At 42.4% G+C, this 141336-nt stretch overlaps 12 protein-coding genes across 16 annotated transcripts; 9 read left to right on the top strand and 3 right to left on the bottom strand.

The window, feature by feature from the left end:
* The first annotated feature begins 7792 nt into the window (after positions 1-7792).
* scrt2 (scratch family zinc finger 2) lies at positions 7793-16747 on the top strand. The gene is made up of 2 exons (XM_070968734.1): positions 7793-8575; positions 12098-16747. Exons 1-2 carry the CDS (start codon positions 8416-8418, stop codon positions 12895-12897), a joined length of 960 nt encoding a protein of 319 aa, XP_070824835.1. The 5' UTR covers positions 7793-8415; the 3' UTR covers positions 12898-16747.
* A 6186-nt stretch (positions 16748-22933) lies between these two features.
* On the top strand, positions 22934-28714 carry srxn1 (sulfiredoxin 1 homolog (S. cerevisiae)). Of its 2 annotated transcripts, XM_070969524.1 has the most exons (3): positions 22940-23206; positions 23902-24152; positions 28697-28714. In XM_070969524.1, exons 1-2 carry the CDS (start codon positions 22970-22972, stop codon positions 24109-24111), a joined length of 447 nt encoding a protein of 148 aa, XP_070825625.1. In that variant the 5' UTR covers positions 22940-22969; the 3' UTR covers positions 24112-24152; positions 28697-28714. The 2 variants fall into 2 exon arrangements, with proteins under 2 accessions (XP_070825626.1, XP_070825625.1); XM_070969525.1 differs by lacking the exon at positions 28697-28714 and having other exon boundaries at positions 22934-23206; positions 23902-25631.
* Positions 28715-32851: 4137 nt separating this feature from the next.
* Positions 32852-34316, top strand: tcf15 (transcription factor 15). Its single transcript, XM_070969523.1, has 2 exons — positions 32852-33553; positions 34023-34316. The coding sequence occupies exons 1-2, from the start codon at positions 33077-33079 to the stop codon at positions 34083-34085; spliced, it is 540 nt and encodes a 179-aa protein (XP_070825624.1). The 5' UTR covers positions 32852-33076; the 3' UTR covers positions 34086-34316.
* An 8506-nt stretch (positions 34317-42822) lies between these two features.
* On the top strand, positions 42823-46919 carry LOC139335632 (uncharacterized). The gene is made up of 5 exons (XM_070969338.1): positions 42823-42914; positions 43032-43160; positions 43297-43510; positions 44226-44395; positions 46433-46919. Exons 1-5 carry the CDS (start codon positions 42888-42890, stop codon positions 46484-46486), a joined length of 594 nt encoding a protein of 197 aa, XP_070825439.1. The 5' UTR covers positions 42823-42887; the 3' UTR covers positions 46487-46919.
* Positions 46920-56270: 9351 nt separating this feature from the next.
* Positions 56271-68495, top strand: slc13a3 (solute carrier family 13 member 3). Its single transcript, XM_070968016.1, has 13 exons — positions 56271-56432; positions 57276-57541; positions 58478-58656; positions 59523-59592; positions 60185-60364; positions 60451-60576; positions 60854-60946; positions 61051-61155; positions 61304-61401; positions 62708-62820; positions 65207-65368; positions 66808-66945; positions 67028-68495. The coding sequence occupies exons 1-13, from the start codon at positions 56325-56327 to the stop codon at positions 67208-67210; spliced, it is 1821 nt and encodes a 606-aa protein (XP_070824117.1). The 5' UTR covers positions 56271-56324; the 3' UTR covers positions 67211-68495.
* A 1639-nt stretch (positions 68496-70134) lies between these two features.
* On the top strand, positions 70135-72555 carry ocstamp (osteoclast stimulatory transmembrane protein). Its single transcript, XM_070968739.1, has 3 exons — positions 70135-70172; positions 71088-72093; positions 72202-72555. Exons 1-3 carry the CDS (start codon positions 70135-70137, stop codon positions 72553-72555), a joined length of 1398 nt encoding a protein of 465 aa, XP_070824840.1.
* Positions 72556-75417: 2862 nt separating this feature from the next.
* LOC139335234 (thyrotropin-releasing hormone receptor-like) lies at positions 75418-80701 on the top strand. The gene is made up of 3 exons (XM_070968741.1): positions 75418-75536; positions 76391-77225; positions 78435-80701. The coding sequence occupies exons 2-3, from the start codon at positions 76449-76451 to the stop codon at positions 78831-78833; spliced, it is 1176 nt and encodes a 391-aa protein (XP_070824842.1). The 5' UTR covers positions 75418-75536; positions 76391-76448; the 3' UTR covers positions 78834-80701.
* An 8650-nt stretch (positions 80702-89351) lies between these two features.
* LOC139335179 (transmembrane protein 198-like) lies at positions 89352-94083 on the top strand. The gene is made up of 5 exons (XM_070968660.1): positions 89352-89608; positions 90802-91093; positions 92535-93110; positions 93229-93353; positions 93479-94083. Exons 2-5 carry the CDS (start codon positions 90949-90951, stop codon positions 93626-93628), a joined length of 996 nt encoding a protein of 331 aa, XP_070824761.1. The 5' UTR covers positions 89352-89608; positions 90802-90948; the 3' UTR covers positions 93629-94083.
* Positions 94084-94313: 230 nt separating this feature from the next.
* Positions 94314-97416, bottom strand: LOC139335353 (matrix metalloproteinase-19-like). The gene is made up of 9 exons (XM_070968911.1): positions 97324-97416; positions 96420-96508; positions 96190-96320; positions 95870-96082; positions 95507-95752; positions 95319-95420; positions 95022-95186; positions 94803-94930; positions 94314-94717 (listed from the first exon to the last, which is right to left on the bottom strand). Exons 1-9 carry the CDS (start codon positions 97414-97416, stop codon positions 94478-94480), a joined length of 1407 nt encoding a protein of 468 aa, XP_070825012.1. The 3' UTR covers positions 94314-94477.
* Positions 97417-99195: 1779 nt separating this feature from the next.
* On the bottom strand, positions 99196-103789 carry pym1 (PYM homolog 1, exon junction complex associated factor). The gene is made up of 3 exons (XM_070969502.1): positions 103480-103789; positions 101342-101435; positions 99196-101152 (listed from the first exon to the last, which is right to left on the bottom strand). Exons 1-3 carry the CDS (start codon positions 103508-103510, stop codon positions 100648-100650), a joined length of 630 nt encoding a protein of 209 aa, XP_070825603.1. The 5' UTR covers positions 103511-103789; the 3' UTR covers positions 99196-100647.
* A 966-nt stretch (positions 103790-104755) lies between these two features.
* Positions 104756-123137, top strand: spats2 (spermatogenesis associated serine rich 2). The gene is made up of 13 exons (XM_070969229.1): positions 104756-104843; positions 107371-107638; positions 109341-109420; positions 110135-110243; positions 110764-110813; positions 111142-111364; positions 112545-112724; positions 112864-112999; positions 116258-116316; positions 118020-118129; positions 118352-118454; positions 119335-119486; positions 119568-123137. The coding sequence occupies exons 2-13, from the start codon at positions 107614-107616 to the stop codon at positions 119826-119828; spliced, it is 1488 nt and encodes a 495-aa protein (XP_070825330.1). The 5' UTR covers positions 104756-104843; positions 107371-107613; the 3' UTR covers positions 119829-123137.
* A 2095-nt stretch (positions 123138-125232) lies between these two features.
* pan2 (poly(A) specific ribonuclease subunit PAN2) lies at positions 125233-136175 on the bottom strand. Of its 4 annotated transcripts, none has more exons than XM_070968932.1 (26): positions 136116-136157; positions 135326-135631; positions 135027-135196; positions 134762-134882; positions 134551-134628; positions 134197-134467; positions 133590-133935; positions 132271-132367; positions 132012-132131; positions 131784-131903; positions 131573-131701; positions 131289-131488; positions 131037-131185; positions 130841-130947; positions 130631-130729; positions 130460-130548; positions 130035-130179; positions 129803-129940; positions 129653-129712; positions 129478-129568; positions 129238-129395; positions 128012-128155; positions 127070-127249; positions 126813-126906; positions 125708-125899; positions 125233-125574 (listed from the first exon to the last, which is right to left on the bottom strand). In XM_070968932.1, the coding sequence occupies exons 2-26, from the start codon at positions 135611-135613 to the stop codon at positions 125540-125542; spliced, it is 3621 nt and encodes a 1206-aa protein (XP_070825033.1). In that variant the 5' UTR covers positions 135614-135631; positions 136116-136157; the 3' UTR covers positions 125233-125539. The 4 variants fall into 4 exon arrangements, with proteins under 4 accessions (XP_070825033.1, XP_070825030.1, XP_070825032.1 ...); XM_070968929.1 differs by having other exon boundaries at positions 125235-125574; positions 125696-125899; positions 136116-136175; XM_070968931.1 differs by having other exon boundaries at positions 125235-125574; positions 128012-128151; positions 129234-129395.
* Between the last annotated feature and the right edge of the window lie 5161 nt (positions 136176-141336).

Raw genomic sequence — 141336 nt, 5'->3', positions numbered from 1 at the left:
GCTCATCTGTCCTCTGGCAAAAGACTCACTGTGAGTCATACCAAGTGCACACATCACTGTAGAGACACTCAATTATGATTCAAATCTCCATAACGGGGCAATAAAGCCATTTGTCATGTGACCATCTGCAGTGCATCTCCTCTGAATCTGCCTGAATGTAGTTAGCCCCTGCACACTGTGAAAGTGCAAAGAGTGGAACGTGTGGATTTATTAGTGTCAGGCTCAAACTGTAATCACCACAGGATCAGTGCTGCACCGATAGATTAATTTCATTTTCTGTGAATTTTGTAGCCGACCTGAAAATCTTGCTTGCTAACAAAGATGTGCCCTGCAGCCGTCTTTGTTTTACTTTTTCTCGTCAGATTTAAAACAATGTGCGAAGGGAGAGAGCAACACCAGTTTAGTCCCAGCACCGTAATTATCGCCTGCTTTCGTCTCCCAGGGATGTTCATGGACAAGGGCCTCATAACAGGTGACAGAATGGCTGCCAGCCGCCCCCAGTTCCCCGCCCCCACCCCAGAATGGTGACTATTATAAACCAAAAACGTATGCTCTCAATATATATGCAAATGATGCTTGGTCCCAAGGTGAAGTTCGCAGAGCAGCAACGCCGCTTGCCTCTGTTTTGCTCATTTGCAAAAATGTTGAGAGTAACAAAGACCACAGGAAATTGAAAAATTGTTACTAAGTATTAGAAAAAGCAATCATTTCCCCAGGCAGCCTAATCCTGTGGAAATTGATCTCACCTCTCCCTCTGACATGCACTGGCAGGAAAAACACATAAGAGGAAAGTGCCTGTTTCGATGTTGCCTGGCGGAAAATTTGTTTGGTTGCACATTTCTTTTCTTTTTTTTTCATAAAACCCCTGCGTCCTGTGCTGTCAGGAACTGGTCTCTTTGTTTGTCCCCTTGGCTGCAAACAGGTGTAGTGAATCCACAAAAAGAAAAATAGCATGCAGTGTGAAGTGTCTTCCAGACTTGCTGCTGCTGCACACAACAGTGAGTAACCTCTCTGCTGGGCTGCTCCGTGCATGCTGCATGCATGCAAATCTGTCCATTTGTTGTCTAATTTTAAACACGCTGATACCATCTCACTAATGCATTTGCTCTTCCTTTGCGTGGAAGTACAAATTGGAAACGACAGTCTATTACCCACTGCTCTGACCTTCGTGATGGAACATAATGTGAAAAGACCCACGATGCCTTTATTTGAGGGAGGGAGGGCGAGGACACTGGTGATTAATTAACCCAATTAATTTAGACTAAGATTATCTGAACAATTATTTCTCGATAAATCAGAGCAAGGTGTGGTGATGACTATTATACTTGAGGTTTAATTACAGCATTAGAAAATGAAAGTACATCACTAGGAACACACTGAAACGCTTATGAATGTCTTTGGCTGTGAATGAAATTATTATAGCTTCCTTTTGAAACAGAAAATAGCATTTGGGAGACAATGGAACCATGAAGAAGAAGCCCTTCTCCACAGGAAACTTCTTCCAAGTTAAAGGAAAAGTTCAACACTCATACCCTTCATGAGAGTTAGATGAGAAGATTGATACCACTCACATCTCTGCAAATTGTATAAATCTACTGCCAGCAGTGGGCTAATGTAGCTTAGACAGGAAAAAGGGAAAAACAGCTTGCCTGGCTCGGTTCAAAGATTAAAAAAGAAAAGCGTACCAAGGGGTTAAAAGGGGTTATATACTGGACCATTTCTTGGCAGGCACCTGTAAGTCCAAATCAAAAGTCAAAACAACAAAAAGCACTGTTGGTCCAAGCTCTTCAGAATGACACATATACGTGTTTTCTGATCTGGCACCACCATGATGAAGGATAGGCTCAAAAACACTTTGGTTAAATGGGTATAATCAATATTTGTAAAATCACACTGTGTATAATAACCCACTGTGCACTTTGTGCTCAGCACCAGATGACAGACAAAGTTAGGTGCTGACAGCAGCATTTAGCAGCTAAAGAGCCAGCTCTTTCCCTCAGGAGCTGTTTGAGACCAAAAACAGAGCAAAAGAGGGGGAGTATTGGACTTACAGTCATCTGCTGGGTGTGTAAATAAGCAACTGTTTGTTTGCCATATCAACTTAAAAAGTCACGATAAATCAATGTTTTGTTCACAACTTGTTGCTGGGGCACGCGCGTGACCAAAAATCAGCTATTGCAAGTTGGCAAATTCTAATTTTTACACTTAGTTTTTTGTATGAATTAAATACACAAGCTATAATGTCTTAATCAATTTGGAGGTGAGATGGATTTTGTTTTCTTTTGAAAGAGTGAGGCTAGCTGTTTCCACCTGTTTCCTGTCTTTGTGCTAAGCTAAGCTAACCAGCTGCTGGTGGTAGCTTCAAATTTACTGTAAAGCATTTTTCCAATCACTGGAATCATTTTTGTTTTAATCTAACTGCTGATAAAATACATTAAAAATGTGCTTCTTTGGCTTATTAACAGGTAGCCGACGGTCATAATAACATCAGATCATAAGTGAACGTCTATAAGTTAATTTGTTGATCCATAATGCAGCCAGCTGACTGGCAAAAAAGACTGATTTTCTTTCTTGCACATCACTTTCCAGGGTCGGTCATACTCTCACATTACTGAAGTGTGTCCTGTTGTCTAATTTTTTCTGCAAAATCAATATTGGTTATCCGTCTCCTTGATTAATAATAACCGATTTTGATGTTGGCCCTGATAAAAAACATATTCATCGACCACTAGTAAAGACAAGAGAGTGGTATCAAAGTTCTCATTCAACGCATGGAAAGAAAAGCAAATAAGCCCTTTTCCCAAACTATTCCTTTAAGACCAACTGTTTGAAACAGTAACCCACAATCTGATCAGGCTTTCTTGTTGCCAGTGCACAAAAGAAATTATCCGAGCCTTGGAAGCTGACACATTTGTTCTTAGTGGCTGACATGAGAGCTCCTTGCTGAGCATGATAGTGGGTAGCTGGTAGAGATTTCATATGGTTTATTGCTCCCACTTTCACTGAGGTTATTTATTGAACTGCCATCATGGCCCCTGCTCTCCACAGCCACCCAATGCCTCTGTGCCCCTCAGTATGATAGAGGAATTTATGCCACATGAACAGCATACTGAGCTCGAGTTTAAGTGTTATTAAGAAGCATCACTCATGCATAGGATACTATTTACTGTAATACATTCACACATGCAGCGACTTCCTATGACGGCTCTTGAAGGAAAAATGATGATAGATTGTGTGCAGTGTGTGAGGCTATAAGAGAGAGAAAGGGGGGGAGACGGAGGGGAAACTAGGTTTCAAGTATTCCACAGGCTAAATGAAGAACAAACATGCACCATACAAGACAGTGAAGGAGAAAAGATTATCATCTGGAGATGAAAGGCAGAGAGAGAGGGAGAGAGATTCATTCACTGCCTCACAGCTGTCTTATTTGCAAGGTGTTCAGAAACCACTTTTTTTTTTCTCCAAGAGGATGAAAAGATTCTTCTGAAGCCAAAAGGGTCTGCTATCATTTTTGGGCAGCTTGAGCGGTAGAGATGTTATTAGCATAAATTATCTCCCCCACCAAAGAGATACGAACATGCTAGCTCTTTTCTGCTTTTCACACTTAATTGCCCTATTTACTGAACAGTTGCCCATGGACAACAAATGCACACACGCTCCGAGATTCATACAGGACAACAGTCAGACACAAGCCAAATAGGGCATGAGTGATACACTGAACTATCTGCCAAACAGCATTAGATACAGTACGGCTGGGGAGGCAGTTAAGGTCCATTCAGCCTTCATGCTGGACTGGGAATCCACAGGAAAATGTTAAATATTGGTTTCATGACCTTCTTCACTGAGCCATGTTTGATTTTAAAAAAAAAAAGCTTTTTAAAGGGATTTTTGTGCCAAATGCATGCATGATGGCTGCCATTAAATGCCTTTAAATGACACCACAAGAGCTTTTAAAATAAATACTTGTTGCATCCGGCGTGTGTTCGCAGTCTATTTTAAACTTTTTCATCATCAGCAGTCTTTCTAAAGAGCACAACAGTCTCCTGCTGCAGCAGCTCAAAAAAAGCCTCATTGAAGTGACCCAGTGAGCAAGAGTGAGGTGAATTATAGATGGCTGTGTTTAATGGACTCTTAGCTTCTCTTTCACCTCGCACAACAAGCTTAGAGTGACGTTATATAAGCAGTGCCAAGTACGAGGCGCTCGAGATTCAGGTTTAATGCATCAGAATCATATTTTCCATTTAGTAATTCTGCGTTTTCTTATGCCAGATGTCTGAATTAGCTGGAAGTAAAATGCTTAAACAGACTTCAGGTGTCTGTAAATAGAGATAATAAAACGTTCCTGTAGATGGGTAATTGTCGGCGGTGTCTCTTGTGGAAAAGTGCAAAGGAACAAATCAACTAGGCTGACTTCATTCATTCGGCCGTCCAGGTCATCTCCTCAGCCCTGGAGGGCCATACAGGATGTTAATGAGGATGATTGTATCACAGCCTCCACCCCCTCCCATCTGACCAGAGCTGAGCCCCCCCTCCCCTCCAGCACTGCAGAGTAAAAACCATTCCTCCAGCCCGAGGGGGTCTGTCGCTATGGTAACGTCCCGAGGCAGTGACCACATGTCAGAAGCAGTCTGGGGGCCATAAGTGGACCGGAGCTCAGGCATGAGGAGGAGGAGGAGGAGGAGGAGGAGGAGGAAACAATTGGCAATGAGTTGCCTGCTGCTGGATACAAGTAACCTGAGAGATGTTTCAATCACAGTGTTTCCTTTCGTTTGTCACAGTTCACCTCTGACCTGTAGCTTACTTGTTGCTCTTGTTCTCCAATTCATGGTTACACTCATACACGATGGGGCGGCGTGCGAATTAATAATAATCAATTTGCAGATCATGCTCATGTTCAGCAGAAAACTGAACCTGAGGACAGAAAATTTAATCCAACAGTACTGTGAGCATGCTGGATGCTTGATGTCTTTACTAGTTACAGGTGGTGTTGGTGACATTAACATCAATGGTTTCCAATATCAATACATATTACAATATGCCAGATATTAACATAAAATCATTAACTTGATGTTCAACACAATGAGCTGTGTTCTACTATTATGCTTTACAGCAGAAGAATAAACCCAGAGTGATTAATTTTGTTTGTAATTATAATTAGGTTGAAATCTATAATCTGAACGGCAGAGTTTTGGAAAACACAATATGAACATGCCTTCCTGAAACAGGAAGTCTACGAGTTGGTCAAAGAAAAAATAATCAGAAAAAAAAAATTCTGATCAAAAATAGGTAAAAGGGCTAAAAAGTGTCTGGCTCTAGGATCTCACATGAGAGGATTTGCTGCTTCTTCTTGTCATGTATCATTTAAAGCTGATTTTCTTTGAGTTTTGGACTTTTGGTTGAATAAAATAAGAGATCTCTTCTATCAGTTAGCAAAGGTTTAACCCGGTGGAACAATGGTCATCCTGAGTTATCGTGGTCGAATAAAACCAGGAATCTGAAGACGTTACCTTGTTGTGATGGGTATGTTCGGGGTTTGTTTGACATTCGGTAGACTAAACAATTAATCCATTAATAGAAAAAAACATGAAATAACTTTAAGTTGCACTATGTAATTGAATTATTTCCCAGTTCTTCCACCGTTACCTGAATATTTCCTCAAAACATTAAAGAAGTAAACTGTGCTCTGCTGCTCGGTACAAAGCAGAATAATGAGAGCTTCTGCCAGGGACGAGCTGTAGTTCAGGAAGTGTCAGGTTGGAGAAGCTGCTGGAAAGGCTCAACATGAGTCAAGGAAGGTTCATTGTTCATTTAACCTCCCTGCTCCGTGGAATAAAGTCTGAAGAATAATTCAACGGCAGCAAAGATTTTTTTTCTCATGAACGAATCATGATCTTTCCAGCAGTCCGAACACATCAGCAGAGGAGGCTGGTGTTGATGGCCAGACGAGTAGAGCATCTTAAAGAAAACTGGTGCAATTAGAAAATTAAAGAGCTGAAGTTTGTGTAAAATATCGCTTCACAAGATGACTCATACAAAGTAGTTTTTATTAAAAAATATATTTCAACACAGAAACAACCCCCCCCCCCAGCACAGCTCATTATTTTAGACAATGATCCATCCCCTGACCTTTCTTGTCCTTCCCTCAGCACTATAAGCTTGGCTTGGTGACAGCAAAGTGAACCCGTGCTGTAATGTACAATCACACACGTGTGATAAATCCTAACCTCGCTGATTTAACGCCTTCCCTCTTGAAACCTGCCACGTCCGAGCTGCAGGGTCACTGTTCTTGGCGGGGATGATTTAGAGCATCCCAGGGCGAGGGGGCACCCCTAGACGTCTGGATAAATCTACAGCGCCTTTAACCACATTCAAGCCCAATTTTAGGATCAACGTGGAAATGTTATGAGTTGAGCCTTTCATCTGTGGTGAACGAGCATAACGGTCAGTGAAACCTTCTGAATCTTTCCAGGGAAATATACGCGTGGTCTTTGAAACATTGGAAATATCTTGATGATGATGCAACTAAAAAAAACTTCTGAATATTCAACATTCATAATTATCCAGAACAGAAAGGTATTTCGACTGTTATTATAAAAAATGGATGTAAAATTCATGCAGTTAGTCATACATTAGTCAGTAAATTGATTTGTTATTCGGCAAAAAAACTGAATCGCCAATAATGTTGGTGATCAATTTATTGTTTAAAAGAACTGTTAAACAAATATGCTCTCAAAAGGATTGTTTTTTTTTTTTATTTGACTGTAACTTGAACAAGCATCACCTCAGGTTTCTGGAAAATTGTAACAGGCATTTTCACTATTTTCTGACATCTCAAAGACTAAACAATTAATACAAGAAACACCTGAAAAAGAATTTCCTCTATGACAGGAAAATATCATGGTGACTTTACCACCATCATTACTGCTCAAACATACAGCCACAGAAACAAAATAATTAGGCAGAGAGGAATAAATACATAAATCTGTGCTATTTTCTTGTGTCTGCACATCCTCCACTGATATTATGTAGGACGTGGTTCTGTTGATTTAATACTGTAAGACACTAATTAATCAAACAAGTGATGTGACACAAGTGTTTCCTGTTGACTGTGAATCAAACAGGTGCATCACTTGGTTTCACTTGGAAACGCTCCACCGTTGCTTTTAGAAAATACAACCGGATTTAATCTTTCTGCATAAATATTTCATTTACTCTGACACAACAGCAGCAAATGTTGAGCTGGAAAGAGAAAACAATGCATAATGTCGCATAAAATCCATAGAGTGGGCTAATGAGTCCACACAAATGCAAACCAACCCAGAGAATATCTGGCCAATTTAGCAAGCACGGATCTAATTCTAGATTTCACCCTAATCAAAAAAAATGTAATTAATTAATCAGATAATTCACTGTCATGCATGGCAGGACACACATCTGTGCAGCGGTAATGGGGAGGGAGCGAGACGAGCTGAGCAGTGCAGCATAGTGCTTCCCCGTAGCCCGCTCGTCAACTGTGCTGGAATCCAGTGCAGCTTTAAAACAGGGTCCAGCACTCCCAGGCGCTCGGATAACCTCTCCTGTACTGTACGTGCGCTCTCGGCGTGCGAGTACAGTGCAGTGTGTCGAGGGGATGCAGAGATCTGAGGCTGTTTGAGGTAACAGGGATGACGTGAGGGAGGCAGCGCCTGCACAAGGCAAACATAAACTGTGCCACTTCATCTGAAAACAATGGGGGACAGGACACTGAGTGTGCTCTCATCCACATCTCCATTGTCTGCCCTCCTCCTTTACTCCTCCTCCGAGCATGGAGCATAAGCGGGGTGAAAGAGGGAGGGGAGGGGAGGAGAAGGGGGAGCAGCAGTGGGGGCAGTGGGGGTCTGGCTGAGTTCTTTCTCCTCTGTCTGTGTGCGAATGCACAGACGGTTCAGTAGTAATTTGATGTGTGTCCCCGGGGACATTTGATGGATTAAAGCTAAGCAGCTCCATTTCGCAGCACCACCTGATCTTCCACTGCCTGTGCCCCATATAAAGGCTGGCGTGATTGCTGATCTCAGCTAGTCTGACAGTCTCTCTCTCCCTCCTCTCTCTGTCTGTCTCCATCTCTTCTCTTCCTCACTGGTCCCTTAAGCCTGCTGCATCACAGGAGCTATCCAGTGCTGAACAGGATCGCTTTTATTTTTTATTTTTTTATTTTTCTGGGGGAAGCTGGGGGAGCCAGAGAGTATCACACAGCATTGCCGTCAGCCTTGTTCTCCACTGGTTTCCATTTTCTTTCTTATCTTATGTTTTTGGCCGTTGTCTTCACATTAACCGAAAGGATTACCGTCAAGCCAGCGCTGCTCGTGTGCTTCCTCAGAGGGTCTTTTATTTTTTCTCATGCGTTTTTCTCAGCTCTGTGTTTTTATCCATTGAAACATGCCCCGCTCATTTTTGGTGAAGAAGATCAAGCTTGATGATTTCTCTTCGTCCAATGTGGCCAACTCCAATCATCATCACCACCTGGACGACTCGTTCACTTTTGCACGCTCCATCACAGACTCGGTGACCAGCCTTGGGGTTCGTCTCAGTGAGAATGGTGAGTTAACATGCCTCCAGTCTGCCCCGCTCTAGTTAAAGATGTGCTAGCACTCTTGCCTGTAGACAGCTCCGGTGCCCATTTCAGCATGCCTGACATTTCCACACTTAGCACAGATGGCATCCTCTTTTGTTTTTGTCGGCTGAGACTGTTTCAGCCGATAACACGCACGCAGTGTGCAAATTAGTGGGAGATGTTACATGCAGCCAGTTGATTTTTGCATCAATATCTGAAATAATCCCCTCCAGAGGCACCCCACCCCCATCACCCTGCTCCCAGACTTTTGTTTTTTGACTCCAGTGAAGGACAGACACAATTCAGGTCACAGCCACGGATTAGCTTATGTAAATAGGGAACAAAACGTGTGTATAAGCAGCAGAAGCTCCAGTTACGTATTTGTGTGACTGTACCAAACCAGTGCGGGCTGGAAACACATGGGCTGACTGTAACTGGTCATCATGTGGACTAAAAAATTCATGAATATGAGAGATGAGTATCGGATGATACATTTGTCCTTAGCTGTTATTGTCCTTGAGTTCCCATCACGGTCCGATCCTCCCTTGCCCCCCTCTCCCCATCCAAATGGAGCATGCATAGTCTCCCCACCCCCATCGCTCCACTACATCTTTCTCTTCCTTCCGGGCATTTGAAAACTAGCAGGGGTTAGAGTTTCAGCCGTGCAGGCCTATCGTCGCCACAAGAGACATCAACACACTGTACAGTACAGCCGGGAGGGCGGTGGGGAGCCGGGCTGAAGGGATAGCAAAGGGAAGGAGAAAAAGGAGACAAAAATGCTTGGGGCAGCAATGAGGCTCGATCACGTGACGGAGGTTGTACAGTAAACATGAAGAAAGGCACATAGCTGCACTGTGGTCAACACACGGACCGGCCACAGTCGGCTCCACTCAGAGCTGAGAGGCGACCTTCACTTTCACGGTCTGCTTAAAGCTCGCCGCTTCCATTTTGTGGCCACGTTTGGAGGGCCATATGTGTGTCTTTGTTATGATTTGTCAGGATATCTTCACAGTGAGGGAGGCTTCACAGTCCACAGCTAAATGTTGTGACGATGGCCACCTGTTATTCAACCGTGTCAATAGCAAGGCTCAGCGAATTTTGGATGGATGAGGATTAGTGGAATTAACAAAAATGCCTGGACTGGTTTGTAAACGATAATGGGTTCGCTAAATCAAAAATAACTAACTCAAAAATGATGGCAAGAAATAAAAACATGCACTTTGTAGATATTTACCAGGCATATTCTGAAGCCTGTAATGGATGTTATTTTGATTTCCTGCTGCACGATTTAACGTTATTATTAATGAATCCATTTGTACAATTGTCACTCTCTATTGTTCCTGAATCTATTGTTCAACACCATGAAAAATAAGCATTATATTAATAGGAAGAAAAGGACGATAAGGCACTACATTGGTGTTGACAAAAGGCGTTTAATTTGAACAAAAGAACGGTCCTTTTCAAGCTGAGTCCAAAAAAGAAAGACGCAAAATAAAAGAAATTTCAGCGTGGAGCCTGAAATACCACACATCAGCACTTCTGCCGCGCCAGCAGATTTTCTTTCCCCCCATTGTGGAGACATTTGACTTGAGAGTCTGTCGAACAACAAAGAGGGGTGGCTGAGAGGGTCCATTAATTACATGCTTACTTTGCATTAGAGAAATGAGTCTATGAGCTGTAAAGGCTGATACAGCGCGAGTCCTAAATGATGAGCTGTGTGCCTGACCTTGGATAATTGAAACATAGTAAACAACTCCGCTTACACTGATACAGTATGCTTTGTAGAAAAAAAAAAAAAACCTCGGCATTATAAAAGCCATGTCGTCGCATGTAGTGCCGAGGCCCCTCAGCTACAGTCACAACAGTAAAACAGGTGGATGTTTCGGAGCTACAAATAGTTGTTGAAGCTGCAGCATTTGTACATTTAATCATAATTGTAAGAATTTAGCCTTAAAGAAGATGAATAAATACATTTTGATGAATTTTTGTTTTTAAACGAAGGTGTCGCTCTCTCTCTGACGAACGCCCCCTGTGTAGTTTAAAACGGTGAACCCATGCAGTGCAGCATAATAATGTGTGCGCGGGCCTGGTGTTTCCCTGTCCCCGGGTGTCATGGTCATGTCTTTGACAAAGTGGGTGTGTGAACAGAAACCCTTGGGACTGGAGACGCTGTAGCAAGAGAGCACTTCAGCTGATTTCTTAATGGCCTGTTTCTTGAAGGCACTTCAGTGTGCTCAGTGCGTCTGCAGACAGGTGACCCCCTCTTCACAAACAATGTGTGTGATGCCATGTCTAACATCATCAAGCCTCCAGCACCCTGTGCTCAATAAAGCATCACAGTGTGTCGCAGATACTTGATCTGTTCCTCGCACTATTTCTATCTTCTCCAGCACCCGACTGCTCTAACAGCTGCACTATTTTACATATGATAGCCTATTGATCAGTTCTAAACTTTGAATTTCATTAAAAAGCAGTCAATAACTAATTTCCACTGCTTGCTGCACACGGTGCTTAGGAATGGCTTTTTCTGCAGTTATGCACTATTTCTCTCAGGACAGGAATTTCACCACATTTTATATTTGCACTCATGTATTCAACGTATAGAATATCAACCCTGAAGGTAAAATACATTTAGTATTTATTAAGCTCCTGAGATTCACAGCATAAGAATATATTGAGTTCTGTTTGGATGCATTTAGCTGCCAGCAAGCCTTTTAGCTCCTCTGGCGCTGGGCTGCTTTGGAGAGAACGGAAAGACATGAATGATGCCAACAAAAATATATCTCCCTGAAATCATGCTCTGCACAGTTGGGGACATTTAAATCACTTGTGGTGCTTTGTGCTTCGCTGCATCTTGCTTAAACATGCTTAAACAAGTAGCATGAAATCCTACAGGATGTGAGCAGCAATGTTAATCTGGTCCAACACCAAAATATGTATTTGTTTGCAGCACTCGCAAATCAAAGGCGCAACTTGCTTTGCGTTTTTTAGAACACATTAAAAAATACAAAACCTTTTCCGAAATAATAATTCTGGGGACATAAGGGATTTGTTAAGTTTTAGGGTTGAATCATGGCCTTGTCTGTCTGACTTGTAACGCCAGCACTCACAGAGCATTCATTAAACAAACATGGAGACAGGCCCCAGCCAGGGCTGACGTAGCATAGAGGAAGAAAAGAAGGTATAATCAACTTTATGTAAGAGGGGCTTTAATATGCATCTTTTTACACAGGAGACCTCTTTGATGAGCTATTATGTAGTGATTTAAAACTGCAACCTTTCTAAACACAGCTGAGTGCGTCATGTCTCCCTGCATCACTGCACTATTGTGCATACAACCTGTGAGTTCTGGAAAAAATGCAATTAGCTCCGTGCTGCCACTCACGCTTTCACCATTTCACAAAGGGCAATCGTCCAAAATGATAATCATGTAATCACCAGCATGTCACTGTGTCCTTATCCATCACAACCTCTGGCCAACTGTGTTTGCGTGTGTCTCTTACTCAGGCTACATCCAGGATTACATCACGCCATCTGTATACCAGGAGGAGAAGAAGATGGAGCACAAGCTGGCTTCGCCGGTGTCAGATCCCCTCTACACCCAGGTGAGCAGCGGAGGGGAGTACTGTGACCCCGACCTGAAGCAACCCGACAGCCCCCAGTCTGGCATGACAGCCAGCGGCTTCTACAGTGGTGAATCGGAGGCCCTGGCCGAGGGTTACACCATGGATGCCTTCTTCATCTCTGACGGGCGCTCGAGGCGGAAGGGAGATGGCGAGAGTCATGGTGGGGGCTTAAGAAGCAGCAGTGCCAACTCTGGGGCTCCAGAGAGGGGGGCCGGCACGCCTCGCCACACCTGCAACGAGTGCGGAAAGACATACGCCACCTCCTCCAACCTCAGCAGACACAAGCAGACGCACCGCAGCCTGGACAGCAAGATGGCCCGCAAGTGTCCCACCTGTAATAAAGTGTACGTGTCCATGCCGGCGTTGGCCATGCACATCCTCACCCACGACCTCAAGCACAAGTGCGACGTGTGCAGCAAGGCCTTCAGCCGGCCGTGGCTCCTTCAAGGTCACATGCGCTCGCACACAGGGGAGAAGCCCTTCGCCTGCGCACACTGTGGAAAAGCCTTTGCTGACCGTTCAAACCTCCGCGCCCACATGCAAACACACTCTGCCTTCAAGCACTACAGATGCAAGCGCTGCAATAAGACCTTCGCTCTCAAGTCCTACCTGAACAAGCACTATGAGTCAGCTTGCTTCAAGGGTTCTGCAGACGAAGACGACTCTGGATCAGAAAACTAACCGTGAGGAAGAAGCAAAATTTTGAACCCCTGTTGTCGGTTCACAACCAATAACCCTGTTCACTCTGCCCTCCATGCCTTTTTTCTTCCCTTTTTTTAGAAAGCAATATTTTCACTGAGATTACGTGAAGAAACTCTAATGATTATGGCAAAGACAATTTCAAAAGATGCTGGATTTTTTCCCTGCACAGTAGCTAATCGTCCACAGAAACATACAATCAAACAACCTTCCCCCAAATAGAGACTGTAGATGATAGTTGTACACAATTACGCAACATGTGTTCGCACGGATGTGGGCACATGTAAATACACACACACACACACACACACACACACACACACACACACACACTCACACAGACATGTATGCACATGCACATACACACACACAAACACATTAATGTACGCACGTGTGCACACACACACACATTTACACAATTATATATGAGGCCTGGCATGTGAATTTTTATCAATGACTATAATGATATTGATATCAATAGTAATAATATTTAGATTCCTGATATTTTATAGCAAATAGTAATGAGAAAATGAAAAAAAAAACAACATAAAAAAGGACTAACAGTGTTCTTTTGTTTTTTAGAGACAAAATGACCTCTTGTATTTTTATGCTGCTTTTTATTTGCTAAGAATTGAATTCTTTTGCAACTGCCAACATGAACTTTTTATGAAAATGTGAACTATGACAGTATTTGCAAAAAAGGGAGATCATTTTAAAAGGTAAAAAGACAAACCCCTTTTTCCACACCAATGTTTCAATTCAACGGATGTTATTTTTCTATTTGATTTTTCTAAATTTATTTTTTTGTGCTTATTATCCCTTGTTGATCAAAAGCATCTTTGTAACTGTGGGTATTTAAAAAAAAAAAAAAAAAAAGTTAATCTAAATAAGCTATAGGCCATAGGTCATTCAATCCAATTCTGCAAGAGCAGTGATTTTAAAATGTTGAACAGGCCTGTTGAACAGGTTTTCACACACTCCGTCTGATCAAATTCATAGTCTCACCCTGATGTACAGACTTGGACAAAAACACTGGGAGCCAGACCAAATGATCTATTGTTGTAAGTGCCATGTGCGGTCGACTTGTCTATAGCAATGAAAACTCGTTGTTCTTCCTCCACCATGGTGGCTTCCATAAACTCTGCTGCCTTTATGGTGCATCGTCCCGTCTTAAAGAGCAATCTTCGCCCGTTGTTTGAGGTGCTCCCCCTCCATCAGTGTTACCTCAGAGTGAAGGTATGGACTCACACACCCTCAGTTACAAAGTGACAGTCAAATTATTCTGTTTGTCTGTTTTATATGTCGCTCAAAGCTCCGCCCACAGTTTAGATGCATACCATCTATTTATCATGTAAATACTTTATTTATCTACCTATTTATCTATTTATTTATTGACCTTATTTTTGTGTATTTATTGAATACTTGCTTATTTGTTAATTATCATGTATTTATTTATTGTTTATAATTTAAAAAAATGAACATCCATTGACCTTGTAAGATGCTGCTGATCTTCAAAGAAAATGTTTATATGCATGAAAACTGTAGAGAGTCCGTGGGACTTAGTTTTTTAAAGAGGAACAATGTACAGTACCGGTGCTAGGAGACTTCAGAACGAATGAATGCAGAATTACTTTTGTTTTCGTGGCAATAACTTTACTGACACAGCAATTGACATGTATACAATCACAGCTGTCCTGTTTTCAGTCGATCTAGGGCAATAAAAAGAAACAATGAAAACAAAACACTAAAATATGCTCCATCTTGCTGTTTTCCAAAAGTCCACCGCCTCCTTATGACTGGAGGTTTTTGGGCCTTTCCGTCATTATGTCTCAGGCAACAAACAATTCTCAGAAATGGCTGACGTTGATGTGCACGCACACATCGCAAATGTAACACTATCTGTGTGTTAAAATTAGAGAGCCAAATAATGTAGGAGTAATCGAGCTACACCAAGGTTTCAACGGCGCAAAAGCAATAATGACAGTGATGCTGTAACTGTAAGCAACACTCAATCCCTTATACAGCAAGTCAAAAAGTGCAAAAGAGTTAATTCGACTGGAAAAGGCTGCTATTCTATAATAGTAATATCTTAAACATTGCCTTTGTTTTAAAAAGCAACCAGGTAAAAAAAAAAACCCCATCTCATCTGGCAGCTGAAGGGCAGGCGATCTGACTGAACTGCTGGAAGGTTACGTATTACACAACAGGATTACAATAATTCTCATTTAGGTCACTGACATAATACAGCATTTAAATATAGTTAATTCACTACTGCTTCCAAATTATTCTGCGTAGTTTCAAACTGCTAAGCAAGTCTCAGAGGTGTTAAAGGAGAGGATCCTCCTGAGGCGACAGGAGGATGGAGACGTCTTAACCAGCACTGATGGAAATGATCTTGACATGAAGTGTCTTGGTAGAGAAAGTTTTCAAGATTGTCGTAATAAAACGACGCGCTGTAACGCACTTCCAACTCCCCCATCGTTTGTCCCTGCCTCACGTCCCTCCCCTCCCTTACCAGCCATCCTCATCCCATCCCAACTGCCTCTCAACAGACGCACCGAGGATGAGATGTGCTGAAGTGGGATTGGCGGAGGGTGGCGGAGTGTGGGAGGATAACAGGTGTTTGCAGACAGACTGCAGATAGGGAGCGTAATTGAGTCGGTGAGCGACCTCCAAGGGGAAGGTCAAGCACCAGCAGGCAAATGCACTGTCAGCTATTTGCATATTCCAAATGGATGACACGATGGCTGTAATGCTGAACTCGCCCTTAAAAAAACTGTGGGGAAAAGAGAGAAAAGAGGAGTTTCTGCTCTGTTTATCCGTCCTCTCCTCCCTGTTTCCCCATCATCCTGTCAATGGTCGTCTAAGTGCTACAGCTGAATCACTGCATGAGAGCGTACAAACCACCTGTCTCCTGATTAACTTGCAGAACACACAGTTTGGCACATCGCCGTGTTATTGAACTAAAGCAGAAATCAGTACTTCCTATAGTTTCAGTTTTATGTGTTTACTGTTTTACTGAAGGACAGAGGGATAATGTATCTCCAAACCTGGGGACTGCGGTTTAATAAGGCAGATAAAAGCAGTGAGATCATTAAAAACATCAATTGGAAATGTACTGGAGGCTTGTATCTGAAACTGGCAGTATTACAGATCGCCCTCAGAGAAAAATATTAATTACCAACAAGGAGGCACAGTTTCATGCTAAACCTCTGAATTTCGATGTAGGGAAACATTGTTCCTCTTTGATGATTTTGTAAATATATTTGTAAATATATCACAGCAATAATATGACAATGCATGTAGACATTTAATTGCTCTTTTTCTATTCATGTTGTCTTTTTTTTTTTATTAAAAAAAAAGACAAATACAGGTACCAATTGCAGTCTGGGTGGCCATGTGAATCAGGGAGTGTCTTGATTAAAAAGCTATCTGTTGTTAGTTACAAACAAAAACTTCAAACTCTGTGTATTCTCAAAGATCATGTTCTGTATGATTTTTTTTTCTGTTCTTTTATTTATGTGCCCGGCTTGGCTGCGCAATGAAAAAGTGCCAAAAAGTATGATTTCCATGACAAAAGCCTTCAACATATGGTTGGCTGCTTGAAACCTTCCATATGGTCCTCAAAGAAAAAAAAAACTGATTAAGATTTTCCACTTTCTTCTTCACTCGCTCTCTCTCTTTATCTATCTCTGTTCCAGCTGAGTATGAAGAAACTTAAGCCATGATTGCTGAGGGGTGTTTTGATTTATCTTGTTCTGCTACAATTAATAATGATGACAACAATAGCAATGATAACGTTAATAAAAACAATAGCACAAGGAACCTACAAGTGCACTCTTATTTCTTTAAAACAGCAAAATTTGATTTTATGCAGAGGAGAAAGGGTTTTTTTTTTTATCACAGAAAAAACATGCACACACATATACATTACACACACCCTGCATGTGTTTGCTGACAGGCCAACCTGTTCATTCAATTTACTGTATACAAGCTCTTGTATTTTCTGTACACCTTTTTCCTCATAATATATCACACAGAAAAATGGTGAATCTGGAATGTGTTTGAAATAGCCCTCAGTCAACATTAACACAGTGAGTAATTATACTTTTGACTATAATGTGCCATCAGCTGTAGCCTCTGTCAATGTTTGATGAATCTTATGAGCTTTACTGTCAATTTACTAACTTTTAATTTCACCGCTACAAGGCACGAAAACGCCAATATCCTTTGTTTTTCCAAGGCGGCAGAGAGCAGGAATGGTCAGTGGACCTGACAACACCGATATAGCTTTGAATAAGAGCTCCTGAGATGTCGGCGTTATCAAAAGCAGAGGCATCTGTTCCACCACTATTAAGCCCTTCCTGGTCATTAAATTTTAATGGAACATTGATTTTATGCTGTAAGTACTCTTTCTGAGTGACTCAAAAGCCAGAGAAAAATATGGAACAAAATAAAAATGAATCACGACAGCGGACAGGGATTATTATTCTGGGGCTTTTCTTGATTGGTTTCCAGGGAATATACAACACTTGAATTCAATCGCTTCTGTCCTTCAGTGTCCTCCAGCAGCACAGCGACAGTATAATGAGACAGCAGGCAGAGCAGAGCAGAGCAGAGCAGAGCAGAGCAGAGCAGGGACTCAGAAACAAGACACTTTGCTGAACTCTCCTCTCTTCAGTGTGGGAAAGCAGTGATTGCCATAGCTGCTGTTACATGCTACCATGCTAGTTATGTTACTGAAGGTACATAAATAACTAAATAAATTGTCAATTGACAGGTTTTCAAGCAAATGTTGATTCTCAAAAGCTCCCAGTGCTGCAGATCAGGATGTTGCAGACCGCACATCAACATTCATGTACGGTGCTCACTCGAACTTTACCCTGGCAGATGTGCTCCCTTATCAGATTTTATGATGAAAGTAAATAACTTTTTTCATTACAAGCCAATGGACTATAAAATGGGACGCATGCAATCCAATTACATCACCCGAGGTTGTGCTGTGTGTGTAACAACAACAGCAACCAGCACAGGGAGGCAGGTAGGGGGACGCTGACCCTCCATACACGTCCCTGTCTCACTCTACAGTCAGTCATGCAGACTCAGGTAAATTATTGAAAGCAACCTGCAAAATTAAGCGAGCCACACACACTTCAGAGATATTGACCTGAGAACGGCATCATCTTCTGACTGACTGAGAGAAAATATAAGTGCCTTCTGATGCAGTGAGGTTACTACACAGATCTACCTACAGCAGCAGACACAGCTGTCAAACAACACAAACCAGAACAAGAACACGATGCATTGGATTATCATGCTATTTAGGTGGCACGTATTCAAATTCTGAACTGCCCCCTGACAAATTATCTCTTTTGCTAAGATGATGGGGACAAAAAGGAATATGGAGGAAAAGAAAAACTATATCTGTAATCACTTTTGTTGTCAGTATTTCAGGTGCAACTAGTGTCTTTCAGGTGCTCACACACGACATAGCAAACATGTCACGTTGGAGCTCAACCATTTAGGCCATTGCTTAATTAGTCCATCAACATAAAACCAACCAGCAAATTTTTTGATACCTGAATAATCATTTGCTGGACAAAAATGCCAACATTTGTCTGCTTCCTATTAGTAAGAAATGCATTTTTCATTTGTCATATGTGGACTTAAGGATTGTATTTAGCATTTACCACAATTCACTGACTGTCAATCAAGTAATCGAGACAACCTACCCTACACAGAGAAATTATCTGTATTAGTAACAATTTGCCGATGAATCAATTAGTCAATCAACAGATAATTAATCTGCAACAATTTTGATAATCTATTAATCATTTCAGTTGTTCTATCAAGCAATAATCCCTGGTTCTAGTTTCTCAAATTTGGGTATTTACTGCATTTAGTAAGTTTTGTATAATTTGAACTTGGATGTAATCAGGTTTTGGACCATTGGTCAGACAAAACTAGACATATGAACACTTTTTCTGACATTTCACAGAGTAAACAAATAATGGCTAATTCAATAAATTAATCAATAGAAAGAACATTAGCTGTAGTCCTAAAAGAATGTGGAGTAAAACTATTGTTAAAGGGTTTCCCTGTCCATTTCAAAACCAGCATTGTGTCTCACAGGTTGACTAAGAAAACAACATGTCATCTTTATTATCAGAAAAACAACCATTACTTGATTGCACACTCCTCCAGCTGGTGCCGGCCTCACCGTGACCCTTCACATACATGTGGCGCCATCTGTTGGCTGACCACCAACTGTCAGCATTAACAATTCAACAACAACAACAAACACAAGCCATTTTCTGTTGATGATGGTGGAGTTCAACTGGATAATTCAGCTGGAGGGGATGTTCTGCCCTCGACTCTGTTATTTCCGAAATGAAAACATGAGTCACCTTTCAAACGATGTTCACGCTATAACCGATCTACATGCACGCTGACCAAAGTCACTCAACAAGAGGTTAGAAAACCATTTGGTTCAACCAGTTAGGGCCAACCAACTGTAACTGCCCCTTTAAGAGCTAACAGTTTGTCTTTTCACATTCTGCATCACAGGAGAGATGCTCATTAAAAGCGCCTCCATTCCTCACTGTTTCATCAAGTGAGACTGCCAAGCTCTTTAACTCAGTGTTCTTGATGTTTGTGCTGTTTGTGTAAAACCCATCTGTTTCCTCGTCTCTCTGTTGGCAGAGGGTCCACCTCATCCGTATGCTTCTCTTTTTGAAGTCATGTCAAAATCGCATTTTTATGCATCTAAGATATCCAACTTGTCATCAGCACTCAAGCAAAAGTCAAGGAGGGCACTCCTTAAATAGCTCCTTTTTTCCCTTCATATAAGGTACATGCAGAAAAAGGGATAGAAAATGAATTGCAGATGTGAGGTATTTATCATTTGTTTTAGATATAAATAAGATAATTTTAACAATGCTTCTATGGCTTTCTATATTGATATTTAAGCTTGAACAGTTAAAAAAAATGTTATTCTGCTGCTTCAGTTTTAGTGGTTAAGTTAATGAACTGAAGTGTAAATGGACAGTAAATCTACAATTCAGTTCACATCTAAATAATCTCACTCCAAAACACCACTTATTCTCTCTCTGGGTGAGGCTGGGAGAGCAAATACGTTTCAAGGCAAAGAAGATCATTAAACAGAAATCGTGTTCTGGGCAGCTGTACTCAAAGGAGATAGTGCAGAAAATAATTTCATAGGTTTAAGCAGCCAGAGCCACCAGTGAATAATCAACATCACTGAACAAATCAGTCACACATTCATCCGCAAACACAGAAATATCCACTGCTGCTAAACCGTGTCATAATTTCAGACACATTCATCTATCACAAAGCTATAGTTTGAAGAGTGAGAATCGCCGTCAGAGAAATGATCAGTTTAAAAGCATGTCAACGTGTTAAAAAAAAAAAAAAGAGAGAGAAGGTATAAATAAATATAGCTCACTTCCCTGTCGGAAAGCTGGCAGGTAATTTTCTCCAGCTGCTCTAAGTGTGACAATCCCACGGGGACTGAAATCTAATATTAACAGCAAATCATTATGTGGGAACTGTTCTTCCGTGACCTGCCGCTGTACCTGTGTGACTAACTCAATCTAAGTAATTGAGATATGTTAGCGACTAGAACACAGTCCTGCTGTGACAGCAGAGGGTCACGCAGAGTGTAGTGGGACTGCAAACACATCTCAGCACCGGAGATGATTTACATGTCTATATGCTTGACTGACAGGGTCTCTTCACTTCGTATGATAGGGTTTCGTTTGGTGCGTGATGAAATGGCTTTTGATTGACAGCAAAAGAAGCGACTTGAATCTGACATTGTATAAAGCGGTGAATGCCCGGGGGGGATATGTCACCATACATATTTACTATACTGTAGTTATTCATACAGAAACACCAAGTCATGCAGCAAGCTGCACGATCCATGTCAGCATATTACAGTCTAATTGGAGTTTTTCTGTTGGTTTTACGCTATACTGGTGTCAGCTAAATTGCTCTTGAAGAAAAAAAAAGTCGAAAATGTAAAGTGGCTTTCAAAAGTAAGCTGTTTTGGGGGGAAATTATAAACAGGGTGTTGCTGCTACTGCAAAACTATCACTTGACAATAAGGCGAAAAACTTGATGACATTCACTGCAGCACCTAAAGTACAGGATGTGTTTGGTTCAGTTTTATTCTACAAGGATATATAACATACTGCTACCACTGTTAATGATTACATACTATATATAGGCCTCCTTCATGTTGCAACTGATCCCCGTGTGACCAATTAATCAACATAAAAGGCGCTTCCATTGGAGTCCAAAGTATTTGTAATAATTCAATATAATGGCCTGCCTCTCCTGTCCAAGAAATCATTTTTAATTGTCTCATTAGAAGATGCTGTAGCTGTGGGTTGGAGAAAACAACAATAGTTCTGTTTCCACTCCACTGCCACAGATCTTTGAAGCTTTCCACTTACCTGTGCAAAGCTGCGGGCCCAGACGTCCCTTCAGTAACCACAGCAACCTGGCTGGCTCTTTGAAATCCCTGCAAAAATAGAAAATCACCAAGTAGTGCACTTTGAAGGAGGAAGCCTATATCATGCGACAATACGAAACACTGACCTCATTAAAAACTATTGTCACCAAAGGATTCTGGGCTTGTAGCAGCTCTTTTCAACTGCATGACTAATTGCTGGAGAGAATTTTAATGAGACACAGTTTGGCCATGAAATGAATAAGTTATCTTACAAAAGGGGTAAAGTTTGTGTTTGGTATTACACGTATGAGCCATGAAACACTCGACAGCTACCACCAACAGAGTTTAAATGGTAAGAAACAGACCTGTTGACCTTCATGTTCTGTTTGACAGTTCAAAAAACACACTTAACATCGGTTCAATAGCTTGATGCTTCACAACTTTTTCTCATTTTATACAAATTTCTTGTTAATGTGATTTTGAGGACATGTTCAAGAAAATGGCACATTACGTCTGTTGGGGTCTCAGAGACTCCAGCTGCACATGGTTTAAACACAGAGGAGTTTCACATGCCCCATATCTGCAGGTGGTGTTGACAGAACTTTCATGCAGCACTACCCTTCACAAATCTCAAATAAATCACCATTTCTGTCATTGGAGTATTATGAGGGTTGGGTCTAACTGACCTAAAACCTGTACTGTCACCATGTACATGTCTTAGTCAAACAAAAGGAATGCAGGTGACATGAAATGTTTCCTTATTTGGTGCAATAACAATACTTAATGCTAATCCACATCCTGTCATCTTTGTCAAAAAACCCAGTTTGTGGCAAAAGGAAGGGTTGACCTGTTAATACCTTTCTACATATTGCGTTTTATCAAGGTCAGAAGTGTTATATTATAACACCAAAATTGTTTGGGGGGGGGGGGGGGGGGGGGGGGTGATAGCTTTTACTACCTGCTTAGCACCAAATAACAGGCATATACAGTTAGCCACTAGCTGGTGAACAGTATGAAGCATCTAGCTAGCAGCTGAAGAACCAGATATTTCCCTGAGGAGTTGGTCGTGACCAAAACCAGAGCTAAAAGAGAGCGATTACCTTACTTACATTCATCAGGTGTCCCGAAACACGACTCCAAATGAATGATAATGTTGTTTTGTCACTGAGTGCAGCGTTATAAATAAGCAACTGTTCGCTAACAAGTTCGCCATGACAACTTAAAAGGTGATGCTATGTCAGTTAGCGTTCACCACTTTTTCCTGCTGTCCCCAAGTGGCCAAAAAAAATTGCTAATTCTGTCATTATCCTCCTGTCTGTGAATGTTACAGCGAGGGCCAGTAGAACTGCATTTATGCTACATGCTAACGAAACAAATACAACTTTTTACATTAGATAAATAAAAAGTAGTTCGAACATATTATGCCAAAAGTGGTTCCGACGGACAAGAGGGGGCGTTTTATGGTTATGATTGACAGCGCGGAGGACCAATGAAAACGTCCGTTAAACGACGCACTACGTAAATAAGCTAGTATCAAGGAAGTAAAGAAACACGCAAAACTCTACAGTAGACAGGTAAATGTTTCGGCTGTGGCTCAACACTGTGACCAAGGTGAAGCCGTTAGTTTCGTCCCGTGGAAACACGTCGGTAATGTCCACTCAGTCGGGCGCAGCGGACGGCGACAACAGCGACAACAGGTCGATTCACTCGGACAGTGTCGAGGAGGTCCATAACGTCCCGATGCACGTCATTATCAGACCGATTCCTCCGGTGCTGGATGAGCTGAAAGTTCAGAGTCTGATGGACACAATAAGGGTAACTTGTGTTTTATATGTAAATATGTGTCTGAAGACAGTCCTGTGTGTGTGTGAAAGAATGAGACATGGCGTTAAGATACAGTTAAACGTCTCACAACACTGCTTTGGACTAACTTAGCTAACCAACGTGAAATCACTAACGTCACTAGCTAACGTGTATATTTGTGCTGCTTGCATATTATCCCCAAGTCCTCTGATATGACTGCAGCAACACATACAATGTTTAATCAAGTACTTTTGCTCCAGTGTTAGTTGTACTTGAGTATTTCCTTCTTATGTTACTGTATACTTCTGCTGAGCATTTCAGAAAGTTATAGTTACAAGTTGCCGGGTGTAGACTTGAGACTGATGACTTGGACTTGAACATTGTACTTCAGACTTGGCTCCCTAAAAACTTTGCTGGACTTGATGCTTATAATGTATCACAAAATTACACTGTGAAAGGGCCCATTATCATCAGAAGTGCAGTTTTGATGATAATTATTCTGTATTTTTACTTGAGTAAACTGAATGCAGCACTACCTCCATCACTGCCTAAAATGCTGTTACAAGATTCCTACTGGAGCATGTTTGCAGTAATGTGCAGCTTCTCACTTTACTTTGCACTATAGTGTATCTTTTTTTGCAATACTCGGGTAGTATCTGCTCCATACTCGCTGTATGGAGTAATCTTCCGTTTGTCCCTCTTTCCAGGAGACAGCAGACATTAGCGTTGTTCCTCCCATTGATGTGCTCTGGATCAAAGGCAGAGAGGGGGGAAATTACTACTACTCCTTTGGAGGCTGCCACAGGTTTGCCGCCTATCAGAGGCTGAACATGCCGACCATCCCGGCCAAGCTCATCAAATCAAACGTCTCAGACCTCAGCACTTACCTGGGGGCTTCGACACCTGATCTGCGGTGATGCTGGAGCAGCTTGGGAGTTCTTGGAGAGACTCGGCTCAGGTTAGGTGACTCTCACACGGAGTTTTGACTCTTCTGTTGCAGCTGGTGACTGCAGAGTAAAGGATTTACCAGCAGGGGGAAACGTAACTCTTTAGTTCGACACATGACATTTTTCATTTGAAACCACTGAAATGTAATTTAAAATGTGTTTGTCAATTTGTGTTTTTGTAAGTTATACATTTGTACCAAGTGAGTGCCTGTCATTGAATAACTTGAGGCTGAAAACACCAGTTGTACTTGCACATAAAAAGTAATTTAAATGAACAGTTTCATTGAAAGAAGGCTGTGAAGGGCGTATAGTTGAATGGAAAGGAAAGCACAGGTGTTCCCAATAACATTAACAATGTCTCTGTTGTATTCAAGTGTCACAGCATGTGATGACAGCAAGCCAGCGTGCACAATATGTTGCTGCATTCACACCATGTTGGCAGAATGGCAAGAACAGAAAAAGTCCCATATGGCGCATTTCCATTACACAGTTCCAGCTCTGTTCGACTCGGTTCTACTCTACTCTACTTGGTTTGGTTGAGTTTCCATTACAATTGAGTACTTCATAGTACCTCCTCAACGTAGGCGGGGTCGTCATACCACGGCTGCGTGAAACTGCCATGACGTCAATTTGTACGCGACGCAGAGCCGTCAAACAATGGAGGACATCGAGGCGATGTTGTATTTGCTGCTCGGTTTGTGGCTTTTTAGTCTGGACCTCGTCGACGGACCACGGTGATATTTTACGAGCAGCCATTTCTCTCGAGTGAGAATAAAGAATAAAGTAAGCGGTTGCTGTTGCCCGGCGTTACAATGGAGGGGGTGGGATTGTTTTTCCGGTGTGGACGTCGCAGACCAGTGACGACACTCTCCGGCCAATCAGTGGCCGACAGGCTGTTGACGTCACACATATAGTATCGCTTCTACTCGCTTGGAACCTCGCCAGAGCAGGTACTAAAAATAGTATCGGGTACCAGGTCCTATCCCTAATGGAAACACAAAACAACCGGGTAGAGTAGAGTCAAGTCGAGTCGAGCCGCGCTAGTGGAAATGTGGCAATAATTTCGACTTCAGAGCGTTCCTTCCAATGGTTCGCCCCACTGGTAGCCTTTCCATCACACCATATAGTAAATTTTCTAAATGGGTCATTTTGTCTGTGTTCCCTATTTCGTTAACAAGTGAAACTGGATACAAACAAAGTGTTTTCCCTTTTAAATTGGCTGAGCTTGCTGTCAGCGTCGAGTCTGAGTCTTGAGTGTTTGGATGTGACTGATATCGCTGCTGTCAGAATTTCCTCATAATTACAAGTCAGACTCTGTAATTATCGGCGGGGGCTTCTCCCACTCGGCTGCTCACGATTACAATCCCAGTTGATATGATGTGAACATGATGCATTATATTTACTGTCCGCCATTTTATTAGACTATCCAAATCCTTTGTGTGCAAATGTATACGCCGTGTACAGCAGCACCCCCAAAAATTCCACAATGGGAGTAGCATCCATGACACGTGCAGTGCTTTCTACTAACAATGGTAATACTCAATATTCACTGCACCCAATTCAGATACCATGACCCATCTGTACTTCCAACCCCACTATCGCATCAGGAGTGACTACAAACACATCCCAGCACCCTGAACTTGAAGCAAGTGAAAGGAATTCAGCCATATTTTACTTTACTCTTTACACCTGTGGTTTTCTTACATGTCAAAATGTCTTCATTTGAAATGCACGATGTGCGCCTTCTGAGTTCCTCCTCCTGAGCGCTGAGGAAGATTTAAATACAAGTTCTCTCACATTCAGGTTATTTTAGTCTGAAATGATATCAAATGTCCCCCTAGTCAGTCTTTTTATTTTTTGTGGTCCGACTGTTAATTTTAGAAATCAAATGGTGCGGAGCTGCTTTGTGTGCGGCAGCAGATCATGAGGAGGAAATATGCGTTATTTAAATAACTAGAAGAACAACAAAGCCCCAAAAAGTGCTAATAATTAAGTAGGAGTGGATGAAACAAAGTGGAGCATTTTGTATTCCATCCAAACCTTCTGAAATCCCACGCACAGTCAACTCTGATTGTGACGTTTCAGACAGCACAAGAAGGTGAGGTAACAGAGAGGAGCCTGTGGAGCAGATGGCTTGTAGGAGTCAGCTGTTATGAGAACATCAGGCTGACGACGCCTTGTGTCAGAATGCAAGATGTTGCCGAATCTGCCCCTTCCTCCAGTCATCAGCCTTTCAGATTCCCCCCAGCCTTTCCCTCCTCTAACCTCTCAGTTTGTGTTTGGTCAAAGAAAGAGGAGGAATGAGAAGTGCAGTCCAGGTCAGTTCATATCAAATCTCCCTAAACCAAAGCCTTTTCTCTCTTCCTTGAAGTGACATCACATAAAGTCCTTCATGTTAGCATAACCTGACTGATGGCTTACTCTTCACGCTGTAGTCTGTACCACAGTGTGAAGAGTAAGCCATCAATAAGTCATCTGTTTACTGTAAATAACACAAATAGCTGCCATTTGCTTCCCTTAAACATGCAAAACACTGATGATAATGGTTTGTACTGCTGTGATGAATATTCTCCAGTAAATGTACACAATGCCCTGTTTGTTGTTGGTGCTGACCTTCAAGCTGCCCTGCTTCATAAATCAAGTCATTTCCCTCGCCCCTCTGTCTTGGAGGAAGGAACTATAGGTTTGCGGGATAATTTAGGCAAACTATACATCGCAGGTCATCGCGTGGAGACTTTCCGACATCAGCGCCTTCACAATGCGAGCTCAGAGCTGCTTGATGATCTCCCTTTGTGGCCATCGAGGAAATGAAGGGAGACCTGGGGCTGCTTTTACCGACCGGCCCTAAAGGACTCTAAATTTCTTCTCTGAATCGTCGCGTGTGAGTGGACTTCCTGTGGCTCGCTCACTGTCTGGAAGTAACCATATCCTCAAAGGGTTTGTGACACTCAACACCGGTATGAAAAAAAGCATTGCACCTGTTGCTTCGGGGAGTGGTTTCCATGGGTGGTTCTGTACGCTTTATCTTTGAGGATTTAAACAGATCAAGGGGATTTAAGGGGCTAAGAAGAGGAAGTGTTTGTGGTCATTTTCACAAATGTACTGATGCCATGTCAATTCTCATATCCTTTTTTTGCCATTTGTTGTTATATTGCTCGGTTGTTACTTAACAAATGAACTTTATGTTTAGGTTTTCTGTGTTCAGCATAGTTTCTGTCCTGTAACATCAGTACAAGAAAAAAGGCATTATCAAAATAAACCACAGAAAAACACATGAATCTAAGGAGACTGCTTTTTTAATAGAAAACAAAGCTGATTTTTTTGTAATCGATTATTTTTTTTTATATGTGAGGACCCTCTGGTGGCTGCAGGCTTCTAAGCAGCAATGTAGTTTGTGCATGAGGTTGACAAGCCATTACCTGTAGATTTTCACAATTATAAGTACTGAAACTGAGATACATACCCAGCCTTCAAATTAAAAGCATTGTTAAAGCACTGATTTAGGATAAGACCAGAACTTTGAGTTGTGACACAGTGAAACTAGTTGCATTAGTTCTGTCTTGTTTAGGGTTAGGGTGACCTCACACAATGAATTCAGCATAATCTCCTTCAGGTAGAGCTTGAGAAACCTGACGAGTCTGGTCTGTTTCTGAGAACAACGTCCAAGTCTGCAGCACTCATCCATCAGTCAACCTGATTTCACTTGAAAACAGTGCACATATCACATTCATTGTCTCCTGGTGACGCAGAGAGGATCACTCATTCCTCTACGAGCTCTCGCTTGCTGTCTGCAGTGTTTATCCAATCCACAAATTTACACCACATTTTATCATCTGCAGAGTGATGCTTGATGTTATTCTCGATTGTACCATATTGTGCCGTACAAAACAAAATAAAAACTTAATTTTTACCGTAACCAGGTTGAACTAAAGGGGAGCATTAAAACAGCCCAGTCTGCTGGTTGTTTTTATTATGACAGATTTCTCTCAGGATGTGTAATTATTTTAAAGGTGATAAACACTGATGAAAGGAGCATTTTCCAGTGGCAGAATAAAACTACCAAGACCCCACAAATGTGATTCTTGCGCTCCTTTAGAGTCTGCCTACATTTCAAATCCAGCTAAAAACTCATCTCTGGTTAGCCAGCTCACCCATTTGTTCCACTTGAGGAGGCTTTACAACCAAATCCTCTTGAAAGAGTTAAGTTTTAGTTGTTTGAGTTGCTGGTGACTTCTCACAGCTTCCTATCCGGAATTCCCTGAGACTGCTGCTGGCTGCAGGCGTGTAATTTGTGCCAGATTTGAAAGGCCGTATCCACCCTCTGACCTCACCGCTGTGTGCTCTGTGACACATTGCACATGAGCCTTCGTCTCTGCGCAGCTTTGTGGAAGTATACATGTGGTATAATAGCGATAGCTTGTGTTTCACGCAGGCTTGGACCTTGTGGCGTGGCTCTGTTTGCTTAGCCCTGCCAATCAGCCAATGCATTGTCTGTGGTCAAATATCATGTCTGCAGTGTCGTCCTCTAACAGCACTCTGTTGACTTCAGCTGTAGGTGGAAGCAAAGCCCAAAGTCCCTGCTGTGACATCAGGCATTTTGATCTGCCAGCTCCCAAACATCTGAGTCCACCTGCAACAGAACAGCTGTTGCTCTGCAAGGGAGGTGGGTGATGCACCTACATGTTAATGTGTGTTTATTAGCAAAGACCCCAGCACCTTAAAAGGAAGAGGCACTGTAAGTCCCATCCGACACAGATCTGCAGGAAAACAGGCATTTAGTGGATAAAGCCTGATTATCAAGCAGTGCCTACAGCGTGATGCCACACCACAGATCCCCTCTTCACATGCTTTGCTGAAGAAGAGTGAGGAAAAATATGAGATAGGCCGTAAATGTGCTGCATGTTTTGGATTGATTTATGTTCAACCTTAGCCCTAACCCTGACCACCTGCAGGAAACACTGTGGGACGGACCTCCCAAATCCCACAAAAAGACCAAAACCAGCAGTGAGTTAGTCCCGTCTGTCAGTACTTTGTGACTTCCCCTGCCTATCTGCTCTCAGCCCCATGTGTTTCTACTGAAGATATCAGTCTGTACAACAGGCTCCTGAGTTTATTATTTCAATTTTTAACAAGGCTACATAATTTCCTGAGATTTCCTGGATTTGTTGGGGGCCATTTTCAGCAGCAGGTTTAATGCTCTGTTGGATATTTCACAGCTTGAGGACAGTGTCTGAGGGATCAGCTGCGAATAAACTACATTTGTCATGTTCTTTGTGATGAAGAAATATCTCAGCCAGTGCAAAGGTGTGGCGCATTGATGTGTTTTTAATAGTTTTAGGACAACAATGGGGCTCTATAGCACAGAGGACTAAACTGTATCCGGCTTTGGCTACTCAGGCGGGATTTGTTCGTAGGATCAATTCTTTGTTGTTTTTCAGCTTTTTATGGGATTCTTTGATAATGAGAAAAATCTAGATATCGCCAGACTTTAAATGAATGTAAGGAAAAGGCGTCAGTCCGCTCTCTTTGTTCTGACATGTATGCAAATGTGTTATCAGCAGAGCAAACCTGGAGAGTGGGGCAGAGCTGGAGAGAGTTGCCGCTGCTGTCTGTTGTATTGCTTCATGCATTCCAGTGTCAGTGACTTAACGAAGACAAAACCATCAACCCATCCACCAATCCTCAGGCCTCTGGAAGAAAAGTGGGCGAGGAGCAGAGTGAATGCTGCTCACTGTGATTGGCTGTGCGCTCAAATGCAGATTTTAAATCATCAAGGAAACTAGATGATGATCACAGATCTTATAAAACACAGACGTAGTCTCAGTGACGTCACCCATAGGTTTCTGAAGAGGCTGTCGCCATCTCGGCAGTGCCTGACTCCCAGATAATCCAAATATGGGTAAATAGGCGGAGCTGATGCACTTGAATGAAGCCTGGTTACTGAAACCTAACAGCTAGCTTTCACTCAAAGCAGCCATGCTCGTAATAATGCCTGTAAGCCTTGATAGAATTGAAATGTACAGTTGTTATGAATGGGGAAATTAGTTATAGTGAGCAAAACTGTTTTTTGTACCAGGCTGTAAGCATGTTTATGCTGAAAATTGGGCGTTTTAATATGTTCTCTATGTTAGTACTTCATGTTAAGACTAACATGTTGATGTGCAGCAGGTATGTTTACTGTACTGCCCATATTACTTTAGCATGCTATCATGCTAGCATTTGCTAATTAGTACACAAGGTAGAGTTGATGCTGATGGGATTTTCATTAGTTTATAAATGGTGTTTATATATCAAAATTTATTTTAGATCAATTAAAGTGTTGACCAGAGGATGGTGCTAGAGAAAAAGCCAGAGTAGATGTTGAGATATTTTTAAGGTATAAGTCATTTTGACCTGCTGGGGGCGCTAGATGAAAAAAATCCAAGGATCACCAGAGTTGGAGGGATTCATCCTCTTGGGCCCACGCCTATCTGTACCAAATTTCATACCAATCAATCCAATAGTTGTTTCACTAAAAGCCAAAAACATCAGCCTCATAGTGGCGCTAGAGAAAAAGTCAGGGGCTCACCAAAGTTAAGGGATTCATCCTCTGGAAACCACGAATGCAACATTTCATGGCTGTTTCCATGGAGGAAACATGGCGCAGTGCAGACGTAGAAAAGCTTCCTGTGTGTGCTCGATGGCTCAGACTGAGCTGCTCTTCTCAAAGATCTCTGAAGCACAACAACATGGGACTCAGTGGGCGGCAAACCCAACATGCCGTCGCCTCGTCAGTGCAGATAAATGGATCCACGTCTTCCGGACGAGCAGAGGAGCGTTTCACACTTCCATGAAATAAGAGACTTGTTCTGAGAACGCTTCAACTTCAGCCTTCAGTCCTGAGCCAACATGCTCACACACACACACACACACACACACACACACACACACACACACACACTCCTGTACTGCACAGTAAATTCACAGTGAGAGAGAGAGCGTCTGTGACTGGCAGTATAATGTTTGCTGATAGTTGACGGGGTTTGTTGACCTTTAAGGTTCCTTCACTGGATCATCAGATATGACAACAAATTAAACCATTTGTACATCTTTCACAGCTCTTCTTGGTTTTTTAATGAACGTGGTTAAGGTTAAATCTCTGGAGAGACCGTCTGATTTTTGCTGATTGAAATATTCACGCAGCCTTGGTCCTGTGTCTGGCTGGCGTCCTCTGTAAGACCTCAGTGCTCCCTCAGCAGACGGTTTGGGTGTCTGATGTCTGACTGTTGATGCAGCTGAGGCACATTGAAGTGGTTGAATGTGCTGGAGGGGACTCGTGTGCTGATGTGGCTGGAGGGACTAAATCACCCGTTTGTCACTGCTTTGTTTTTTTGAACTCAGGTCAGCGAGCGAGCAAATCCTTGCCATTCCAGGATCATCTGCTCAGTGTTTGTTTACTCACACTTAACTTTCCCCTGCCTTCCTCGCTGTGAGCCAACGGCAGCTTAATCTGGTGACATAACAGTGGGATTATTTACTCTGAGCCTGTTTGTTGCTGTGTAGCAGTGATACACGGTTGAACATTAAGTCAGGCTTCCTGAAAAAGATATTCAAATTACAGAACTTCTTGCATTTGACTTCACAATTTCCATTGGAAATTTGAGAAATGGCAAGACAAACAGAATTTACATACACGTCCACTGAAGTTCACCAAGCACCTGCACGATTACATTTAGATGCTGAGCAAGCTGAAGTACATTTCGACTGCGTCGGTGCGCTTTAGCAGCCAACAAAAACAAGCCTCAGTGGGTGGCAGCACCGTAAACATGTCAGACTCACACAAGATAGTAAACCATGAAATAATAAAAAGCAAACTTTAGTCCCTAAAAGCCATTAAAAGACTTGATAGCTTATACATCTGCATATTCCAGGTTTATGATCAGGCTCCTGGCCCAGAAACTCTCGTTTTATGCACAGCGAGAGCTCAGTACACAAGAAATATACATGCAGTGATGGAACGGAGCAAAGTACATTTACTCAGTAACTGCAGTTTTACACTTATGCTACTTTTCTTTATTATATATCTTGTTATTGTATATATAAATTAAATATTGTGCTTTTTACTCAACTACCTTTATCTGACAGCTATAGTTTCAAGTTACTTTGCATAAAAACACAATCAGTTCATGGAAAAATGCATTTTTATTGATGAAACCAGCCAACATTAACATTATTATTATCTCCACTTTGAACAGCGACACCAAGATTCTTCTTACTCATCAATGCACAAGCAGTAATAGTATAATATTCAGTTACTTTCCCCTCAGTGTGGATCTTCTGCATTCAGACTTCTTGTATATTTTGTAGTCATGTCACATTTTGAATGCAGGATTCTTCCTTTGAATGAAGTATTTGTATTATAGCTATGCTTAATACATTTGTAACTCACCTGTTGTTCAGTTTATTGCAATTCGACATGACATTCATGACAGTATTTAAAAAAATTAAACATAATCACTTTTTAAAAATTGTCCAACACATGCAGTGCCACAGTGTCTTTATTATTGCTGTGGGATGTGACAGTGTGTGGGGTTCTAGTGATGGGAGTATTACTTTATATTTTAATGTATCTCTGTAATATTCATGTAAAAGTATTTTGCACTTGTGATTTTCCACAGTTTGTCATATTTCTGAGTTATTCTTTGTGCACGCTGAGGCTGGAGAGGTCAGTGTAACACTGTGTGCTGCAGGCAGCTCCTCCCCTCCAGCTATAAGAGCCCAGCTGACCGGGGAGTCAGGGCCCATCCGTGAAACAGGCCGGTGCAAACTCACTTTCTTAAAAACGTCTTTTTTCCGTCTGTATGTGCAGCACTGTGTGCCGGACTGAGATGTAGGGTTCGTGCCTGAGCTGCTTCTCGGTCTGATCTCACAGAGGATTTGGAGCTGGGACTTGTGGATGATGACTTTCGCCATGCTGCGGCCTGTGGCGACACATTTGATCTATTCAGACTTCACTATCACGTCGGAGGACGAAGAAAACCGCAGCGGGAGCGACGGCAGCTCGGAGCAAAGCTACTGCGGCTCCACCGAAAAACGGAGACGGATTTCCCGCAAAGTGGACAGAGAGTCCGGGGTGATGATGAAACAGAGGAGCGCAGCGAACGCCAGGGAGAGAGGCAGGACCCAGAGCGTCAACACCGCCTTCACTGCCCTCCGGACCCTCATCCCCACCGAGCCCGTGGACAGAAAGCTCTCCAAAATCGAAACTCTTCGACTGGCATCCAGCTACATTTCCCACCTGGCCAACGTGCTCCTCCTCGGGGACGGCGGCGCGGATCAGCCGTGCCACGGCGCGGTTCATGCGCAAGGGGAGAGCGGGGCGCAGCAGCCGCGCACCATCTGCACCTTCTGTTTGAGCAGCCAGAGGAAAGGGGTAAATGCTGTTTCACTGTGTGTTCATGGTCGAACCGGCTTAGGACTGAATGCAGCTTAAATACAGCTGGTGTTTAAAATATCTATTTTATCTTGATCAGACTTTTTGAGAAGGTTGCAGCATCTCTGATTCATGACCACTTTTGACTTAACTCCATTATTTTGTCTTCCTGTGTGCATTGAAATCATTTTTATGTTCTGCAAAATGTTTATTCTTCACGTGGTTTTTATTCCTTTTTTGTGTTACTCTAAGAACTTCAGTGCAGTGCAAAACATAATGTGATAAACAACATAATTATTGGCTTCCTCTCCTGCATTTGGACATTAATTTCACATCAAACTGTGAAGCAGAGAAATAGATAATTTGCAGAAAATAAACTTAAATTGTATTATTATCACAATGCATCTGGTGCAGTTAAGTGAAATCTCACTGGATCTTTGCATGACTGAGACATTTCTCATTTTTCCAGATAAAAGATGGCAAAGAGTGTTTAAAGCTGCGAGGGCTGGGTCCACTGCGAGTGAGACGCTGACAGACGACCAGTGAATGATGAGCAACCTGAAAATCCTCAAAGACTTTCTCAGGGAAGAGTCAGAGCTGGTGTTACACACAAACACAAACACACACACACACGAGCACACACACTTACACATGCTGGATCAAATGATGGAACCAAAGGAGAGACTATTTATACTTGACTGAGAAATTTACGCATAAGCCTTTCAAGGATGCAGTGCATTTGTTTGAAACTTATGAGTTTTTGCCCCCCCCCCAAAGGTTTTAAATAAAATATATTTTATCAAAATAAAAGCGATCATTTTCCTGATTCCCCATTTTTCTAAGGGAACACACCTGTGCCATGAAAGAAGTGATCATATAAGATGTGTATTTCTGGGACTAACGATCTTTTGAGACCTCCTTTCAAGCTGGGTGGCATTTTAGAAAAAGGATGCTTTTATTATACAACAAAAAGCTGAGTTGCAGTTTTATAAATGGCCTCAACTCGTCTAGCTTCTCTAATAAGAAAGTCAAATTCTGTTAGTTTGACACCTCATTAATATACTGTATTTATCTTCAGCTCCATTTGCAAATACCAACATTCTTCACCACCAACTTATTGGTATCAGATGTCTCTTCTGTCTTTATGGAAAGATGTCTCACACACACACACACACACACACACACACACACACACACACACACACACACACACACACACACACACACACACACACACACACACACATTTCCATTGTTTCCAGTAATATTGCCAGGACGTTGTTTATGAAGCCTGCAGAGCCAAAGCAAAGGTTCAGGGTTTCTGGTGTCAACGCCTGCTGTATTTTTTTCCAACTCTCACGATTGGTGTTTTTTGAAGTCTGTTATCGATTAGTCACGGCAAATAGTAGCCCGCACTCGGCCTGGAGCCCCCAACACAGCTGTTGGCATGTCAGAGGGATAAATCACTGCTGTGGGCCCAATGGACAGGGAGAGATGGGGTGAGAGGTCGGAGGTCATGGTGGAGCCCAGAAGTGAAAGCCTGCTGATGTGTAATTATGGCAAGTGATGCACATATAATGCTGGCATTGATCTGAAGGTAACTTGAAGTGGATTCTTGTCAGGAGAGGTTGAAGATTCACCCTGAATCTGATCCTCACTCATTTTCTTCCTTACAGTCAACAACAGAAGTTCAGTTCCTACGTTTGCATCCACCTCCCACGTGGTCTGCGGATCACCCGAGCAGATTCAGACGGCTTCCACGGCAAAAAAGTTTCATAACTTCCGAGAAATAAGCCTGCGAAGCAAAAGCAGGCCAGTCTCTGCGGGCCTCTCTCTGTCTTCTCCGGTCTGAAAAAGGCTCGGCATTATTCAGTCCAGCAGGCAGATTGCAGCTCAGACACACAGACAGCTGAGCCCGAGTTCCTGTCTGGCATCACTTTGAAACAGACCGCAAACTCAGTCCTCAGGATGACAGAGGGAGGCTCCCCGGTGGCACAGGAGGATGTATGGAAAGTGAATTTTAAGACTGTTAAAGGTGCATGCTGGGGGTCCGAGCCCCCCTCACCGCCCCCCATCCCCCGCTCGCCCTGTCAGGCTTTTGAATTTGCTGTGCTAAGTCCTCCGTGCTCGGGGCCCGGGCCTCCTCAAATGGCTCCCCGAGGCTCCCGCCGGCAGGAAGATGTCACGGAGGCACAGGAAGGGAAAACAACGCGCAGCCGACCTCTCTGAGGAACTCTCTGTGCGACGGGCTTTGGGTCAGCGCCAGTCCTGACATCATCCGGCACTGGGACCCAGATGTACAGCTCTCTGGTGGTACTTTTCAGAGCGAGTGAACCAAATAGTGAGTTTTCAACAAAGTCGGATGGAGACTTTTTTTTTTTTTTAGATGACAGGTAACAAATTGAGTGCAGAGACCAGCAGAGGAGATGTGTTGGGGGGAACAAAAGCAGCAAATATAGTGTGGATCCGTTTTAACGTGTCTGACAGGCGAGGATCCATCTGGGGACCACTGCGAAGGTTTACTGCTTCACTTCAGTGAGTTTTTCCTCTTCCTCTGACCCTCGCATCTCTGAATCCCAAAAGAGATTTTGTGCAGGAAGAAATTCGGCAGAGATAAAATGAAGCTGGACGGCCGCTCCAACTCCTCCTGCCAGCTTTGTGACCTGAGAAGAAGAATGACCTTGATAGTCTGCACTCCGTTGCTTTGTGAAAGCTGGAAAAAAAAAACAGAGCACTCATTACTTTTCTTTAAGGCTCTGCTCCTGCTATATGAAGTCATCTGTTTGAAGGATGAACTCATTGTAACCTAAACATGAAGCTAAGTAGCACAGAGACACAAAACAGAGGGCTAGAGATGCTTTTTATTTCCATCTTTTTTGATAATTGGATTAAAAATTGGGCTGCACGGTGGCGCAGCAGGTAGTGCGGGTGCCTCACAGCAAGAAGGTTGCCGGTTCGATCCCCGGGTCAGGCGGGGCCTTTCTGTGTGAAGTTTGCATGTTCTTCCCATGTATGCGTGGGTTCTCTCCGGGTACTCCGGCTTCCTCCCACAGACCAAAAACATGCTCGTAGGTTAATTGATGACTCTAAATTGTCCGTAGGTGTGAGTGTGAGTGTGAATGTTTGTCTGTCTTTGCATGTGGCCCTGCAGTCGGCTGGCGACCGGTTCAGGGTGTACCCCGCCTCTCGCCCATTGTAGCTGGGATAGGCTCCAGCCCCCCGCAACCCCGAAAGGGATAGGCGGTATAGATAATGGATGGATGGATGGATTAAAAATTGACCCAGTTTGAATCAATACAGCACAAACAAGACATTTGATTAACTTGACCAATTGGTTGTTTTAACTCATGCAGTGTTATTTGTGTTAGGTTATTTACCCAGGCTACTGTAAAATTAGGTTATTTTGACCCAGTGATAAAGATAAGAAATTAACAAATTCATAAATGTACTGTTCACAAAACCCTGGGACGCTGAGAAAAACATAAATAAAACAGGATGTGATAGTTTCCTAATCCTTTTTGACATATAATCAATTTAAAAAACACCACAAAGACAATATATTTAATCTTTGACCTCATCAGCTTCCATTGATTTCTTTAAATATCTGCTTATTGTGAATCTGATGCAGCAACATGTTTCAAAGACTGGAAAGATGTGGAACGCTCCAAAAACACCTGTTTGGATCATTCCACAGGTAAACAGGCTGATTGGTAACAGGTGAGAGTATCATGATTGTTTATGAAAGGAGCATCCTGGAAAGGCTCACAAGCGAGGATGGAGCGAGGTTCACCACTTTGTGAACACATGATTGGATGATTACCACATGGACTCAGGAAGGAGGTGTGTTTTTATTAACATTTTACTCAGTGTCCCAACTTTTTTGGAATCAGGGCTGTGAGTTTGCAAAGAGTCATAGTAGATTAGAACAGTCTGCAGCCATAACTCAACAGTCACATAAAGAATGACGCCGACACTGAGTCAACACAACCTATTGTTTTCCAGCCATGGCTACTGGGTAAAACCCAGTGTTGTGTCGGTGCCATATTGACCCAAACTGCATCAATTTTGACCCTGTGATTTTCAGTGTGCAGGATTTCAGCACTGAAAATAAACCTGACAAAGTAGCAGCAACAAATTTTATAACGATTTTCAGAAGATTTGTGAACAGGACCTGGATGCCAGATGGCTGCGCTACAGCAGTGAAGTTCAATAAAGTTCAATTGTACAATAAAGTTCACTTTAGAGTAAACCTAAAGCAATGTGGAGTGTGTAAAATGTGTCTTCTTTATGTTGCCCATTGAAAGGCTCAGTGCTTTATTATACATTACAGATTACAGTTTAATGGTCTTGTCTCCACTGTTGGAGAGAGCCATTTGTGCATAGATGAAGAAGAAACTGACAGAATGTAACATCTCAGCCTGTTCACGTTGATTGACTAACAGTTATTGATCTAAACAAACAGCAGAGGAGGAAACAGTCAGAGTAAGGCAGCACAGTTTAATGAATCCTGCTGAGAAATGGCTCCATGAAAACATCTCTGCACATTAAACACAAATCACAGCTCAGACAGCTCAAACGTGTTCCTGTTCTTGCCTCAATAGAAGAAGGGGGGAAGCTAAAATAGATGATCCATAAACGGGAAGGATGTAAAGCGTTTTTTCAGCATCATCTGGGAGCGCAGTCCTGATTCCCAGGTGGGTGCTTACCTTCAGGATTTTGTAGTCGTGCCAGAGAGCTCTTGTTAGAAACAAACCTGCACATGGTCATATTTTAATAGCTTTTTCTCTCACAGCCTGTTTCAGCATGTTTCAAACACTCGCTGGCTGGAGAGATGGCCCCCTCGCTCCACCTGCATGTCAAAGATATTAATGGTCCTGAGCCACCGCGAGGCTCGGGGCTCAGATACCTTGCTTCCGATTTTACTGAACATGACCGGAGGAGGAGGAGGAGGAGGAGGAGGAGGAGGAGGAGGAGGAGGAAGTCTGTCTGCCCGGCCGTCAGCTGAGCGTCTGTGGGGGAGAAAAGCCTGTCTGAGAAGTCGGTTGTGTCTCCTCGAACATACAAGAACAATTGTTTTCATGTGCCAGAGAGTTTGGCAGGGCCTTCAGACAGAGGGAGGATGATGGAGGGCTGTACAGCGAAGAGGATGGGTGGGTGGAGGGAGCTGGCAAGAGGAAATCCCAGAGAAGAAATTAGGGAACAATACAGAACGTCGTAACGCAGCTCTGTTCTGCCGTGGTCTCGGACAATCAAGCCCCAGGACTCAGCCGCCTGCCAAAGCCTGAGGCAGAGGTGAGAATCCAGCAATACGGACTGGAAGGGTTTTTGTTTCCTTAAACAAACAATCGAACAGGCAGTGAGATGCAGGTCCGCAGCCTCGGTTCCCTCACAAAGACAGGAATCATTTCAGCCAGTTACAATCACATTCAGGAGCACAGAACAAATGTATTATCCAGATCAGACAGCAGAGAAAATCATATGTTCTCAGTGAATATGAACGAGCTCGTCCTCTCAGGCCTCTCGTGTAACTGCACCCAGTGTGTATTGATGTGTGTGTTTGAGATGTGTGAGTTAATTGAAATCATATATAATTATATTATGAAATTACATAATTTCCCAAAGTCCCGTTTGGTTTTGACATAAACAGAACCTTCAGAAAGAGTTCATGTGTTGATTTTTTCAAAAGTGGACTCTCCTTCTTCTAAATATATCTCTTTCAAGTATAGAATTTAATTAGAATTAATTAATGGGGGGGGGGGGGGGGGGGGGCTCACTGCTTGCTGCAGGACTTTAAATGTGTGAGACACGAGTCAGCCGGACCTTCGGTAAAGTCATAGGTGAGCTGCGGCCTTCTTTGTCACACATTTTTAGCTGATAAATCACACAGAAAGTCATCCTAAGAAATCTTAAAAAACAGACACCGTCTCAGTGAGAGATGATTCGTCCCACGTGTAATAAATTCTCTTCATTCTTATGTGCTATAAACTGCCTCTTGGTGCTCCTCCAGCTTGTCCCTGCTCTTGTTGATGCCACTCGTTTAATCACGTTAACATTTTATTCCTTGTTTATTATTTTATTCTGCTCTGCATCTTTAGTACCAACACTTTTAATCCCTTCAATTGTTTTATGTTTTTATTATCTTTATAGTGCGTGTTTTTATGCGTCCTTGCTTCAAAAACAACTTCCTCTCATGGGACAATAAAAATCTCACATGAAGGATTTGATTTGTTTATGTTTCAGTTTAGAATTTTGGCGTTATTAGATTTTTAAAATGACCATTTTAGCAGATTTTCCTCCTGACAACTATAAAACTTAACTAAAAAAATTATCTCAAAATGTAATTTATCAGCCTCTGCAGCACTGAAACATTGGTACTGTTACGGTCCATCAAAGAGCCATATATCTGCCAAAGCCCAGTAAACACACAGTCTTCATGGGAAAGTCTGCGTGTGCAGGACCTGTGGGAGGGACGGCGGAACTATTGGGACGTTTCATTTCAGCAAACAGAGCAAACAGCCAGAGGATTTCCTCAATCAGAGGTGAAAGAGTGTGCAGTGAACAACCTCGCTGACAGAAACATGGAGACCTACGCTTGCAGCTGGGCGTGCTAACAACCTCTGGGATTTACTGTGGCATGCAACACCCTTTAACTGCAGCACTTAGAGCCCGAATCAAACAAATACGTGCACACATCTCACGTGCACTCACTCACATTTACACCAGCAATGAAACCTTCAGAGAATCCCAACTGTGATGAGTCTTCAGCAGCCTTGTCACTGAATTAATAACCACACTGTTTCCTCACAACACGTCATTTGTGTAAGTGTAAAATTCCCTCGTGCTTGATTAAGAAGTTTTACTAAATGCAGAACTGGAGTATCAGCACATCTGCGGTGACTGACACGTTAAAGATATTTCAAAAATGCAGAATATCATGCTTTGCTATTTATTTCTCATGCTGAGATTACCCCTGTCATAAATCTGAACGCGCTCACAGCTGCAGTTACCGGTGTCCAATAGGAAGCGGACAAAAAAAAAAATCCTCATTTCCACTGATGATCTGTGGTGAAATCAGTGAGGTTCTACGTCCCTGCGCTCGCTGTGCCAGCTGCTGCTGAATGAGGCATTGTTTAAGGCAGATGGTGGAATCCAAAGACCTCACCGTTCCCCTTTTCCATAAAGCCAGCCTGCTATTAATAACCATATATCGACCTCCTTTGTCAACAAGAGCGACACATACAAATAATATGCTAGAGGGGAGACAATGGGGAGTTCCCTGGGATGAAAACAACAGGATGAGCCAGCCTCATATGAGTGTGTGTGTGTGTGTGTGTTTGATGTGGGTCTTAAGCCACTCTCTTGGAGAAACGTGTCACTGGCTGACTAAGTAACATCCGGTTAAGCAAGTCCAGATCATTTGTTGCACCAAAGTTAGGTGCAAAATTGTGCAATAACTCAGTTTCATTCAAAAACACCATGAACTGCCGGGACAGGCCCACACAGGCCAACACTTTATATTACCACATACTTCTTCTTGTCTTTATTCTCACTTGTTGCAGTGTTTTTATTGTATGGTGGACTGAGAATTAAATGTTGTATGTTTTCTGTTGCCTTATTTTTGGTTGTTTCTGGCCGTCTCTGTTTCAAAGCGTCTGTTTCCAGACACAACAGTGATGTCACAGCACGCTGACACACCCTGGAGTGTACGACCACGTCACTGCAGCAAGGTGAGAAGTTTAGCTGCCAGTGTGCTTGTCAGATCGTCAAATAGCTCCACACACACACACACACACACACACACACACACACACACACACACACACACACACACACACACACACACACACACACACCTTTCCGGTGTCGGATGAGGGAGGAGCTGTGTGCAACCACTTCTGCAACTTCCCGAAAACGACATTCACACCCACCTCGCTCGGCGATCGCTCAGCTGTGTGGAGCGGGGAAAGGAGCCAGGATCGCTCTTTTTGTTTCTGTCACATGTCATATGTGAACAGCGGAGTGCAACTGTGCGGATGTTATCCGCATACTGAAACAACACTGGGTCTCATCCATCTTTATGATGACCAGCTTTTCACTCGCCTTCCACGGTGGCCTTTTTGACAACAAGTCAGACGAATGAGTTCTTTTCGAGTACACGCCCCTGAAAAATCAGAGCTCTGCGAAAATTTGATTTTCGGGAGGTTTTGAGGGAGAATTCAAGCGGCAAACTACGTGGAACGTGGAAGTTCCACAAACTGCAGTTCCTCCAATGGCCTCTTGAGGCTGGCTCCAAAAGTGAGTCAATCCCCATAGACCCCCATATTAAAACTTCATAGCAGAAACAAACGTGTTTACAACCTGGTGCAACTAATTTTCCCACTCATGAGAACTGTACGAAGGCGAATCTTTATATAACTCACTTTAAGTTTAAATTATGTGAACGCTTCATGTTATGCAAAATTAAGGGCACGGCCACTTTGAGTGAAAGTGAACTGCTGGATTTCAGCAACCACGCTTCTTTTTGCCACCTCAGCTCCACCCGCGCTCCGCACTCTTTGCCTATTTTTGGACGAGACGGGAGTTTGGCGGAGTCAGGCGCTGCCAAGATGGCGACAGCCATAGCCAATGAGCTTCACAGTGACTCCTCAGAAACCTGTGGGTGATGTCACAGACACAACATCCATGTTTCATAGAGTCTGTGGGAGCAAACCAATGATTTAGCATTCCATAAAGTATGGGAGCTCACAGGAGACATATTTAAGTATTGGTCAATATCCTGACTTGTAGTCTCTATTATGGGTCAAGACCCCTAAAGCAGTGAATCCTATAATTTCATGAAACTCATCTTTCCTTAGACCCCTTTTTTAAACCCCTTACTTTGAGATGCAGCCTTCCCGTTCTATGTTTAAGTCTGGAGATAAAGCAGACGTCATTATCAGAGCCACAGAAGACATTACACAACTGTTTTTACAGGCCGAGTATCGCGCTCTGTGACAATTAAACTGTGTAAAATTGGTGGCGTGCCCCTTTAGGTGAGTCTTCAGCTGCACTGCTGAAAACCAAAGTCCTCTTATGGGGGCAGAAAATATCTGAGTTGAACTGAGCTGGCAGATGTTGAGGGCCCAAAACTGTTTTGTTGTCCTATAAAAAACTGAATGTGACTGGCAGTAATGTTGCACTGCTCTCAAGCACCACATGGTGGCAGAATCGTCTCAGACAATGAATAGTTTCAGTACCCTTTTACAGGAAACTGAGACTGTGTTTCAAGTGAAGTGAGAACAAAAATACACCCCTGAGAGCTACAGTTAACACAAGCGACAGATGAAGAGTGAAAATGTCTCAGAAGGTATTATTCATCAAGGTGAGTCAAGTCTGACTTTTATATAATTGGATATATTTATTGGGAATCTCATCCAGTTGGTAAGAAAAGTAGTTCAGTGTACTGATGCTGTGGACACTGTGTCTTTGATTATCTCAGCTGCTGTTGGTGCATTTGGCAAACCAGAATCCTGCAGAAATTCAGGCAAACTGTAATGAAGATGTCCTGCTGACGTGTCCAGGTGTTGACACTGACAGCAATGATTTCCTCTCAGTGACCTGGTACAAGGTCAGTGAAGCATCTCAGGCTCTCAGACGTGAACGCTGGTCATTTAAGCCATGATGAGTTCACCTTGTCCGTCAGTGTCTCTCACTTTATTTGACATGAAAGTGCAAAAATGACTTCTGGTTGTTACCGTGAACAGCTTGGCAGCGAGAGAAAACATGGCATCATCAGGAGAAGTAAAAGAATCGAGGACAAGCGGTACCACAACTTCACTCGGCCGGCCAGGTTTGGAGAGAAACACAGTCTGTTCCTCCCCAGTGTGACACCTGAAGATTCAGGCAGCTACGAGTGCGCCATCAGTGCACATGTAGGGGGTCAGAATCGATATCTGCGAGTCGACCTGATCGTCAGTGGTGAGTCCTGAATTTGTTTTTAATTGGCAGCATCTGAACTGAGATACACACATCCCTGGATAGTACAGTGTATTGACAATTTTTCTATTTAAGTAAATTCTGGATTTCTAATGCAGAAGTCTGCGGCAGCTGCAGGTTATTTTGCTTCATACTTGACAGTTTTGCAGGATGCAGTATGGTACAGTGTAGTACTACTGGCACATCCTCAGACAGCAGCACAGTACAGAGCAATTGTTGGTATGTCATCAAATCTCACAGTTTCAAAGATCACACTTGGTTCAGGAACTGGAAATAATCAAATTAACACAAGATTTGAGTTTAGATGTAAATCAGATGTGCCAAAATCTTCCAGTTTGATAGAAATAAAGGGTTGAATACTCAACAATCCAGATTGGTTGTTTACAGCTTTTAAAGATGCACCCAAATTGAGAACTTTGTCAGTATAATCTGTATTTATTCAAGAGCATCACCCAAATTTGTCTTCTTTAACCTCATTGCTACTCTCACAGATTATGCAAAACCACATCAAAAAGCAGGAAACGCGCTTCCATCGCCTCAAACATGCACACATTTTTCTTTCCGGCTGTAACATTTCTGCATTTTCCACACATGCATGTTTTACCAGTCCTTCTAAATAAAGTGTCCACACACACACAAATGCTACCTCTGCATGATGAAGGGATTTCTATTCATTGTTCTTGTCCTTTTTTTTCAGTGTGTGTGACTCAGGCTGACCCGACATCAGTGACAGATGTGATGATGAACACGACTCACAACGGCCCACTCTATCACAAAAACGTTGAGGACCTGCCAGTCATGTGGAGCATTATGGGCTATGTGGCAGTCGCTCTCGCCAAAGTCTTGTTATCTCTAATCAGCGTTTGGGTAAATAAACTCTATGTTTCTGCACGCACTGTATGGATTTGTTACAGGTTCTGAAGCATACATGGTGAAGTCAGTTTATTTATCAAGCACATGGCAAGCGCTTCATAGCTAGATGATTAAAATGAAAATAAATGGGAATGTGGAGTGGAGAGGAGGAATTGATCAAAAGACTTAAGGGATCTGGGGAGGAGCTGATGCCAATCCATGCCAAGCTTCAAAAACATGTGAAAGAATCTGAAAATCAGGCCAGTATTTCAACAGTTACCAGTGATGGGAAGCAAGTACAGGGGAGGTCCTTCATCATCGTGGGTAAAATAATAAAGATGTGGTTAAGGTTAGGGAATGACCCAGGCTGCTGACTATTGGTTGGAAACAGGAAACAAACTTCTGTCTCCTGTCTTAAAGTCTGATGTTTTGTTGATCCACCAGCCCACCTGGACCCCCCTCCCTTTGTGGGTTAATGATAATGTCACATTCATCCCTTCTGTGTTTCCGCCATCACTGCAGCCACTCAAAGCTTTGAAACTTGAACATAAATATAGGTCATTTTGCAGCACTTGCTGATGCGGTTGTTCATGTTGAGAGGACAAAAGAGAGACAAAAATAGATTTTCACTTTCTATTTAAAGTGAAAACATGTAAAGATCAGAGTGATCTTGCATATACATGAATATTTCCAAACCCAAGAATGAGGGTTAAAGCACAGATTTCATGTTAAGTTAAAGAAGACTTCTGTGTGTACTCTTGTTTTTTTATCATTCAGCATTTGACACATAAAAAACCTGGACCTTTTGAAGGGGAAGTACAGCTGCACAACTGTTTTTTTTAAAAAAAGGCATATTTTCCATTGGCGTTTCTGCAACATGTTCTGCAACGACTTCCAAGCCCGCGTTTGCAGATTGCACTTGGGTAGCGTCGCAATTTCAGAAATATGTTTTATAACCTACATTTATCAAAGGTTTAGTCACATATGTCAGACCTGTTTCTGACAACATCTGAATCAGAGGAGTGCTAATTTTAAAGCAGAACACAGCCGAACATGTATTCTCTCACCTTTGCAGTGTTTCAACTAATGCTACAGACGTTCAGTGCCAGTTAACATCATTCTGTCTGTCTGTCTGTCTGTCTGTCTGTCTGTCTGTCTGTCTGTCTGTCTGTCTGTCTGTCTGTCTGTCTGTCTGTCTGTCTCACTGAAAGCTGAGGACAAGCTTTTGTTTTTAAGCTATATTCACTAAATTCATGAATCATTTCTTAGAGTATACTCTCACCTGTTACCAAAGAACCTGTTTACCTGTGGAATGATCCAAACAGGTGTTTTTGGAGGATTCCACTCCTTTTGTTGCCCTTGTCCCAACTTGCAAGTGTTACTGGCATCAAATTCGCAATAAGGACGTAGCGTTACGAAACAATGACGTTGATGAAGCATTAAATATGCTGTCTTTGTAAAGTTTTTAATTGCGTTAAGGAGTATCAAATGAATGTGTTCTGTTTTATTCATATTTTACACAGGGTTGTAGTTTGCAGTGGTGTTGAACTGGACTACATAAGATTAGCAGGTGTTAGGGTTAGGGTTAGGGAGTGAGTGATATTAGATAACTTCAGTACAACAGTCCAGTGCTACAACACCACTAACTACAACCTCAACAATAAGCTGAAATGAATGCACCTCTGACAACAAAAACAGAACATTATTATCTTCATGGCTGAGCCGCTGTACATACTAAAGCGGCTGTGGAGTGTATTTTTTATTTTTAAAAAGGAAAGATGTACATGTTTAGTGTGTAAATCTTGTATTCTGTAGATTTAAGAAATGCGGTTTGTCTCAGTGTGGGACTCTGACACCTCTTAGACTGTTAGCAGACACACTGTAGGCGAGCTCATTCCTGCTCTGTGGTAACATTTCCTCTCACAGTGGGCCCTCTCCACCTTCAGGGGTTTTTTTAGTTTGACAAACGTAGCGGATGGGCTTCTTTTCGGTTGAATAATTCACTAAGATGATTTGTTCTGTGCTGTTTTGTCCCTTTCTGTGGTCATTCAGGTTATTCGAGCTGTTCGCATCATGTCTTCAAGACGACAGCAGCATAAGTGGTGAAGCTGACTGGGGAGCAGATCATGTACATACACAGACAAAACCTTTAAATCAACAATTACACGTGACCTTGTTTTTATATTTCTTATTTATTGTACTTGTTCTCAGAAATGTTTGCATAATGTTTCCAGCCAAGTGACCTCAGTCTGTAAAAATGTGTCACCAAACAACCTGTCACCTGTTGCTATGACAGTGGTCAACTCGACCAGAGAACAGAAACAGGCATGAAAGGCTTCTTCAGAGGAACAAAAACTACCATCCATGGTGTGTGTGGTGGTTTGCACGCTGATACTGATGTAAACATACTGTTGTATATAACAGCTGAATTGATAACTGATATGCTGTAACACTGATTTTATACATTTACATTGTACAGTGATGTAACTTCTGATATCTGCTATCATTTACCAGTAAAGTTTAAATTACAAAGTTTTGTAAATGATTGAAAATGATTTTACCATTTGTGCTGCTGATGACTGCAAAATGATAGATTTACTTGACAAAACTCAACAACTGCTTCCCCCAGCTTGTGGTTTCACCCACAATATGTTACACTGGTGGTTCCTGTCATGAATCAAGTGCTCAAAGGCACTGATACCACCCTGAAACAGTGACACCACCGACACCAATGGAAGTCATTTCAACAAGTCTTAATCAGATACGCTCCATATTGTGGCTACGTTATCTTTAGATATCACTCATCTCAGCACTCATTATGGTGTATGAGGTGAGTGTAGTTCTTGTCTAAAAAGTTTAAGCACAGCCCAGCGTGTCGGGATGTTGCATTCATGCTCCCCAGCCTGTATTGACTTTCTTTGTTGGGCATGCAGAGAAATCCAGCAGCTTTAATCCTGCAGACACCTGGAGTAAAACCCACCAATCATCACAGAGGAGTGAACATCTACCGCTGAGTTCTCCTCCTGGTTTACAAAGCCAGAGCGATACAGGAAATACATTAAATGGATCACTGCCTTGAAAACATTGATTTGAGATCATACAAAAGGCAGAGAGTCTCACTCAGCAGGTGCAGTGTGGAGAAAAATGTGTGCAGATCGCCACCTACTGGCAGACAGCAGCACAGTCAGAAAAATGAAAAATGATGGAGAGTGAGTGTTTTTAAAAAGCTATTATAAGCTGGTTAATTAAATGTACTTTTAAATTATGCTGTAAGTTAGCTAAACAGAAGTAAAGTAAAATAAATTATAATGAATTGATAATTGTTCTTATTCTGTCTTTATGCAATGAATCAATCAGGTAGTTTCTTTAGTTCACTTTCACTATATGTTTTTATTTACATTTTTTATTTGTACTATCAAATTCCCTTGAGACATTATTCTTTGTCCAACTTTATTTAGAGTAACATTAAACGTTAAAGAAAAACTGCTTTCTCATTGTTTGACCACACATTTCACAATTCATTTGTCTGCTGTCATTTTAAGATATTTAAAGCTCTGATTGGCTTGAACCCCACACACACTGGCCAATCAGAGTGATTGTTGCTGGTCTGTGGGTTGGACAATTTACCCACAGATTATTAAAAACTGTAAAAGTCCATAATCGCTGCTTTGGCACTGTTAAGGCTTCATGAAAAATAGTACTGACACTGAAGGAAGTGCTGAACACAGGATCTGTGTTTAGCACTCAGCATGAGGGAATGCCAAATACACGTATAACTAAATACAATAATTTAAAATGTCTGCTGTGGAGAAGATTGTAGAGATTCAAATTACAAAAACTTATGCTGGGAAAAAAAATGGCATGTGAAGTACAACTGGAAGGACTTTTGACATGAGAACCCTTTGTCTTTTGTAGCTGCAGCCTTTTTTGTAACGTTTATCTTGTAGGATGTTATTAAGGCCCCACTCAGGTGTGGTTTGGCATTTTTATGATATTTCACATCATAGTTAAAGCATTGTACATCATCAGAAATATATAAAATATACATGAAAGACAAAAGCCCATATAAAGAGAAGCTCTGGAAAGAGGCAAAGCACCGATATGTGACAATGAAGTTAGTGAATGATGGGTTAGCTAACATTATGCTAACTGAATGCTAACTGCTAACTGAATGCTAACAAAACATGAGCTAATCATGCATAATCAATCTACCTGTATCTATGAAATGAAACAATGTCAGCTTGCCTTTTAGTCTGACTGTGACGTTTCATGTTTCAATGTGGATTCAGCAGCTCTCTTGACATCTACAGTAAACAGCCAGCGGATGGCGCTCTTACCCTTGTAGATAACACTGCAGTTATGCTCAGATCCTGAGTAACTATCATTCTATGTAGCCTCTCATGTTGTAAGCTGCATGTCTGATTGTAACTACCGACTAATATATGTCCCCATCTATGCAAAAGTGAGAAAATGTGAAATCTGTAGTCACACACTGTCTGTCTTTCGGTCCTGTGCTCACACTTCCTAATTTTTTTGTTGCTGTTGTGCAATTGTGTCTAGCGATCATTTTGAAATTGAAATTTTACGGAGTTACACTGAGTTCGATGGGTTGAAACTACCAAACTGGACAGGTGTTGACGGTGTTCAGGTGACGGCTGGTATCCTCTAAAAATGGCCGTTTTGCTGTTGATGACCTCACATCCCCATGCCCTCTAGCCCTGGATTGACTCAGCATAACTCTGGGTTAGCAAGTGAGTGAAAGGGGACTCAGTTGTCCCAGGGTCCACTCTTAGCCTAGCCCTGGGCTATGAATCAACAGTGTGAAAGGCCATGTTGTGGCCTAGCTAATCGACTTAGCTTGTGTTTTACTATAATTCTAGCATTAGCTGTCACCTAACATGATATATCTCTATGTTGGTGTGTCTGCTTTTTATTGGTCTTATCTAGTTTAGTTTTCAGCTGCACTTGGCTAAATTTGATAGCGGTTAGCTAACCTAAAATATTGCATAAGCTAAATGAGGGTCTTCAGTCTTCTATTTTAGTTTCCTCCACCTTCTCTTCCCTCTGACTTCCCTTTCTTGTCCACGATATGTCTGCTGTCACAGCCTGTGTTATGCAGACAGACAATGACAGAGCTGAACTCCAAGTTTTTGTGAAATAGCAGACTGGGACAATCTCTCCTTAGCGTCACGTGCAGAGCACACAGGGACAGTACACGATGCAGATGTCCCTCAGATAGCAGACAAGAACGTGTGTCATTGCTTCTGATGATAAGAAAAGAATTAGACTGTGTCAGGTGTGTTCTGTGTCGAGGAGTGCCCACATCAGAGCAGGAGCGTCATTCATGGCTAATTGAGGTAGAAAGCTTAAATTACACAGGACTGGAGTTACATAACGTCACACTCTTATCATGAAAAGCAATGACAGATGTCTGTGGAGATTCTCAGTTTTCCAGCTCATGGCAAAGAACGGTTGAATGTAGGGCAACTAGACCTGAAGAAACAACATTTTACCTCTCATCCAGGGTGCGCAGTCCCGGGTATTCACCTCTGTGGGGTCAATGTCATTGTCAGCTTTTACAGAGCTGGTCATTTCATTTTGCTTGGAACACTTTTTTTTTTTTTTTAACGTAAACCGCCGATCATATCTGCTACAGTTAGAGGACATGTTGCTGGATTCATCACAGTCATACCTTTCCAGTGAATGTTTCTGGGACTGTCCCAGCAAAAGCTGCCTAAAAGTAAACTAATACACTCTAGACCTTCATATTTGATACTTCCAGTTATTGTGCTACTGTCTTTGTAGTACTGTATGTTCTCAGTGCATGAATATATTCATCATATTTGTCATTGCATTTGATGATAAGACAAGAATGTGACTGTGGAAGGTGTAATTAAACTCTTATGAAATCTCTTTTTAGCCACAACCTGTTTACTGTGAAGGTTGTCTAAATCTTCTGCCTTCAGCAACCATGAAGGTCGCTCCTTCACTCCACAGACCAGAGGACAGCAAATCCATTATAGACCTTCTTATCTGATATTTCCACTTCTGTATTTGTAGTACTGTATTTCCTCAAGGCATTAAGATATTCACATCCTGTTCTTCAGGCATGTAGAGGAACCCCCTGCCCACTGTCACACCAAATTTGGGATCAATCAAAACTTGCACAAATTGAAGTATATCATCTCCCACTTGACCTGGCTTTATTTTTCTTTCATTAATTCTTCTTTAATTTAGGGTGTGTGTCACAATATCTGTAAATTTAACCAATTTGCAGGAAAATGTTTCTATACAGGAATCCATCTCATATGTGGGAGACTATAGAGAATATGAAAAACATTGTTGTGCGTTGTTCTACCTCAGGTAGGGGTGTCTCAAAGCGAGAGCCTTTTGGGGGCTTTCCTTCTATCTTGATAACGCTGGGTCACTTTCACAGCAGTTGAATCGAATCCTGGCATCTTTACCCCTTGGTGCTGTTCGTTTGGATCGGTGGGAATGTGTGCACCAAGTTTTCAAACCAGGGTCGCTTGACAGAGGTGGTCTGATCAGTTCCAGGTGAAGTCTGGAGCATTTTTTTTTTAAGTCATTGAGGTAGCTGCACTAACACTACCATGTGTGGCTTGAGGAATGGGTTCATGCTCTACTACATGGTTGGTTTTCTTCATAATGTAGCTATGATATCACTCTCTACTTGCTCTTTGATCATTCTGACCTCATAATTAATTGTTAATCAAAAACCTCATATGTGAGAATATAATGCAAGTATCCCTGTGACAAAGGCCTGTACTGAAAACTCAGCGTCCTGCCATGTCTGGCTGTATTTTGTAATTACCAACACTCAACTGTTGTTGTTTTCTTCATTTAACAGGGGACGGCAGAGATGTGCAATCGTGAATATGCTAACTGTTGAGGCAAAGATGATTCGGTGTGTGTGACTGAAATCGCTAACCTTTTGTTTTATTCCTTTTGCAGAGGTATTTTGAGAAGGTAAGGAGACAGAAAATGTTCCTGAAATATATTCCCATTGGATCACTTAATTATCATACTGAATCTATATTTGGGGATAATGAAAGCCAATGTCGGCACTGGATGGATGTTTTCCTAAGCAGCAAAGTTTCTGTATGATATGTGTGTGTGTACCGTTTGTGAAAACAAATGCAGGAAATTTGTTTCACTTTTGTAGCATAAAAATGAAACTTAGCTAGATCATAAAATTCATGCAAATGTTGTTGTGGATCCACACCATAGTCTGGATCACCATATCTACCATAGTCCTGCCTGTGGCTGTTAAACACAGCCTGCAGGATGCATGGATTAAGGCCAGGATTGTAACAGGAGATCTTCATCTTATTCTTATTATTATTCTGGTTAACATAACCCTTAAAGGAGTGAAAACAGACAGGTTTTTATGGGTGAATGGTATGATGGCATGGTACAATTACTGTAAATTTTCACACCATAGTATACCATGACAATGGTACACTGCTGCACCCCTAATTGAGGCAACCCCCATGTGGTCCTGGCTGAGCTGTCATGCCCAGGATCAGAATCAGAATCAGAACTTTATTGTCACTGTGGTCACAATGAAATATCATTTCAGCAGCATCTCTCTCAGCATGAATCATAAATAAACAACATATCACATCACACGTATGCATCCAAAGCAGGACTAACAGTAACATATATACATACACACAGATACTAAAAACGTGCTGATGCTGAAGCTCAGATAAAGTGCATTTAAAAAAACGTGCTGATGCACGATACCCATATAGAGTGCATTAAGGGGGAGGTTTCACACATTTGACAGCTTGTGGGTAAAAACTATTAAGTAGTCTGTTGGTACGTGCCCCCAGTGCTCTGTATCTCCTTCCAGAAGGGAGGGGGGTGAACAGTTGGTGTCCAGGGTGTGTGGGGTCTTTTAAGATGGAGCTGGCTTTCCTGTGGAGCCGGCCATCATAAATCTCAGACAGAGGGGGCAATGTGGTCCCTATTATCCTCTCTGCTGTCCTCACTACCCGCTGTAGAGTTTTCCTGTCCTCTGCCATGCAGCTAGCAAACCACACAGTGCAGCAGTAGGACAGGAGGCTTTCAACAGTGGCCCTGTAAAAGCTGACCAGCAGATTTTGAGGGAGCTGGGACTGCTTCAGCTTCCTGAGGAAGTAAAGTCTCTGATGGGCTTTTCCCACCTGATGGCTGATGTGCGCTGACCAGGTGAGATCAGCTGTGATGTGTATTCCCAGGTACTTGAAACAGTCCACCCTCTCCACTCTCTCCCCATTGATGTCCAGCTCAGAGTGCTCAGTTCGTTTGGATTTTCGGAAGTCTATTATAATTTCTTTGGTTTTTGAGGTGTTCAAGTTCAAGTTATTAGTCCTACGACGGCCGTGTCATCAGCAAATTTAACAATGGTGTTTGTGGGGTGGATGGGTTTGCAGTCGTGAGTGAAGAGAGAGTAGAGGAAGGGGCTGAGAAGGGGGGATTCAACCATATGTAATTATTATTAATGCAGTTTTATAGCTTCAAACCTTTTGAGACACTCTTTCCAAGTATCTTACCTCATGCATTCTCCCAAGCTTCTGGCATGACAGTGGCCACACATACACCTGGGAACTAGACCCAACAATCAGGTTTGTAACAGTCGCGTTGCTTTCAGTAATGTGCAAAAACACATCATAAAATTTTCTATCCTGCCAAGATTTGGAGGCACTGAGGAGGAAATTTTAAGGACGTTTCCTGTAACATAAAGCAAGTAGTTGTCATGACTAAGGATAGACGATCCATCATTAAAGCAAAACCATAATCTGACTTCACCTATGGATTTCCCATATCTCTGTCACTGGCATGTAACTTCATCTATATAGTACCTCATGCTCTAGTAGATTGACAGGCTGCCATCCCACTGCAAGTGTGCTGAGCTGGTTCTGCAGGTTGAGAAGCAGTAGAGGCACCAGCAGTGTCTCTTTGAATGAGAGGCATTCACTTTAGTGTGCATTGTCTGATGACATGTGCCTCATTTGGGTCTTCAATTTCAGGTGAGGGAGGTGGTAAAACATCCCCCACCTCGTAACTTTCATTAGAATGACTGCTATCACTGTCCATGCTACTATCCATGCTATTTCTTTCTGTATTAATGACGCTGATCTTGACACGTACGCTAGAACGGCAATAGGGCTGACATTGTAAGGGATTACCTACTCCCATTCTCTGAGAAAGAACGCTGACTGAGAAACAGGAAGTTAACACTGGCTGGAGTGGTGCGTTCAAGTCATCTCTGAATGCTTTCGGTCATTGTGTCATGACCTGGTGATGGACCTCCATAGGCATCTGTTTACATCTGTTAAACTTTAAACACTTTTTAAACACCTTTCCACCAGCAATCATCTTCATTTTTCTTCAGCTTTTCCTCAAGAAAGTGATGCCTGAATTTAAGCTTGTAATCCTTCCATCCGCTTTGTGTTTTCGCACAGAACAATGAAGGTTTCTTTATTGTATTGTGGGATATCAGAGCCATCATAAGTGCAGCCACAAATATACCCACATAGTCTGCAGTTAATGTCTCAATCCCCTCAGAGCCTTTAAACATCCTTGAGCTTTTACAAGCACTATTGTTTTCAACTCACCCTGAGCTTTAGAGATGCTCTTGTGATTAGAGAACCCAGAGTTCTTTAACTCAATGTCTTTCCAACAATGAAAAGCATCGTTGACTTTCCTGACTCCTCATTTGTATCCTGTGGTTGGATTCCTGATACTTATGTTATGAATGCAGCTAATATTTCCCAACAATAATAAGCTCTAAGGAGCTCTTTCTTTCTTTATATCTCTTTTTTGGAAACTAATTGCATGCTAATGAATTTAGGATGTATTTCCAATTGTTTCACACGTATCATTACACATTTCAATTCAGTTAAAACTAGTCAAAAAAGTATGCATGAAACTTGAATATACAATATAAATCTTCAACTGCAACTGGTTTCCTCAAAATAGAGAAACTGGTCTTCATAAAACAGTTTTCATAAGTAATTATGTTTTATTGATTTAGTCTCAGTTGGTTACCAAAAAGAAAATTACAACAAAACCAATGTCAATGCAATGAATAAATGTAATGTTAATGCAATGTTGTTGTTTTGTTTTGTTTTTTTCCACTTATATCAATGTTTTTTGTGACATATTTTAGATGTTTTCAATGAAATACAGTCAGATTTATAGGGTGAGAGAATGATAGCGATAGCGACATGTTTGAGCATCGACAAAAACATGGAGGCAAAGCAACTTCTGGGCAAACATTACGTACAGATTGAATTGTATAGGAAATACTTTGTTACATTCAAGTCAGCAATGATTTTCAGAATTCAAAAAAGGATAACATCACCCAAAGTGGGATCTAAATCTGCAAAGACTGCAGCAGCGTAGCTGGACGGGTGGATGTCAGTTGATGGGTCCACCACTTTGATCTAGACTTTGATCAATATCTCAACAATTGTGCGGATTGCCATAAATAATTGTACAATTATTCATGGTCCCCAGAGGATTTATCAAATTCACTTCGGTGATTATGTGACTCTTCCTTTTGCACTAGCAGCTCAAAGTTTTCACTTATCCTGTGAAATATCTCAACATTTGCCAGATTCATTAGCGCCCAATTTGGTACATTCATGGTTCCCAGCAGTTTAACTGTAACTTTGGTGACTGACGTTTTGTTGTGTGATTCATTTGAGAACAGAGTAGCCTGTGAATGTGTTAAACATGTGTTTAACACACTCGTACATGATATAACACTGAAAGTCTGAGGCTGAAGCTACATATCCCACGCCTAACATTAGCATCCATGCTAGCTGTTGATCCATGTAATGTAAACAAAGCACTGTTTGTGTATTTCAGTGTAGTTCTCCCCATATGGCATTAAAACTGTAAAAATAATCAAATAAAGTTAATTAAATGTTATTTGTCCTAACATAACGTTGAATGATTTGGATGCTTACTGTAGAAGAAAAACATACTTGGTCAAGCGATGCAGTGGTTAGATTGAGGTTGCGTGCTTCACTTTTACAAAAGAAGAAATGAGGGCCTGAGTTCAGCTGATGTGACGGTATCTAATGCAAAACCAACAGAGCAGGCCTGAGCCGCTATCATCACTCTAAATTCTGCCATAGTCGCATCATGGCTCACAGATTGACTTATCCACAAGCAGGGGATTTGCCAGCCCAACAGGTTTTTTACTAATGTAACCGATACCCCAAAAAACAATGAAGAAACCTAATAACATGCCTACGTTATGCTTGGCCACATCTACTGTTGGCAGTAAGCTGCTTTATCGCACATTCGCTTTAGTGTTTCAGGTTTCTGAAAATCCATAAAACGAACAACGCCCTCCAAACTCTTGTGATATCAAGCATCACTCTTCATATAGCCACATAAGCACAACGTCAACATTATATCAGCATGTACTGACAAGCTTGACATGCCTAACACGGCTTTAAACATTATTCTTGTCATTTTATGTATTCGTCTTTTAAAATAAACTTTTACACTCTGCATATACAGCGTGCTTTATGTTAGGTTAACACACCGCCATACATAAATTGATTGTTTATATGTTTTCTTCATTTGCTTGTTTTGTCTGTTTCATGGTTTTTCTTAAGGTGCAGTGCTTTGTGCTCTCAGGGCCACCGTAGAAATCAAAGGTGCGGTGGGGAAAAAAGTTTGGAGAGCTTGTCATTGCTGTTCCACCTGTCTGCGGGATGTTGATGTTGACTGGTGGGAAACCTGACAGCTGAGCATCTCTCTTAACTTCTTGTCGCCGCCCATGTGAGGAGTTAAACAGTGTCAAAACAGTTAATCTTCTCTGTGCTCCGCCACAGGCTTCAAAGTGCGTCCTGTCTGGCTCCTCTCAACCAGTCTGGAGCTCAGTTTCCCCCAAACGGAGCAAAGTTCAACCCTGGAGATGAAAATATCTGTGGTGTCCAAGAAGCTGTGGTCGGTCCACAAGCAGCTGGTTCTCCTCCTCACCCCGCTGCTGTTCCTGCCTTTGCTCTTCACTCTGCCGGAGAAGGTGAGTGGATTTCCGCTGCGTGAATTCACGTGCAGCGTTTCTATGAACGATGAATGAGTGAGTCACGTTAATTCATCACGCGCAGGCTAAGCTTCCTGTTGATCGTGAATGGATGAAAAGAGCACCGGCAGCAGGTTTTTGTTGTCCGAAATCAGACTTCTTCTCAGTTTGTTAAATCGCGACTAAAGAACTCAAATTCAAAAGTTCACTGATTGGAGCTGAACCAATTACGATAGATAAATAAAGAATAGAAAATAAAGAATCGGCACCTAATTAGATAATTAACGCTTTCATGTCAGTTGTCATTGGAGTATAAACACTCTCTGTCTCCAGCTTCAGAATGAGAGGATTTGATGTTTTTATTCATATTTGATTTTAAACTAATTTTGAATATGTACTTTTGCTTGAACAAAACAAAATATTTGAAACTGTCACTTTGGGAAGTCCAATGGGTATGTTTTCACTATTCCCTGGCATTTCATAGTCTAAACAAACAATAAAAAAGTGTAAACAACCTAATCTAAAAGATTTATTATATTTATACTGAGCCATTAAAGTAAATATAATAGGTATCACCATTATTATTATTACATAGAAATAATAAGTTTGTATTTATGCCACACAGGCTATAGACTACACATGGATGCATGAATATAGCCATACATGTATTTTCCCTCATGCACAGTGTGTTTCCTCTTTTGAAAGGCAATGCCGTATCACTGTAATCCATCATCAGTGAAACACTATTATGCTATTCATTTGCTTCCATTTTTTCCCATAACGTCTTTTTCTTGTTTTCGAAGGTGGCTGAACCTTAACGACCACCTGTTGCTTATCTTTTAGGAGGGAAAATGTCTGTATGTGGTGGTGCTGATGGCTGTGTTCTGGTGCACAGAGACCCTTCCTCTGGCCGTCACCGCGATGCTTCCAGTCTGCCTCTTCCCAACACTGGGAATCCTTCCATCCAAGAAAGTATGCCCTCAGTACTTCCTTGAAACCAATTTTCTCTTCCTGAGCGGTCTTGTGATGGCCTCGAGCATCGAGGAGTGGGGCCTACATCGCAGAATAGCCCTGAAGGTGCTGACCATCGTGGGAGTGAAACCAGCATGGTGAGAAAGCATAAGGCTTAAAGGATACGTCTGGTTATATTCTAGATTTTCAGCGCATTTGCCAGAATAAATGTTGGCATTGTGCGTTCCTGCAAACCACAGATATGTTAAATTCTGCATGTTTGTGTGTAGACGTGTAAACGTGTATGAGCTGAGTTTCTCATCATGAGGAGGTGACCAGCCGTGTTCGCAGCAAGAAAACTGGGTACTTTTTATAAGAAGTCGGGACATTTTCCAATCGTGTTTGTGGTGACACAACCAGGTGTTTTGAGCCAAAGATCTTTTCCTAACCATAACCAAGAGATTTGTGTGGTCTTTTTGAGATTTGAGTCACCACAGCTTTCTCACAACACAATACTGAAACTTGAAACTTAAAGTTTGGACATGAGGAAATGTAACATTTCAACACATTCAGCCGTTTGCAGAAACACATATTGCCAACATTTATTCTGCTGATTGAGTTGATAGTTTTCTTATTTTCAACAAATATCACTAAAAGGACAAAATTAAAAAGAATTGATCGTACTAACAGGTGTTGTCTGTGCAGCCAACACACCAGTGAGCCCCATAGTTCCACTGGGCCACATGGTCTTTTATTGTGATGGAAAAGGCTCTGTGTTATGATATGTTATGATATTATGATGATAATGCACCCAGTGTGTATGAATCTGCAGCTCAAAATCATCCCCAACAAATACACGATTTACTCCTATTGCTAAAAACTAGTGTCCAGTTGTTTTAGGAAAGTATTAATCCTTTTTATGACAGGAAACTACATATTTGTGACCCATTTTAAAGATTTAGGTCTTCAGCCTTCATGTGTTTGGGTCTGAGAGCCACAGACAGCTTTGGGAAGTCAGAACGTTGTTCCCAGTCAGCAGCCATGGCAGTGATTAGTGTTGCTGATCGCAGGTTGTGTATTGATTATTTTTCTAGGCTCATACTGGGAATGATGATGACCTCGTCCTTCCTGTCCATGTGGCTTAGCAACACCGCCACAACGGCCATGATGCTTCCTATTGCTAACGCCATCCTGGAGAGTCTGTTTGGAGACCTGGAGACCCTGAAAGAGAAGTGCAAGTCCAAAGATGACCCTGAGGGTGATATAATAAATGGTATGTTTGATGCTGTAATGTGTAATTTCAGGGCAATAACTTAAATCAATATTTTTATATCAACAATGGATGAAATTACAACGTACATATAATGTGAAAGGTGTGGTGACAGAGAAGTTCCAGTCAGTGCTGGAGAACATTTTAGTGTTTTTCAGCTTGTTCTTTTGGTTTTATTGATGTTTCTTTCACTGTCTTCAACTCTTCAGAAGGAGCTTGTTACAGCAAAACAACCCTGATTGACCTACTGTACACTGCCCGTGCAGCACCAGACAGACAGACAGACAGACAGACAGACAGACAGACAGACAGACAGACAGACAGACAGACAGACAGACAGACAGAGTTAGCCACTAACTGGTGAACATAGTGAAGCATCTAGCAGCTGATCTCAGGAGATGGTGGAGGCCAAAAACTGAGCTAAAATCCAGTCAACGTTGGATTGCATTCATTAGGTTGAGACACGACTCTAAATGAATGATAACGTTGCTCCGCATCTGCTAGATGTGTAAATAAGTGACAATGGGTACATCTAGCAAATAAGCTAAAAACATCATCAATTAATGCCAGTGTCCTCATGTTGTACAATACAGCAGCACATGTTGCATTGTTTTAACCTTTTCCTCGTGAGCCTGTAATATGTAATCTAGGATGTGAACTTTGAACAGTTTTTCCAATACACTGTCCTCGAAGACAAAGTTAGTCAATATTCAGGTGGTAAGTGTTTAATGACGTCGGATGGGCTGAAAGTCACATATTAAGTAGATCAAAAGAAACCGCCCTCAAAGCACAGAAACTCGTGATTTTACTCATTTGTATACCGTGGCTGCACGTGAACATGACAAACGCGTTGCTTCGCTGTCTTTCAGGTCAGTCTACTGTAAAGCTGCATTCACTGCCCTCAGTGCCCTCGGAAAAACAAATGCTGTCAATAGACGGGTAAGAAAAGCAGATCGTTCGACACAATCCTATACATCCTTCAACATGGTGTTGTCTAAAGGAAGTTTGACATTTTGGGAAACGTGCTTATTCACATTCCTACCAATGGTTAGATGAGAAGATCGATACCACTCATGTTTGCAAGGAGACTGTTAGCTTGACATAAAGGGTGGAAACAGGTGGAAACAGCATGACTGTGTCTGACGGTAACAAAATCCAAGAAACATTTACAGCACATGACCTCAGGTAAAACTACAACTTGTCATTTTGACACTTAGCGAGATATAACAAAACTGGTGACCTTTGCTGGATTAGACGGAGCCTGGCTAGCCGTTCCCACAGTCATTGGCTAAGCAAAGCCAACCACCTGCTGGCTGTAACTTCATATTTGCTGCACACACGGCAGTGGCATCAATCCTTTCAGCTAATGCTCAACAAAAAAACGTACGTTACAAGATGTGGAAGTGTTTTTACGGTTAACACAGTGACATATTAAACGCTTTTGATGAACAGTCTTCTCTAGACTCGGTGGCAGTTTGTGTCCTTACGCACAGTTCATTTAAGCCGATAATGTCTCGTTAAACATCCAAAGGATGGACGGGATGGAGCAGAGTGACATGAGGTCATCTGAGGAGATCCGATTGGAGTCGCAGTATCAGCTGAAGGTGTGGAAAGGATTCCTGATCTGTATTCCTTATGCAGCCAGTATCGGAGGGACGGCCACGCTGACAGGCACCGCGCCCAACCTCATCCTGATTGGACAGCTGAAAAGGTAACTTTTTATTCATGCAGTGAAGACTTTGCATCATGAAAACAAGGCTTTTCCAGCAGCTTGACAGCAGTTTCTCTGCTTTGCAGCTACTTTCCAGACTGCGACCTGATCAATTTTGGCTCCTGGTTTGCTTTCGCTTTCCCGCTCATGCTTCTCTTCCTGTTTGTGGGATGGATTTGGATCGCGCTTCTCTACGGGGGGTTGAATACACGGTACGATGGTGTCAGACATTTGCTTACTGCAGATGAAGAAATTTCATATAACCATTTTAATTGATACTGATAGCCATACGATGTCTAGCTGCACCACCCTGCAAAGACAGTAAAAGCCAAATGTCACGATGGTTTTATTTTCATATGAGGGAAATCACTGTTAACTGTACAGTCAAAATTAACATTTTTCTTTCTCTTTGTAAATATAAAATTATGTTCTTCTCCAATTTCCTTTTCTTCACATCTTTACCACGCAGTGTGTTTTTATTTCACACAGATTGTGCTTCAAGAAACACGACCGAAGAGCCCAGGCAGAGGCCAGAGCAAAGGCTCTCATAGTGGAAGATTACAAAAAACTAGGGCCCATAAAGTGAGGACTGTGTGTGTCTTCAAATCTCATGCAATACAGGGTGAATGAGTACGTTTTCATCGCAGAGCCATTTACTGACTTTCACTTTACATGCTCAATTTCAGTTTTGCAGAGGGAGCGATATCTTTCTTTTTTGTACTGTTTGCCGTTCTCCTGTTCACAAGAGATCCCAAATTTGTCACTGGCTGGTCTGTGTTTTTTGAAAAAGGGTAAGAAAGGCGGACTTGATGGAATCATAAAGTAGTTTTCTTGCCATAACACCTCTTCCTGTTTGGAAATGCTCACAGAATCTATACATTGAGAGGCCTGTGAATTATCCATCTCTGTTAATCATTTCCTCCTCTCGTTGGTCCGCAGGTACGTCTCAGATGCAGTCACTGGTGTGATCATTGTGTCTATACTGTTTTTCTTCCCCTCGCAGAAACCTTCTCTGAGCTGGTGGTTCGACCCTCAAGGTCAGCAAGCTCTTAAACAACGCAACTATTAATGTTTAATTCACTGGGTTTAGCACTCTGATTCATATCTAATCTATTATATTAATGGCTGCGTTAACGTGATTGAAGTTATGTTATAATCAGGGAAGTTTGATTAGATTTGTCAAACAAAACGCCGTAACAGGGAACAACGTGAGCACATCATCCAGGAAAGAGGTATAAAAACAAACAGAAGTCAGCAGCTTGTGCAGGTGCATCAGGACTGAAGTCAGTAGTTCATATTATTGACCAAATATTTGTCAAAGATTCAAAGACATTCGGTCTGTGTCTCTCGCACAGCTACTGCAAAAAGCTGAAAATAAGCTGAGGAATGTTAATAATGTAGATTAGAGAGTCTGAGTAAATTTCCTGTCTGGAGCTGAAACTACAGTTTCTCTGTTTCTGTGATTAGAGTAATCTCTCAAAACTATGTTGTCACACTTTGGGGTTTTTGTTTGTGTGTCAGTGTGCGTTTGTGTGAGCATGCGCACAAACTCTACGCACGTGTTTCGTGTGTGTTGGAAACGTGTGTGTGTGTGTGTGATTGTGGACTTTATGTTCAGCTGGTCAAATAAACCACCGCATGCAAGGGGAAAAAAAGCAAATCATGGGGTTTGTCCCCTCTCACCGTAGGTCAGATGTTACAATAGAAGAGAATACAGCATTATTTTCGACCAGAGAGAAAATAAATGGTTTTATTTCATCAAAACATTCAAACATACAACATATACGACTCAATACACAAGTAAAAACCTACAAAAAACACACAAAATAAAGCATAAAACATGAAAACATAAAATAAAACTCTGGATTTTGCCCTTTTTTTGTTCAAATTGCATTTTGACTAAAAGACTTGTTAAAAAATGCTGCACCTTATTGAGCCTCTGAGTCTCTTTTAGCTTTTCGAGTTCTTGCTCATATCTCTGTAGAATATTTTGAAAGTGAAACGTGCCGTCAATTAAAGATTTAGCAGATGTGAAATGTACCTGCTGTATGTGCAGGAAGTAAACAAAACATTATCATTATTATTATTAGTAGTAGTTTTGAACTGTGAATTAAAAATGAATTCCATTAATCTCGTACTGTGTCAACAAACAGCAGTGATGCTGTAGAAAACATTGTGCTTGTAGAACATGACGTATCCTAAATACTTCCCAGGATTAATAAGTTATGGTAAACATTTCCAAGTGCTGAAACCTCACAGTTTTATATTAAATCCTATTTTATTACATATCAAACTTTTGAATAGAAGTTCTATATTGACTGTTTCCCTCCATGTTTTCCTCAGGTTCAAACGCTCCTTACGTCCCTCTCTTGTCATGGAAGAAAGCTCAGGACTCTGTTCCCTGGAATATCATTCTGCTCCTCGGAGGCGGCTTTGCTATGGCAAAAGCTTGTGAGGTAAATATGTTGGTACATGCACGGTAATTGCAGTTACAGTTCTCTCACATGTCTTCAGGCAATAGTTTGAAACTGTGGGAAATGCACAAGAAGATCATGATAAGATCATTACCGCTCTCATGACTATGATACAGTGGGGCAAAAAAGTATTTAGTCAGCCACCAATTGTGCAAGTTCTTCCACTTAAAAAGATGAGAGGCCTGTAATTTTCATCATAGGTACACTGCAACTATGAGAGACAGAATGGGGGGAAAGAATCCAGGAAATCACATTGTAGGATTTTTAATGAAGTAATTGGTAAATTCCTCGGTAAAACAAGTATTTGGTCACCTACAAACAAGCAAGATTTCTGGCTCTCACAGACCTGTAACTTCTTCTTTAAGAGGCTCCTCTGTCCTCCACTCATTACCTGTATTAATGGCACCTGTTTGAACTCGTTCTCAGTATAAAAGACACCTGTCCACAACCTCAAACAGTCACACTCCAAACTCCACTCCAAGACCAAAGAGCTGTCAATGGACACCAGAAACAAAATTGTAGACATGCACCAGGCTGGGAAGACTGAATCTGCAATAGGTAAGCAGTTTGGTGTGAAGAAATCAACTGTGGGAGCAATTATTAGAAAATGGAAGACATACAAGACCACTGATAATCTCCCTCGATCTGGGGCTCCACGCAAGATCTCACCCCGTGGGGTCAAAATGATCGCAAGAACGGTGAGCAAAAATCCCAGAACCACACGGGGGGACCTAGTGAATGACCTGCAGAGAGCTGGGACCAAAGTAACAAAGGCTACCATCAGTAACACACTACGCCGCCAGGGACTCAAATCCTGCAGTGCCGGATGTGTCCCCTGCTTAAGCCAGTACATATCCAGGCCCGTCTGAAGTTTGCTAGAGAGTATTTGGATCCAAAGAACACCATACCTACTGTGAAGCATGGGGGTGGAAACATCATGCTTTGGGGCTGTTCCTGCACAGGGACCAGGACAACTGATCCGTGCAAAGGAAAGAATAAATGGGGCCATGTATCGTGAGATTTTGAGTGAAAACCTCCTTCCATCAGCAAGGGCATTGAAGATGAAACGTGGCTGGTTCTTCCAGCATGACCATGATCCCAAACACACCGCCCGGGCAATGAAGGAGTGGCTTTGTAAGAAGCACTTCAAGGTCCTGGAGTGGCCTAGCCAGTCTCCAGATCTCAACCCCATAGAAAATCTTTGGAGGGAGTTGAAAGTCCATGTTACACAGCGACAGCCCCAAAACATCCCTGCTCTAGAGGAGATCTGCATGGAGGAATGGGCCAAAATACCAGCAACAGTGTGTGAAAACCTTGTGAAGACTTACAGAAAACATTTGACCTCTGTCATTGCCAACAAAGGGTATATCACACAGTATTGAGATGAACTTTTGTTATTGACCAAATACTTATTTTCCACCATAATTTGCAAATAAATTCTTTAAAAATCAGACAATGTGATTTTCTGGATTTTTTTTTCCTCATTTTGTCTCTCATAGTTGCCGTGTACCTATGATGAAAATTACAGGCCTCTCATCTTTTTAAGTGGGAGAACTTGCACAATTGGTGGCTGACTAAATACTTTTTTGCCCCACTGTAAATATGGAGCTGCAGGCATTAGCTTAGTGTAGTATAAAGACTGGAAACAAGGGGAACAGCTAGCCTGGTTTTCTCCAAATTTAACAAAATCCAGCAGCACTCCCTACCATGTTGTATATTTTTGTTTATTCTGTACAAAAACAGAACTGTGAAAATCAAAAGTTGTGGTTTTATGTGGAGTTACGTGCTGGACTATTTCTTTGCCTGGTGCAGTGACTTCATGGAGTTTCCGCTGGTTGCCTGGCAACCCCATGGCAAAGAGAAGACCCCATAATTCCCCAAAACCACAACTTGTTGTTTTTACACTTTGGTTTTTCTCGGGTTAAACAAAAGAGATGTAATGTGTTCATTTGTGTGTTCACCTGTAAAGGTGCTGGTAGATTTGGCTGCCATTGGACCGAGCTAGGCTAACTGCTTCCCTTAAAGCTAACAGCAAAGCTAGCAAGCTGCTGGGTGTTGTCTTATATTTAAAGTAGTAGTATTTAAATATGTCACAGTACTGTATCAGTGTTCTCACCTAACTCCAGGCAAGAAAGTGAATAAGCATCCCAAACTGTGTGACTTACAGATTTTGTTTGTTTGCTAAAATTCACTTGAATACCTGATTTGTGACTAAATGTGAAAGTTTACGTAACTGTTATGTAATGTCTCTCTCCTCTCTCTCGTTGGCTCTGCTGCTCTGCTCTGTTTTGGTTCTCTTCTCTGCTTTGCTTTATTATGTTGTGATTTGATCTTTGACCCTTAACCCCGATCTTGTGGCGTTTGGCAGGAGTCTGGACTCGCCTCCTGGATTGGAGGCCACCTCCAGCCTTTGGCCGCGGTCCCTCCTGCTGCAGCTGTGATGTTGATCACTGGTTTCCTGGCCTGTTTCACTGAGTTTGCGAGCAACACTGCCACAATTATCATATTTTTGCCTGTCATTGCTGAGCTGGTAAGACTGGTTATCATTGTGAAGACATACAATTAATAGAGTATTTTTAGCTGTTGGTAGCTGAAGCACTGATGAAGATGACAGTCAAAGTGGGACTCAGATACAAGACAAAGCAGTGGAAACTCATGAGCTGGACAGGGAGCAGGGTTGTCACTGACCCCGTCCTTTGTGTTAGTCAAAGGCTTAGTAGGCTTGTTAAACTCTTGCAATCGTTGTTCTTATGTCTATAGCCTGTTGGACATTAACTGCTGTTGTCAGTAATCATTATCTGGGGATTTGTACTTTGCTGTGGCACCTATACTGCAGAGCACCCACTCAGAGAATCGTTCACAGGATATACAGGAGGCTTAGTGCCCTGCCTTCTCGTTTATGTTGAAAGTTACTGAACCATAACCACCCAGAATTTTGCTCAAACTTCACACATTATTACAGAAAATATACATATTTTTTCCACTTACCTCCACTGATATGTAGCCATGCACATACTTTTGGCTTGACCCGTCTAGGTTTTGATTGGCCAAAACGTAATTTTAAAGTCCAGTGAGCACTATAAACAAAATATAATTCACCTCCGCTGTACTGGATGGAGGCAGAAATGTCAGATGGATTTCTCAGAATCTGGAGAAATTAGACCAAAACTACCTGCATGGCTGTACACCTTCTCCTTCATTCAAGTTGGTGAGAAAATGTTTGTGTAATTTGGCTGATTAGACCATTTAAATTCCCTTTAAACTTAGAAAAAACTGTGTTTTTAGCAAAACTAGCAACGCAGCTCTAGGTGCAACCTGAAATACTGAACAGCCATTGAATGGATTGCCATGAAACGCTGTACAGACATTCTTGGTCCCTAGAGGATGTCGTCTAATGATTTAACTGTGGCCTCATATCTGTGGCCTTGAGTTAGATATCTCAACCATCATTGCATGGTTTGCCATCAAATTTTGTACGGACATTCACGTTCCCCTCAGGATGAATTGTGAAATTGGTATTATGACCAACTTTGTGCTAAGCTAATGACCGTCCAATCAGCCTCAGCTATGCTTTGTGTTAGTGGGAAATGTTAGCATGCTAACGCGCTAAACTAGGATGTTAAACATTACACCCCATAATGTGACCATTTTTGCATTGTCATTGTGAATATGTTAGCATGTTGACATTAGCATTTAGCTCAAAGTGCTGCTGTGGCTCAGAGCTGTTAGCCTGGCTGCAGACTCTTAGCTCATGCAGACCATTTGATGTTAAAAATAATATGACAGACTGGCAACACAAGACAGATGCTTATGGCTGCACCATATTACACGAAATGGAAGAGCTCAGAGTATTTAGTTTCTTTGGACACCTTTGCTAGAGTGTAAAGTTGATCCTCTCTGGACCCTCTGGAGTTTCTGGGCCTTTTTCGCTCCTGTTTTTTCTCACTGTGGTTGTCTTTCTCGCTGTAGGCTATCCGTGTGTCAGTGAACCCTCTGTACTTCATGATACCTGCAACAGTAGGATGTTCATACGCCTTCATGCTGCCAGTGTCCACGCCACCCAACTCCATCGCCTTTGCATCAGGACACCTCATGGTCAAAGACATGGTAAAGACACTCACCTCAGCGCCTGATGCTAAAACATTTTGTTGCCTTCCATCACCTTTCCTCATGTTTGTCTGTTTCTCAGGTGAAAACTGGCTTCGTCATGAACATCCTGGGTATCCTCTGCGTCTCTCTGGCCATGAACACGTGGGGCGTGGCCATGTTTAACTTGAACACGTATCCTGAATGGGCTCACCCCATCAACAAGTCTGCTGCTGTTACTGATGTGCACTTGTCGTCTGTGCAGTCACTCAATGCTACGCTCTGATCACTCGCTCTCAGCATGCGCACAGAGGAGGTATCAGAAGAGTGTATATAGATTTAACATTGAACTGGGACAAAAGTCTGTAAGTCGACATCAACTCACTTAAATGTCAGAACAGTTTGGGAACTTCAGATGTTATCTGTTCAGATGACTTCACTGAGTTTATTATACTCAAGTGTCTTTGCAGGCCCTGAGAGGTAAGATTTCATGCTGTGAACTGTGAATACTCCAAGTTTTACAACTCTTTAGTAAACAAACTGTGTTTACTAACCACAGTTTTTACAAAGTGTTCCTGAGCTCATGTAGTAATCTCCTTCATCCAGTCATGTGTTCACAAAGTGGTGAACCTCGCTCCATTCTCGCTTGTGAACGACTGAGCCTTTCCCGGATGCCGCTTTCATACCCAATCATGACACTATCACCTGTTACCAATGAACCCTTTTACCTGTGGAATGTTCCAAACGGGTGTTTTCAGAGCATTGCACAACTTTCCCAGTCTTTAGCTGCTCCTGTCCCAACTTGTTTGAAACATGTTGCTGCATGAAAATACAGAATAAGCAGATATTTACAAAAATCAATGAAGCTGATGAGGTCAAACATTAAATATATTGTCTTTGTGCTGTTTTCAGTTGATTGTATGTTAAAAAGGATTAGCAATTCATTAATTTACACAATGTCTCAACTTGTTCTGAATCAGGGTTGTAAGTTAAAAACAAGCTACATTATTTTACTCTCTGCCGTCTTAAAACTGGACAGGAGAGACATTTAACCTCAACAGCAGCCGAAGCTCTGAAGAGTTTTTTATATATGTGAATCTCCTGCAGTGTGCTCTCCGTATTGGTGCTGCTAGGCTGACCTCTGCTGGAAGAATAAGAAACCTCTGTGAATAATTCTTTTAAAATATAGATTTTTTTGGTTAAAATCACTGAGAGATTGGGGTGCCGGTAGCTCACCTGGTAGATCGAGTACCATCAAGGCTGAGTCTGACCGCGGCGGCCTCGGCTTGTTAGAGAAGCTGTCATTCCTGCTCTCCCCTTCGCCTTTCCAGCCGCTCTTCAGCTGCCTCTATCATAATAATGCAAAAATACAAAAAAAAAAATCACTAAGAGATCATGTTACTTGTTCATGCATTATAATATGCATGTTTAGTTGCCAAAGCCATTGCACAATGGAATATTTTAAATCTTTTTTCTACATTAGCATGTGAATCCTCTAATGAATGTACATTTTGTTACTTGATACAAATTCATATAACTGCTGTTACAAATAAATTGAGTTTGTATGATGATAATTCATTTGCATGTGGTGTCTGTTTTTCTTGTAACGAGTACCCATAGCAGGCGTATTGTTAAGAGGATCTTGTAGTCAGAATATTTGCAGCTGCTAAATTGTGTTTTATTTAATAGAAATGAACTGTGAGAGGCAAACCTCAGTCTTCAGGTTTTGTAGCTGTCCTGCTGCAGGTCTCACACATATTTAACACGTGTTGGCCTCTGCACATACAAACAGCCAGAGTGGGAACACAGTTGTAAATTCTTTGCAGTGTTTGTTTGGTGTAGTAAACTGAAGTCACGAGGCCTGACAACAATGGTTAACTTGTGCAGGGCTGTGGTGGTTACTGAGTGTTAGCAGGGTCGGTGCAAAAGGTCCTGTGCTGTTCAAATGCAAAACTATGAAATACTCAACCAAAAGCTACAGACCAGGACAGGATGTACCCGGCTGTCTGCAGCTCAGACATTGTCTGACAAGACTGACCGACTCTGATTTCACCCAAAGTTCATTTATATGTTTGCTTTTCGAGGATCCAATGTTAGATTGGAAATATTTTAATATTCAGTCGCTAGTCATAATAAATGTAATTGACACTTTCTTGTAATAATAACTGGAATTATGCTTTTTCATTAAATTCCATTTTTCTTATTTTGCATCACAAATATAACAAGCTAAACACACTGAAAACAACACTGGACAGCAAATTCAGTGATAGCAATGACAATTTAGAGTTATGGTATTATAATACCAATGGTATTATAAGATGAATTAGGAAAGGGAACCAAATAAAAATATGGAGTAATGGTCAAATTAGAATCACTGTCAGGAAGAAACAAAGTACCACCAGTCAAAGATTAACACAAAGTACCCATAAGATGTAACTGGCCAGTACACGTACACAGAGTCCACAAGAGGAAAAAGTAAAAAAGACTAAGCAGAGGTGACAAAATGGCAAATGTTTGCTAACAGTTAGCTACACTGTTAGCTGTACTTTATTTATGCTTTAAGGGAAATTGCAGTGTTGAAGCAGCGATTCACATATCACAAAACACACATAACTGACACTAAGCTGAGCTGAAGTAGGTAAGAAAAACACCATAATAAGATATATATACATGTGTATGGAAACTACTGTACTAGAGAAAATAAATATTTATGCCTGTTCTATTAATTTCTGTGCTGCTACTAACAAAACATCTGAGACATCCAGTGCTTTTTTCTCTTAGGTGGAAAATGTGCATCACTCAACAGCTTTGTGTGTGCAAACTGGAGCAAAGTGTCAACAGGAAACAGGCCAATAAGAGCCTGAATACAGTCAAATGTCAAAACTGCCCCCCTTCACCAGGTAAGTGCAAAATGGTGTGTGAGCTGAGTGAAATAAATTGGCCTATGACAAATTATATTAAATGTCTTACGTCAATCTGAAACTGCACTGAGGTCAGTGTCACATTGTGTCACATTGTGTGTGTGTGTGTGTGTGCGTGTTTGCATCACGCTCCTCCATATGACATTGTGTCATGTATGGTTTTCTTTTCCCTCGTGGGAACTTGTAGGCAACCCACAACATGACAGTGACTGTTCGCAGAAGTTCCCCTTTTCACCTTTTAACACTTCCCAGTGCTGTTTTTCCTTAAGCTCCTATTTCCATAGACAGAATGAAGTTCATCACAGAGAACGTTATTACACCTCTCAGGTAAGAACTGTTATTTTTCCTGTATATTTATCCTATAATAGCTCTATAACAGTACATGGTTTATGTACACAATATGTTACTACTCTTAAATGTATCTGGTATAATATTACATCATCACTTGAGTATTTTTCTGTAAAATCAAACTGGATTTAATTATTAATGCACATATTTGTTACTATTCAATTTCACAGTATAATTGTGGCTTTCAGTAACCATGTGCATGTGAAAAATGATCATTTGCAGAACTGAGCTTCTCAATTTGTGGAGTTAAGGAAATCATTAAACATTCTGGGAAATAAGTTTCCTTGATGAGAGAAAAATGTCATATTGGGGTTTTACAGAGAATTACAAGCTGCATAACTACTGTAGCGTAAAACTTCAGGTAATGGTGTGATGTTTTGGGGATTTTACTCATTTGTTGTCTTGCTGAGAGGTAGATGAGTAGATGAATGCCAATGTCATGTCAAATCATTGTACCCCCTTTTTATGGCATCAAATAACTAATTAAAACCAAACCTGTCAGAAAAATGAACACTTGAACACACATCAGCTTGATAAGAACTTTCCAAAAGTAGCGAAACTAGATTTGAAAAAAAAAGAAAAAAGGAAAAAAAGACGTGTACTTTGTTTTGTTTAGTTTGGCCCATGTACCCATCCGCTAACATGGAGGGTGCAGGGTTTATGACTTATACTGCAGCTAGGCCACCAGGGGGCGATCAAGGTGTTTTGGCTTCGGACAAAGTCAGGCTTACTGTCTCCCCTGTTTCCAGTATGCTAAGCTAACAGTCTGCTGGCTGGTGCAGCTTCATATTTGATGGACAAATATGAGACTCATGTTTTTACTCATAATTCTGTGTAGAACAAAGCAGATAAGCGTACTTCCCAAACTGTCAAACTGTTGTTTTTTCTCCTCAGGAACAGAACAGGATCATGCAGACAGACTCTGAAATCTGTCCTGCTTTATATCTGGGATGTTTACTCTGCACCAACACCTGCTGGCAGAGACATCCTGACTCAACTGTCTCTCTGTTTCACGCTGGCCTTCATCACCGGTGGCCTGCTTCATCACTGGTTGTCAAAGACTCTGAAATACAACCATGAAGCGTCCATTCAGACCGCCTGCATCTACAGCGTGGCCATGTTTCTGGTCTCGTTCCTCTGTCACCCTCTGCGCTGTGTGCTGACCATGACTCTGCCCACTGTCTGCACCAAACAGGGGCGCAAACTCCTCATCTCAGCCTCCGTCATGATTCTAGTGTTGAACGTCGTCCCTAACATTACAGTGAACGTCGGGGCGGTCGCACGCATCCTGAAGTGCACCGCCGAGGGTTTTACAAGGACTATATTGAACTCCTCCGAACCTTTGAACAAAGCCAAGCGAGACCTCGTTGAGGAAACCATCAAAGTGAAGATGGAAGACTTGAGCATAGTCACCAACTTGAGGAAGTTAGATCATTACACACATGTTGATGTGTCAGAAGTTAAAAGCAGGTTTATGAAGATGATTGGGCAGATAGAGGTCAACTTCTCCCATGCCAGGAACCTGCTGAAAGATTACAAACTGCTGTCGAACAGGATCCTTGCTGCCATTTTTGTCGCTTTACTAATCTTTGAATCAGCACGATACTTGAAATCTTACCTGACATCAGTTCAGTTTGATAACGTCTACATGCCCAAAGAGCTCCTGGAAAAAGCGACTCAGGCTGGGAGCAAAAGGAAGAAAATGTTTCCCACATGCTGCAAAATAACAAGTCAGGAATGTACCTCCTGTTTCATAGCACTGGTGGTGGTAACGTTATATTTCATTGCAATAGGGTTAATCGTAGCTTTGGATCATATTGTGTATCATGTAGTTCAGGTGATTGTGCCGTGGTTACTGGATTTTCCACCGACATCTGCCAGCATAAGTGTCAATTACAAGGTAAGACAGCACACAAACTGTTCACCACTGCACCTCCTTTTATTGAACCTGCAGGATTTGCTTCCTCACTTTTAGAGTTTCCTCTTTTTTTTGTAAATCTCCTGACAGATTCAGTGGTTCCCACCTGCTTTTTGTATCATCCCACAATCCTGTGTCACACGAGAGCTCACAAACTTCCACAGAGACTACAAGTGGAGCTTCAACCCAGAGCCGTCGCTCTGCGATGTGACAACTTCGGCTCCGAGCCAAGGGGTCACCGTCCTGCTGGGATGTCTCTGGCTGATGAGCTACTCGCTGGTGTTCCTTGAGGTTTACGCCCGGCGGCTGCGCAGGAAAATCTCTGCATCCTTTTTCAGAAACCAGGAGGAGCAGAGGATGGCTTACCTGATGAAGAAAGTGCAAATGAAGCTGAACAAAAAAGAGCAAAAAGAGATCATTTCTGTTGAGGTTGGCCATGGGTGAGCTTTCAATGCAATGCTTGCTAATTTTTTCTGATGATGTTTTTGGCCTTGCCAGCGGTGTGGCTCTGTGGATGAAATTTTATAGAAATATTTGTCTCCTCCAGAGGATGAGGCCTCCTGACTTTGGCGATCATCTGACTTCCTCTAGCGTCACATTTATGTCTTACGTGAGGTGTCTCTTCAACACTTTTTTAACCCAGCTCGTCAAATATCGGCCCCGCTTTGTCACACTCCTCAGCGTCTCATACAAGGTGCCCTTTAGCGTCTGTGAGTGAAGTGCAAAGCGTTCCTGCAAGAAAGCTCTTCTAACATGCGGTTAAAGTCGTGAAACAGTACTTGACATGTATGAGAACAGATCAATTTATGGAAGCTTTTCTGACGCGTGGTTAACACTGTGAAACGGTCAGTTTGGATCAAGACTGCAGACTTTTGGTTTCACTTGCGATATGAACCCTGGTCTCCTGGGTGAGGGTCCTGTGTATCATCCTGACCTCAACCCCTCTAAGGACTTTGTCACTCTCTCTGCTATGTCGGGTTGAGCAGTTGCTATGGATGTCTAATATTTCTGTGCATGAGTTCACACTGGAGGTATTTAAAGGCTGGTGCATCTCATGTAGACACTAAAGGGTACGTTGTGTTTTGTGAGACACTGAGGGACGTGACAAATCCAAATTTGAAGACCTGGGAATGAAAGTCATCTTACTATTGAATGGACTGCCATGAAACGTGATACAAACATTCAAGATGCAAGATGGTGAATCCTCATGATTGCTTGTGCACTGGGAATCTAAAGGCTCTGGTGATCTGGTTGGACTTTTAGTTCTAATTAGCAACAGCAATCTAACGAGAACATAGCATTTAGCTCAAAGCAGCGATGTGGCTATTAACGCCCTCACAGAGCTGCTAGCATGGCTGTAAACTCTTGCTGCTCTCAGGGTTTTGGCGGTCATTACTCATGCTGACTTTCTGTTTTAGCAAAATATAAACTGAAGATGGAGCATCCTGTTTATGAGTCACAGTAACAACACCTTTTCCTCTGCGAGTGTACCACCCCCGTTGACAGGGTCGTCTCAGGCGCTCGCACAAAACTGATGTGGTTTTTACAGATGTACCACCACATCGGCACCCAACTTGTTTATTTGACAGAAACACGTCTGGTAACTTTTTTTTTCTTTTTTTTTTTTCCACATAAAGATTTCAGAGGTCATGTTTTATTGTAGTTGTATTGTGGATGAGTATAATATTTTTTTTACCCCTCAGCCCCACTAGATGACACTATGGTGCTTTGGACAGATGAGGATGATACAGTACCTCAGACAAAGAAAAGCAATAGACTGGATTTTTATAATTTCTGGAATATTTCATTGGCCTGGATAACATTAATAGATGACTCTTTTTCATGTGAACATCTTATCATTCACCAGCCTATTTTAATCAATGTGCCCTTACAAAAAAAAATAAAAATTACTTTCTCTCTTTGAAAAAATCTTTTCAATTTCATCCGTACGCTCCTGCCTGAAACTCCCATGAGGCTTTGAGGAGTTTATTTTAAGACAGCATCTCAGAATAATAATAGACTTCTTAATCTATTTTTAATCCTGACTTTTTGTCCACTTCACGATTGTCTCAAAATATAGCAGCCTGTGTTAAGATGATACTGTTGTTGGCCCACAAGTTCTGAATTATTCATGTATTTCTATGAATTCTCACATCAGTGTGTTGCTATGTGTGTGGCAGCTCTGCCTGGGCTCCTTTGTGTCAGAAATGCAGTAAACTGAACGATTTATCATTGTTGAAATGCAAATAAAAACACTTAACATCCAATTTTCCCCTTTTCGTTCTCTTTTAGCAGCTTCCAGGTTGGAAAAATCAAGAAAGAAATAGACATCTTTCATTTTATTTCTCTAAAGTTCAGCCCGGCATGTTTGGTACGATCTCCAATAGAATGTAAAAAAAAATGTGTGGGTTTGAACAAATCTTGGATGAACAGCATGAGTTTATAACAAGGGGCCACCCAGCAGGCAGGAAGCAGACACTAATTATAATATTTGTTCAAACACAGTATAGGACAGACTTCTTAGCATGCAGCAGTTCAATCAGGTAATTACCTGGAAGAAAAAAACTGCTCTGCAGGATTTCTTTCCCCTCTGTGAAGCTGTTATCTATTCATTAGTGGAAGCTCGGTGGACTGAACGCTCTGCGACTGAAAACTAGTATTCTATGAAAATGCGAGCATCTGTCATGCATTAGCATTCACGCTGACAGTCCTGTTCTCAGATAGAGGCTTAAAGAGCTTTCCAAGCTCTAAGTGGTTTGTTAGAATCTGTTTTCAGAAACGTATTTTAATGTCACTTAATGTTTTCAGCTACTGGGAGCAGGAACAGTATCGGAGCGCCAGGAGCCGGGACAGCTTTCCCGAATGTCACAGGAATAATCTCAATATTATGATGTTTCAGGAGATGAGAAAGTCTTCAGTCCAGAATCCAAAAGCAGAGAATCCAAAGCTGTTAATTTGTCCTTTCACACAAGATGAAGATTATGTCTACTAGTGGTAAAAGAAAAAAAAAAAAAGAGAGGTTGTAATTAGTGTCATTTCAGTTCAGTGGCCAGTCACTGCTGTGTCAGTGCATTGAATTGCCGGCTGCCCCCCCGTTCTTTGAATAATTACAGGGTTTCTGGTCACAGCCAAGTCCACCATAGTTGACATGACTTTCTGAGCTCGGACGGGGAGGTGGAGTTGATCTTTAAGTTGGTGGCTGTATGTACAAGGCAGCGTGTTGCAGTGTGGATGTAATGGTGTGTGATGTGAACGAAAGGGAGGGGTGCACTGGGGAAACAGGGAGGGAGAGCGAGAGAGAGAGACAGACATATGTGGATGGCTCGAGCAGCTCTGGAGGACCGAGCAGTCATCTGGGTTTCTTGGTTGTTTGCACCTGAGCGCTGCTGCCACGCCAGAGTGAGGGCTGCCTTCTGCAAATGATGGTAAGCTGCTCATTTTATTCCCTTAAATATATTTCTTACATGTTAACTTACTATTCCACATTTTTATTTTATTAACCCAAATCAACTGTGAATGTTTTAGCAGTTTATCTGTGCTTCATTTGCTTTGGGGATGCACAAGAAAGATTTATGGGGGGGTAAGAAAGGGAGGAGGGTTATGAATTTCTTTCTTCTTTTTTTTTCTTTTTTTTGCTGTAGGGAGGGTAGTCTGATATTTCTGGGAGAGCAAAGGACGGTCTTTTATTTTTACTCACACCAAATTTATATTTCAGCCTTCCGTTGGCCTCTATTAAGATTCAAGGTTAACCATTTTTTAAGTACCTCTGGCTGGCTGAAATATTCCTAACTTTGTCATGCTTTCCATGAAGTTGGAAATCACTGATTCCACTTCTAATATGAGCATTGGTCATTTTGTCAAATTGTTATTTCATTAACATATTTGATCTGCAATAATTGAACATATTTGCCCACTTGGGGGCAGTGGACATAAGCTGTGAACACAACATCGACATATCAGCACCATTTAAGTTTATATTGTCAAACTGTTAGCAAACAGCTGCTTATTTCACACATTCAGCCGTTAAGTAGCAACATTAGCATTCATTTGGATGTATTTCTGGCCATCTGATTAATATAAGTCATATATTCACTCTGTTTTAGCTCTGTCTTCAACTCCTGATCTTTAGCTGCTAAAGGCTCCACCAGGTTCATCAGCTGGTTTCTATGTGTCTGTCTGCTGTTTGGTGATTTGATTTTTCAGAAGTGACATACAACATTCAAACCCTCTCCACCCCAATATTCTTTTTACAGTCTCTATTCATTGTTTCTGTCTTTAGGATTCTTGTTTTGTGCCCCTGGAGATGAGCTAAATTGTGTCTACAGAACTCGAACACAATGGAGAACAACACAACCGTCTTTGAGGATGCCACTCGGGTTGTAAATCTGACAGAAATGCCTCTGAACCCTCTGGAAGAGCAGGTCATAACAATATTTTTGACGCTGCTCATCTGTGTAGTTGGGATTGCTGGGAATATCATGGTGGTGCTGGTTGTGCTGCGCACTAAACACATGGTGACCCCGACTAACTGTTACCTCGTCAGTCTGGCCGCCGCAGACCTCATTGTGCTCCTGGCTGCAGGGCTGCCAAATATCTCTGATGTTGTAGCCTTCTGGATTTACGGATACACGGGATGCTTGTGTATAACGTACCTTCAGTACCTGGGCATCAACGTGTCGTCCTGCTCCATCACAGCCTTCACCATCGAACGGTACATTGCTATTTGTCACTCCATAAAGGCACAATTCATATGCACCGTTTCCCGGGCCAAGAGGATCATAGCTGGAGTCTGGGTCTTTACCTCACTCTACTGCATTATGTGGTTCTTCTTAGTGGACACAGATGAGACCGTCTATACCAATGGAGTGGTGGTCACTTGTGGCTACCGTGTCTCCAGAAGCCTCTACATGCCAATCTATTTCCTGGACTTTACTTTGTTCTATGTGATCCCCCTCGCTGTGGCCACTGTGCTCTACGGGCTCATCGCGAGGATTTTGTTCATGAGCCCTCTGCCCTCGCATCTGAACGACAGAGCCGGAGGGGGGTCGGTCCACCAGGGCCACTCCAACAGCACCAACAAGGCCAACAAGGGTGCAGTCTCTGCTAGGAAACAGGTACTGTGCTGGAAAGGCTTGATTGAAACACGGTTAAGAGTAAGAATGAGAATAATTAGGAGAATATAGTCTCATGAGTAATTTTAAGAAATCTCTTTTATAGTCAGACCTCAGTGGATGGTATGGCAACCTGACGTCTTGTTTGGAAAAACATACTCAGCCAGTGATTGGATGAACCATCTGTCTATCACCTTCTATTACCAGTTGGGTTTTCCAATGAGAAAAACCTGCAATGACAATGAATGATGACTGATGACTGATGCTACTGTATACGTAGCAGCAGCTAAGCTAACCTCTTTAAGGGCAGCCATAGTTGTTTTCAAACAAATAGTTGCTTCTCTTCTTGCTGTCGTCACACCTAAACCACTCCTGTTGCTGCCAGTAGTTCTTCGTAGGTCTCTGATTGGTCTGAAGCACATGGTTCAGCTACAAGCAGATTATTTGAGGCCAGCAAGATGGATTCATGCGTGGTCTCACTGAATCCAGCTGCCTCGAGAGGTATAGCTCTAGGTTTTGTCAGTCGGTTGATCCACCACAATCATTGGTAGGTTTGCCGTGAAATTTTGAGAGGATAAATATATATGAACAATATAAACAATAAACATGGCAAACACTATACCTCCTTAACATCAGTGCTTTTATGGAAGGTTGAACAGCTTTCAAAACGCCCACAACTTTCACAACAATTTGGGGTCTGTGCACAACAACTGACATAATTTCCCCCAAACTTTCCCCAATAACTCGACTACACCCACCTCACAGTGTGACGGTAGAGATGAGAAAGTAGACAGGGTTCACTCTTTTTTTCATTCTTTACACAATCATTTCTTCCACTATAGATGTGCACAAAGGTGTGCAACACAATGGATGCCTTCCAGAAAAGACTGACTGAACGCTTTTCACCGTTATCCCCATATTTAAACGTCTCTATCAAGGCCGCCTTTTCATCCGAGTGTGATCATTCAGAACATGTATGAATTCATTCTTTTCTTGTATAACCTAATAGCATTGTGAGGATGTAACATACTCAAGTTAGCATTTAGCACAGCTGTCCCTACATCCAGCCTCAGAGAGCCACTAGCGGAGCAGTAGACTCTTGTTATTAGACATCTTCTACAACAGTGATGAGTCACTGTCATACAAAGTGCCTGTATACAGAACTCTTCCTCATTAAGTCACATCATGGCTTCGCTTTCTGTCTATCAACAGATAACAAAGATGCTAGCTGTGGTGGTTGTCCTCTTCGCCTTGCTGTGGATGCCTTACCGAACACTGGTGGTGGTCAACTCATTTATCGACCCGCCTTACCACAACACCTGGTTCCTGCTCTTCTGCCGGATGTGCATCTACACCAACAGCGCCATCAACCCCATCATTTATAACCTCATGTCTCAGAAGTTTCGTGTCGCGTTCAAAAAGCTTTGCAAGTGCAACTGGCAACACAAGGAGAAGGCGGCAGAGTACAACGTGCCGATGTATTATAGCGTGATAAAGGATTCATCCCACGAGAGCAACGAGCTGGTCACGGAGCAGGAGGAAGTGAGCGGCCAAACCAGCAAGAGGTTCACCGAGACGGATGACGACGCAAGCACTTTCAGTATTTCTTAATAAAACATTTGATGAGTTTGTTGGACAAACTGTGTGTTTATGATACATCATTTGTGAAAATCTTGGTGTTATTTCCACCTGTTGTGAAAAGTATTTACTGATGCTGAAATCTGTACATATTCTTGTTTGCTGTGGCACACGTTGTGTTTGTGGTGTGGTAGTTTTGGTACTTTTGCATCAGTATTGTGTTGTAAATACAGCGTGAAATCAGGTTTTAGTGCAGTTCTGTTTAGTGGGACATAGTGCCATCATTAGACTGTGGTTGTTTTAATGAGTGGTCCTCTAAAATGTTTTTGTAAAAATATTGTACACATCATTTTAGTGAACTTAGAAAACATGAAATAAGAATGACAGAGAAAGATGGACGTTTTATGTGACGCTGATGGTGATTGCTTGGCCTCCGTTATTGCTGCTTGCAGCTTTCTTGATATCGATCCAAAGAACCAGAGAGCCAACGATAACACACTGCACACATAAAATGCAAAATGTAAAATATAAACGTGTTTTATGCCTTCAAAAATTCCAAATAAGCAATTAAAAAATTGATTACAGACTAATGTTATCAGCAGAAGATTACAGAAGATGCTGGGAGAAAGGCCATGTCATTGAAAGCTAACTCAGCTACTAGCTGGATTGAAAGGAAATCTGGCTCAGACATTAATTCCCCTTCTAATCACTTAATTGATCCTGTTATGTTTCATCTGGAGTCATCAGACACTCCCATCAGGCTTTGTGTTTAGTGCTAATTTGCAAACGTTAGCATGCTAACACGGTAAGGTGCATGTTTAGCTCAAAGCACTGCTGTGTCTGAGCACAGCTTCACAGAGCTGCTAGCATGACTGCAGACTTAAAGCGTCACAGCTGTAGCTGGCATGGTTTGAATTTTGAGGGTCAGCTGGCCTAATTACCTAAACTATGTAACTTAAAGTCTGGACACACCTACATGAGTTTCACTCGTCATGTTGTCCTGTTAGACCTCCTCTCAGTCCTGTGTGGGCGTGTACAGACTGAGCTTGACTGACAGCTCCCTCATTCTCCTGTTAGATTTGTCACACCTGTTGACATGAGGCCGTTTGCCCCAGGATCATTGTTATTACTCAACAGACTTGGTGACATGTGTTATTCCCAGAATAGCTCAGTTTCAACCTGACTAGGGGTGTAATTAGCCAGAGTTATTAAAAACACCTGTGTGGGTGTGCAGCTCCTTTTATATTAAGTCTCAGTGGTAACAAGAATGTTTCTTGACTGACTACCTGCTCTTTTACTCTTTGTCATTGGATTTAATGAGGCTACTAACCAAAAAACAAACAAAAACAATCCCTCGCCCACTCCAGAGGACGTCTGAGTGGGGGAAAAGTTTGTGCCATCAGACTTCCAGTCTGCCAAACTGGGAGGCAGGAGGTAATGACCACTGCAGCTCTGATAACAAACAAATCAGTTCCAATTCAAAACATCAGCCAAATGAAGATATATTTGTCTTTTTTATCCACTGGAGATGTGCAACAAATCTGACAGCAAGTGCGTGATGGGAAAAAGTGTTGTGATGTTAATTGTTGCCAACAAGTTTGTTGTTTGTTGTTGCTGTCGTTTTGTGGTGTCGGCTGCGTTTACTGCATGTCTCTGTGTCTCAACATATCCAACACCAGACGTATAAATCCCTTTCACAGTCTGTTCGATATATTTATCGCTTCTTTATCGCGTACACGTTTAATCTTGTGTTTTTAACATATTTTGTAAACATGCTTGTGGTTTCCTGTGGACTGTGGGATTAGCAAAAGTTTTACAACCCTAAAAAATGTATACCTTCTTTTTATTTATGACGGTTTTGTGTGTGGAATTAAAATAAACCTTGACAGTCGTCATCTAGCATTTCCTTCAGAAAATGCAGACTTAATTTAGATTTACATAAACTGAACTGCTGAAACTGTCGCTCTAACACATGTTTGCATGCGGCATCAGTTCTGGCCCTGAACAGGAATAACAGACAGACCATTTCATTTCAAGAAAACAAGTCTCTTTTGTTTTCATTTGCATTAGTCAGGCTGTGTTTTTAATGTATAACTTAACACACTTTTGTTTGCTCGTTTTTGCAGTTTCATCTTGCAGCTCTGATCCATAAAAAATGCATGACTACACCCAAGCATGCAAACAACATAAATAACAGTGAGAATAACAATATGGAGCAAAACGTACAACATTAAGATGTGAAGCAGTTGCAAAATGCAGCTTCACTATCGTGACACACGTGTTTGGGTGCCTCAGAGGGAAGGTACTGTCAATAATGAAGCCTGTTTCTGTTTTTCTAATGTTGGAGCCATTTACTCTGTCCCGTCAAAAATATTTGAAACAATCCCTCCGGACATGGTGCAGGCTTTATAGCACTGATAGATTCCATATAAGGAGTTTTTATGATGAAAGAGATGTCAGGAGGGTCTGCAGGAAAGAATCAATGAAGGCAGAAATACACACTTCCAGAGAGACCTGAAGCAAAAATGCTGGAAGTGGCTCTCTTTCATCCACGGCTGCCATTTAGATTTTTTCTTTTTCTATTCAGCTCCAAGATGTAACAGTCTGGATCAATAATATGCTGTTTTGAGGGGGTCCTGTTTTGTTTTGCTGTTTGTTGGATAGAAAAATGCCATTTGCTGTAATTATAGGACTGTTTGTGCTTGCTCTTAATGACTTCTATTGCTGGTCAGTCCTCTATATGTTACAGTTGCACAAAGCTCAACTTTCTCCAGAATTTCATTAAAAAATTAAGTTACGTCCTTTAAGTTTTTCCAAGTTTTAACCTCACAGCTCAGTTCTAGCACATTCCTCTACTTGTTGAGTCAAATTTGGTAACGACTTCAACTCAAATGTCCAGACAGACACTGAAGACATGATTCAAAATAATGCTGGACACAGAGATATAACTTCTTTTAAAGCAGCAACTTTGACAAATAGCAGCAGGTTGTCTCATCATGTCGTGTTGTTTGACGGCACGCTCTGCTCGGTAATGGCAGTCCTAAACAGGCACCTTTCAGATCACAGATTCATTCAGCCTCCTGCATGAAATAACCAGCAAAGAGACATCTGAGAGTATCCCTCTGCATATAACGAAGAAAGAATTCATCAATTTCTTAACTGTTCAGAGCAACAATCAAGGACTAATTTTCCTCCAGTTGCTTTTCCCCAAAGTTTGCAGTGAAATGATCTGACAATACAAACTGTATAAGTCTGTTGAGAGCCGTGTTTCTCAGTATGATTAGGTTCATTATTCCTCTCCTTCTCACTCATGCAACACAGGCTGTGCTCATTCATTTTGCACTCAACATTTCCGACATTATTGACTCATTGACAAATGTCACCTCGCACAATTTCACCCCAGTTTCACTATGCATGTAAGGGTACTTTATTTGAAATTTATGTAACTGTCAAAAATGTTTCTTTAACAAAGAAAAGTTGAAAACATTCAGAAAAGAGGGTAAAAAAAGGAGCGCTGCTTTAAAGTGTTTGCATAGATTTTAATATGCTTCTGTGCCTTCTTGCCAAGAGTTAATGAGAAGATTGATGCCTCTCGTCTCTGTCCGTGAAGCTGCTGCTAGCAGCATTGAATATAAAGCACTCTTATAGACGAACTAGCCAGCAGGATTTAAAGTACTTAAGATGTTGTTCCTCATCAACCAGCTAAAGCTGTGACATCAACCATGGACTCTGTTTGACTGCATTTCCTGTTTTATTTTGTAGTAGTTTTCCTCATGCATTTAGGAAAGTTTTACTTCCTGTCTTTGTTCTGGTTCCCACCAGTTTCTCTTCCCACCTGTATTCAATCATCCAATCAGTGTGATCCACTTCCTGTTTTCTTTGTCCTCCTGTGGATTTGACCACCAGCCTTCTTGCATCCTCGCTGTTTCTTGCTAATGTTTGTTCTCCACCAGATGTTTGAGTTTTGTCGTTTGTGTCTGGCTGGTTTTCTGTTCCGCCTTTTTGTTGAGTCAATTCAATTTTAGGATTTCTGAATGTTGGATTTTTGGGTGATCCTTGCAACTTCTAGTTTTGGGCTGTCGCTAAAACATTAACACAGTACGTTAATGCAATAATAATCCAATAATGTCACACTGGTGGGGGCCATCCTGCATTTAATGAGTACTTTTACTTTTCCTTACAGCGTTGTATGAAGTACTTTTACTTTTCAAAATTCACAGCTTCTTCCACCACTGAGCATTAGATCAGCATTTTGGATATCTCTTTGAAAACTTGAGTTTCCAATCTCAGTTTTGACAGTGAAATCCTAATCAATAAGAAGCGTTTTCATTGTTTCTAAGTTGCAATATTGATGCAAATTTCTCTCTTTGGTTCAGTGCCTGGTTGCCAAGCGTACTGTAATCTGATCATTTAGATGTCTTTGTTGGATAAATACTTGTATGTGTATCAGGATGAACCTTAATGAGCTGCTGCACAACACTGAGCTTAATTTAAAGGTGATGAATAAATCATAGGTTGTGTAACAGTTAGTGCGGCCACATACGTAGCAGCCAGTATGATATGTTTTCATCCCTTTTGATAACAGAGAACGCAAAGAGCTGCTCTTCTGTGCGAATGAATAATTCATCCACCGCATCTGTCGAGAACTCTTGTCGTCTTAGTATCAACAGAAATAATCAAAGGCCAACCACTGTGTTCTGCATTGTTTCAGGGAGCCCATTACGCTGCATGAAGAGGCTGTTTATTATTTCTTGTGCATTAATCCTCCCGTTTGAGCAAATTTGTCTGTTCAAAAGGCTCCTTCACTGAAACTATACAATGCAGAGAGCAGACTTTATATAGACACAAAGCCTGAAGGCAGGAGATGGGCTTTAGCTCATCTAACACTTTATATCAGTAGGTGTTCATCTGCTGAATACGTCTTATTGTAATTAAATGAATTATTATTGAAATTTCTTTTAAAAGTGTGAAAAGCTGATGTGAGCCTGATAATAACCTTCTGCACCAAAAAACATTTTCTTTGTCTCATATGTGCACAAAAGCCCAGACAGCTAATGACAATTTACATTTTAGAAAATGAATATTGAAAAAAATGATTTATTAGATAAAAATATGATATCTAATAATTAGTTTTGGTTCAAGAGCTGTGACTGTTTACTTGAGGATACTTGACTTATGAAGAAGCCACTGACGTCTGCATGCTGTGATGAGGGATCGAAAGTCGACATTGCTTCAGTTTTTAGGGCTCACAAGGCACAAACAGTGGAAACAGTGGTTCAAATCAGTGTTCAGATAATCAGATAACTGTATGAGATGTTTCACCTTGTGTCAACTACAAACAAAGCAAGCTTAAATGAATAAAGATCAGCTGTTAAAGGGGAGAAGCTGAGGCGAGATTTAACCGACATGGTAGCTGAGCGCGGTTTATTCATGATTCACGGAGGACAGAACTGTAAACAGAACGTCTTTTATATCTCAACAACTATTTGATGGATTGCCATGAAATTTCGAACATCCGCCACGGTGGCTTTGGGGTTTTACTTCTGTACTTCTGTGTGCTGCTGCTGATGTAACTCTGCCTTCATCAAGTGCACTGGAGCGCGGCTCTCCCACATGAAGCTGGGCTGTCGCATCCACTTGCAGCAGGAACATTGGACCGAATGTCTGCCACGGTGACACTAGAAATAATATGAATCAGTACATCATCTGCTTTTTTAACATTTTCACTAATTAACTTTTAGACAGGTATGCATTTATTGAACTTACCCAAAGCACTAAAATATGGAATTTATGTGTTACTCCATTAGAAATTTCTCTTATTCATACAGACAAATGGTGCATGAATGTGTCTGATGAAACAGCTTACACACTGTTACAAACCTGTAAAAATGACGAATGTTATATATCACTTATGCTAACTTCATAAAGGACCCTCTATAAAAGTCTCAGGCAGTGCGCTCGTTAAGGAGCCAGTTAATCACTATAGCAATGCTATAAATCAACTGTGTTATAGAGGATTTTATGTGGTTATGTTGATATTTAAGGGAGTTTTTGTGTGAAATTATCACCTCATTTCTTATCAGTCAGCAGTGGCAGACAGAGCAGGACACGCTGGGACAGAGTAGCCACCTAATGGTAAAACTCCATTACACCAAATTACACTGAACACAACCTTGTAGAGACAAGAGTTTCCCCTTCAATTCTATATTAATATTGCAAAGAAAACACACATCTTCAGAGTGTTATATTCTGGAAGTTGGTGTACAGCAGAGTAATGCATTGTGCATTGTACAGACAGGGAACAACATATCCCAGATATACAGCATAAATCACTCCTTATTTACTACACAGCGTGCTGCATTTACTGTCCTCCATTATATTTGTCTGAGTTCTGAGTAAATCTATCCGCTGTGTAATGCCCTTAACGATTCCCTGCCAACAATCCCTCAATACATCCACTGTATTTTATGGATGCAAAAATTATACCGTTATGTGATTCTACAGGAGAGAAAATTGATGCAAAATGACCGTGATTTGTATGTGTATGACGTCTCATCTCACAGCTCACTGTAAACTAAGCAGCAGTAAATGAGTGAATGAAGGACGTCAGCGCCGCAGTGATTTTAGTAGAAATCCCCGTGTTTTCAAGAACGCTTCCTTCTTAAATCTTTTTGTCAGCACGAACACACTGCACTCTACCATGTGGGTTTATTCAACAACAAGTGATTGAACACCAAGTCCTCTATTTATTACTCTGAATTTATTGATTGTACGCATCATAAAACCCTCAACATGCTGTAAATATGATTTACAAGCTCATAGCCTTCTTCAAACATCCAGGATTACGTCTTAAACGGAGCCGTCTCATCAGAAAACCACATAAAACTGTTGTATGAACATATACACTGAAACAAAAAACAGTAGTAATTCTTTATGCACTGAGTTTTTCTGCCCTATCCTGGACCTCTTATGTACAGTCAATTAGAATCGGGGGGTTATTAGCATCAGAGACCTCCTTCAGTGTGGAGGCTGAGGACAGGTTGCTATGAGACGGCCTGAGCTTTTGTCCTGTGCTGTAGAATGAAGTGATGATGCAGAAGATGTGTTTCTGGGAGTTGAATGAGTCTTTGTATGTTTGTTTGTGCAAAACCGTCTCTGCTCTTCAGAATGACCTACATGACACGTTATGCATCAGTGCTTTTGCTGAAATTATGCTGTTTTAAAGGGAACATGAAAACTGCTTCAGTCCAAACATCTAAAAATGGATATCTTACGTTTTAGTAAAAGTGCTTTTTGAAGAGAAGACTGATTCCAGTTTCGTAGTTAGCCATTAAATATGAGGCTACGGCAGGCAGCCAGTTAGCTTAGCATAGCACAGGTGCTGGTAGGTAGATTTTTTTTTACCTTTGGACAAAATCAGGCTAGCTGTTTGCCCACATTGCAGTCTTATGCTAAGCTAAGCTAATTTATATTTACCTCTGATTTATGTTTGATGTAAAATTGTCTCTTTTTTTAAAGTTAAGTACAGAATCAGGTTACTCCGTTCACCTCCACTCTGAGATGTTTGCTGCCACACATCAAATACAAACATTTCTAAGTTGAGCGTATAATCCAGATGTGTGGTGTTTTCAAGATGTCTGGAGGTTTGCATTATCTGATGAATGTGGATGTAGTCTCAAAACATGGCTCGTGATAAAGCACACATATGAATGAATGCTTCGGAGCTTTTATCATTATTCTCTGCGGCCATTGTAAACATTTTAATATTGATTAATGGTTATCAGTGTACCTTGAACCTTTCTGAGGCCTCACTCATGTTTGGTTTTCTGTCCTATTTCTGTCTCAGATATTAAATTCACAGTCAAAGACAAAGTCCTCTGAAACAGAGCGAGGTATCAATAAATCTGTATAAGAACTCTGATGGTCAGAAAAGTGAGATGTATGTTCTGCATGTGTTTCTGTAAATGCATACAAGTATGTATGTTTGAGTATGTGAAGCAGAGGACTGTGAATCATTGAATTATCATTGATAATCTTGTCACAGAGTGATCATGCATACTTCCTGTGTGTTAGGCAGAAGCCTGACCGTCCATATATCTAACTGATGTGTCTAATGTGTGTTTAATTATGTAGCCTGTCTAGTGTTATCTAAAAACCTCAAACGAGTTACGTGTTGTAATTCTTGCAAAGATCTTTCCTTAAACGTGTGTATTTCATTTTCTATTAAAAGTGTGAACATTAATAGGTCACGTTTGGAAATGATTCACATGACATAAATGCAATCTGAGGAAACTTCACGTGGAAAACGAGGAACATTTAGAGGGCTGGATTGAAATTAGTGCAGTTTTCCATAACATTTGAATTGCTTCCTTTTTTCAGGACAGCAGCAGATCATACATATGATGATTCATTTCATACAAATGTCAAAAGTGAGTCAGAACAGGAAATGCTGCGTCGTCCAGTCACAACCCTGCAGTGTTACTGGACTGTTGTTGCGTGATGAAATAAAGACAGTATTTATTTTCAGTTGAAAAACGTTCCTGATCGCTGTTGAAAGTGACGTCACTGCACAGTTGATGCATTTGAGGTTTTGGCAGAATGATGCCATGAATAGGCAGGTGATCCTTTTTTCTGTAAGGCATTAGGCACTGTGCAGTATCAGTGTCAGTGAGAGATAGTAAGACGTCTCAATCATCCAACTTTATTTATTCCCACTGACCTCTTTTTTTAAAAAAAAATCATAGAGTCAATATAACCTCTGCTCAATGGCTCTTTAAGCCATTCAGGTGAAAAAGACATTTCATGTGAGGCGAAATGGTCCTTTGTGATCAATACTCCCTGCTCTGCAATCAAAAATGTCATAAAGAATCGCACACAGAGACACAGAGGGCTCCCATGAATCGATTAGTCGTATGTTTTGATATTTGAGGGAGTCAAAGGCCATCAATAGTGGGTTATAACTTCATATTTTATGTGTCCCTGGAGGATTTTTCTCTCTCACCGCCCATGTTTATTATTTTGTGATTGCTGTTGAATAGAGAAATGTGAATAATGCATACAGAGAAGCAGCCTATTGCAACAAGAGACACAAATTTGGGATTGATCTCTATTAATCAAAAATTTCCCATTAGAAAAGTGGCACAGCTCAACAGAGGAAAATAACATCAGTTGGCTGCGACAAATGGGTGTTACTATTCAAGCTTGTGAGCTCTGTGAGGCTTTACTGAGCTAAATGCTCACCTCAGCATGCTAACATCCTCTCAGTGACCACGCTAAGACGCTAGTGTTTAGTTGGCGTAATGCTGACCATGTTCAACAGCTTACTTTAGCATGTTAGCATGCTAACCTGCAGGAAAAAGTGCAGTGGGTGAACAGAATCAGCGGGATTCATTGTCTGGGGGACATGCATGTCTGTGCAGAATGTCATGAAACAGCTGCTGAAATATTTCAGTCTGGACCGACAGAACAATATTGGCATCCCTTGAGCTGCTAGCATGGCTAAAAATAAAGCAAAATTAAATAATCCCCCCACCTTTCCTCACAAAGTACTTCTGTTAGTTCTTCCCTTAACTTATACAAAGCATGCTCCCCTTGGATCCGCTGAAGCAGACTGTGGAAAGACGTATTTGACTGATGAAAGGCCTACAAGATACTGTCTTTATTACGCTCCTCACAAAAGGAGCTTAATTCAGCCTGACAGCTCCATTTCACTGGCTATGTCGACCTTATTGCAGCTCAGTGTCCCTGCAGTTACGACCACCTCTGCTGTCATTATTAATCTGCTCCTTCCCCCCTGACATTTGCTGTTGTGTTTGTGCCATAATTCAGCCCCCATGCTCTGCTGAAAACACATGTACTGCATGACTCTGCTCATAAGCTGCTGGACTCCAGACTACAGCCGCAGACTTACAGTTTCATATCAGTGTGATGTCTAAATATCTTAACTGCTTAAAATATCCCCCCATGCATCTCCCCCTTGATTGAATGTTAACTTCCAACTTTATCTCACTGTAAGTACATGTGAGTGCAGGGACAGCGTGTGCTGTAAAAGTTACAGAAGGCAAGAGTCGTGGAAAAATAAAGGATCGTCAGGTTTAACAAGTGTTACTCCCTGTTTGCTAGCAGTTTTTACTCTCATTGCACCCCAGTGTTCCCCCTCTGGAGCAGGACAGAGCTGTTCTACGCTTGTGGGTGAACTTTGCCCTCAGGCCTTTCTTCCGGAACGCTCCACACCTTTCTGGCAGAAAGCTCCAGGCCTTTCTGCCAGAAAGGTTAGGGTTAAAGAAAGGGTTTGGGGCTTTCTAAAGGCAAACTTCTCCAATGTGCTTGTTCTTCTACGGTCATAATATTTCCTAGAATAATCATAATAATCAAACGATGAAAATATTTAATGAGATTCTTTAGGGAAGTCCCAAAAGAAAAGACATTTTAGGGGTCAAAACGAGGTCCTCGGCTTTAACCTTAATTAAAAGTGCCACATTGAGTGGAATAAAGCTCTGAAGTGGTGATGCAGGGAGCAGAGGCTCTGGGAGGATCACGGGTAGTGAGAGCTGAGCTCTCAGCTGGCTCGGCCTTGGACTTGGCAGCAGATGGTCTCCGTCTCAGAGTCAGGCGTCAGCTGTTCACATGAGCACAGGTCGGACGCTCAGTCTCTCCCACAGCTCACAGAGGGAACCACACAGACTCCTGACAAACTCCCGACAGCTCTCTCCCTGTTGGCTTTCCTGGAATTTGACACAGCTACAGCTGAAGATCCTTTTCGTTTCTCTGTTCAAGCATTTGCTCTGTGACGATATGCCTCGCTCCAGGTAGGCCACAGACATTTCTTCATTTCATGAGATTTGTTGGTTATTTCTCTCTGATTTTGTTCGGAAATTCTTTGATCTTGTAGGTGACGATAGAGAAATTTCATTTTTCATAATGCGGAGTTACACAAAACATTTCAAACCAATAAAAAAGGAGTTATCTCAGCGGTCTTTTATCCTCAGCAGAGCTTTAAGTCTAATTTTTACCAAGAACCTGGCAGAAAGTGGAAGTGTTGTTGTGCTTTACCCTCACCTTTACAAGAGGACATGAACAGACAGGTGGATCACTCACCTGCTAAAGCTCCTCTAATTCCATTTGCTGACCATGAGATCTGCCTGAACAGCTTATGAGGACTTCACGGTAATACACACTGTTGTTAGACAGTTGTACTCTGAGCCAACATAAGAGGAGAGTGTAAACACGATTCATGCCTTCACTCCCTGAGTAAAAAATAAATGAGAATAAATAGATAAAAAGTACCTCAATTTTCAGCTACTTTATGCTTTTATTCTACTACAATTTAGAGGCAAATATTGTACTTTTTACTCCAAGACTATATTTATTTGAAAAGTTTATTTACTAGTTATTTTCATATTCAGATCAATAATACAGCATTTAATCAACTAATACATTATGATGTATTATAATAGGTTAAAATAAGCTTGTACTTGTAGTACTTTATTTTGATTCTAATACTCTTGCACTTTTACTTTTGATTCTTACTTTTTACTGAAGTAAAGTATCTGTGTACTTCTTCCACCACTTGCCGTCTTCATTGGGTGTTAGAATATTTTGCATTTTTGTCGAGCTGTTTGTGTTGCCTTGTTCACTAAACAGAGTACCTAACCACATGCTCAGAACAATGAGCCTGTGTGACGATGGCACCAAGCCACCGGGTCATTTCCTCATCTGTATCCTGTTCTCGCACAAAAGAACCAGGAAAGAGCTCAGAAGGGATCCCCCGTTTCCTCTCTGGTTCCTAAACAGGGGTTTGTACATGGGAACGGGCCATATCCTCTCATATATCCACTTAAATAACAACACCTGAAAGCATGATGGAGTCTCAAATGGAATAAAAGTAATATTTTGAAGGATTGCTTCCCAGGATGTTCATAACGCCTGATGATTAATAACTCTCAAGTCAATTCTTTCTGCTGCCAGGGAAAACACTGAAAACACTCTCCTCTTTTTGCAGGTGCACAACAGGAAACAGTTTAGCACAAAGTCTTCGCTCAGGAACTTCCTCTTTCCTTGGATGCCACATGCAGGACGCTCCAGTTTCCCCCCTTCAATGAACAAAGCGGATTCACATCCAGACCAATAGAAGCAATAATCCTCCAAGATGGCACTCTATGTTACTGAGGAGCCAGGAGTTGGCTTAGCTGAGGTGGACATATGCACACTTGAGATTAATATCAAGTATGAAGTCATCCCATCTATTGTCTGCTCTGTCTGCTTCTCATTCGGCCTCATCTACTGCTTCTTTGGTATGTATTCATGAAGCCAGGGATTATATTAAATGTGAATGTACAGTAAATTATACAGCAAAGGAGTTAAAGACAGTGTTTGGTCACGCCCCCACTGTGTCAGTGCCTTCATTCTGAATGTTTCATTAGCTCACCTGATGGCTTAAACCCGCGGCGGCAGGTGTGTGGAAGCTGCCAGGGGTTTAGGGTGGATGAGCACAAAGCTGGCAGAGGCAGATGGGTAGTCTTGCGTCTGCATTTGACACAGGCAGCATTGATGAAGTGCCACCTGTTGCACTGTCTGACATCCTGCAAAAGCTGAGATCGACATACCTTTATTCCTGCCTCTGTTTTCACTGAGCAAATAATCCGGACACAAATCCAATAGAGACAAACTGTGAGTGTGATTCGGAGTAGTGTCTCCTATGGACCTAAAACATGTGACATTATGCAAACACACACGCTGCCAAAGTCTGTGCTCCCGGCACAGTGTTCGCAGTGCCTGTGAGGATTTTCATGGATGTAAATGATTAATCATTTGAAGAGAAAGAGCAGCTTCAGTTGTGCAGGCAGAGACGGTATTTTCAGTGTTTTCTTATATAATTTTCTACTGTGGGCAAAGGAGGAGAGAGGCTGAGGTCTGAGGAGAGAGTGACCTCACAGAGTTAATGACAGATGTTGAAGCTGGACATGAATACTGGAACAAATTAACTCGTAAAAAGGAAGCGTTCCAGAAATGTGTGACCCATCAACTTCTGCAGGAAAGCGTGTGAAAGTACTGAAGTGTGCAACTGTTCCTCAGCATCCGAGCATTTATAGCCTGTGAGGTCATTGAGAGTTTGTGCTACAAGCATGTGAGCGAATGTTGCATCCAAACCAAGAGCAGGACGTACTTTTCCTCTTGAGCGTCCAATAGGAACACGTTTACATTGTTTTAAAATTGCTCATTTTTACAGTAGAGTTACAGTTTACAGAATCTCATAAACATCAAAACACTGTTATGTTTATCACTGAATCACTCATCAGTCTTCAATGTCGCTGTCACTATCAAATAATGTAGTAAAAATCACCCTGGAAACATTTTATTTATTGAAGACTGAAGTTTCCTTTTTCTTCAGTAAAGACACCAAACCTAAGATATTTCAATCACTAACTACAAATGAAAATACAATAACTCCTTAATGCTGAACATTATATAACATTAATCGATAATTAATACTATTCTAACACACACTCAGTATAGTTATATGTTATTATCATTAATGCTGCTCACAGGGGTAATGAAGTTAAAATGAGGAGGATCACCAACTCATTTCATAAGAAGCATCAAAACTTGTGATAATATGCAATGGCTTCATTTTGAGGGCTGAACATAATTGCGTTTTGCACACTGTGTAAGAGTTAGCAAGTCAGTTTGGCTCTTTGCAATCAGGTGTAACCTTGTTCTTCTTCCACTTCTCAGGATACCGCTGCTTCAAGATGGTCATGTTCTTCTCTGGCTTCATGTTCAGCTCAGCGGTCGTGCTCCTGCTGTACCACAAAGAGCCGATGTTGGACACCCAGCTGGGCATGGAGACGAAGGCTGGGATCGGCCTGGGCGTGGGTGTGCTCTGCGGGCTGATGACCATGCTGGTGTCCACTATGGGACTCGTCCTGTGCGGCCTCCAGCTGGGGAGCCTGCTCTCCCTCGCCGTCCTGGTGGTTGCCGGACAGTTTCACAGCCTCACTCCAGTGTGGGTGCCTCTCAGTGCCGTACTGGCTGCCAGCATTGTCACTGCTGTCTTCACACTTCAGTGGCAGAAACTGTTCACCATCATCCACACGTCTGTGTTTGGAGCAACCACGGTGATGCTGTGTGTGGATTACCTGCTGGGGACGTTTATGCTGCCGGACCAGGTGTATGATATGCTTTGTCAAGTTGCCCCACGTCCACTCTGCTGGTTTAACTGGGCGATCACTGGGATTTGGCCTGTTATGAGTCTGATGGGTGTGTTGGTGCAATGGACATTTACTGCCAAAGGAGTATCACACACAGCAGGTGAGTTTAATTCATTGTGCTCCTGCTGATGCATTCAAACTCAGGCTGTGCCCTCCTTTTGGGATTGTCTATACTCATGATTTCTTTTATTTTTTCTTCCCATTTTGTTGCTTCCAAGCTGCACACAAAAAGAAGAAACACGCCAAGAAGCACAGATATAGAGAGTCGCGGAGAAGACCTCAAACGCACCATCGACGCAGGCCTCCGCTGCTGAAGCGTTACGCTGGGGACGTCCTGGCACCGGTTAGTGGCTGAGAGATTTTGACAATAAAAGTTCATCTGAATTGTATAAGAAATAGCCTGATTGTGCAGGATTTTTTAAACTGTCAGTGCAACAGCAATGTATTTTCTTCCTGTTCACCTTTCAGAGTTATCTGAAGAGCCTCCAGGAGCGTCAGATGGGAACAGGCTCCTCGGCCAGCAGCGTCAGCACCATCACACACACTCTGATTGACTTTGACTTTGAGACGGGCTCCATGGTGCCTCTGACTGCTGCCTCCCCTGTCTTTACAGTCTGAGGGAACACGCAGCATCCAAATACCTTGTTATTCTGACACTTAAACATTCCTTTGAAATGTTCACTCCCATGGAAACCACTCAAACACCGGACCGCTGGCGTCAATCCACCTGAACCTGCTTTGTCAGATAATCACGAATGTGCACACGGTGTGATTAGAGATGCTTGGAGATCATCCTGTGAATGACGACAACAGAGGAAAACACATCAGACTCACCATCATCACATCCTTTGAACAATTTATCTCACAGATGCTTTGTGTTTCACAGTCCAGTTGTTGTGTTTCACGCAGCTTTTATTCTCCAAAAACGGCATCCAGTGTGTTTACATCAGTTCTCTTAAAGTCCAAGTCTATCTGTTATATGCAATGAACTCATATATGCCATTAGATTAAGAATATACATGAGAAAAATGTGGGGTGTTGGACAATGATGTAATCACTGTCCACTGATAGAAAAGGAATATAATAGCTTGACAAAACACAGTGGCACTAATGGAATAAATATAAATATTCATAAAGTCATAAAGTGACTCAGTAATGCAGTCACACAACAGCTAACATTAGCCGTTATAAGCTGATGGTGGTGAGGTGGTAGCAGCAAAACTGAGCATCTATTTCTGAATTCAATTTCCAAAATCATTCAATCATTCAAGAAAAAAAAATCTTTATTCAGTTTTCATGCAGACTGATTCCATAATATAATAATGCTCTAATTCCTCACAAAGGAGATATACACAGCATGTACAATTTTTTCTCAGGGTCCAAATAAACAAGCATCTCTCACTGTTATGACACTGAATCACTGTGCAGGATCAGGTTTGTGTTGAAGCCCTGGTGGCCTCTGGTGGCTCAGTCGTCACAGTGCATCCAGCGTGTGGCGGTGCTCAGGGGATAGGCCTTCTCCACTGCCTGGTGGTTCTGGTTCACACGCCAGTACTGGGTGCCTTTAAACAAGTATATACGATCGTTTGTCCACGTAAATGCAGCGTCAGTGTTGCTGGGCGACCCGTGGAACAGTTGTTCAATAGGTTTGGGATATGAACTGAAGTCCGTCGGGCCAATTTCATCCCACTGCCAGTATCCAGAGCCCTAAAAAAAGGAGTGCTTGTTAAGAGATACTGTCAAGAAATACGTCTCAAGATAAATCCAAGCCGATACGATCTTTTGCGCTTACTTTGAAAAAGATGATTTTTTTGTTCTTATTGAAGTACAAGGCCGAGTCGATGTTAGCAGGGATATTCGCCAAGCGTTTGGGGAAGCCGTGGTCGAGTTTGAAGCTGCTGTATCTCCATATTTTGTCCTCTGTTAAAGACCACGTGAAAGGTGTTACACATGCCAGCACTGTGCATCAGATCCTCATGAGAACTTTACAAGAACTATGAAATGAATCCACCTTTCAGAAAATAGGACTTGCCAGTCCGCTGAGAGTGAACAGCTGCATTCAGGCTCCCTGGCAGCTCCTTCCACAGCGCAGAGATCAGGATGGGAGTGTTGTAGCCGGAGTCGGACACCGTCCACACGTACTGGCCACTGAAGGCATATGTCTTACGCAAAGGACCTGCAGGGACACAGTGGGGGGGGGGCAAAGCTGTATGTACATGCATCTTCTTGTTAACTGAATACAAAATACAGAGGCATGTTTTATTTTCTTCTCATATTGAGTGCAGTCTGACAGCATCGGCCTCAATACCCAACATTACTGCATCCAGAGTGGCCTTGCAAGGATCCGGAACAACTCCTCCTGGCACAAACGTGTTTGGATTTCTGGATGGAGGAGTCTTCTCCGGCTTTCCTGCAAAGGAACAACACTGCACATTGCATGAGTTATACTTTAAAGGTCGCACACATCCCGACACTGTGCTGCTTTTCTGACATCACCGTATAAAGCCTGGATCCCTTGTATGTCATCTGGATGCAGCTTGAAGTCGGCGTGGTATCCGTTGTACACAGGTCCCATCAGGGCATTGTAGTACTGTGAGTGGCCCAGGCCGAGAGCGTGGCCGATCTCATGGGCTGCAACGATCCTCAGGTTGGAGCCGTAGGACTTCCCCTCTGTCCACACTTCATCGTCGTCAAAATGCACAATGCCTGACTCAGGGGCGTCAGCGTGGGCTAAGACGTGACCTGAAGGTAGAGCGAGAATTCTCATCAAACACCTGAACGTCTCATTTGCGCCTGCCTTTGTTCCCTCAAAAGAAATGTCACATTTTAAAACTCAAACTGGGTTTTTATTGTGCCCACCTCGCCCATCAAAGGGGACTGGACACGTCTTGTCTCTTCTGTGAAAGGAGATCTTGATGTCTGCTCTTCCTCGCTGCAACTCCTTGAACCTCAAAGGTGAAACGTCGCTCCAGTACTTGAAGGCACTCTGGATGGCCAGACGGGTCTTTCCCTGACCCAAGTCAGGGGTGTAATTATAGATCCGGTACGTCAGCATCTTCTTGCGCCAGTAACCTGCTCAATTATCAAACATTTAGTCACTTTTCATCAGATGTTTTTAGGCACGTTTAGGAAATACTGCAGTGACAATCAGAATATGTCGTATGAATGCAGTCACCCACCCATGACGCGATATTTGAGAGATCTGTTATTGAAAGAGTCTTCCAGGCCACACCGAGGTTTGTTCATCATTGCCAGTGTGGCTGAATCTATTTTCCCTGATATTTGCAGGTTTGTTGCTTTCTGAAAGATTCTGACATGCAAAGAAAAGTCAAACTCGCTGTGAAGGTAGAAACAGAGAAACATGTTCATCTATTCTTACAACCTGTTAAAATGGATGAAGGTTAGTCACCTTAGGGCCTCCACTGTCTCCTCAGGGGAATGGCTTCGGCCATTACTGCCCAGTGGGATGTGCAGGTAGCCATACTTCCTTAAATATGCCTAAAGAAAGAGACTAATTGTAAAAGTGGCGGAAGAAGCATTCAGATCCTTTACCAAAGTAAAAGCATCAGTACTATAATATGAAAATACTCCAAGTCCATGCATTCAAAATGTTACTTATAGGTAAAAGTACGACTAAGTATCACCTAAAAAATGTACTTAAAGGATAAAAGTAAAAGTACTCATCATACAGGATGGATCATTATTACTGTCATATTTACATGTGAGCAGTACTTTAATGTTGTAATGATGGAGTTTGTTGTAACTGCTTTATGTAATGTGGTTGTGTATTTTGCTTGTAAAATTGAGTAATTCATAACTATAATCTGTAAAATAAACCCAGTGTCTGAATGGAGGAGTGTAGAAAGACGTCAGCAATATCCATGAATTTGTTTTCCAGGACACAAACTTGCCATCGAGCGCCATCACAGGGCCGTTTCTGGTGCCCTGAATGGAACACCAAGGACCTGAGCAGCACTGATATTATCAGAGCGAATGGTTGGTGTTATCAGCTGCAGCACAGCTTATCTCATCTCCAACCCAAAATATCATCCCCAGACAATTTTCAGTGATTTGAACTGTCCTAATGAAGCGAGCAACATCACAGTGATTTGTAGGATTTAACAGCTTTTATGTTGACCCTAAACGCACCATAACTATTTCATTTCATTCTAATACTCCACAGTCAGTGACAGTCACTTTAAGAAGCTTTAAACTGTAAACAGGGAAACACTCAGCTGTAATTCAGTATTAAAACATCACAAAGACTCAAAACGATGGACGTTATTTAAGTTCTACTTTCTGCCTTTTCTCACCATCGCTTCAGTGAATTCTTCTCTGCTCAGGGCAGCAGACGAAGCAGCTGTCAGAAAAACAAGGAGCACCATCAACTCCAGCCTGCATTCCATCTTCCTGTTGGGGTCGTTTTCCATTTCTGGGGATCTAAAAACACACCCAGCTCGATCCACCACAGCGAGTTGACCGTATCAACTGATAAACAAGCTGTGGACGCAGACTGCGGTTCCCTCATCTACATCCATCCTGTGAGCATTAGTCCGTCTGGTTTCCTGCGTCAGGGCTGGAGCTGCTGTCTTAGTTTAGGGATTCAGTTTTTATACCATCAAGTGTCTGTTCAGGACCTGCCTCAAAGCCACATAATAAACCTTTACGAGGAATGTGATGAAAAGCAAAACATATTTCAGACACCAGCAGCATGATCACGCCTCCTTGCACCATCATTTAGAGCCATTTGTCTTCATGTGTTTAAGAATAACTTCAGAGTAATTTTGTTTACGTCAAAGGAAGCAAATAAATTCATTATTAACTGTTTTAAAGAAGCACAGTTTCTGCCCACCATCTCTTAAAGGTGCTGGCTTGTGTCCAGTTATGTCATTGTGGTGGGAAAAAAAGCCCACTTTCTTGATATTTAATTAAGCTGCAGCACTTTGAAGGTGAATTATTTTCCAGACGACGTTAATTAAGGTGTGACAGATGTGCCAGAAATACAGCTGCTGTTGCTTGTTTATGATTCATACTTGTCAGACAATATTCCACATTAATCTTCACATTCTTTCACTTCATGGTTTACAAGCTCCATGAAGAAAACAACTAACCGCACTTCCTCCATGAGACAACAGCTAATTATACTGTTCACAATGCAGGAGCCCATTCAAGGAAAAACAATGACGCCCCCATGTAACCATCGCTGCAAATCGTCTCCTGGACAGACAGAGGACGCCTCCTTCTCGGCTGTAACGCGCTGGAATAAGGCTCATAAAAAGTGAGGGGAGAGAGGAAGAGACTCGGCTCGGACACGCTCTAAACGATCGTAGTTACTTAATTTAACCAGGAGTTTGATTTAATATCACAACACTGGACAGTCCCTGGTTTCTCATCAGCGGAGGGCATTTTATCATGTGCTTTCCTGCCCTGGGTTCAGCCTCTCAGGCTCACTCACTCCTTCCTCCGTCGCCTTCTTGAACTTAACTATTGACAGCTGTTGATTGTTTGTTGGAGCAGAACGACGCCTTAAGCTGCGATTCCAGACTAATTATGAGCAGGCTCTGACGATGTGCTGTGTTCACACTGGAAAGGTGACATTTCCTCAAAACTGTCACTTGATTAAAACACACCTGTTTTCTTTTAATGTGCACTTGATGTTAACTAATTGCTAAAAGAAGCTGAACATCACAGTTTCAGAAAAATGGTACAAATTCACATAAATGGAGGGAATTTAAATGAAAAAATCTTATTTTCTTTATTACACCTACAAGAAACTGGCTTGATTCAGACACAGACAGGCGTTAGACACAGTACAGGAAATATCTGTGATGTGAAAAATGTATTGGGTGGAAAAGACGACATCTACTGAAATTAAAGTTTACGTCAGGCTTTATTCTGGTCTTATTGTCTATTTACTGTTATTTGTCTATTACTAGAAACATGTTTCTTTCATAAAAGGCCATAAAAGTTTAATTTCTTTTTCAGTCATTCTCTAAAACAGCTGGGCACTGCAACAAACATCACTCAAACAGGAGTGAGTAGAGTCTTTATGGGGAGTATCTTCAGATGCGGATTAATACATATTTGGTGTCCTGGTGAGTGTTCACAGCAGCAGGAGGAGCGTGGGATCAACTCTAAGTGACTACAGAGTTCATCACAACAAAGGGACGTGTCACCCGGTGCGACAGCGTGGCTCATTAATGTGCTTTTAATAGTTTATGAACAACAGTGGAGCTCTGTGGCACAGAGGAACAAGATCAGGCTTCAGCTGCAAACACAGTATGTGTTGGTAGGATCAATTCTTTGTTGGTTTTGGGGATTTGTTGACAATTAGAAAAATATACAATATACCTCAAGTGCGTAACTCGCTTCCAAAATATCCAGTGACGCCAAAATATTGATTTGTTCTTCTGAGAACTTACATCCTGCCCTCTAAAATGATTATTCAGGTCACTCAGAGCACTCACTGTGCCACCAAAAAGCAATATGAGATAAACACTGTGTGCAGCATGTAGTTTTAATTAACGTAATGACTGTATAGACGGTGCCTCAGCATTAGTGTCACTACAAGACGCCATCCAATCACTGACAAAAACACTGTGTTAAAGCAGCTACAAGGAGTTTTTCACTGGTTACGAAACAGTCCCAGTTTAATACAGGTGCCTCTGCATGAGCCACGTCAACAGACAAGACCATCAGACGAGTGATATACTGAGATTATTAATGGCTGTAAACGGGTGTGATTCCCCACAAAATCAGACAATTACTGGAGAGTCTCTGGTTACATTTTCCTGTTTCCTGTTTTGCAGGGAGCCAGTTAAAAGGAAGCAGGAGGAGAGAATTTGATTTTTGACGTCATATTTTACGGTTATTGCTGACACTGGGGCAGAATCAGCAAAAAGAAAAAGAACCGACCAAAGAGCAAAAAGCGAGTGAGAACGAGGGAGGAAACATGAGTCAGCCTCGGTCTGTAATTCAACAGATGTGCAGGATTTTAAAGGATTCAAACGATCCTGAATTTGTCCTCTTCCTCCCAGACGGGTATGTCTGTGGTTTAACTGTGACTGAGCAAACGAATCTGTCAGTTGTTGGAGTTACGTTATCACTCCACATAACCACAGACACACAGAGTGCCTCATCGCTATGCAAATCAAGACAAAATGAAGGGTCCTTGTAGGTGCTTTAATTCTTTAAGAAGACAGGTCAACAAACTATATTCTCTTAAACAGAAAAGATTTCATCCACTTTATGTGTTAGTTATACCTGATGCCATGAAAGGTACAAAATGGAAAAGACGGACACTCACAAACAGTTCACAACGATGTCTTTAAAAGATATTTAGAAATGAGCAGGCGGGCCAGCGCGAGGCGAGTCTGCGAGCAGGAGTCTAAACGTTAGAGATGTGGGTCTAGAAAACAGGCGGGTCAGTTCTGAAGATGCGGCGCCTGCTGTGGACGTCCTCTCGTTCTCTGCCTGAAAGGCGCTGGGACTGCGCTCACCTCCGAAGTTCATGATGAATATCAAATAGGTACAATGTGTTTATGGAAGCTATGACCACGAAGCTGCAAAGGTCCCTTCCCCCGTTTCAGTATGTTTGTCTGTTTAGTCCGTCTGACTCTTCTGTTTCCTTTATTGCTTCAAGAATCACGCTCCAGCTGCTGTAACTCCTTTTGTAAGGCCAGCGCCCGACCCAGCTTTTCTGACTGATCCTTTGTTGGTTCTTTTATTTCCCCTGAGTCCACTTTCTGCTGCAACTCCTCAATTTGTCGCAGCTTCTTTTTCAGGTTTTTGATCTTCTTGGCCTTTTCAGCTGCCGAGGAATCGTCGGGAGACGAGACAGAAACCGCCGCCGCAGACGTCTTGTTTGAAGACTCGCCGCCCTCTGAAATGGACACACTCTCGATGGCATCGCTCACCAAGTCCACGTCCGCATCCGCATCCCCATCCTGGCCCTGGTGCTGCTGCTGTTTTCGTTTTTCTTTGCGTTTCATGTTGCGCTTAGCGGACTTTGAGAGACCGGCTGACTCGTCGCCACAACCCGGAATCTTTTGCTGCTGCTTCGGCTGAGCTGCCTCGGACGGGTTCATGCCGGGTGGCAGGTCGGGTTTGCTTTTGAAAAACTTCACATATTTGTTTTCATAACTAAAAGGACAAGAAACAGAAACACAAGATGAAGCTGAAGTGAGAAAAAACGATTTTCCACTTTGCTCAAAGCACATTTCTAATGAATATCAGGCCCATTCTCATGTAACTGAGCATCCACACTTGTTGCAATCTGACATTACTTTCACTACAAGATGATTTATAGGTTCTGTGTATAGCTGCACTTACACTGGTACTTCTTCCTGTGGGACATAACCGTCCTTCACCCGCCTCGGCTTCCTCCATGTTCCATCTGGTCGCTGAGTGGCAGCAATGTATTTTCCTGAAGAGCAACAGGTGCAACATTTTAGAGAGTACTGAAATCTTCAGCCAGCAGACCTTTAATTCATCCTGTCAACTGTGGGCTGGCTGTCACTGTTCATCACAACAAACAGCTCAGCGCTCACTAACAACACATTTATTAATTGTTTTACTCGAGCTTTTGAACATATTTACTGTAGCACTCCTGAACAAGACTATTACTGATTTAATAATCAACACAAAGGCTTCTTGAATTGTGCTGTACACAAGACAGAAATTGTAAAAAAAAAAAAAAAAGCAAGGAGTCAGTGATTTGGACTCATTCCTGAAGAGCTGCTGTAAGTTTTTATAACCAGCAGATGTCGCTGTGCACGCTGAGTTTTAAGCTTTGAACAATGTCTGGCAGAAACCCAAAGAAAGCCACAGAGCTTCCTAAAAATCCATCCACCCATCACGAGTGTGACAAGCTGTTCACCAAGCATGCGTGTGTGAGTGTGTGTGTGTGTGTGTGTGTGTGTGTGTGAGTGTGTGTGTGTGTGTGTGGTAATGTGCATCTACTTGTGAACACACACATACAGTTTCACATTCAATCATTATAGTTATCTAAAACCTAAAAACTTACATCACATTAAGGCACAGGAACGAAAAAGCGTTGTGTAATAGAACCTGGACATACACTGATATAAAATGAACATTTATCAAAGAATTTATGGTTATTGCAATATGTTTATACAGCAAAGGTGGGCAGTATGACGATATGCATCACAAGATGATGTCAACCATCTGTTGTCACACTACACACAGGCTGACAGCTTCAGGTCAACCCCTTGAACAGGTCACAAGATAGGAAGGAGAAAATTATGAATTTTGTTACACTATTCTGCTAATTTCTCTGATTTTTTTTTTTTTTTTTAAATCCTTGTTTTCTTTCTTGAAACATCCACAACAGTTTTACCTCTTCAGTCCTGTAGACTCGAGGTCGACCAATGCGGATTTTTCAATGGCCAGTGCCGATATTTAGAGAGCAGGGTGGCCTATATGTACTGCTGATATCATGTTGGGGTTTCTTTTACATCTGATAACACAACAATTTAATGATAACAAGATATGAGACACAACTGTTTAACTTACATTTAAATGTTCAACATTAATATTACTGTCTGTTTACGTTGATTTGCACTTATGTTAAGGAAAACCATGTATCAACTAAATAAATGTCCACAGGTAATCAAACAACTAAACTACAATGTCAGAGCCCACAGCTGCATCTTTTTGGTCCACATGAACATTTATTTAACACTAAAGAACCATTCACTTGAATGCATACATGAACGTGATCTGATACCATAATTTGTCAGGCGTTTAATTTGAAGGATAGTGGTTAAACAGCCATTAATGTCAGGTTGGTGTTGTGGATATGTTTAGCCATACACTGTTGCCGTACACTGCATGTCTGTGCCTGCCTGACAATTATAACTCACATTGCTAGATAATAAGTGGATTTCTCTTTTCTCAGAAACCACATAAACCCCGAAAAATTAGCACAGTAATTCGTCCTATGAATAAAAATATGATGATGGTTGTTTGTCAGAGCCATTACCATCACATTGACTCGCTAGCCATTCATAATTACAACAGAAATAGCTAAGTAACGTTAGCTAGCTAATGTAGCAACTGTTACGTCGTTATAGAAAAAAGTGATTTTGCTAAACACTGATAAACGTAAAGTTAGTAAGTCACATAAGAAGCATGTTCAAATCAGCAGTGACGTTATTTCTCTCAGACTATTTTCACATCGATAACTAATGAAGTGCGATAGCTACAGGCTAACTAGCAGCAGAGGAGAGTACGACGTTAGCCGTTTCAGCTAAGACTTGCATTAGCTAGCTAGCTAGCTAGCTGCAAAAACAAAACACATGAATCAACAACGTCGTTAACCGTGTTACTGCTGACAATCGATAGCGCAGAAGAGAAAACAGGGACATGGCCTCGGCTGTGGTTGCTGTGTTTAATGAAGAGGATTTTGTTTCAAATAGACAAAGGTCTGGCACATGCATAAGCCTTACCAGATTCATCAGTGACATAGGGGGTTGCCATTTTGGTGTAGCGTGCAGCTCCGCCCCCCTCAGATGGCAGGGAACGGTGTCTCCAAACGTCCCGTCGCTCACTACGACCCCACACAGCAGCAAACTACAACTTTTCACCAGGCGCTTCCCTCGAGTTCAGAGCCGTCATGGCAGTTTCTACGGACGGTTATTACTGAAGACCGTCCGGCGGGACAGCCAATGCTGAGCACCGATTCCTGATCTCTGTTGATAATCGGGCGACACAAGGCAGAAAACCGTGCGAACCCTCTTCTGCAACTTCGGAAATGACGACGTGGATCTTGGGTTGCCATGTTTGAACAGTGAACGTGTATTTTACCGCTTGATGTTGAGAGAATTAAGAGTGACCCACATTGAGGACTGAGGTCACCATATTTTTGTCTCTGCTGATTGATTTAGACAATTTTTACTGCCCCCTAACATTTTAGAAGCAGAAATCTGTAAACTTAGATTCTCTGTCCTAGTTCTCAGGTCAGAGACCTTGGGGGCCTCAGGGTTGCTGTTTCACATCACCCTAACATCACTGAAGTACATAGACTGACCTGTCTTTTTAGTGATTACATGTCCGTTTTAGATTATTTCTAATTTTAAATTATGGTATACACCACTGTGTCTGTCATGCCTGTCAACCACAAGCATATAAATCCTCCCAGTTTAATATCAGCTTAACTTACAGCCTCAAAATTGGCCTTACTCTTACCTTACCACTTTGGTACTTTGGTCATCTAATGAAAAGCCACTATCTGATTAAATGTTTTCCCTTATATGAAGCTCTTTGAAAAATAATCATCAGACAGTTATTGTTATAGCTACATTACACTATTCCTCAGCTACTGTTGAAAAAAAAAAAAATCATATTGTAAAAAACAATACTGTAAATGTTGAATGCAGCTAGTGGCAGTGGTTTGAAAGAAGAATATTTGTTTCTTCTCAAGTGAAAAGTACAAGAGGTGGCATTAAAGATAAAATAAAAAAATAAAAACGTTTATAGTGGCACTAATATATGTAAGGAAGGAAACAGAGATCATGAGGAGAATTTAAAAAAGAAATAAATTGGTAAGATACCATGACATATGTAGAAGTAAATAAGAAATAAGAAAAAAATGCTTGAACTGAACCACTTTGGTCCCAAGGCTTTACGTTTTCAAAACTGCTTGAAACGGACTAAAAGGGGCGTTCTTTGAATCCAACCTGGCAACCCCGGAGGAGTCTAGTCTAGGAAAATATTGCCCACAGCAGACCACTTGGCATCAAAGACGGCTGGCGGTAGGAGCTGCGGCAACCCGTTTCCAGAATCTACTGTTCAGTTTTCTTGCCAACACCAAGTACGTATTTAATATTGTTAAGCTGCTAACAGAGTGAACTAACCACTGATATAACAAATAAAGCTTTAATTGTAGCTTCGCCGTTTAATTGTTTAGCTGAAGGATGGCTAGCTTTACACCGGAGCATTGAATAATGAAAGCCAAGCAGTCCGCTAGCTGTGCGCTAGCTAAGGCTGCATTCAAAGGTCCATCCATAAAGAAGGCGTTAATACTTTGTGCAACATTAAGTCCTTGTCAGTGTTATTTTGGAGAATTTAGCATTAAAGGCAAATTATTTCGCTCAGTAGCTCAGCGCGTTGCGATGCTAATCACATAACGTTAGGTAATATATTAGCAAGCTAACGTTAACGTAACCTCCGGACTTCAGCCAAATGTGTGAAACGAGCAGCTTTTAATTGAAACGCTGAACCGGGGCGACCCTTTTGTGCAAGTAGCATTCAGCTAGAAGTTAGCAGATCCGTGCAAAGGTTGGATAAGATCACGTTTGAGATGCTTGATAAGGAGCTGAATTCACAGCAGTCAGGGGTAGTTAGCTAACATTAACACGAAGTTGGCTATTTGAGGGTCAGTAGTCTTGAACATCTTGCCGCAAAAGCTCATTTTTTCCTAAGACTGTCGGAAACCTCAGTCCGTTTGGATATGTTCTAACAGCTGTCTCGCAATGAATATGAAGGCTGATTTGACCTCTGCACCAAGATCAAAAATCCCGTACTAATACATTATCTAAGATGCTGGATAAACTGCGGCAAGTGGTGATAGGGATCATTATCTGATAACCACAACTTTCACACGAGCTGTTCAATTAAGGATATTTAGTTTTCTGGCCTGCATTCAGAAGTGCTCCGTGTTTCACTTGGGCCACAGAGGCAGCTGCTTTGACCCTGCTCAGTAGAAATCACCTGTATTGATGATGTAAAATCTGATCAGATCGGAGTGTGACCCCCCCATGAGGCCTGCTGACCTGCAGCCTTGTGTCAGATGATCTGTATGTGTCCTCACACTGTGACCGGAGGCCCTCTTGGTTTCTCCTTCGTCATGTCTGCTCTTAAATCTGTCAGACTCCTCAGTTTAAACAAACTTTTGAGTCACTTCTTTTATTTGAGTGCTGAGTTAGCGCTTCTGAATCAGTCAACACAAGTGCGCCTGGCTCTCTTGAGGATTCAAGCACCATCCCTCTTGATAAACATAATGCATCCAAGTGTTTCCGTGAGCGGCTCATGTAGTGTCACTTGTTGATTGTGCTTTGACGTCTGCGAAGGTGTGGTGGACTGGAACCAGGGCTGTGGCACGCAGAGTCCTAATCAGGAGGGTGTGGGTTTGTACACTTTTTAAGTTTCTCTTTCTAGTGAACCGGGGTCAGAAAGAGAAACCATAAAGGGGGAAACAGCTGGCCCATAAACATGAGTCCAGATTGCTGAAGGTCTGCTTGAAGCATTTTTAGGCCTAGAAGGCATGTAATTAAAGCAGCTTGGATTTGGCAGCAGTCTGTAAAAGAGCTTGAGGTGTCTGTCATATTGATTGCTCAGCAGGGTGATCACGTCGTTTCCAGATGAACGCGGATCGCAGATGTTATTTTCCTCTTTTTTGTTTTGCAAAAATCCTCTTTTATTGCGGCGCTTCGTTCAGTGTAAGATTTCTAGACCGAAGGTGTTCCTCTGCTCGTAAAAACAAAACCTCGAAGGCTTAATTTGAGATCAGAGATCGAACGACAAACGCCTGAAAGACGTCCTGATTTTTGTGGTGTATTTGCTGGTGAAACATTTGCCATTGCTTTCTGTGTAATTAGCGTGACTGCTAGTCAGCTTCTCGGCTGCTAATTCGCAGCTTCATTTACAGTGACAAAAATGTGTCACGAAAATTAAAAGCACATTGCGAAGCGAATCCGTGGCCATAGGCACATAGTCAAGAATCCTCCTTTTGCTGTCATGCTGACATCACCAGCAACCATTTGTGCCACCAGTCATGAGCCTGGCTGAAGGAAAATCCCAAATATTTGAGGCCGTTCTTGATGTTGCGTATTAAAAACATCTGTCAATGTGTCAAATTCTGGGATTTGCAGTCACCGTCAGCCCAGCCCGTCAGAGGGCCCAGACTGTGCAGGCATGCTGGATATTGTCACCCTCATAACATTATCTCCCACCGTTCCTGCAGAGCACGGAGAAAAAGGAAATACCCTTCAAAGATGTGTTTCTCTGTACTCCTGCTGACTTTTCCACCCTCCAAACTAAATGCGGTGTTTCTGCCAAGCACAATATTAACTGCAGATTTTCGGAGAATGCTCCGCCAGACAGACAATAACTTACTGAAATCTGTTTTTCATTCATATTTTATCGCCAGAGGAAATGGATTTCGCTTGATTTGCATTCATATTTTCATATCTGTGCGTTTTTGCTTCATACAGCACGACTGCAGTTACTTTGAGTGTAGATTTTTATTTCCCACATTTCAGACCGTGCTGCGAAACCGTTTTTCGATCAGCGGCTCTTTTAAAGCAGCTGTTTTTTTTTTTCCTCCCTTTTCCCGACAGATTTGGATCAACGTGGTGGAGAAACAAGAGGAAAAGCTGAATCTCTGCCTCAGTGATTTGAACCTCGTTCTTCCAACCGTCCTGCCAGTTGAGAGCCTTGTTGGCGTCTTTAACAAGAAAAACTCAAAGTGAAATCTACCGCACTTGGGGCCCTTTTTCGAACACCAGCTTAAACACATTTGAAGGCTCATTACAGACTCGAGGAAGTACACAGCTGATTCTCGGATACTTCTGTGTGACAACATGGCAAAGAAAAATAGCCAGAAGGGTACGTATTTGCTTTATTAACTCTTTTAAACAAATTAACCAAAATAAAAATCAGTATTTTTTATATATGATATACACACACGCACAGTTTATTTGTGTTTTAATGGCTACACAGTTTCTTTATTGAAGAAGCTTTGGGTTAGATCATAACTGTAAATATGAAACATGTGCATAATTGTTTTCTCATTGAATCGAATGGAGTCATCCTAAAATTAAGTCAAACAGATGGCAATGCTTAAACAGTGAATTAGAATAGTTATGAAGAGAGAGGCTGTGGACGTTTGCAGTGACATTAACCTACTTCCACTGCAAGGGAACAACAACTTTTACAAGGGCCCCGTTGGTCTGAAATGGCCACAGATTGACTCTGGACTTTACCCTGACTCATACTTAGCTCCTTTATCTATTTTTACAAGACTTGTCTTCAGACCTTTGTTGAAAAGTGTTCATTTTTATCTTAAACTTGCAGTGCGCAGCGTTTGTCACAAACACCATCGGCTCTGTCGCACTCCAGCTAGCTGTAGCCCAGTCTGACGCTGCGGTTGCTCCGCCCCTTCAGTTCTGGCAAACCAATCGTTGTTGACTGGTTTGCCGGCACGGGAATGTCGCCACAGTCAGCACATTTAAAAACTCTGGTACACCGCGAAACACAGGGAGATTTGCCAGGCGAGGATCATCTTAATCGACACTGTGTGAACTTGCCGAGAGCTTGATTGTAACAGATGTTCAGTTATGCTGCTGAACGATATGCAAGAATCATATTGCGATAAGCTGCAGTATCATACCAGTTTCATGGTGTACGGTGCTGTGAAAATGGACAGTGATCGTACCATTTACATGTGTTTATTTACGGGATTTCATTCTACAGTATTAAAAGAGTCGACAAGATATTTTGCTGCACCAAATGGTCACATCTGGAGGATATAGTTTGTAGGCCGAAGCATCTCTGCAGCACCACAGCGCTTCATTTCTAACAGCATGCTGTGACAGAGTTTATTAAAAAAACCCAGCTCCTGCAGCCTGGATAATGCACTTGTCCATATTGTAATTTCTGTAATATTTCGGTTAATCGTTCAGTCATAAGTTATATGTAACAGCCCTGAACTCCAGCTTTAACGCAGCCGCTTCTCGAGTGGTTTTATTCTGCGTCAGCTAACAGAAACCCTCTCGTCTTTTCAGAAGCTTTTAGTCTTTGACACATTTGATGATTATTTGTCTCTTCATCTTCATGAGTGCTCGCTGCTTGTGCTGCTAGCTGAAGTGTCTGTGCTTAAATGGCCAAAAAACACGTCCTTCCACCTCCACTCTACAATATGCTGTGATGCTGGCGCCATTTCCTCACTGTGGGGTGTTTTCAATGCAAATGAAGCCTCCAGTAAACAAATCAAATCCATTTTTAATCTGTTGGATGAGTTGAAAACGCGTGAGCAGTTTTCTTCGATCATCCTCGTAGATAAGCGTTATTCAGATGTCAGCGGGGGTTTTTTTTTTCCTCGAGATGAAGACAAACCACTTCACAAGCACAAACCTGCCTCCGTGACGCGATTGGGATTCGGAAACGTGGCCGGCTGCTCTTTCCAGGAAATCTCTGGGAAGATGTCTGCTGGCGGTTTTGTTTTGCAAATGATGCCCTGCAGTGGTTTGCAAATGCGACCCAGTGCCCGAACAAACAATGGAGTTTGATGTTCGCTCTGTTTTTCCAGATACGTCTGGGGTGGTGTTTGACACTCGCTCGAAAATGGTCATGTCCCAGGGAGGAACAGCCGAGAGGATGAAGGAGAAGGTAAGACGAATCCTAACACCTGGCACGAGGCGTTTTTAACATCAAAACATTAAATTAGTGTAACATCAAATGTTTCTAATCTTAAAACATTTCCACTGTGTGCTGCTGGAGTCGCTCCGCAGCCTCTGCTTCATTTAAGTTCACCAGCATCTGTAACAGTTATGAGATGTTCAGTAGCTACAATTATATACAGTATATATGTATCATGTAATCTCACGACAAGCTGCATCCTCTTTAATCTTCTTTAATCTCATTTTCACCCCGTTAATCGTTAATTGAGCAGTGTAAGGGAAACGGGACAGCACGGAGTTTCACTGTGCTGTTACGTTTTCAGAGCAGCTTGTTTCCGTCTTGGTTTCTAATTCAAATTTTCGGAGGGTCTGCCGTGCTTCAGAGCACACGTGGAGTTTCAGAAAACGTGTGTGGCAGCGAGGACGAAGTGCCGAAACCGCCAACACATGTTGTGCTTGTTGAACACTCTGATGTGAGGCACATAATGAGAATAGTAAATGTCAAAGTTGTGCATGTTGGCATCAGAGCTGCTGGTTTATAGTGAATTAAACAGACTTTTAAAAACATTTCAATCTTAAAACACCTTTATTGTTTTTGTACCTCACTTTGGATAAAAGTGTCTGCAAAATGACTAATTGTAATTTCTCGTAACCGCTGAGTCTCGAGATGCTCTTTAAACCTGTTCCTCTCCTGCTTTTCCAGATCAGTGCCGTGAGAGCGGTCGTACCCAACAAAAGCAACAATGAGATCGTGCTGGTGCTGCAGCATTTTGAGAACTGCGTCGACAAAGCCGTTCAAGCTTTCTTAGAAGGTATGAGGACGTCAGTGTGTGACATCAGGAATGGAAATTACACGTGGTAAATGGTGTCATGAAACTGGTCGTGCTGGTCGTTTTTACCTAGAAGTCTGTGATAACTGTGGAGGAAAAAAAATGAAGATAATCTATTTTCTTTACGCTGGCATAATGTCTTTCACCTCATCTGCCGACGTCTGCAAATACTTTGTTGGTGCGTTTCAGTCAGAGCGCTTGTCCATGTGTGTCACCCACGGCTCGTGCTAAACATGGCCTTGAGAACAAGTTTTTTTTTTTGTTGTTCTTCCTCATGCGTGCCGTGCTTTGCATTCAGGCGGCTGAGTGTCATTTGCATGCTTTTAGTTTCACAAGTTTAATTATAGAACAAGAAGGTTGTCCCCGTGCGTCACTGCGCTTTGTTCCCAGTTTAGCGCTGTCTCAACAGCACCTCAGGGCATTCAGATAGTGGGTATTACAAGATTTATAGGCTGTCATGCTTCGGCGTTTACCTTTATCGCTGTTGTTTTGTTTACTTTAGGTAGCGCAGTGGAGATCTTAAAGGAGTGGAACGTCACTGGCAAAAAGAAGGTGAGAGCCGGGAAGCGGGAACATCTCTTGAGTTTGCATCTTTATGTCGCCTCATGTCTTGAGCTACTTGAAACTAAGTGCTGTGCTTCTTAACTGCAGAACCCTGATCCCAAAACAGCTGGGTGGCTGTTTAAAAGGGTTTTGGAATCGGGGTTGTAAACTGTGGTTTAAGGCAGGAGAGTGAATGAATCTGAATGCTTTTACTTCAGTTTTATCTGAAACCAAAACTTTTCTGTCCCTGAATTGTTCCAGTGCACTGATTAAGAGAGAGATAATGAACAAAGAGATTTGGACAAAGACGTTTGACATTGATATCTTCCTGCCGCAGCCCAAGAAGAAAAAGAAGCCTAAGCCTCAGCCGGAGGCCTCGGCGGAGCCTGCTCCTCCCGAGGCCGCGTCGCCCGAGGAGGGCAAGGATGAGATCAACGGCTTTCACGCCAACGGATCGGTGATGGATGGAGAGTCTCTGGATTCTCTGAGCGAGCAGTTGGACTCTGCCTCCCTGGATGCAGCCGAGCTGGACTCTGAACCTGCCACATCCGAAACCACCGGTAGAGCTCTGATAGACGATGAAGGCAAAGAAGGGAGGGCTGGGGGGGGGGTGTTTTTCATGTTGTCGTGCTGGGGTGAGGATTACCTGCTTCAGTCGGCGTTGATATTACAGATCGATGAAAGTCTGCTCTGGTAACCGGACAGAGAAAAACAGTCTCAGGACGAGTGTGGATGTTGCACACATCTGTCTTCTCTGTGTAGCATTAATCATCCTCATGCACTCGCACTAACACAGGACTCCAGCTTCAGGTGCGAGTGATTTTAACTTCATTCACCAGTTTTCTCATACTCCGAATCTCCTGGTCATGCAGAGACATTTTGCAGGAAATCTCAGTTATATTGGCGCTATCAAAGGCTCTGCTTGAGCCGGTGAAATTAGCTCATGCAAATGTTCCCATAGAGTTCAGCCTATTGTGTCTTCGATCAATAGGAAGTTGTCTTGACAGTGCTGACCTTTGAGAGGACGGAGGGTCCAAAGCAGACAAAGCTGTCGTAGCTGCTCAGCTGCACGGTTCACTGTTATTTAACCTCTTCTGTCGGAGTAAAATCTGCTCCACAAATGAGACGTAATGGCTCGCACACGACTCTGAGACCAGAGTCAATGGAACAAATATGCCTTTTGAATAAACCGTGAACAGATTTTACAGTTTATTAGCTCAGGGAGCTTGATTTTTTTTCCCCCCTTTGATTGATTTTTATTGAATGAAATGGCGTGCAGTGGTAAACAGAAGGCCGGGGGAGTAAACAGAGCAGCAGAGAGAAAGTGGACAGAAGCTCCGGAGCTGTTTTTCTGAGCTAACCGTTGGCTTGCCTGCTAACAAATGCGCAGACGTCGTCCATCCCTTTGACCGCCTCTCATCTCACTTTAACGCCAAGACAAACGTCTCCTTTATCTCAGTGGGCTGCTTCTCTGATGACACATTGTTGATAACCGAAGAGATGTTTTCCAGTTGTTTTGGGTCCCCTGACACGACACTGACAGCACTGTTAATCTTTAGTGCCGTTTCTGTGTTAATTATTGTATCAATGCACCATTAGTGTTTAAAAAAGCCTTCACAAACACTCTTCTGCTGAGCGACTCGTCCGTTATTCAGGCTCTTTTTAGGGCAGTTTTTTGGGGAAGCTGGTTTGGAAACTGCTTCATTTCACTTTGCTGTAAAGTAATCCGTCTTCTCACAGGTGCAGAAGCAGAAAGTCAAGGTAGCGCTCCAAGTCCCGCCTTACAGCAAGGAGGGAGGAATCACCAGGGTCCCAGAGGCAACAAGACCCGACACCGGCCAGGCTCAAACTCACATCCACCCACTTCCTCATCAGCACCCACCGCGGATGAGCAAAGCTCGTCAGGCGTCAAGAAGATAGGTTAGTCACCTGAAGCTCTGACCTCCCAAAGGACCTTGTCCTGCTTTTGGTTTATTGTAAGAATACAATGATGGAGCTCTGTGGTAAAACCTGATCTTCAGCACGTACTTATAAGTCATGTGTGGCGTCTCCCCCTCAGCGTCCAACATCGACCGCTCCGTGAAGGACCTGCAGAGATGCACCGCCTCGCTGACTCGCTACAGGATGGTGGTCAAGGAGGAGATGGACTCCTCGATCAAGAGGATGAAGCAGACGTTTGCTGAGCTGCAGAGCTGGTGCGTACATTTCCGCCTCTCTCCCCGGCAGCTGAAGCTTGATGTTATGGTGATAAACTGTTTGAGCATGTTGTAAAACGAGGAGTGACAAAACACGCTGCCGCTTTCCCAGCAGACCAAGGATTTAGTTCCTCATGATGGCTCGAGGGTGGTGCTTTCTCAGGGTTCGCAGGTCACACACAGCCGCTGATAGAACTTCTGGTCCAGTGCCAATATTAGGATGAGAGACGGCCACTTCAGTCATTAATTAAGTTCAACTCAGACGTAAGAGTCTTGCATCATTTCAAATGCTGCTCTCGTTCTTCCTCCAGCCGTCGCTCTAATTTGCCTCATCGTCACGGTTCATCAGATCTGCACAAAATGGACTTTTAGTTGCTGACTTAAGATCCTCGGGGTCTGCAGTTGTTGACACTGTTTGGCTGAAAAGAGCGGTTTGTATTGCTTGACAGTGTCTCTTTAGTTCGTGCTGTTTGCTAAAGCGTTGGTTGTCAGTGCATTTTTACAGATTTCAGTTTACTGTCAGAGTCAAAGGGCGTTTTTCTTACCTTTGTCCTACTTGATGACACGGGCAGAGCTTTTGCATAAAATAGGTGATATAGCTGAACCTCTGGTAGCTTTTACAGAGCCTCTTATGTTATAGACTAAATATAATGGACTATAACAACTAATAGAACCATTAATGCAAGACTCAGTGTAATCATTATGTACATGCTACTAATACTTCTAACCCAGCGCAGCGCGTTTAACGGTCCATCCACGTCAGCTTGTTCTGTGATTCGCTGAGAAACTCCAGGTTCAGTCGATTCAAGGCATGATGATTCAGCAGGATGACATGGCTGCATTGATGGTTCTTTGAAGAATTTGGTAATTGCTGAGGATGCTAGCAGGAGATAAGCAGCTCACTGGTAATTAATTGAAGAAGGTGGAAGATTGGCTCACTCGACTCCAGAGACTTAACTTATTGGGTCCGATCGAGGAAGTCTGCACTGCTCAAATATCTATTTTTAATGAACTATATGAGTTCTGTAGGTCGATAGTGAAATCTGGGTGGGATATCTATCTGACTCACAGCTTCCCACCTCTACTGCTTTGCACACTTTGTCATTTTAACAAAGAAAACAGACGGTTTGCTCGGCTCGTGTTCAACACCTATCGCTCCCGTGAGGCTCTGACACCACATCTGTGGCTAACTCTCACGTTTCTGTTGAATGCTAATACAAGAAGCAACACTTTATCTTTAAGGTGCTCATTTCGGAGCGGTGGGAAATGGAGAGAAACCCCCAGTATGTCATGTTTGAGCTCTTTAGAAAGACAGATGAAGGAACGGGATAGTGGAACACTTCAGCTCTGTGCACCTGTAACCTACAAACAGCCTCCAGCTGAGATGCACAAGCTAAACAGCATTATTGGATTTTCTGCTGGGAAAATAGATCATATTGGCCATGGATAGTGTTTGATGACAGATGCTAAGTTTAGCATCGGGTGCTGCCGAATTCACGCCAATGGCCATCAGCAACCTGCCAAACATACAGTGCACATTCCCACATAACCAGATTTATATCACTCATAGGCTTTTTAGTGCTGCACCCGAGGCAGAGAGAGAGAGAGAGAGAGAGAGAGAGAGAGAGAGAGAGAGAGAGAGAGAGAGAGAGAGAGAGAGATCATGACTGTAAAGAGCTGAACAACACTGAATAATGTGTCATCCAACCGCGTAGAGGCAGACGTGTGTGAACCAAGCCCCCAAAGAGCAATGCTGGGCTGGGAGGTGATTTCAGTGTCGTGGCCTCAGTCGGTTACAGGATCGTCTTACACACACCTGCCCATGCAAATGGAGCAGTTGTTTTTTTCAAATTTTCTAAGTCTGAGGCCTTAAAATTACTCTTACAATCAGGATTTGATCCATTAGGTTCAGTAAAATGTCTCAAAAATCTCAAAAAGCTCAGTAAATTATTTACAAAGCAAGTCTGTGATGCTCCTGCTCTCGACCAGCTTGGCGAGAATTGTGCACAATTTAGTGTTTGGGCCAGAAAAGGTCTGAGTAGAGCTGGGTATTCCTCAAAGATACTTTATACCAGTGCCAGTACTTTATGTTCAGTATCGCTTTCTGAGCAGTACTGGAAGCAGCTGTACAAACTAGTCTGCAGAGATTCCTCATCCTGGATAACTGGAGCAAAATTAAGAAACAGGCAGGACAAAACGTACCGAATGACGAGGCATTTTTCGATGCGCTGTATTGAAACTGTTTGGTCGGTATTGAAGTTGGGTACCCAGCCCTCAGCCCGAGGAAGCCTGAAACTCTTTTGGCGCCTGGTGAACAGCTTTTATTGGAATGAATGAGGTGTTTGCTTGGAACAAAGCTTCCACTTCTCTTGATACGCCTGTGGTTTATTTATGTTCCTAATTGGCACACTCGGGAGGGGTGAAAGCCCGCGTCACGGCCTCGTTGCGGCTGCGTTACACTACCGCTCTCTCCTCGAAGGCATTCATGGCGCTGACCTCGTTTGTGCTCGCTGGCAGGGACAGAAGTGGTTGTGCAAAGCGTGACAAAAGAGACCATGAGGGAAAAGCCTGCAAACATTTGACCTCCACACCTGAGCAAATCCTACATAAAGGGCCACGACTTTCAGGTCGTGTTTTCGGAAAGATTTGTGTCCGTCAGATGATCCTTCTCGCCCTGTTCCATGTGGACTTTCCTTTCGTGTAAAGTCACCTTTCATATTCCTGTTTGCTAGCTGGCAGTCTTCCTCGCGGCCTTTGCAAACACTGCTGCCGCAACCGGCTGTAAATAAGCGGAGTATCGATGTGGAAAACAGCAGCAGGAATGTGTCCTGCGTCACCTGGACGCTCGTGTGCTACACAACGACTCAAACAAAACAGAAATGCACTCTTAAAAAATCAAAAACATTGCTGTTTAGAGCTGCCAGAGGTAAATATCCCCACAGGGTTACTGAGCAATATTTTACCCATCATCAATCAGCGTGTTGTGGTTCAGTATCAGTGATACACTCACGGTTGTGGTTTATCACGTGATAATGTTGCTCATGCTGAGCTCACACATTGCATTAATGCTTACATGTTGTAGTAATTGTCTTCCTGTTTTGCGTTGTCATTCATTGAAGCTGCTGCTGCTGAGTGTGCAGCTGCCTCGGAGCTGCTTCGTAATCTCAGTGCAAAGTCAGCGTTCACAATATTTCCTCTTATCTTGGAGCGAGTAGAGGAAAGTGACCCCCCCCCCTTTCTTTTTTTTCCCCCCTCTAGTTTAATGGACAGAGAAGTGACTCTACTGGGAGAAATGGACAAAGTCAAAGCAGAAGCCAGTAAGTATTTTCACGTTTGTGGACTGAAGTGCGACCCGCCTGGGAGCGCTTGGTATTCTTCACATAACATGATCACCTGACTGGAGGGCTTGGAGAATCTGACCTGAATCATGTCCAGAGAGGTTGTAAAAGAGATTGTTGTGGAACAGCAAGTCCCACTTTCCTCATAACTGCAGCGGTGCCCTCGGGGTCCTGATATACCTGCAGCATACCGCCGTGTGTGTGTAACATGACAGAGCAAGACCGCATATTTGTACAAGTAGGCCATTCTCTCTTCTTCTGTCCTGTCAGTGTCGAGTGTTGTGTGTTCCAGGCCTGGAAAAAGTGAATAGTGTCAGGTGTCGAGGGGAACTCAATGATGCCTTTGTGCACGGAGTCGAGAGGAAAGCGAGGAAACTCGAGTATTTCTTCGACATTACAAAAGCCAGGTTTCCTCAGAATTTACCCGTGTTAGCTGACGGGTCCCTCGCTGCCTTCTGCTCTGCTGCAGGAAACAATCGAACTGATGAGCAGCTCTGACCGAAATGAATCAGCATATTCCCTGCAACGAGGAAATATGCTGATTCATTGTGCTGACTGTCTAACGGATGGATCGTTTCAGCTGGAATCGGTTAATCTGCTGATTATTTTTGGCCATGAAATAGTAGAAAATGTCCATCACAGTTCAGAAAAGCTCAAGCTGCCGTCTGCAGATCAGCTGAGAAACACTCTTAAACCAGCAGATCGTCCTAAAACAGAAGAGCCAGAGAGTGTTTCTGCTTGAAAAATGACTCAAACGATTAATCCATGATCAAAATAGGCGTCAGACTTTCTGCCAATCAGCTGAAATCACTTCAGTTTTACTACAGTCTGGTGTATATAATGTAAAATAGTGGTACATTTTGTCAGTAGAGTCTGTTCTGCAGGACGACGTCCAGCACAGAGGAAGCAGAGACGCTGTGTTTCTTCATCTCTTTGTGAGCAGCAGGCAGCACAGACAGGAGACGTGTTGCGCTCTGAGCAGACCGTAGATTAAAAAGCCTGCTTGTGAAAACGTATCCTGGCAAACGCAGCACGGCACCGAGTTTAAGCATGTGAAGTGTGTGCAGAGCGTGACGATGCTTGTGTTGGTTACCTGCGCTCCTTCGCACTAACACGCCGGCAGTATCTTGATTTGCAGACGGCCTTATCTTTGACCCTGGTTTATCTTTAGATGCTGAGTCAGCTGTACTTTGCACTTGCCTTTTAAAAAGCACACAGCTGACTTCTCACAGGAAAATGAAACTTACTGGGACTGCAGGGAATATTAAAGAGACGGAAATCCTTCGCTGATGAATTGATTTCCTTGATCAGCAAAAGAAAATCATAATACTCCTGTGGCAGCTATTTTAATTATCGATGAGTCATTTTGGACACTTTTCAAGTATTTTCTAATTACAGCGTCTCAGTTTTCAGGATTTGGGTTTGGACTAAACATTTAGTTGAGAAAATAATTGGCACATTAATCGGGAATGAAAGCAGTCATTAGTTACAGCCTTTATTGCTTGAAGGTATGTAGAAGATATTTAATTACAGTGAGTTGCGCCTTAACTGGAGAGAATTTTTATTGCGCTCTGAATCAGAGATGCACAGAAAAGACTGGCGGTCGTCGTGTGGGTTTCGTGAAACAGTGTTCACTAAAAGCAGCTTCATGTCTGTTAAACAGGACGTTGTTTGTGTTGCAGTGTTGATTTTGGACGCCCGGCAGAAGAGAGCGGAGGAGCTCAGGCGGCTGACGGACCGGTCGGCATCCATGTCTGAGGAGCAGCTGACTGAACTGCGTGCAGACATAAAGGTGCGTTAGCGGACTCCTCCTCTGTTTGACTGAGCTGACTTCATGTGAAGTGGGCGTTAATCACTGAGCCACCATTAACAGCAGGTTAAAAAAGCTCTTTTTCAGAGAGTGGCTCTCTCTTCCAAAGTGAGCCACAAGCAGAAATATCACTCACAAGGAAAGAGCAGATTAAAATCCATTAATGCAGGTGATTCATGTGATTGTTCTCCTTTTTTTCCGCAGCACTTTGTAAGTGAGCGTAAATATGACGAGGACCTCGGGAAGGCTGTAAGATTTACATTTGATCTTGACCCGCTGAAGACGAGCATCTCAGGGTTTGGATCAGGTACAGTATGCTGGAACCCTGTTTGGGTGGATGTCTAAAACAAGCTAAACATAACTCATGCTAATTATGCTAATTCCTGGGTGACTTAAATGAAATCAAACGACTAAAACGTGCGATAATAAGGACATTTGTCTAGGCATCAAGTGGTTTGTTTTTTTTTTTTTGGCACCTAAAATCATTCAAAACCAATCATGGGCACAGCAGCAAATAGTGTCCACAGAATGATCTGTTCTCAGCGATGTCTGAGTCCTCAGGTTGAACTTTATGAAATGAGCACGTTGTCGTCATGTGGTTTCATCAGTGTTGCTGCTGGGGAACACAAAAGTGTTCAGAATTCATGTAACTGAACTGAACTTGTATCACAAAGTAAGGCCATCAAGTCATGTGGTCAACAAAGGCGCTAAGACAAATCTTAGGTGAGACGGCTTCTTCATGCATCTTCATCTGCAAATCAATCCGTGAGCTCCAGGCTGTCTTTGTCTTTGTCGGAGTCCTCGTTAGACTCCCCTCACATGCTCTGTCTCAGGATGTGTGATATCCGTTTTGAGGCATTTTAGATGCCGTGAAGGAGGTCACGAGCAGGTTAGCGATAAAGAAGCACGCTGTGGCCACGTGGCTGGCGCTTCTGCGTGTCAACAAACCTGAAAAGAGGAGAAGCTAGCTCGCCAGTGTTTTCTGCATCATTGCGTGTTTCATTCTGATGGCTGGTTTGTCAACGTAGCGACAGTCACATCGAGACATTCAGACTTATGATGCAGCCTGTCTGAGAGCCCCTTCAAATCCCAAATTCAGACCAGGATAAAAGGGTTTCAGGCTCATTTCAGTAATCCTTCTTAATGAGACAGCTGCCATTTCATTGACATTCTTGTGTCTTTTACAGTTTACCATCCGCGTACAGGCTACTCAAATCGGTCCCGCTGTAGCTCCACGTCTTCTTCTGTCGCCAGCCCAAGCCTGCTGGAAACTCCTCCTCCTCCACCCACCCAGACCCAGAGCCCCCCTGCCGAGACCCGCCCTCCACCAAACAAACAGGTCAGCTGAAAAGCTTTTTTTTTTTTCGACCTTAAAACCGCCGTGTCAGTAAGTCTCTGACTGACTTTCAACTCTCCTCAGATTTTCCAAGGCAACAGGCGCACTTTCCAGGGACAGGGGTATCACTCGGGTGGCCAGCGGTATAACGGCGGTTCCTACCATGACAGGAACGCCGGCCGTGCTAACCACCGCTTCCAGAGCGACGGTGGCTCCTCTGGGCCAACTTCACAGCACTCTAACAACTCAAGAGGGCCCCCCCGTTCCTCCACGTCCTCCTACAACCAAGACCGACCCTCTCATAACGGGCTGCCCCAGAGGCCTCCGCGGACGCATTGCCCTTGACATTGGAAACCCTGCGCTCAGTCAGACCCACATACTAACCCTTGCACCCCCCTCCCCGTGCCCCCCCCCCCTCCCTTACTAACTCCTCTCAATGAAGAATAGAATACCAGTTTACATATTTCTGTCAGTTGAGCTGTAGTGCCACCTGTCTACATCGATCCATTCATCCCTCAGACTTGAAAAGCTCTCACTGTTCCCTAATCGCTCTTCCTTTTGCATTTCTCCCATCCTGGTTCAGACAACAGCTTCTATCTTTAGGCCCCTTTGAGAGATCTCATGGCGACGCTACTGCCGCTCTCTGTTATTAATGTCTGCGGCTAAACAGTCTGCCAGAAACTGACAGGACTACCTGCAACAATTTGTGCACTATTGAAGTTGAAGTCTTAGTACTATTTCTATTTTTGCTGTGGCTTATGTCAGCTCTCTGATTTGCACCTCAGATCTTGTTTTTTTTTAATTGTTTTTCTCGTCTCCCAGAACCATTTCAATGCCTTCACCGCGGAAAGCGTCGTGAAAGCGCGAAAGTAGTTCTAGCGTTAACGGGGAGTTTTGTCATGACATGCAATCAACACTACAGACCATCTTTAATCTTTGCAAAGTGAAAAATGAAACATATCAAACTGTAATCCAGAGCTTTTCGTACGGCTGCTACAAACAGACAAACAGTAGGGAACGTGTTAACGCTAGGACTTCGATGTTTTTGAGTGAGACTCTGAACGCAGAGGTTTCGCTCTTAAAGGAACAGCTTGACATTTGATTTGACGTCTTATTGCTGAGAGACAGACAGACGATTGACACCACTCTCAAGTCTGTATGCTGAATAAGAAGCTACCGCCAGCCCCCGCTTAGCTTAGCTTAGCTTAACTTAGCTTAGCTTAGCGTAAAGACATGAAGGAAACCACTTTGTTACCTGCCACATTTGAACAAAATCTGAACTTCACTGATTAACACTCTCTATCCTGTTTATTTATTTTGTGCAAAAAAAAAAGAATAATGTAAACCTCGTTTCCAGCCTCTATGCTAAGCTAAGCTAATCGGCTGCTGGATGTAGCTTCACCTTTAGCTTCCAGACACGAGCGGTAGTCCAACCTCTCGCCCGTCTCTCTGCAAGAAAGTGAATCAGCCCATTTCCTCAAATGTGGAGCTGTTCCTCACGTGTTGCCTGTGGCAGTGATGTATCGCCCTCCCACTGGCCAGCAGGGTCATCGCGCGTGCTGTTGTTCTCCGCTTGCTGTCCATTATTTTCTAACAAAGAGAGGGCTCATTACCTTTTGTAGACTAATGTTAAATGATATGTTGAACCATGAGGAAACTGTTTAGTGCTGTTTTCTAGTTAGTTCTCGACATGTATTCAGATTTTCTTCCACACGGACCGTCGGCTCTTTGCGTTTCGTTGTTATATGCACATGAACGGCATATTAATGATGTGCTTGCCTTTAGTCACAGAGAGACTTCACATTTGCCTTTCCAGAAAACATGGATGTCTGCATCATGACGGCTTTCTAATCAGATGGTACTTGTAGAGGAGGCGTGCGAGTTAGAAATACAGCATATGTGAGATGCAAGATCTTTTCTTCCCCTTTTTATATACTCACTTTATCCCATATGTGAACGTACAATTGAACAAACTGATGAATGCGTCGGACGGTTGTATCGGTTTCAGATTCTTTTTTTAAGTAAACGCTTCACGGCTGCTGTCGTCTGTGAACAAAAAGCTGGTGAATACCTCATTGCTGATCTTTTGACACGGCCTGTTTTCAAGCCGTTTCCTCGCCGCGGGCTCTCAGTAAGGGACAGGGACCCCCGGTGACTCCTCATCTCTTTTCTTCCTGTAGTTATGTACATACAGTTTGTGGAGCTGCAAGGCTGTAGTGTAAAAGTGGTTGTTACATTATTGCTGCATCTTCTTCATCATGCGTCGTCTTCCCTGGAGTAGACTTTTGAGGGGAAAAAAAGTTGAAAATATTTTGTCCCCCCCCCCCTTTTTTTGTTTCCTCGTGAGATTTCTGATCCTAGGGAGATTTTTGTTATTGTTTGAGATTAAAAAAATTGTTACTCCAGTAATTATATCAGTGAATGTTGTGGAGAAAAGAGAACTGACTTGTTCGCAGTCTTTGGTAAATATGAGCCGTAATGACTCAAAAACACCTTCTGACTTAAAGGATTAGTTTGAATTTTTTGGGGAATTTGCTCATTCTAGTTCTAAAGCAGAAATCTCACTTTTGTGTTGCTTGTTTAAGTTTGTTTTTGAGCGAGGGGGGGGCTCAATGTTGGCCCCTTGTGGCCACTCGGGGGGACAACACCCACTACAACTGCAGTGCTCACCTACTGTACTGGCAGGGGGTGTTTTCCAGGGTGATCTGGTGATAAAATTACGATATAACGTGTTAATTAATGAGTTTTAGGGTGTTTGGAGGCAGATGTTACTGTTGGACAGAACCAGGCTGGCTGCCTCCCTCTGTTTCCAGTCTTAATGCTAAGCTAAGCTAACCAGCATTTCCTGAAATGTCAGACTGCCCCTTTAAGTCCTTTCAGAGGTGGTGACTTTGTTATTGGCTCACATTGTTGGGGGAAATGTACCAGATTTTACAGTTTTCCTCAGTTCTTTACTGCGTAATGTTGATGAATTGATCGCAGCTGCAGGACAGATGATGAACTGAACTTTTATTCCAGCATGAACTCAGCGTCAGAGGTGCTGGACTAGTTCAACCAAGACACAAAGAAAGTAGATTCCTCATCTGAGATTTTGTCGGTGTCACTTGAACCACTTTCTTCTTTTTTTTTTTTTTTTGGTTTTACATTCCAAACAGTAGGAATATTAGGTTATCGCCAAAGAAATGATTTCGTCCTGTTCAAAGTTGCTGCCTTTTTATTTCCTTCCTCTGCCTGTAAAGAATTCCAAAGGGGAAAAATCCAACACTTCAACCCTTTCTTCCTCTTCTTCTTCTTCTTCTTCCTCCCAGCCCACTTTATTTTCCTGTCCTTACTGTACATACATATATGTAGCTATATAATTTTGTGCTCACATGGGGCATTTTGTATGTGATATTCATATTAGTCATAATGGAGGTTAACACATGTAGTTCATTCATTCTTCCAGTAGACCCCGTGCTCTTCTCAAGACAACCTTTCTGAGACAACCATAAACTCAAGTGCCTTTTCTTGTCTCCCACCGATTCACGGACTCCCCCTCCAACAAAATATGGACCAAAGACATCGACCGTCCCCGGCACCCCTCTCCGCTCTTTCTCCCACTCACTGAATTGCACACTTTTCATTTACTACGAATAAACAGTTTGCAATACTGACTGTGTATGTTTTTTTTGTTATATTCACTAGAGTAAGCCACTAAGTCTTCACATGTGATGAAATACAGGCAGACAGCTGCAGGGGTTAAAGTAATAACATCTTTCCTGCTTTTGACTCCATGAGCTGCAAGTTACTGTTCAGTTACAGCTTTAAATATGTTAAGAAATATAGGAAACACTGAACTTTACAAAACAGTGTACCCAAGTCCTGTGCACATAAATGAATGAATAAAATGCAGTAATTAAAAGGTTAACACTGGTAGCTTAAATGCTATACTGAGGATAAACTAGATTTAAAAAAAAAACAAAAACGTGAAACTCAGCTGCATGATACATATCCAGCCAGCAGGGGGCACCATTATTCTGAGAAAACATTAAAACGTGAATTTTTCCAGATGGAGTTTGGTGGAGGAGCTCATCAATCAGCAGTACTGGCCGAAGCATTCAGATCTTTTACTTAACAGTTCCAGTAAAACAATGTAATGCATGTTAATTTTCACTCTGTTACAAGTAAAAGTCCATCATTCATAAAGGTTTGGAGTATTTGCTGTTAAAAAATTTAAGTAAAAGTACTTCTAACACAATTGTTCAATGCATAATACACAGTTTGATAGATTAGTTGAGTGGGTCCTCATAGGGTCACCACAGAAATCTGGTGAGCAAAAAGATAATTAATGGGAGCGGAAAGAAGAATGATTAATGACGACTGATTCACAAATTTCTGTTCATTTTTTTCAATGTTCGTCTAATTTTTTTTTGTTAATTATTGTAGACTTTTATATCTTGAGCCTCAAACATTTCTATAAATGATACATGTGAGAAGAAGAGGGGCGATGTCTTTTTGGTGGACCGGATAAGAACATGACGACGGCCCGACTGGACACCGATTTATTAGTAAGAGATCACGAGCCAGAAAGATTAGGAGCCGCTCATTTAATCCTTAACAATGAACTGTCGTTTCTAAGCTTAGAAAATACACCTTATTAAGCTTATTTTTATTTTAAAATGAAATATGCTGTGCGTCTCCTATGCAGGAGAACTCACATGCAGTCACACAGATACATAATAAAAAAGATACAGACGTAATAAAACAGGCTGCATATCTGAAGCCACTATCTGTATGTTGAACTAAATGCTATTGCACCTTATAAAGATATTACTACATGTTATATACACATATTTACAGACGTCACTGCCCTCGCTATCAGCTGGAGGGACCTGAAACACTGTCAGGTTCTTCTCACCATAAAACACACCTGTGTCCTTTACTGCCAGTGAGTTTTAGTAAACACTGAGGCAACAAATGGGGGTCATTTCAACTCCTCATTTTAAACATGTAAGCATACATTACAGTGTATAAAAATTACTCTAACATAATGTGTGAGGGTCGAACAGGCTTATGATATGCAGCAGAGAGAGAAGAGGACGTAAAAATGTAGAGACTCTTCAGACACTTCAAGACATGATCAAACAGTAGATGCACCAATATTGTTTGTATATATATTTATATTGGTTTTGTATTGAATTTTTCTTTTTTAATGAACTAATTAGAATAATTTCTGGCATTTTTCTGGAGCAAACCCACATTAGTCTGTTGAGTTTTGTGAAAGTGTGTGTGCATTGTTATCCCCGCAAGTGTACGTCTGTTAGTTCATGTTACTGGTGACGAGGTTGGAACCTATGACTGTCAACTCTTTGTGTAACAGAGACTTTGTTCTTGCCTTTATTTCATTTTCATCTCTTTTAAATAAATCTGTTTAAAAAAAAAGGCATTTCCCATTCTGACGTTTGTGAGTAATCTACTTAGCGTAAGTGTCACTGTATTAAATGTGATTTTACACCACTTGGGAACAACTGCAACCTGCAAGAAAACGTTATCAAACCAGTGGAGAAACCAAGCAGGTGTAACACTACAAACTTCACAAAAGGATGGGAAGTAATCATTCGTTGCTGGTTGCAATCTGAAACCTCACCACTAGAGGCCACTGCTCTCTTCACACTGGACCTTTAACCACCTCGCTGTGCAGTCCGTTCGGATGATTATGGATTCATGTAAAATATGTTTCCAGCTCCTGGTATGAAACACAGTGCATCTTCTAGTGCTCATGATATCTTTATTTATTTACATGAAAACACATTCATTTCTTCTTTTTTTTTATCTTAAAAAAAGGCTTCAAGATCATTAAATACAAATTCATTTCCTCTGTCTGAAAACCTTTCCTGGACCAAAAGTAAAAAGTTTGACAGGAATGAAACTGCTGTTGAGCTGAAGTGGGCTGTGCGGGTCAGACAGACCAGCAAAAACACTGTACACAATGTAAAAAGTAAGTAATGCAAGTACAAAATAAGCCACCAACTGATGGAGCAGTGATGAGTCAGGCCTCTCTGGTGTCACGGTGCAGCTCACAGGCCCATCACAGAGGGAAACACAGCAGCACCTGCAGGAGGAAGGAGAGTGCTTTCAATCCACTCAGACTGTGTTTGTCATGAAGCCGTCACATCTGAACTCATCTTTCTTCATTAACAGCAGCATACATCTCATTCAAAGTTATGTCGTACTTTTTGGGCTACCTTGACCATCTCCTGTGTCTGATTCTGGGACTTTCCAGTCCAGCTGGCGGCCTTTTTCGTAGAGTCCCTTCAGGACCTTCCTCACTTCATCGGTCCCACCTCCGCGGCTCAGCTCCAGGTACTTCCTGTACAGCTGCAGAGCGGTGCGGGCGTCCTCTATGCTGTCGTGGGTTTCCCCCTGGATGTTGAGGTCTGGGAGAAACAAAGAAAAGAACTGAGTCGTCATAGTGACTCCTGCAGCAGCGTTTCAGTCGTTAAGCATCAGTTTGCAAAGTGGATGTTAGAAAATACAAAGGATAAACTCCTCAGTGCTTTAGTGCCAAAACACAAACATCTAAATGATTCATGCAGACATCTGAGAAAGCAGACAGGCGTCAATACGAACTACCAAGATGGAAAAAACCAGTTTGAACACCTGTGAATCAACTCGATGGTTTATTGACCAACGGACGTGTAAACACCTGCCTGTGTACAGAATTATGAGCCATTATAAATTAATAAATGGGAGCAGACGTGCGGCCGTGTGTGCTTGCTGCTTCAGCCCTGAACCCCTGCTGCAATCAGCGACACCGTTTTCTCCTCAAAGGGAAACTTTGCTGATTCCAGCTTTGCATCATTACAGCGTGGGTAGTAAATGCAAATGATTCATGTTACACTTCCCTCCATGTTGCTCGCACCCAGAGCCCCCCGCTCATTTACCAGTGAAAACGCATCATCCTGCGGACTTTTGCTCCTGGGTGTCGAACTACACGTCGTACTTCTGCATTTCTGTGTGCCCACTTCTACAGACGCAAAGAGTTTGGATGTTGGATTGAGGCAGAAAACTCAGTGTAAATGAGGTAGTGCATGTTAAATAAGACCGATGCTCCGTAACGTCCACCAGCCAGGCTCTAACGCTGTGTGTCTGCTTGGTGCTGAGCAGGTAGTGCACGGTGGTTACAGCTACCTGATGTGGCTGAAAACACTGAGAATGAACCAAAACATTAAACAATGAGCTGAAAGATGCTCTGCAGAGTCGAGGGAACTACGGTCTGTCGATTTGTCACGATGAGCGACGGCTTTCACGTTAAACGCAGTAGAGTCGACTACAACCACCTCAACTCACCTAGAAAATACCAGGCGAGAAACCTGAGAGAAATCATCCTCTTGCGGGGTAAATGAAACAGGTAGACAGTGTCGATGACTTGGTCTTTCAGAACCTTAATGACAGAAAACAGAGTTAAGTCATCACTGCTCAAAGAGAAAATCTGAAGCGAGGTCTTTCCTCTTGCGGTGCCTTTAACCGTGGACATTACAGTCAGCTGTAAACCGAAAACATCCATCAGCACAACAAATCTGACTTCAGGTTGTGAAATAACATACCAGCAAATTAATGACGCGAAAGTCCTTCTGCAAGCCGTGGCCGACAAAGCGCACTCCTGTGTCGATGAGGAAGCGCAGCTTCAAGTACGTGGACTTCAGCGTGGTCAAATGCTTTGAAGAAATCTTTGCATCCAGGTCTCCCGGTTTGATGCCAGAATACTGCGTCAGATAGTCGACGACCTGGAAGAAGGAGCACGCAGAGGTGTGAGGCGTGGACACGTGAGCAGCAGTTTAATGGCATTTAGTTTATCAAAGCAGCTTCATATCTGACTTTGCATCTTAATCACAGCTAACGGACAAAGGCTCTCCTCTTTAGTTCTCTGCCAGGCTACGGAGCAACTAGACAAAGGTTTTCGAATGAAGCTTCAAATGTCTGTCATCATAATTTGTGATGTCATCGCCTAAAAAACAAAAATCCTCAGTTTACTAAAGTGATTCACAGGATGATTAAATGAGTTAAGTCTTTTTTTTTTTAATTAAATAACCTTTCTTTAATGAATGCAGCTCATGAAATCTGTCATTATAAATCCACATGAACATATTTGTATGTAAGTATTTGGAGCTTTGATACTCTCAATGTCCCGTCCACAGCGCTGTCTGATTGGTTACCCATCACGAGTACCAGCCTATCAACACTGAAGGATGCTGCAGACTGGAGCTGCTCTGGTAAGTCTGGTGTGACTGGAGCTGAGAGACGCAGCAGAGCTAAAGCTGGATGAGCAATGATCACGAGATCAATCGAATATTGACCAAATGTCAGCGTTATGAAGGAAGCTTCAAACTATTTGTTACTGAGCAACATGACAGAGGTGGTGATGGGAAAAAGAGTCATCCCATCATAACAGCTCAGTCAAATGTATCCTGTCCTCTCCATTCAAAACTTAATTTAAGAGATAATGTTTGTTTTGCTGTCGGAGCGTCCCGGTGGCGGAGCTCTCTGACCTGCTCCTGCGTAGAGATGTAGTCATCGATGAAGGGCACCCCCTCGTTGGGGCCCTGACCCCTCACACAGGTGATCCTGGCCACAGACATCTGGCTGGGCTTGATGGTCGACTTGGTGCCGTCGCTGCGAAGTTCTGCCTCTTCCTGAGAACGCACGCGAAGAGATGAACATCAGCACAGCGACGGGTTGAAAAAGAAGCATTTACTCTGAGCAGAGAGCAAAAATTCATCCTCCCTATTAACACGTCTGCTTTTAGACGTGATTGGACAACACGTTGTACAAACTAGCTAATTTTAAGAAAACTGTGGCCAACATGACTCTGTGTGCATATCACAGCCTGTCTCTGGAGGCCTCAGCCACACCTTCAGCTCACAGTCGGCTTCCTCTGGGAGGGAAATCTGTAACCATCATGTGCTGTAAACAAGAGGCCTGGTTCCCATAACAAGGGCAGAGGATTAGAAAAACCTGGTTTCTCCAGACAGATATGTGGTTTCTAATTGGATTTTTATGAGTACATGTGCAAAACAAAGATTTCAAAGAACACTCTGCTGATTTAGCATTGCATTCATTGATGCAGAAGCAGAGATATAACTTTTCTTCATCCTTCTGCCGCCTGCATTACTCACAGTCCAACTCCAGCACTGAGAGTCCAGCCGGAGACCCAGATGTGTTATGCTAGTAGCGGCTAATGTAGCTTTGAGGCGGTGGCTTCAAGCAGAGATGAGGAGCTGCAAAGGTCTGGAGAGAACTTCTTTCTAACTCAGCACCAAAGGAGACAATTTATCAGACGTCCTGCAGCTCCATCTTTTTTCACAGGTGCAGCAGTACTCCCCAAGCCCTGTAAACACACTTTAATGTGTCAAATTGGTTCTCCTTTGAAACGGGGGGAAGTCACAACGGAGCGGGTGGATGAAGGGATCAAACACGGAGCGATGTGTCCTCATATTGAAAATAATTCCACCCAAAGTCCAACCACAGCTGAACGTAACACAAAGTGGCCTCTAGAAGTCTAAATAAGGTTTCTGGAGAACGTCAAGGAGAAATGTCTTCTGATAGTTAAAGTAAGGCTTCCAAACTACGGTCAATAGTTGGAGAGAAATCTGATTACAGACGGCTGAATGTTCCTAACTGACCGGTTTCCTGACTGCATGTGAACACGCTGTGTGACAGAGTGAGTGTGACAGAGTGAGGTTAACAGACAGCGGCATCAGAAAATCAGACTCGCCTGGTTGAGTGTGACGAACTCGGCGTCCAGCCCCACCAAGTCGCCAGCCTGCGGCATCTCGCTGACCATGAGGGGGATGAAGGTGGCGTGACTCTTCCTCTGCTTCCGAGCCAGCGAGGCCTCGGTCAGCAGCACGCTGGCATCGATGGGATTTTTAACTGAGACGAGGAGCAAAGAGCGGGCGGGTTAAACGAATGAGCTCTACCGACAGGTAAAGTCTCTGCAGGTCAGAAAACTTACTGCGCAGGTCGTATTTGGTGTGGTAGTTCCTCTTGGCGTAATAGAGAATGGCTGGCACTTTCCAGCTCACGTCAAACTGAGCAGCTTCGGCCTTTGACGAACAAAACAAGAGCGATACTTTTACAAGACTGCAAACGTGACATTTCATTCGAATGAATGAAACAGAAAGATTTACCTTGTCAATTGGCTCAATTAGGAAATCATTGAAGAGGTACCACTGCTGGTGTGTGACTCCCTGAAACAAACATGAGAAATGCCAGTTTTCAAACACACGAGCATGAAACTCGTCTGTCACGCTGCATTTCCTGTTCTACGCTTCACTCACCTCTTTTCTTTGATGGTAGGTCTCTCCCACTTTGATGTGTGCAACCAGGTTTCCACCAGTGCGAGCGTCCAGGATGTGAGGCACCGTGACCACCAAGTCGTACAGGGAAGCGCCCTCCGCCTCCTCGGCAGCACTCAACTGATCGGAGACGGCGTAACACGATGAAAACAAAGCTGATTACACAACATCAGTGTTTTAATGCAGACACGAGTTGAAAACCTTCCTCCCTCACCTCCTCTCCTTCAGGCCAGGTGCTGACCTCCAGGCCCTGACTTTTGCTGATGGACATTTTGAGGGTGAGAGGAATCCAGACGTGTCGCAGATCCTCCGCCCGCGTGTCAAAGGTGAAGCCCTCCATGCTGCATACCTCCTCCCCGCTACGAGGATGCACAGAGAGGTGAAAGTGAAGGAGCATGTGGGGTTGAGACACATCCAACTGATATAATAAACAATGTAATTTGAACAGCTGAAGCAATTCATTGGAAACTGAACAGATTATGTTCCGAACAGGTGTTTTTGGAGCATTTCATAACTTCCCCAGTCTCTTCTTGCTCCTGTCCCAACTTGTTTGAAATATGCTGCTGCATCAGATTCAGAAAAAGCGGATATTTACAAAAATCAAGGAAGCAGATGAGTTAGAACATTAAAGGTTCTTACTCCAAGCACCACTCGGTGGGCATGGGTGGGGGTTCTTTGGGTTTCGCGGGTTCCATCGCCTCCTTCTGCTTGGCCTTATTGAAGGCGTACTGCGAAGGAAACCAAAACATTACACAGTAATCATGTAAGTAACAACAGGCAAGTCATAAAACCAAAAGGAGTGTGACTTACCTCCGCCTGAACCTTCCAGAATTCAGCCTCTTTCGCACTGTTCACCTCACAGTTGATGACCAGGACATCCGGCAGACATCGAATGTTGCGCGTCTGCACCTACGGCGGCACAAAAAGACGCTCCCGTAACACAGAACAGGCTGGAATCAGACCGAAAAGGTCTGTGTTAATATGAGCTGCTGATGTGTCTGAACGGGAGCAGGAACTCACTGTGGGCTGATACTTCTCACAGTTTTCACACCACGCCTGAGTGCTCTGCTCCAGACAGATGCTCCTCTTCAAGATCTCAGCAAAGTCATATTCCTTTATTGTTTTTTCTGACGAGTGAAACGAACACGCTGTCAGCTCACACAGAACTTTAACCGGCCAGGCTTTCGGTGCTTACGTGAGCGTGCTGTAAATTCACCTTGAGAGTTCTGTTCAGGGTAATGCATGGTGAAGAGCAGCGTCAGGGAGGAGCGGACCGTCTCCTTGCCGCAGCGACACAGGCTGCTGTTCTCAACTTCACATCCGAACAGTTTGCCGATGACGGACTCACCAGAGGAGCCCAGGGAGCTGTTGACACAACACAAGCAAACAGGTGATTACAACTTCCTTACACTTGTTTCTTTGTGCCTGGATCGCCTCCAGACTCAAAGCTTTACTTGGCTGCTCTCACCTGCTGCTGGCTCCCCTGTAGGCCTGCGGGCCCTCCTGCTCCTGGGTCTCCTGGTGGAGCTGGGTGAGGATGAAGCGGTTCCAGCTCTGGATCAAGCGACCGAGTCTGGCCTTCCCTGTTTGCTCGTCTGAGTCTGCGAGGATCAGACCCAGCGCGGAGGCTTCAGGGATGGTGCGAAACGCTCGGAGGAAGTTACTGGCCTTGAGGAAGAGGAGACGGGAGAGGATGGATGGGGAAATCTACGCGGTAGACAGCGTGCAGTTGACACAGCAGCAAATAGCTACCTGACACGGATCCCCTCGCGACAAATCCAGCATGTGGAAGAGGAAGCCGAGCTCACAGGCCAAACAAAACTCCTTCTGGCACAAATGATTCTGCACTAGGCACCGGATTGGCTCCACGAAGTATAACACCTAACACAGAAACAGGAGAACCTCTGCTTTTATACTGTCTCTCAAAAAAAAACTACCAAACACCAGCTTCCCAGTCTCTCACCTGGATCATGCAGTTACAGTAGGCATTAGGGATGTGAGGCTCCAGGCCAGCAAACAAGGTTCTGTTGTAATGTTTGAAGTCAAAGTCCTCCAGTCCAAGCTTGGAGTATTTAATTGTGACCTGATTTTCAGAAATGGAAACTTATTTTCAGACACAGTGACAGCAAGCAAATCATCAGAAATATCGAACTTTCTTCTGGATATGGAAACTGTAATCAAAAAGTTCAACCTTTCTGTACTTTTTGGGAACCATGTAGAGGTGTGGCTCTTCATCACGCCCAATTGGGGATTCGGGGACTTGGTTGTAATTATCATAATCGAGCTCCACATCTTTAATTTTGTAAGGAACCTGAAACGAACACAGAAAACGGGTATTCGATACTGAACACGGCTGAAAACAGTTGAAATTATGATTCTCAGGCATTTTAACCATGTAAAGTCTGTTGTGAGGTAACGTCACATGTGTGTATATCCTGTTTTTGACATGCCTGGTTCCGAGGGCGGGTGCGAGGATTTGCTGCATAACCGATGAACCCGACGGTTTTCATCGTGCGCAGGATTTCTGGGTCTGCAGGAGGAGCTCGCCTGTGGAAAAAACAGATGAAAATCTTTGCTCAATGGCAACAGTTAAGAAAAAAACACTGGGAAAACATTAGCCAAATGCTGTATGTGAAATACAATGATCTGCCAGTTTATTAGGTACACCTAACCTTATTTATGTGGTCTAATACACCAGACAGGCCCCCTTGTACGGAGAGGTGTTTCTAACATTTTGTTCACCCCATTTATATCAATGAGTGGACTGGAAATAACAAAAACCTCTCGATTCAACAAAAATCAACAGCACCACAAACTACAACCTCCAGAATGACCAAGAAGTTGAACCAACACTTCTCTAAAACAGTTTCAACCAAAGCTGTTGAACTGATTACACAGTTCATAGTACAGGATCACAGGATTTACTGCAGGGCTGTTGTTCCTAATAAACTGGCAACTGAGCGTGTCTACTTGTGGAGACAATCAAAAATGGATGAGCATCATCTGATAGTGCTGGAACCTGTGAATCAATCTCCCTGAGTAATGAGACACTTTCTACAATGTCCACATTCAAACTCTTTTAATCAATCTGTACCCCAAAAAACTACATTAAAAAACTAATTTCAGGTCAGATCTGATCCCCCATTAATTTCAAATTAAGCCATAAAGTACAACACTGATATCACTTTAGGAGAGTTTTCCAACCGTGACCGCAGAAAAGAGAAATGAATGAAGTTCCTCGCTGTGACTAAGATGAGCTCACACTTCAGCTTGATGTTTTGGTTTCATTATGGAAAGCTGCACCAAAGCTAGCGATATTCCACATTTCTGCTATTGTCAGCAAATCCCATGAAAAGACCCAAACCACCAACGTGTTAGTATGTCTCTCAATAATTTCCAACTTCCCTGTGTTGTCCGTCCCATTTGTTCCCAGTGAAGACGTAATTCTTTAAAAACGGGTCACAAATACTTAGTTTCATTATGAACACACGAAAAATAACTTCCTAAAACGGCTGTGCACACTTTTTATGTATATTTTGTATTGGCTGGCAGCTATTTTAAGCAGAGGATTTGGTGCATTGCTGAGTATTTCCAGCAGCAGGACAGCGTCTCTGAGTTTGAGTCAAAATAAACTACAGTTCATGTTAACCAACACACAGCAGAATAAACTGAAATCATCACAGGACACACAGTCACCCTGTTAGTGCTGTTGCTTTCATGTCGTGTTGCTGTGACCAGTTAGTTAATAAAGTGTTTGTGACTGTGTTACCTGGGGCTGGGTGTAGCCAGTGCAGCGGGCCAGTCCGACAGCAGCTGCTCTGTGCTGGTGAGCGGCATGGGGATGAGTGAGAGGGGCAGCAGGTCGTGGTTCCAGTCCAGCTGAGGCAGCGTGTCCACAAGGCAAGGCAGGGCAAAGTCCGTCTCCCGGGAGTAGTCGTTAAATGAAACCTCTGGAGCATCGGACCAAAGGTGCACACATCCCCCAGAGTCCCCGAAGGCCAAAGCTTGTTTGCTGGACGAAACGTCAAAACTCATGAGCAGCTGGCCCACGGTGTTGACGTGAAAAATGTCCGCCATGTTGGCGAGGCCAGTGGGCTCACAGAACTGGCACTGACCTGGAGAAAGAGCAGGGGGATCATTATTTCCAAATGACATGTGCCAGTGCCTGAGTGAGTAAGCCTGGATGGTTATTTCCAAGTACTACCACTACTCATGACACACTTCCACTGTTATGACAGAGCTAGTTGAGCATGATGCTGAAATATAAAACTCGATGTTTTTAGAATAAAGAGCATGGATCGCATTTATTGACCAATGCTCTACAAAAACAAGTCTACAGAACATGCATGAAGGAGACCCCCTTTCCCAGTTGATACCTGTCTGTGAGATGATCGCCAGGCGTGACGTGTAGGTAGGAATGAAGCGCAAGAAGAGGGGGTCCACGTGCACCTGAAGTGGTGTTACAGCTCGCATCATACGGAGGTCATACACCATGAGGAAACGGTCACACGCCAACCCGTTCAAACCTCGGCTGGAGAACCCGCACGCAGCCAAAAGGTTTCCGTGAACATCGAAGTCTGACAGGCTGCCAGAGAACGCGTCAAACTCGTGCTCCGTCTTGAAGGTACGCAAGTCCCGAAGGGTCACCTGTTTTCAACAGAGGGCGAATGTGAGTGCTGTGTACACCAGAAAAACATCTTCACAAACTGCTTTGATAAAGTCATCCTCACCTTCCCAGATGTGTGCCCACAGAAGAAGAAACGACTGGTTTGGCGCATTATTGCCACTCCAGGTACTTCAACAGTGAACTGTAAAGTACACATGGCAGCAAAGTAAACCTCACTTGCTTTTATGTACGTTATTCTTACATATTATCACATTGTCCTGAACCGCATGCATAGACAGCTGTAGATGTTGATTAACTTAATCCCAGTGTCTCACCTTTTGAGTTTCTTGAACAGTATTCAAGTCAACTTCAACCACATAGTTTTGTAATCCACCCATAAGCAAGGTGTTGTTATCAGTCATGAGGAGACTATGCATGTCAGCTCCTTCCTCCATCCTGGAGTGCACAGATACATTATTACTAATCATGAACTTTAATTAATTAGGTCAGTGCAAGAATAAATCATTTTACAGCATCAGCATGTCTACAGTCATCACAGCACAACGACAACTGTCCTGAGCAACATTTTGGGATACTTACGGATAATCAAACATAACAAGACCCCCACGAGTGTGGCATTTGAGGTTGCACTTGGAGAGGAAGAGGACGCCCGTTTCCAAACTCTGAATGTGTCGGATGTCATCTGCTGCATGCACTTGGAAAGAAGAATGACGGCCCATTGTAGGTCCAAAGAACGAGGTCACATGGCCCTAGGAGGAGAGATGACAGGAATAAGGAGGGATGACATGGCTGCAATGTATTTGTGCATTTTCGCTGAGCTGGGGACATCCTGTATATTTCAGAAACAATCTATACTCCATCCTAAACAAAGCTCTTACTCTGTGGTTTCCCGTCCAGAGCATTTCCTCCTGGAGATCAAAATGTGTTGCAGTGACCGGGATGCCAACTTCTGAAACTGCATTGTGTAGCTCGGAAAACATCCCCTCCATGAGGTGCACAGGCTCGGGGACAGGCACAGCCAGACCGTCCGGGTCGAGCTCCACACCCTGGAGTAAATTGGGGTTAAGGTGTGGGTCCATGGAAGGCTCCATCCCTGCGTCTAGAGTCCCGTGAAGGCTGGGTGGGTAGTCACCCATCCCAGCGTCGAGGCCGTCAAAGTTCATCATGGGTACAGCTCAATCACCCTACAGAGGAATGACAACTTCTGTGAATACCAATACAGCTCTAGATGATAGATATGCTTATTCTAATCATTTGATTTTTTAATAAACTGACTCTGAAGTACGGCCCAATATCTTCATGCTCACTTTAATGTTAGCTTTGTCTTGGCTAACAGCAGCTAGCCGCGAAAGCTATCGTTACAGCTAACTGCTAGCAAAAGCCTCTAAAGTAAAAGTTATACTGCTAATTGGTGAAATATGTACAGAAAGCGAGGGAATCGTTCCGCCACTCACAACAACGGTGCCTCATTGTTGGTATCTGATTAGCTAGTGGCTGTTTACGGTATGTCAATTTAGCTAACGTTAGCAGCACCGTGAAGCACACAGACAGACACTGTTGTGGCTGCACATGCAGTCAGTTTTTACACCCTGAGTGTGTCGCGTCGTTTAAGACACTCAATTGCTTTAGGTTTACACAGACCTATATTTGTAATACGATTTACCGTACCTGCGTCCATGCTCATTTCATTCACAACAATAACACACATTTAAAAAAAATAAAAAAAAAAACATTTCCGGAGCAAAGGGGGGTGCGTTCAAGAGCAGCGCTGGAGCTCCAGCATTTTCCGATTGGTGCCTGAATTCACTTAACAGGGGTCGGTGTTTCCTCCCAGCACTCTTTTGAAACCTTTTAACATTTCTGTTCAGCCGAGATATGAAGAGTGAATAATTATTTCACTAATACACTCCTGATGTTTTGTTGGTTATTGGTTTGATAGTCCATTGTAGAAGCGTCCAAAACTTCCCCTTCGTTTTTAACCTCACTCATTGACTGTGTAATTAATCTTATTTTCTTATTCATGTCAATAATAACAACTACTTCTTTACCAAAGCCAACGATCACCAACGGAGCGAAGTAAATACGTGCTCCCGGCCACCTGACCTATGAGCCATGAAGGCACCATGGTTCACCAGAAAGCCGTTGCAAACGTGATGCCAAAAACGTTGGGACATTAATAAAAAAAAGAATATTCTTCTTTTGCTAATCCTTTTTATACCTATACTAAATTGAAAGCAGCATTTTTTTTTAATTTTGTGGTCATTTTTGTAAACATATGCTCACAGTTTACTCCATAGACATAATATACGTAATATACATACATAATTTTGCACCCAGTGGATTTGTAGTGCATTTAAATCATTTACCGATCAGGTACTTTGTTGGAGCAAAACATGTATTGCTGCCACTATCTCTGTCACCATGTGTTGTGTTACATGTTATGAATATTTGTAGAAAAGTCAATTAACATCTTTCAATAACTAAAATTACTAGGTGCTCTTGAGGTGACTTGTTTTGCCATGATCATATTGATGAAACGTTTTCTTTTGAAGGTATCTGTCAGTCATCGGCTTTGTCATCAACATGGACACATTGTTGATGATGATTCCTGACCTGCTCCAAGTTCAGCATTATGTCTGCACATACCGCTTCAGTCAGGATCACTTGGAGCTTTTGTTCAATTCTGTCAGGGCATTAGGTAGAATTTTCACACTTATAATTAGTCTTTTTAGTCCATGGGCCAGACCGGATATCAGTATCATCTGGGTGGGCAAATTCAAGTAGAGATTTTTTTTTTTATACATCCCTAGTTTACAGTATGTTTTGATGTGATAGACCTCTCAGACTGGTCACCTATTGATGGTTATCACCTCATGAAGTAACCCACCCCCTAAAGTAAACGGCACTTCAGACACCAGTGCGTATGTTTTTATAGCCTACCTGTGGAAAAAAACAAAAAACAAAACAAGGTTATACAGTTATTACCTTTCTTACCTTGTATAACCTACCTGTGGGGGACAAAAAAAAAAAAACAAAAAAAAAAAACATGGTTATACAGTTATTATCTTACCTACCTTGTATAGCCTACCTGTGGGAAAAAAAACAAAAAAAAACATGCTTATACAGTTATTACCCTATTTACCTTTTATAGCCTACCTGTGAAAAAAAAAACATGGTTATATAGTTATTATCTTACTTCCCTTTTATAGCCTACCTGTGAAAAAAAACAAAAAAAAAACATGGTTATATAGTTATTATCTTACTTACCTTCTATAGCCTACCTGTGGAAGAAAAACATTGTTCTACAGTTATTACCTTACTTATCTTTTATAGGCAGTTCCAGGGCATCTGATGGTCCGTTGTGGTGTTTCACCAAGTGGGTCAGGCAACGTGGCAGCACAAGATGAGACTGCTGTGTCCCTACCAGCTGCAGACATGCACTCTGCTTTAATGGCAGAGGAAGAGCTTCTGTCCCCATTTGCAAACATTTCTGCAGTCATATGTGACGCTTTGGTGGTCTTGTGGACAACGCCCTGTTCTACATTTCAGGGTTTGTTGTCAGAAAAATTCTGAAAAAACTGTCATGTGAGGTGTGCCGTGCAAGCCTTGTCACATCTGCTGTACCCTCATCCTTTGAGCAGAGCTACCTCCTGCTTCAGCTTAAAAACAATGGTGGGCTGATGATCCCCTCAGAGGGAACAGTGAAGGTGGTCAGAGCAGCAGAGCGTGTGATTCAACAGAACAAGGTGTCAGTGTGTCCTTTGTCAACCATTTCGTTCGGGCTGAGATTGGCTCAGAAGATGTGTTTTTACTCGGGGAGCACGTTGCAGAAACCCAATTTAGAACTGATCATTTCATGCTGTCATTTGTTATCTCTATATTTCACAAAGTAAGGCTGCTATTAACTATCCTGGAGTCACAGAGTGCCAGCACACGCAAGAAGCTGTGCAAAACAGTTCTTTTTCAAGGGTTTTAGCTCCCCAGCCCCAGGTGCAAGCTCAACAGAGTAGACATCAGCAGGTTCAGTCCAGGCTATTGTGGAATCTTTGTCACCCTAAAGCTGTGAACAGTTGTTTAGATTTAGACATGTCAGGCCAGAAGGTGTGTGTGTGTGTGTGTGTGTGTGTGTGTGTGTGTGTGTGTGTGTGTGTGTGTGTGTGTGTGTGTGTGTGTGTGTGTGTGTGTGTTTGTGTACGTGTGTGCGGACTGTGGGCCAACACAGGATGAGTTGGCCAAAAAGAAAAAAATCTTCCTCGTTTCGACAGTTTGTTTTGGTGAAGTTTTATTCGCATGTCAACAGGTTATATGAGATGTCTGGTTTTTGTAAGTGTGTTCAAAATTGAAATAAATTCAAATGAACAATCAAAGTGTTTTTTTTGTTAAAATATTAAATTAATTCATTTATACATTTATTAATATGCCATACCATATGTCTGTATTATGCTCTTTAATAAAGACAAAGTATTTCAGCATGAAAGCATTTGTTTTTAATGTGTGACAGCGTCCTGTATCATAACTACATCTCTGACGTTTGTAACAAACCAAACCGTGTGAAAATCGGGTAAAAATTCGGGGAGACATGATGATTACAGTAGGTGGACATCACCTTCCTCCGTAGAAATAAACGCACTGGGGTCGCATGGGAGACCCATCCAATATGGCGGCCGCGCTGAACGACACCTCCAATAGGAAGCGTATACGTAGCGCCTCGCGCCCGAGCCTGACAACAAATTGCCTGTCTGGTTCGGGTCGCGCTCGGTTATTTTCGCGGCTCAGTTCAGACAGCAATCTGCAGCCTGAGCGGCATTTGAATAATTTGATAAACAGAAATCTGTGGAGCTGAATTGATTAGCTGAGTAATTAGCAATGAAAGGAAATTTATTGAGGTTTTGGGTTTTGTAATGTTGGCTGGACAAAACAACACATGCCAAGATATCGCCATGGGCTTCAGGAAATTATAGCAGTATTTCTCAGTGTTTTCTGATATTTTAAGGCTATTCAACTCATCCAAAAAATAATCAGTAGATTCATCAGTAATGGAAAATAATCTTTAGTTGCAGCCCTGCAAAACTGATTCAGAAATCCGCACCATGTAAACTGAAATGATTACGGCCATATGAAGATGCCCAGTCCCAAAAAAATTTTTTAAAACATTAATTATTTCATGAAAGCTGTGCTGACAGTGCACATTTCATTCCATTTAATCACATACCACAACTGACAGCGACAAACCTGGGACAGGACAATATGCATAATGGTTTCTTAATAAATAAACTTAATTTCAGCAGCAAGTTTATGAGCATCTGGTCCGTGTTCATGTGAATGAAAGGAGAAGTAACAGGCTGTCAGCAGTCTTTCCACGTTTACCAGCGTTTTAAATGAACACATAAATAAATCTGTTTCCAGATCGTCAGTAAATGTAATGACTACACACCCTCAGTTGGTCTGATAAAGCTGTTTAGTGCGATAAATGAGTCAATGCAGGCAACTAAATAAAAAATATACACGACGATAACATACACGGGAAAGATAAAGGAAGCACGAAAATATCTTATGTCTTCCCTTATCGTTTTTTCTTTCTCTGAAAAAAAAAAAAAAAAAAAAAAAATTCAGTTGAAAGGCAAAGGTTTTTCTCTGGTAGAGAAGAGGGGCAGATCGTGGACACAGATGGAAAGTTTGTCCAGTCTGTGTTGGAGGATTCAGTTCATTATCTCCCTGAACTCAGTTCCACTTCATAGCCACAGATGTAAAACTTGATTACGGCTCATTTAGGTTAATTGGTGTGTCACTCAGTAATATTCTAAGTCTATCACTCACTTGGCTGGAATAAATTGTAGGGATAAATCATTTCAGATTATAATATTGAGTGTATGTAAATAAAGTAACTCCACAGTTGACTGGAGATCAGAAAAAAAAACCCACAATAAACCAAACTTACTTTAAAAGTAATTTTAAAGTAAATGGATAATTCATTTTAATCATAAATAACCTTGTTTATAATGTAAATTAAGCGTTTTACCGTAATTATTGCGATTACAACAGACCAGCACTTGTCTTTTTCTTCCCTTTTTGTGGTCACTAACAATTACCTAATGTGTTTATTACGCACGCATCCATCCAGAGTCTTCCTGCTTGTGCGTAACGTCAATATTGATGCGCGCTCACCATGAACTCACCTGAGGGATGCCCAGGAAAGCCCTGCCCTGAGTCACTGGTCCAGTGCGGAGCTTATTCAAATCATTTAAAAGCAGCGGGACTCACAGAGCTCATCACTCACAGGGACGAGCGCCCAGCACGATACTCAGACACCCACAAACCCACCATGGATTTCTGCCTGGCGACTCTCTTCTTGCTCTTCGCGGCTGCGTCCTGCGCCCCTGCCGGGCTCAGTGTGCAGGATGCATGTGCGGACGTACGGAGCAGCTCTCTGGCGCTTAACCGCATTGCCAAAACTGTATTAACAGAGGTAAGCGTTTATTTTATTTTAAATGAACGTGGAATTATTAATGCAAAACACAACCAAAACACTGAAAATTATTAGCCTCAGGAATGTTATTCAACTGAAATTATGTTATTCTGTATGAATATGAAGCTTTTACGAATATATTTTTAGCCAATTCTAATATATATTAAACACATTTTGTCGCGTTTATTACCTGCAACGTGTCTCTCTTTATAATATTTATAATTCTTAAGATAACAAGTGCAGACTGCGCAGATTTTGCTCAAACTGCTTGAAAAAGTTAGTTGCATTAACTCCACTTCTACTGTACCAGCACTGGCGTGATTGAGAATACTGTAGACTTTAAAGTTCCTGCACATAACCAGCATTTATCTCTTGATCTGTTCATTATTTTATATAAAGCGACAGTATACTGAGCATGTTTGT

Source organism: Chaetodon trifascialis, chromosome 8 (assembly GCF_039877785.1).
Source record: "Chaetodon trifascialis isolate fChaTrf1 chromosome 8, fChaTrf1.hap1, whole genome shotgun sequence".
Lineage (NCBI taxonomy): Eukaryota > Metazoa > Chordata > Actinopteri > Chaetodontiformes > Chaetodontidae > Chaetodon > Chaetodon trifascialis.
Note: the sequence above shows the minus strand (reverse complement) of the source record. Positions and strands in the feature narration are given on the sequence as shown.

Bases quoted from the DNA above. Each gene is read 5' to 3' on its own strand.
- LOC139335353 (XM_070968911.1), bottom strand. From the start codon at position 97,416: ATGGAATGCAGGCTGGAGTTGATGGTGCTCCTTGTTTTTCTGACAGCT. The intron at 96,083-96,189 runs GTGGGTGACTGC...ATAATTGAGCAG, and splicing joins TCTCAAATATCGCGTCATGG to GTTACTGGCGCAAGAAGATG. The intron at 95,421-95,506 runs GTGATGTCAGAA...GTTCCTTTGCAG, and splicing joins AGGGATCCAGGCTTTATACG to GAAAGCCGGAGAAGACTCCT.
- LOC139335179 (XM_070968660.1), top strand. From the start codon at position 90,949: ATGGCACTCTATGTTACTGAGGAGCCAGGAGTTGGCTTAGCTGAGGTG. The intron at 91,094-92,534 runs GTATGTATTCAT...TCCACTTCTCAG, and splicing joins CCTCATCTACTGCTTCTTTG to GATACCGCTGCTTCAAGATG. The intron at 93,354-93,478 runs GTTAGTGGCTGA...TTCACCTTTCAG, and splicing joins CTGGGGACGTCCTGGCACCG to AGTTATCTGAAGAGCCTCCA.
- pan2 (XM_070968929.1), bottom strand. From the start codon at position 135,613: ATGATGAACTTTGACGGCCTCGACGCTGGGATGGGTGACTACCCACCC. The intron at 131,489-131,572 runs GTAGCTATTTGC...CTCTTCCTCAAG, and splicing joins CGCGAGGGGATCCGTGTCAG to GCCAGTAACTTCCTCCGAGC. The intron at 130,180-130,459 runs GTAAGAACCTTT...GCATCCTCGTAG, and splicing joins CCCACCGAGTGGTGCTTGGA to CGGGGAGGAGGTATGCAGCA.
- pym1 (XM_070969502.1), bottom strand. From the start codon at position 103,510: ATGGCAACCCCCTATGTCACTGATGAATCTG. The intron at 101,436-103,479 runs GTAAGGCTTATG...GTTGCTCTTCAG, and splicing joins CTATGTCACTGATGAATCTG to GAAAATACATTGCTGCCACT. The intron at 101,153-101,341 runs GTAAGTGCAGCT...TTGTCCTTTTAG, and splicing joins CCACAGGAAGAAGTACCAGT to TTATGAAAACAAATATGTGA.
- slc13a3 (XM_070968016.1), top strand. From the start codon at position 56,325: ATGAAAATATCTGTGGTGTCCAAGAAGCTGTGGTCGGTCCACAAGCAG. The intron at 60,577-60,853 runs GTACGATGGTGT...TATTTCACACAG, and splicing joins TACGGGGGGTTGAATACACG to ATTGTGCTTCAAGAAACACG. The intron at 62,821-65,206 runs GTAAATATGTTG...GGCGTTTGGCAG, and splicing joins CTATGGCAAAAGCTTGTGAG to GAGTCTGGACTCGCCTCCTG.
- LOC139335632 (XM_070969338.1), top strand. From the start codon at position 42,888: ATGTCTCAGAAGGTATTATTCATCAAG. The intron at 42,915-43,031 runs GTGAGTCAAGTC...TGATTATCTCAG, and splicing joins AGAAGGTATTATTCATCAAG to CTGCTGTTGGTGCATTTGGC. The intron at 44,396-46,432 runs GTAAATAAACTC...GTGGTCATTCAG, and splicing joins TATCTCTAATCAGCGTTTGG to GTTATTCGAGCTGTTCGCAT.
- LOC139335234 (XM_070968741.1), top strand. From the start codon at position 76,449: ATGGAGAACAACACAACCGTCTTTGAGGATGCCACTCGGGTTGTAAAT. The intron at 77,226-78,434 runs GTACTGTGCTGG...GTCTATCAACAG, and splicing joins CAGTCTCTGCTAGGAAACAG to ATAACAAAGATGCTAGCTGT.
- scrt2 (XM_070968734.1), top strand. From the start codon at position 8,416: ATGCCCCGCTCATTTTTGGTGAAGAAGATCAAGCTTGATGATTTCTCT. The intron at 8,576-12,097 runs GTGAGTTAACAT...TCTCTTACTCAG, and splicing joins GGTTCGTCTCAGTGAGAATG to GCTACATCCAGGATTACATC.
- srxn1 (XM_070969524.1), top strand. From the start codon at position 22,970: ATGTTTCGGCTGTGGCTCAACACTGTGACCAAGGTGAAGCCGTTAGTT. The intron at 23,207-23,901 runs GTAACTTGTGTT...CCCTCTTTCCAG, and splicing joins GTCTGATGGACACAATAAGG to GAGACAGCAGACATTAGCGT.
- spats2 (XM_070969229.1), top strand. From the start codon at position 107,614: ATGGCAAAGAAAAATAGCCAGAAGG. The intron at 109,421-110,134 runs GTAAGACGAATC...CTGCTTTTCCAG, and splicing joins CCGAGAGGATGAAGGAGAAG to ATCAGTGCCGTGAGAGCGGT. The intron at 113,000-116,257 runs GTGCGTACATTT...TCCCCCCTCTAG, and splicing joins TTTGCTGAGCTGCAGAGCTG to TTTAATGGACAGAGAAGTGA.
- ocstamp (XM_070968739.1), top strand. From the start codon at position 70,135: ATGAAGTTCATCACAGAGAACGTTATTACACCTCTCAG. The intron at 70,173-71,087 runs GTAAGAACTGTT...TTTTCTCCTCAG, and splicing joins AACGTTATTACACCTCTCAG to GAACAGAACAGGATCATGCA. The intron at 72,094-72,201 runs GTAAGACAGCAC...ATCTCCTGACAG, and splicing joins GCATAAGTGTCAATTACAAG to ATTCAGTGGTTCCCACCTGC.
- tcf15 (XM_070969523.1), top strand. From the start codon at position 33,077: ATGATGACTTTCGCCATGCTGCGGCCTGTGGCGACACATTTGATCTAT. The intron at 33,554-34,022 runs GTAAATGCTGTT...TCATTTTTCCAG, and splicing joins TGAGCAGCCAGAGGAAAGGG to ATAAAAGATGGCAAAGAGTG.